Below are 144179 nucleotides of genomic sequence, written 5' to 3'. Positions count from 1 at the left end.
GTCTTCCTCTTGAACTGCTCCAGTTCTGAACGAGAAATTCTGAATGAAGAAGGCTAATATTTATAGTGAGAGTTTCTACCTGGGTTTGGGTTAAAATTGCAGACTTTACCCAAAATAATAACAAGAAAAGAAAAATGTGCCCCGAGTTTTTAGGTGCTAGAGGCACATTGTTAGTTTGCCTAGCGCATGAGAGTATGGCAAAATCTATGCCCTAGACGCATGAACAGTGCCCTAGGCGCATGGATACCTACTCCATGTGCTTGGCACATGGTTCATCTACTAGGAACATTTTTCATGTTCTAGGCACATTGCAAATGTGCTAGGTGCATGACACCTCTTTCCTGGGCCCAAATTCTACGATTTTCGGTCATTTTAAGTCTTCGTCTTCAAATAACTTGCCTTAGGACTTGGGAACATAATTCCTCCCATTTTTATGTCTTCTGAGGCCTCTTGAATCTTCATTCTTTGTTTCCTTGAATCTTCGTAATTCTTCGGATGTTCTTGATTTGCAGATTTGCATGATTTCTTCGTGAATTACTTCAAAAACCCCCTCAAATTTCTATGTTTTGGGAAAACTAAAAATACAGACTCAAATATAGAAAACATTACAAAAGTCTCTAAATCATAGGTAATCGTTCTAATACTCCTCCTTTTTGCTGCTATTTCCTACTAAAATAAACTGAAAGCATGCTAAGAATAACATAGGATGACCTGTCATCAAAACCTGAAACTTAGACTGTTCCTTGTCCTCAAGTAACGAAAGAAATTTATTCTTTGCATTTTATTTGGGAAAAACATACCTTTCCGGGAATTGTGCTTAGGAATCATTCATTACATCTATAGCAGAGCAGCAGCTAAGCTTACCGCTATACAATCAAGCGGGTATGGCTTGGTGAAAGTAACCTATATTATCAGTCATACTCTTTTCTATGATACACGTATGTATTTCCTAAAGCTAGTAGGGTTGGTCACGACATTTTCCCACTCCAGTCGTCACATGAATGTACTTTACTATAAATTTGAAACAATTATAAACAGACAGTCAAGTTAAAGTTATTCACACACTTGGAGGACTTTGGGGGTTATAACTTGGATTAATTTAAGGATGGATATATTTTGGGAAAGTAGGCTAATAAAAGAACTTGGAGTTAGTTCACTAACATATGGATTCCTAATAAACATTAATGCACAGTCATCCTTCCTTCCTTGATTCAAACAAGATGGGTAAAACAGTAGAACATTTTTGAAGGTGAGAAAAACACAAGAAGGGGGGTTTGAATTATGTTAGCTTTTTCTTCGTTTTCTCCTGTCATACCCCAATTTTTGACCTAAGGTCCCACTGACACGTGTCCTCTGACCCGGAATATTCTCTGTCTTTTCAGTGAAAATTTTGGCAGAAAGGTATTTTAAAATACCTCATTTTTGGTTCCGAGTCGGACCCTCTTCTCTCAATTTTTATTTTTATTTTTATCTTTTAGTTTTTTAATTAATTTCCATCTTTTATTAATTCTCTTTTAATTTTAATTTTAATTTTAATTTTAGTTTTAAATTTTAATTTTTATTTAGTCATTTTCTATTCTTCTATTTCTAGCTTTTTTTTTTTATTTCTTTTTAAGTGTCCAAAAATAATAGTGTCCAAAAATTCAATGAGTCCAAATTAAATCATTCCGAGGTCCAATTTTCTTTCTTAACTTTCTCCATGCCACAATTAACTGCCAAGGTCAGAACTTTGTTTCCAAATCCATTACACGCGTTTTCAATCACCTTCAATTCCCATAAAATCCATTCAATCCCATTTAACATATTTTTTCCCTTTTCTGAATTGGTCTTGGCCTTAAAAAGAATGAGACTGAATTAGAGAAGGGGACAATTCTTTTCACACACAGTAACACACACGCACAGCTTCAAACCTCACAACAGGAATCCAATCACCAATTTCCCATTCACCAGTACCAATCATACCAGTAACCAAAACTCTTTCCAACACACATAACCACAGCCAGGCCATCGCACAAAGCAATCACAACACAGTCAGTTAAATCAAAACCAACACATCTGTTACCACTCTAACCCAACATCATCGATCCTAAAACTCATATCACAACCCATAGAATCACCAACAGCATCGTACCATTGCCAGCAGATTCAAACCAATCCAAACGGACCCAAAGGTATAGCTTTACATTGTTAGATCTAGTTTTTTTAGGTTTTAGGTTATTAAAAAAAAAAAACAAAAAGAAGCAAAGAAAGAAGGAAGAGAAGTAGGAGGGAGCCGTGAAAGAAATTGAAAAGAAAAGAAACAAAAAGAAAGAAGAGACGAGAAGGAAGAAAGAAAAGAAAGAAAATGAAATAGATGGGGACGGTGGGGTTACTTGTGTAACCTTGTGATTCAATGCATACGGGTGCATGTCTTACCATGCACCCTCGCCCCTGCTAGCCTTCAGATATCGATCTAACAGCCTGCACCCTCTTTTCCTTTATTTTCTATTTTTATTTTATTTTATGTCTCTCATGCATTTTTATATTTATTTTGCATCACATTTTATTATTTACTATTATCATATGCATATTTAAATTTTGTCATTTATTTTATTGCATAAATTTAGAATGTAATTAGGTCAATTGTATAACTATAAATGAGAAAAAGTGTGTGTGTGTGTGTGTTTTATTTCTTTAAAGCTTTATATATATCAAAAAATACAAAAAAATAGATTAGGTTAGGAGATTTTGTGGTGATCCAACGTCACTACAAAATTCTCACGCTTTTATTTTTATTGCTACGTTAGTTTTTTTTTATGTTCTATTCAATATTCAAAAACAACAAAAACATTCAAATAATCAAAAAATCATAAAAATATTTTCATAATAAACCTTGATTTTCAATCAAGTGATCGTTCTTTTTATTTTCTTTCTTAATCAAATATCAAATCAATTTTAATCATACTTTAAGACTATTTTCTTTCAATATAAAAATACAAACCAATTCTCATTTGCCACTTGGCTTTTCATTTTAAAACCTTTTTTCAAAACTAATAAAAAACACTCAACCAATCAAACGTCAATTTCTACCCCGAACTACGTGATTTTGATCCTTCACGGGTACGTAGGCAGAGGACTCGTCCTTCCAAATCAATAAAATGTAGATAATTAGGTCTTCCTTTTTTTTAATCATTTCAAAGTTTCATTTTTTTAAAAAAAAGCAAGCAAGTTTATAGCACAAAACGTTAAATAAAACCAAAACGTTCTCGTAGAGTACTACGAATATTTAGGGTGCTAATACCTTCCCTAAATATAACCAACCCCCGGATCCCCCAATTTAAATAAATTTTTTCAAAGTCGTGAAATTTAGTGAATCAATAAGCTAATCAAATAGCCTTGATCTCCGAAAAATGACGCGACAGAAATGGCGACTTCACTGGGGAATCCCCCTAAGAGGGTTGAGCCTAACTTGGTCTTATTTAATTTTTGTGCTATAATTTGCTTAAAAAAAAATCCAAAAAAATAAAAGATGGAAATTACGTGTATATTTGTTCTCCCTTCTTCTTTCTCCTTTCTTAAAACGTGAGTGGTGAGATCATAAGTCCTACACCCGGGCTTGAGTGAAAAATAAGATAGGACGGGGTACGATCATAGTGCCATACCAGGAGCGGTCCTGCGATATGTGTGCATGTGATATAACTCCACTCAACGTGGGTTTCAAGAGTAGTACTATGTCACCATGAGCAGTCGTGATTGGCATTATTATTTTTGAAATCCTTCAAACGTTGAGGACCTTTAGATCACCCTTAACCCATCTTGGCCTCTTTTAGGACGTAGTGCGGTGGCTAAACCAAGAGCAGTCTTGACTTTGGTCGTCACGCGATACTACACTCAAACTAAACTTCCTTACGAATATTATTGGACTAGGAGCAGTCCTACGCACCGATATGTTCATAAGGGTAGTTGTAATTTGGGAACTTGGTAGAACCTTTGTTACGAGTGCAATTCAAAACCATAGTCCTTACCAAATGGCGTTGTTACCCTTGACTCCAACATGTGGACTTAACCTCACCATATATTCACCGTTTGTGTTAGCATAACCATGCATACATGCATTCATTCATAAAAACTTTTTCCCATCAAAACATCGAAAGACTTAGATAAGTTCTTGTAAACGTCGGAGGAGTAGACCTTATAAAGAGGGACACCAAGGAATACAGTTTCAAAAGTCTTAAACTAGACCTTAGCTTTGTTGGGGACTTTGTCTTTGGCTTTGCTTTTGTTCTTAAAGGAACCGTTTTTAACATTTCAAATTATCAAATGAAACAATATTCCTTATGATGTTTACAATTACTTTGACAAGTCCTTCGAAAAAAATGTGTCTATTTTTGCATAAGCACCTTGCATCATTTTGCATTTCATAGTCTCAATTCCGAGTCTCACAAGTTTTCCTTCTCCATGAAAGGTCAACCCACCTCAAAAGTGTCATGGCATCCTCGTCCGAAATCAACTCGCATTTACAACACTCTAGCAATCATAAAGAGAAGATGGAGTTTCTCGAGCAAGAAAATCAATTGCTCCGTGAAGAAATGACAGCCATGCAGACTAAAATGGACGAAATGACTGAATTGATGAAGACACTGACGGTTGCCCAAGCACCTCCACCTCCTCCTCCTCCTATCAGGACTCAAGGTGAAATTGTTTCTACTGGCCCTGAATGGATATTTTGTGCTGATACTCCGGGGTACTCTGCTCCACAACGTTCCGTGCCTTGGTTCCCGCCTCTTACTGCTGGCGAAATACTCCGTCCCATTGCTTGTGAAGCTCAGATGCCTACCCATCAATATGTAGCCCATGTTCCTCCACCTCCTATGAGAGCTCCTCCAGTCGCTATGACCTATTCAGCACCTGTGATACATGCCATTCCACCAGATGAAGAACCCATCTACCATTCAGGGGATACGGAAGCCTATGATAGAGTGAATAACTTACAGCAAAAATATGATGAAATTCAGCGAGATATGAGAGCCCTTCATGGGAAGAAAGTGTTTGGGAAGACTGCTTACGATCTCTGTTTGGTGCCAAACATCCAGATACCCCACAAGTTCAAGGTCCCAGATTTCGAGAAGTATAAAGGGAACTCCTGTCCTGAGGAACATCTAACAATGTATGTGAGAAGGATGTCTGCCTATGCCAAGGATGATCCGATCCTTATCTATTTCTTTCAAGAAAGTTTGGCTAGTCCTACCTCAAAATGGTACATGAATCTAGACAAAACAAAGATCCAAACTTTCTGTGATCTGTGTGATGCTTTTGTAGAACAATACAGTTACAATGTGGATATGGCCCCAGACCGAAGCGATCTTCAGGCTATGACTCAGGGAGACAAAGAAACATTCAAGGAATATGCTCAGCGATGGAGAAATGTCGCTGCCCAAGTCAGCCCACGTGTGGAAGGGAAGGAGATGACCAAACTTTTCTTAAAGACTCTCAATCAGTTCTATTACGTGAATATGGTCGGAAGTACGCCCAAGGACTTTGCTGAGATGGTTACTATAGGTGTACAGTTGGAAGAAGGAGTCCGAGAAGGACGATTGGTCAAAGAAAGTGTTCCCGCTAGTAGTTCGAAAAATAAAGAGCAGGAGGTTAGTATGGTGAAAGAACAGCAGCCTCGACAACAGGCCTCAAGGGCACAATTTGCCCCGATTCCCATGAAATATGCGGTTTTGCTTCCACAGTTGCTCGAAAAGAATCTAGTCCAGACCAAGTCACCTCCTCCGGTGCCAGCAAGATTGCCAGCATGGTATAGACCTGACCTTTTCTGTAACTTCCATCAAGGGGCACCTGGCCATGATATTGAACATTGTAATGCACTGAAGAAAGAAGTCCATAATTTGATCCGGACCAATCGCCTGACTTTCTAAGTCTTGACTCCAAATGTGCAAGCCAATCTACTACTAGATCATGGTGTCTAATGTTGCAACACAAAGAGGGATTAGCTGCAATTGAGTCGATGTTGATGTTTTCTTCCGCTACTCGATTTGTTTAAATGATGTTTATTGTTTACTGCTTTTCAAAAAAATCCTTTCGTTCCGCCCGAGACGAAAGTGAACTGGTGTAGGGCGTTTTGCTTCTTGCATCGTCATCATTAATAAAAAAGTCATTTGATCCCGACTTTGTTTTTTATTTTGTGCTTTTTTCTAGAAAAAATGGTAATACAAAAAACCAAAAAATAATCATTCTCAAATATCTGCATAATCATAATTTATACTCACTTGTCAAAATCAATAATCAAATCATGCATTAATAAACCCGTTGAACACATTAACCATGTACTCTCTTCCAACTTTGAGTTCCTTGTATCCGAAGCTGAAGAAGAAAAGAATGAAGAGACTCCCGATGAGATCTCTCACATACTGGGGCATCTTAGCCGTCGAAGCTATAAACGAAATCAAGAAGATTGTCCAGAAGGGGGCATTCACTTCCGAAGACTGGCATGAGATGTTATCGTTACCTCACATGGGTATCGTGCTTCAATACACATTTCAACAGGGGCAACCCCCCCTCCATCCCTCAGTATCGTGCTTCCCGCGGAGGTCGAAGTCCCGTCAATAGGAGTTCTGCTAAAGTCCAAGCTTGATCGAATTTAAACGCATGACGACCCTGTACAAATATATCCAAAGAGGTTTGAAATAAGCTTCTAACAAAAAGGGTTCGTCCCCATGAATTTCAAGAATGGAACTTTGTACTACTTTCTAACTAGACTCCTGGGGCAAGTGGACGCCTAATTATGAAGACCCATGTGCAATGTCTTTTTTACAACTATGGATTGTGACAAACTCGCACGTCCCGTGAATGCCAATGCAGTCAAGAAATACTTTGTCAAAAAATAGAAGCTCGATAAGTCGCAAACCTGAAAAAGCGGCTTATGCAAAAATGAACGTCTCGGTGGACTGAAAACCCGAAAAGGGCGGTCCAGGCAAAAATTAGAGAAAAAAATGATGATTATCCTGATAGATTGAAAACCCGAAAAGGGCAATCTATGCAAAAGTTAAGGATCATGACAAAGTAACTGCATCAGTCAGGCACAATCCACTTGGGGCATCTTGACTACCAAAAGACCTCCGATTCGAAGCGTCTGCAAATCAAAGACTCGGAACTACGGGCATTTAAAGTTGTTAGGGAGTATAACGGTTATTGTGTTCAATGTACCTTCCCATATATTTACCATTTTCCAAATTTTTCAAAAGATCCGTGGAGCCATGCCATTGGTAGGCCACCACTCAATTCATCAAATTCGAGCCTGTGCCCATTTATTTGGAACTCTCATTTATCCTATTTGCAAAATTTCTTCTATTTTTGATGGCAATACTTGAAGCAAAAATTTTCAAAATACAAAATCCTTTTTTTACATCTTTTGAAAAGTGTGAACAACAAACACACTCTCTTTGAACTTGTGAGTAGTCGAAGCATACATCAGCATCCGCCTCGAGAACGGTTACGTTCCAGAAGAGAAACATGGCTAAGCACAATGAAGAGGACCTCTGCTTCGAGCAAAATGCTTTCACAGTCAAAACAAAAAAAAAACAAAAAAGTACAAAAATAAAAGCTCGCTAAGTTGAAAACCTGAAAAGGCGGCTTAGGCAATAGAGAGCGTCCCGGTGGACTGAAAACCCGAAAGGGCGGTCCAGGCAAAAATTAGGGGCACAAAAAAGGAATATACTCCCGGTGGACTGAAAACCTGAAAGGGCGGTCCAGGAAAAAGTTAGGGATTTTCAAAAAAATATATATACAAAAATGACTGTTGAAGCATGCCAGTGGAACAACGGTCTGCGTCGGTTTACAAATGGTGACTTCGACTTTTGATCAAGAATGGGCTCTATCCCCAGGAGGCATTAGTTGCTACTTTGTGCCTTGTCTTCACCCCATCAACGGCTCAATTTGTTCACAATGATATCATCTCCAAGGAAGTTTGCCGAGTGTTTGTACTGCGATGTCGGTCCTCCTCCCATCTTACCCGTCATGTCTCGTTTCATCGAGTTACCCGTCATATATAATTTATACAGTCGTACAAGCTACATCCATACATTCATGCATTCATACAATCATACATTCATACGTTAATACTTTCACCCATTCATACACTCATGCATACACAACATATACACAATATCAATTCGTACATGGTTGCATCAGTCACCCAGAGTCGTGTTCAATCGTGTCTTTTCAGTTCGGTCTCTACTTATCATTGTGCCAAGCCGTAAGTTTCTACACATGAACATCAGACATTTACCTTCTCGTCATCAAAAGTGTCATCCCCAGTGTGTCTGGTCCAGAGATGTCACTCATTAAAAGCCCGGTGGATTCCGGCGAACTCTTACAAAGGCCAGTGGATTCTGGCAAACTTTTATTAAAAGCCGAGTGGATTCTCGCAAAAGCCCAGTGGATTCTGGCAAATTTTTATTAAAAGCCGAGTGGATTCTCGCAAAAGCCCAGTGGATTCTGGCAAACTTTTATTAAAAGCCGAGTGGATTCTCGCAAAGGCCCAGTGGATTCTGGCAAACTTTTATCAAAAGCCGAGTGGATTCTCGCAAAAAGCCCAGTGGATTCTGGCAAACTTTTATCAAAAGCCGAGTGGATTCTCGCAAAAGCCGAGTGTATTCTCGCAAAAGCCCAGTGGATTCTGGCAAACTTTTATCGAAAGCCGAGTGGATTCTCGCAAAAGCCGAGTGGATTCTCGCAAATGTTTATCTTGTTTCAAGCTACCAGTCCTAAACAACGGACAGCTTGAGTCTACCTTTATCTTGTTTCAAGTGGCAAGTCCTAAACAACGGACCGCTTGAGTTTACTTTTCATCTTGTTCCAAGCTGCCAGTCCCAAACAACGGACCGCTTGAGTTTATCATTTATCTTGTTTCAAGCCGCTAGTCCTAAACAACGGACCGCTTGAGTCTACTTTTCATCTTGTTCCAAGCTGCTAGTCCTAAACAACGGACCGCTTGAGTCTACCTTTTTATCTTGTTTCGAGCTGCCAGTCCTAAACAACGGACCGCTCGAGTCTACTTTTTATCTTGTTCCAAGCTACCAGTCCTAAACAACGGACCGCTTGAGTTTACTTTTCATCTTGTTCCAAGCTGCCAGTCCTAAACAACGGACCGCTTGAGTTTACTTTTCACCTTGTTCCAAGCTGCTAGTCCTAAACAACGGACCGCTTGAGTCTACCTTTTCATCTCGTTCAAGATGCCAGTCAAAAACAACGGACCGCTTGAGTTTCCTTTTTATCTTGTTTTAAGCAGTCAGTCCTAAACAATGGACGCCAGTCAATTTCTATTTCAATTTCAAGTTCAATGGTGTCGTCCTCAGTTTATCTGTTCTAGAGACGTCGCCAATCAATTTCAAAAGTGTCATCCCTAGTTTATCTGTTCAAGTGATGTCGCTAAAAAGGTTTTGTCTTCATTAAGGTATCGTTCCAAACCGATACGGTAGTAGACAATCTCTTCCCCAGTGAAACTACAATTCCCCAGCGGAGTCGGATCCCTTTCTTTAACGGATTTGGGTATCCTGTTTTTTGTTTCTACCCCCAGTCAAATCGTCTTTGCCGTCCTGCATTCATACTTGCATCACGAGCATTTCACAGCATCTTAGGTCAAAAATTGGTGTACTTTTGTATTTAAGTCTCTTCGTTCCGTCAAATCAAAGATTTCATCTTCAAGTCTCCGGACGAAGAAACTTAAATAGGGGCATCTGTCATACCCCAATTTTTGACCTAAGGTCCCACTGACACGTGTCCTCTGACCCGGAATATTCTCTGTCTTTTCAGTGAAAATTTTGGCAGAAAGGTATTTTAAAATACCTCATTTTTGGTTCCGAGTCGGACCCTCTTCTCTCAATTTTTATTTTTATTTTTATCTTTTAGTTTTTTAATTAATTTCCATCTTTTATTAATTCTCTTTTAATTTTAATTTTAATTTTAATTTTAGTTTTAAATTTTAATTTTTATTTAGTCATTTTCTATTCTTCTATTTCTAGCTTTTTTTTTTATTTCTTTTTAAGTGTCCAAAAATAATAGTGTCCAAAAATTCAATGAGTCCAAATTAAATCATTCCGAGGTCCAATTTTCTTTCTTAACTTTCTCCATGCCACAATTAACTGCCAAGGTCAGAACTTTGTTTCCAAATCCATTACACGCGTTTTCAATCACCTTCAATTCCCATAAAATCCATTCAATCCCATTTAACATATTTTTTCCCTTTTCTGAATTGGTCTTGGCCTTAAAAAGAATGAGACTGAATTAGAGAAGGGGACAATTCTTTTCACACACAGTAACACACACGCACAGCTTCAAACCTCACAACAGGAATCCAATCACCAATTTCCCATTCACCAGTACCAATCATACCAGTAACCAAAACTCTTTCCAACACACATAACCACAGCCAGGCCATCGCACAAAGCAATCACAACACAGTCAGTTAAATCAAAACCAACACATCTGTTACCACTCTAACCCAACATCATCGATCCTAAAACTCATATCACAACCCATAGAATCACCAACAGCATCGTACCATTGCCAGCAGATTCAAACCAATCCAAACGGACCCAAAGGTATAGCTTTACATTGTTAGATCTAGTTTTTTTAGGTTTTAGGTTATTAAAAAAAAAAAACAAAAAGAAGCAAAGAAAGAAGGAAGAGAAGTAGGAGGGAGCCGTGAAAGAAATTGAAAAGAAAAGAAACAAAAAGAAAGAAGAGACGAGAAGGAAGAAAGAAAAGAAAGAAAATGAAATAGATGGGGACGGTGGGGTTACTTGTGTAACCTTGTGATTCAATGCATACGGGTGCATGTCTTACCATGCACCCTCGCCCTGCTAGCCTTCAGATATCGATCTAACAGCCTGCACCCTCTTTTCCTTTATTTTCTATTTTTATTTTATTTTATGTCTCTCATGCATTTTTATATTTATTTTGCATCACATTTTATTATTTACTATTATCATATGCATATTTAAATTTTGTCATTTATTTTATTGCATAAATTTAGAATGTAATTAGGTCAATTGTATAACTATAAATGAGAAAAAGTGTGTGTGTGTGTGTGTGTTTTATTTCTTTAAAGCTTTATATATATCAAAAAATACAAAAAAATAGATTAGGTTAGGAGATTTTGTGGTGATCCAACGTCACTACAAAATTCTCACGCTTTTATTTTTATTGCTACGTTAGTTTTTTTTTATGTTCTATTCAATATTCAAAAACAACAAAAACATTCAAATAATCAAAAAATCATAAAAATATTTTCATAATAAACCTTGATTTTCAATCAAGTGATCGTTCTTTTTATTTTCTTTCTTAATCAAATATCAAATCAATTTTAATCATACTTTAAGTCTATTTTCTTTCAATATAAAAATACAAACCAATTCTCATTTGCCACTTGGCTTTTCATTTTAAAACCTTTTTTCAAAACTAATAAAAAACACTCAACCAATCAAACGTCAATTTCTACCCCGAACTACGTGATTTTGATCCTTCACGGGTACGTAGGCAGAGGACTCGTCCTTCCAAATCAATAAAATGTAGATAATTAGGTCTTCCTTTTTTTTAATCATTTCAAAGTTTCATTTTTTTAAAAAAAAAGCAAGCAAGTTTATAGCACAAAACGTTAAATAAAACCAAAAGGTTCTCGTAGAGTACTACGAATATTTAGGGTGCTAATACCTTCCCTAAATATAACCAACCCCCGGATCCCCCAATTTAAATAAATTTTTTCAAAGTCGTGAAATTTAGTGAATCAATAAGCTAATCAAATAGCCTTGATCTCCGAAAAATGACGCGACATCTCCTAAGCTGAAAACACTAGTCAGAAGCAAATAGAGTTCTGCTTCTGAGGTGATGTTCAGGATTAACTTGCAGCGGATAAAAACAGAGAGAGCGAAAGAAGAAAGACACAAAGCAATTATACAGGTTCCTTCCACAAACCGGAAGTAGTCCTGTCCCCCTTGCACTTCCAAGGAGAGTTCACTAAAATGTAATATTTGATTACAACTGCTCATTGCTACAACTAGAAAGAGACTTCAAATTGCTCAAGCACAACTGCAAGAGACTTCCTATGCTCCTTAACACAATCAAGAAACTTCTAATGCTCAAGCACAACTGCAAGAGACTTCTAATCAAACAAAATTACAAAGAAAAGTGTTTGAGGTTGAACACTTGATATACAATCAGTGGTGTTCACAATACAAATCAGATACTGACTCTTAAGACTCTAGAATTTCTAAGATATGAACTATGAAAAAGAAATTCTAAGTGAACTTTGAAATGCAGAACAATTAAAGCAGAGTTTTGGCACTTGTAAATTGTTGTTGAGTCCTTTCCAATCTCTAAGTCTTCACTCTTTTATAGAGGTGTGAAAGAGACGTTGTGAATTGCCAGCACATCAAAAAAGAGTCGTTTGAAGCTTTGATCAATCACCAATGATCTTTTGTCTGATATGGTAGTTGTCCTATGAAGGATCAATTTCAAATCCATTCCCATTGTGAAGGAACATCGTTGCAGGCAGAATTGTTTTTCTTATCCTGTAGCAGAGACAAAGACAGAGTAGTGGAGGTAGTGGTTGTACACTTCGTACAATTGTACTTTGTCAACGCTTTTTGAAGATAAGCATCCAATGCCTTCAAATCCTCTTCAATTGACCGTTGCTTTACATTTCCAGTCTTCTGTAATGCTTTGACGAGTTTAAAATCCATTGAACAACCCTTGAAGCTTTAAGTCTTACATCTTATGATGAACTTCAGCTTCTGATGAGATGCTTCTGATGACGTCATCACTTCAGGAGCACTTTGTCTTCAAAAGCACTTTTGACTTCAGGAGCACTTCTCTTCAGACACTTTAAGCTTCCTTTTTGTTGATTCAATATCTCTCTTTTGTTCATCCAGAACCTATTTAAGATGTAAAATTTTGTATATGGTCCTGTACACTTGAACAAATATTAGCTTATCCAATTGACAATTTTTAATACCTTGTTATCATCAAAACTCTCAAAGATTCATTGTTAAACACATTTTGTTCCAACAATCTCCCCCTTTTTGATGATGACAAACAATAGTATTTAAAATGTGCAATTGTTGTTAATCCAATTAATAAGTTGACTGTAAGGGTTTGAGGTTTGCAAGCTCCCCCTGAGTCTAATAGTACTTAAGTTGAGGTTTGTAAGCTCCCCCTGAGTTCTATCCATGTTAATTAAATTCATCATTTCAAAGCGCAATAACACTCAGAATATTCTCACATTAATAGACTAAGAGATAAGAAGTTGGTCCTATTAATTTAAGATGATTAAAAATTAAATTAATGGGGCTCATAGCCTATAAATACTATACATATACTCCCCTTTTTGTCATCAATCAAAAAAAAAATTTAAAAAAACTAAAGACAAAAAGAAAGAAGTGAGAAAAAGATAGTGAGAAAAATATTCTATAATTAGAGCATAAAACACATAAATATATCAGAGCACACAAAAAAAAATGAGGAATATATCAGAGCAAAACCACATAATTAGAAGTATATCAGAGCATGACAATAGAGTTCAGAAGCATAAAGTATTGATCAGAAGTGCAAAATAAGTTCAGACGCAAAAATGAAGTCAGAAGCACAATAAGTGTAAAAAGATTGTAAACATGGAAACTTAAACTAAACAAGCTAAAATGCGTGCAACTAAGGGTTTGCTTGTTTGTTAAATATTTCCATCATCTGTTTGATCATCAAGTTGGTCTCTTCTTGCTTCTTCTGCATAGCTTCTTGCTGTTGCTTTATCAGATTCTCTTCTCTTGCTCTAGCTTCTTACAGCTTAGCTTCAGTAGAAGACTTGTATTCCAGCATGAGTAGCTTTTGTTCCATAAGCTCTTTCTTTAGCTTCTTGTTCTCAGATTCCAAGTTAGCATTCTTTTTCAATAAGTCCAGACTACCAGATGCTAATTTGAAATTGACCTTGCTCAGAAAGCTTAGATCCAAGTCTCTAGGATGCACACCAGAAGGAATGAAGTCTGTAACCTCTCTTCCTTTTACACTACAAGAAAAACTGCATTTTGCGACTTTTAAAAACGCTGATTGCGACTGTTAGAAGGGTCGCAAATGTACATTTGCGACTGTTCCCCAACAGTCACATTTGTTGGGGTCGCAACTGTCATTTGCGACCCTTCGTGGAACAGCCGCTCCAACAGCCGCAAAGGTGCTGCGACAGTTGCTAACAGTCGCAAATGAAGAGATTTATATGGAATTTAAGGGACTTGCGACATTTGCTAACAGTCGCAAATGTCAATTTAAAATTTATATTTTATTATGCCTGCGACTGTTTGAACAGCCGCAAATGTATTTTTTTTTTAAAAATCACAAATTTCTGCGACTGTTTGAACAGCCGCAAATGTAATTTTTTTTTTTTTTAAAAGTCACAAATTTTTTTTTTTTTGAAATTGATATGTCCTGATTTAGAATTTTTTTCTCTACAATTTGAAGACAATCTCAAAATATATTACTAAAGACTTAAAATGCAAAATATACAGAATTCAAGAGTAAGAAGTTTGATCCATATATCAACTTAACTAAAACAAAAAATATATAGTACCAAGTTTAAACATTCAAAAAACTGAAACACTAGTGACTGAACCAAAATACTAATTGCTGGACATTGAAAACAATTGTATGAGAATTAAAACTCTATAAAAATATCTAGGTATTCCTTAGTGAAATTGCTCCATGATCCTCAAGACGAATGTCTACCACAGTTCCAGCATATCCTACACACAGTTCCAGCATAAAATTACACATAGTTATATTAAAAAGCAGGACATAGTAGTATCAATGAAAAATCAACAATAACATAAAAGATTGTTGAATAAACTATATAGACTATTTTATATACATACATATAAACTCTCCGTCGGTAATTAATAATAGTAACAACGATATAAGCTATATGTCTCTAAGTTTCAATAGTCGGCTCCCCGCCTTAGGCTCCCTGCCTTTAATTAATAATAACAGTAGGCTCCCCGCCTTAATCAGGCTCCCCGCCTTAGTTAGGATCCCCGCCTGTAAATAGTGACGCTAGGCTCCTCGTCAAAGTGGCTCCCCGCCGGTAAAATTACTATTAATAATAATTAATACTAATAATAAGCTTTCAGCTTCAAGTACGTTATAGTGTACTAATGTTATTATCTACAGATACTACAACTACCATGTTCTGATGACATTCTTCAAAAACAGTCCAAACCCAACATTGTTCCAACAATTTAAACTCCCAAAAGTATCCAACGAAATTCATGCATTTGACTTTACTAAACCCCAAATTCAAAGTAATTACCATACCCTTCTAAAGAATCAATGAATGAGACAGTGTAAATTGATAGATAGAAAGAAGCTTAAAGTGATAACATAGGACTAGTTATAGTCCCTATAATTAACTCACAAGTTTTCTAAGTTGCTGAGAAGTGGATTGAGAACTGATGCTGGTCAATCAGATTCACCGTATCAACACAAATCCTTGTTCTCCCTCTTCTTATGTAGATGTTCTCTGACGAGGAACTTGAAAGCTGTCTAACCATGCCACCTAATGCTCCACCAGTTTCTGCAGCAATAACTACCTGTAGAAAATTGAACATTTATTTCTTGCGCTTAAATATTTTATAGATACTTATACACAACATGATTTTTAGTAATTAGAATGTATCACCCACAGCTCTGTGATGCAGCCGAATTCCACCAGAAGCGATGTTATTTGCTACAGGATCAGGCTTAATCAAGGAGGATGAGTGTTTCCCACTTGGGGTGGCCTCAGCCCCACGGTCTCTGTCAGGTAATTCCACTTCTCCATTTTCTTGTCGCGCCTTTGCAGCAGCCAGTGCAGCACTAATAGCTTCGGCTTCTGCAGCAGATGCTTCAACCAGATACTCAACTCCTTTGGCAGTTCTACTGTTAAAACTAATTTGAATGAATGAATCCAAAGTAGCAACATAAAATACATTGCACAATGAGAATGAGTCTTTCTTACCGAGGTCCCTGAAGTATGGCATTTTCAGTGCTGATGTCAGTATAAATGTCACCATTCATAGGGGGGTGCAACTGGATTTCCCAATACAACAGAACCATCAGCAGCCACTTCAGTCATTGTTTGCCTTGGCCTATCATCAAACCCATATCGTCCAGGCAAGCGCCCTGTGTTATACCCTAATTTTGGACCTAAAAATACTAACTCAATTCTTCTTTTCTTGCATTTCAAGTCATTTGAACTGTCTCTGATCAATTGCATCTTTCTCTGTTTCCTATTTCAATATTACTTGCAAAATTTACATGGAAGGGTATTTTAGTCATTTCCTATGTCAAAATTTTCTTCAGTCTTTTAAAAATTTGTTTGAGTCCTTTCAATTGGGTTGTATAAACCTTTGTTTCATTCTATGTCAAAATCCATTTCAAAAATTGCATTTGAAGTCATGTTGAGTCAGTTTTGCCCCTAGGGGCATTTTAGTCTTTTCATGTGTTAAAACCCTGTTTAATTTCTAAAAATTGTCTCTGAGTCTTTTAATGTGCTTGTATAAATTTTTGCTTTAATTCCCTGTTAAAAATCCATTTTAAAATTCCATCTGAGTCATTTTGAGTCGTTTTAGTCCCTAGGGGCGTTTTGGTCATTTCACATAATATTTCTGATTCATTTTAATCCGCTTTGTTGTTTTTAATCGTCTCGCTTTACGTTAATTTTCAATTTACTTTTTCAATTCAATTTTAGTTTTAATTTTCATATTTGTCCTTGTACTTTTGTTATTTGCATTTTAATCCCTTTTAGGTGTGTTAAGTCCAAGTGCCACGTGTCCAAATGCTATTAGTCCACAAAAGTTTGTTAGAGTCCAAGTGCCACATGTCTCTATCCTATTGGTCCAAGGCCAATGAGCTAGCCTATAAATGGGTCAAAGAGTCAACAAAATTTTCATTCAATCTTTTTTCCACAAAAAATCCAAAAAAATCACAAAACCATTCTTCTTTTTTCCTCTTTCTTTCTCCACCGTAACAAACTATTTTTCCACCACTTTCTCATCCCTAACCAACTTCCACCACCCTAACAAACTCCTCCTCCACCTTCAACCACCCTAACCACCTTCAATCACCACAAAACCACCACAACAACCACCATTATCATCATCATTCAACTGTCACCTTCATCATCACCTTCATCTTACCTCAATCATCAACACTCCTTCACCTTCATTTCAGATTCGAATCCATCCATTCACGAATTGTTTCGGATTTGTTTTTAAACAGAGAAGAAGAATGAACGGAACTCACAAACCAGCTTCGATTCAAGCAAATCCTTCGTTCACAGGCTCGTTTTGAAATTGAAAAAGGATAGAGAAAAGAAGAGAGGCCTCGCATCGAACTCAGGTTTTATACAAGGAGTAACAACGACGACAAGGTTTGGTTTAGGTTTCAATCACCGCAACGGCATCGAGAAGCGAAGCAGCGAGGAGAAGAAGTTACGACGGAAACTCGCGTCTGAACCAAAGCTGAATCCGAGAAGAACACAATCGGACAGGGACAAGGCTGTAATCGAATCACAAGGGATCAAAAGTCCAGAACCGAAATCGCAAGAACGGTGACGAAGCTTGAAGCGGACTTCGAAGAAGATTAGATCGGAGGTCTCCTTGAAGCATTCCTAAGGTACTACCACTTTCTCTTTTTGGTTCAATTGTTGTCGAATCCCCCTCTGATCTGTAATTTGTATCACTTTGATTGAACTTTGCGCATGAAATCCATTACCTGGAATCCATACCTATACTTGTTTGTTCCCTTTGGCATGAAATCTTTTTGTGAAGAATTGGTTTAGGTTCATATTTGTTAAAGCTGTTAGAATTTTTTCCTTTGAAAGCATGAAGAAACAAAAAGGGGACGGTGTGGTGTTGTTGGGAATGGGAAGGAAGCAGAAGAAAGTTACGCAGCTTTTTTCCAACACAACCAAATCCTTTTTAATCCCACCCAACCGACCTGGGTAGTCCATGACCCATAACCCGCTCCGTACTTGCTCCACTAACCCGTTTTTTCCATAGAGGATTGGGCTTGGACCTTGGACTGCTTTTGCTGATTTTCTTTTGTCTTTTCTTGCTACTGGTGCACTGTTAAGTGCTGTTTACACCCCCTGTATATATGATCTTATGTTAAAAACCTCCAAAACTCTGTTCTATATTTTCTTGGCTTTTTAATGAGAATCTTGATGTTTTTACATGTTTTTCTTGATTAGGAGAATATGTAAAAATATTTTGCTCTCAAAATTCAACACTTGTTCTTTCAATTTTGTTTAAATCTTGTTAAAAGTTTTCTAAAATTTCCGTGAATATTGTTGTGTTAAATCTTGACATTTGAGGCCTACCCTTTGGGATATAATTGCATGTTAAAACCTACTCCAAAAATAATGTGTGTTTGTTTTTTGTCATTTTTGCCATTTTTTTTGTTAAGACTTTTGTGAAAATTGTGATGTGATTTTGTCCTTGAACCAAGTCACTTAAAACTTCTCTAATATCATGAGGATTTAGGCCTTTAACTATACCTTAGAATGATCTAAAAAAAAATGTCAAGTCTCCTTCATCACTTTTAGTTAATTTCTCTTGTTACTTCATTCTCAAGTTACATTTACTTTACTATGCCTTTAGTGTGTTGTTTCTATTTCATTTGTGCTACTAACTCCTTTTGTTTCATGTCTCATATTCCATAGCATCTTACATATTCACTTTGCATATTTTTCTTTTTTTCTTTCTATATTGCACTTGCTAGCAAATAGAATGTAAAGTTAGGACTTTGTAATTCTTTTTATTTTCATGTCTTTAATTTCTTGCAAGACCATAGAATGTATCTAGGCCAATGATGTAATAAGGACAATAGACTCTAATAATGTACACCGACACAAGCACCGACACATGCACACACCTCACTTTAGGTATATAGCTAGAATATGCATGTTTAGATGTATGTTTAGGATTGTATGTTTAGATGAATGCTTAGGCTTTACACTTTGAAAAATCATTTTCCAAAAAAAATATGAACAATATCACTCAAACTCTTTTTTCATAATAAACCTTGGGATCAAAATCCCATTGTAATTTTCCCTTTCATTTTCTTAATCAAACCTTAAATAATTTTAATCATACTTAGACTTTTTTTGCAAAATGACTAATTCAACCTCACAATTTCACGATCTTATGCCCTTGAGGCCTCTTTTTTCTCCATTCTTCAAAATTCCAATTTTCAAACTTAAAATCAACCAACAAAAACAAAAACATTTTTGGAAGAGAACTACGGTGGATTTGATCCCTTAAACGGGTACGTAGGCAAGGAACAAAATTCCTTCAATTCAAATAAAATAAAAATTCAAACACATTCTTCTCCCTCCAATTCTTCACTTAGAATACTCTTAGGTTTAATAACATCTTTTCAAAATAGCATTTAAAAATAAGGCGCGCGCGTAGAAAATAAAGACGGTTCCTATAGGATACTATAGTCGTTATGGGTGCCTAACACCTTCCCGTAGCGAAAACAACTCCCGGACCTCAGTTCTCAAGGGTTTTGCTTACTTTTTCCCTTCCCAAGAAAAAATGAGATATCACCGATTAAAAAGGTTCAAACGTAATCAATGTTTGATACCCGAAAACCAAGATAAAACACCCTGCCTGTCATTGTTTGCCTTGCCTTCGCTTATTTGTTTTATTACCGGAAGGAGCATACAGACCAAATAATGAAAATGCAATATCCTATCAACTCTGCTTGTACCAGCCAAACAATCCTGTTACAAAACAAGATAAAATTGAAGTGTCAATAAGTGCCGCTAAAGAAAAAAAAACTATCCTAACATAAGAGTTTCGATCTTTGATATCAGACCTTACTTTCACGGTCTTTACACTGACATGCTCGGCAATCTTTACATGAACAAGTTCCTCGACAAACTGGACACACCTTCTTAACCTCATTTTGAGTGTCGATCCTAAAATATATTTTTGAGTGTCGATCCTAAAACAATCATGTCATTAAGTTCCAATTCTGAGATTGAGTTCCGTTGAGTGAGCTGAGTTCCATTTGAGCACCGTTTGAGCACCGTGAGTTCCGATTCTGATTGAGCTGATACTAAATCTGTCTCTGTCGCACTAAATGTTGTCAACACCTGAAGAACATACATGGATTACAACACAGCTAAACAAATAAAAAAGTATATAACTGAATGAAATAGGAATGGTCACTAGGAATACGCCACCAACATAAGGACTGTTTGCCGGTCCCATGATTGTAGCTTGCCAATGAAACAGGTCTTCACCAACAGGGCCTGCATGAATATAATATATATTCATGAACTTGATGGAAAAGTTCTTTAGGCTTAAAAAGGAGCATGAACTTTCAAATCATGAAGCAAACTACTTGATGGAAAAGTTGAGCAAATTTTCATGGATTGAACCCGCTGATACTTCCACTTGCTGTTTTAATCTTATTCATTCTCCTTTTTTATTTTGATCATATAAACATGCAATTCCAACTAAAGATGTTACATTTGTGCATACCAAAACCTGAAGGACCAGTTCCATCCAAGTATTTGCAGTGTGGATTCCAGGCATAAAGATCAACCAAATGGCCAAACCTGTATGGACGATTATAAGAAACTGAATGAACACATCTCGTGAAAAATAGCTCCACTATAGTCATCATTAATTGTCAGCTGATACGGTTAAAGTTAAGGAGCTTTTGTATTAATCACCAGTCACCGCCATTTCCATCCCTATTGTCAATGGGATTCCCGCCATAAAGCTGTCCCGGAATAGCATTTCCAATTGAAAAGTGCATAATGTCAACTTCATGACCTTTGCAGGTCTTATTTGTGCACGAGGTTGAATGTTCCTCACAGCCACCCATCTAACAACAATTAACTCAATTTTTTATCAATCACGATTCATAGAGATCTTTCATAAAGATCAGGATTAGTGATGAGTTAACAATAACTTATTTAGGTCAATCATATTACAAAAACACTTACATAAGTGTTCAAAAGAACTTATGATATGTCCATAAATTGTTTCAACATATTCTCATAAGCTCCTCATAATAGCATATAAAAACACTTTATATAAAGCTTTTACGAAGTTTTCTCACATTCCTAAAATAGATTATACAAAAATATGATTACCATAAGCACTTTTTGGAAGTGTTTAATTATGTAAATTCTTCAAAATCCAATCTATGTTGTTTTAATAATCACAAATTAAAAATATATTAATCTACAAAAACACTCTCTAAAAAGGTGAAAGAATTCTCTCTTTCTCTCTACACCCCTCCCCCCAAAATCCTCCCATCCCCTACCATCCAAACTCCCAAATAGACCCTTAGAGAATACATTGTTGAGTGCAACAGCTTACATTATGATAAGAGGCACCATCCCCAATTTGAAATATGAGTGCAACAGAGGGACTTTTCTTGCTTTCACTGCATCATCACAAAAACAAAAAATGCACCAACTTATTAAAAATATATCATATAGTAATATGAGAAAGTTATATTTTGTTTTTTTTGTCTATAAATCTACTCTTATATCCCATCATGTTGGACCCTCAATAAAAATATCATTACTTATAAAGTTGTCAACATAAATAAATCAAGCTAATTCAGTAATCAAACAACTTAAAGTTCAACCACTATTATATTGATCTGAGTAGAACGAAACAAAATTGACTCCGCTAAAATGAATAATTAATTAGTAAAGTGAGAAAATCAAGAGTTGATATTTTAACCACTCGTGATTTGTTATGAATGTCCAAACAATATCAATCCTTGAGACGCTTATCGACAACGGATATTATTGGGAGTCGGTAGCAACGGGTTAATGCTCCAAGACCACAAGAAAGACGCAATATATCTACCCAAAATCTTAAGGCACTAAATATACCGGTCACCTCTTTATATATCCAACATTTTTATCACTCATAATCGATGTGAGACTAACCAACCACTCAGACTTGAACCCAATACTGGACTCGGATCCCTAAAGCAAGGTCTCGGGTTCGAGACTTGTGATAGAAAAAACGTGGTTGAGCGGGGAGACCCCATGAAAGGTGGCCAGTAAGGAGTTTCCCAACAGAGATTAGTCATCAAATTGGTGTATACTTCACACCGATAACATGATTACCGAAAAAATCAAACAACTTAAACTAAACTATCACTAACTATTAACTAAGCTCAATAAATCAAACTCCATGACACACACATCTTACCCATTAGAGTAGGCATAATCACCATCAACTTGAAGCAAAAATAAAATATCACGGTCATGGCCATCATGCACACTATACAGCAACAAAACAACAAACACCATGGTAAGAAGATAAACAGATAAATACTCAAATGTGAATAACAAAAGGACAAAAAAGTGAATACCACCTTAACAGTCATTTTTCCGCCATTGAATTCATTTTCAGCATCAGGGTCGAGAGCAAGAAGAAGAGAAAAGTGGGACCCATCAATGTCCTTCCAATCATCGGCATAGAAGCACGACGGAGATTGAGGTGGACGAGATTGAGGCACGGCGGCGTGGTTGGCGTAGAAGCATGGTTGCGGCGATGGCAGAGAACAGAGGGTGAGAGAGATTGGGAATTTTAGGGTTTATGAGATTAAGCATGAGAGGTGATGAAAGAGATTGAGGGTGAGATGAAGATTTCAGAGATTGAGTGAGATGAAGATTGGAGGCTTAGGGTTTGAATTTTGGGAGCAGGGGGAGAGTGAAATTTGGGAGCGGGGAGAGTGAATTTGGGAAAGCTAGTGAGGAAATTGGGTGAAGAACACGTGATATAACCCAAAAAGCTAAAAAAAAACAACTCAAAAAGCTGCGACAGTTGCTTAAGGGTCGCAATTACTAAAAATTTGCGGCTGTTGGGCTTAAGGGTCGTAGAAACTGTCGCAAAGGTGTAATCAGAGGCAGTTTTAAGCTAAGGGTCGCAAAGTAAGTGTCGCAAAATACAAAATTTCTTGTAGTGTTAAGCTAGGAGGATTTTGCACCCAAGTTCTGAGAATCTTAACTTTCTGCAAGTTGTTGTCTACTCCTTTCTACCAGTCTTGAAGCTTCTGTTGAGCTGAGTCTTGTTCATCTAGACATGTTCTCTGGAGTTCAGACAAGACAAAGTCAACTCTATCTTTTAATCTTATCCACATCTTCTCATAGCTTTCCTTGTGAGTAAGATTATTCCTTTCTTGAATCAGCTTGATCAGCTCCTGACCTATATTCTCACACATTTTGTAATAGAGTAGAATCTAGAACGATGGTTGGTGGTGAGGATATTTTTGTAGGTTTGGAATTCATCAAATGTTATTTTACTGTTACAAATGTTTTATTAGATGGTTTCTATCAGTTAAAAATACGTTCATGAAGCTTAATTACAATTAATTCATAACTTCCTTAAAAAAAACAATTAATTCATAACTGAATTATGTTTTACTTTACAATGAAACGGGAAACTGAATTATGTTTTACTTTACAATGAAACGGGAAGCAAGTGTGAGGGGTATTATATTGCTCAAAAAAAAAAATTATTGAGTGGATTATCATATAGAGGAATTTATATGATTGATAATTTTATCAAGTTCCTTCAGTATTAAAGAGTTGATCACGTATCCTAGCTGGGTGTTACAAAAAGTATATCCTATATACACACACACATATATATAACTTCCCATCTCGTGGAGTATCATTCCAAGTCTGGTATTTGTTTTACTTTCGGTTGGTGATCAAGTTTTCATCAAGCCTTCTAAAAATAATAATCTCCCGTGTGTGGGGTTTGTGAAGAAAATCATGTTGGGAACAAGCACAAGTGATACGCTGTAACAGCCCGAATTTTCGATTAGATTTATTTTTATCATTCTTAATTGTGTTATATGCGCTTCTATGTGATTATTTGCCTCTGTGTATATTTTTGGTTAGGAATTGTAGAATTCGGTGTTAGAAGGGTATTTTAGTCATTTTGGACTTAGGGGCATTTTGGTCATTTTGAGAGCAGGGGTAATTTTGTAATTGTTGTTGAAGGTTATTTTTAGTGCTTAGTGAGGGTTATTATTTTACTAAGTGTTGGAGAGTGGGGTAATTATTTAGTTTACCGTTAAGTGACCGTTAATGGTATATTTTTACCATTAAGTGAGTAGTAACATTTTGGGGTTAGAATAGAAATGGGTTAGGCCCATTAAGACATTGTAAGTTGAGCCCAATTGAGTAGAGTTTATATAAACACTAGATAGTAGTGAAATTGGGGTTTTACCAACATTTCATTTCATTTTCACATTGAGATAGAGATAGAGAGAAGATAAGGGTTCAAGAGGAAGAACAAGAGAAGGGTTGGAGGCTAGAGCTAGGAGAGGAATTCATCATCTAGGAGCTAAATTGAAGCTCGTGTTAGAGATTCTTGGTGCTAGAGGTAAGAGGGTTAGAATTCAACCATAATTCATAACTTTTTCTATCTTACCCATTTTTGTGAAATTGATGAATCGAATCTAATTGTTGTAAAATTCGTGCATGATTGTTGTTGTTATGTTTGAGAACATGATTTACATGATAATTGTATGTTAGTATGTGAATTAACATGTTTAAATGCATAGTTGTTGGTGCTTTGTGTTCTTGAGCAAGTTTGATGAGAATTGAAGTTGTAGTGTTGAATTGTGCATGAATTTATGTTCAAATGTTGTTGTTGTTATCTTGACATATGTTGTTGTTGGATTGATGCAATGGGTATCATTGAAATGGTGAATTGGTGATGAATATGTTGTTGTTGTTGTTGTTGAAAGTTGTGGAAATTGATGAATTGGTGAATTTTGATGAGATTAAGTTGAATTGTAGTGTCGATGATTTTTAATGAATGAAACAAGTTGATTATGATGAGTTATGGTATAATGATTTTTTGTTTTTGGTTGTTGTTTGGTAATGAGGAATGGTTTGGGAGAAATCGGGATTTTTATATGAAATTGAGCGTTAACCGTTTTGAAAAATGAGTGTGATGTGAGGTTATGGAAAATAATTTTTGGGATGGTTGAAACTTGAATTTTTCTATACATTATGATAGAGCTAGGTGTTAGGAGAATATAGGCGAAAACGGAATTGAATTTGGGTTAACGGTCGAAATTTTACGAACGAAATGGCGATACCGGAAAACCGGGACTGCACAGAACCGCAGCTCAGGACACTGGCTGCTGCCCATTTGCGCCTAGGTTTCAGGAAGCCATGCCTGAGCGTGGCTTGGCAGCCCCTCATGGGTGCCTGCCTTGTTGTGTTGTGCTGGGGTGCTTTGGGGCCAATTCCGGACTTCCAAAACCGATTCTTTCGATGTTTTCACTATTTTCTAGACTTTCTAAACCTATGGAAACATCAAAAGAATTGAGTTGAACTTGACTCCTTGGATTTAATCAAGCTTATTGTTGATTGTTCATGGAATGTTCAAGAACACTGATTTTCTGAAAACTTGTTTTCTCAAAAGAATGAAGTAAGGTTAAGTATGTATGATGTTTATATGACTTCTAAAAATGGTTGTGAATGGTTTCATCAAGTTTTAACTTGTTTGGCTTTTGAAAATGAGAATTTTTGTGAAATGTGAAAAGTGAGACGAACTTTGGGATTTTCATGAATCTGTCGTATTTGGCCGATGAAATGCTTATGTAACCTCTACTGCATGCATATGTGACTTGTGAGAATACATGGCATAGGCAATTGAGCTTGTTTACTTGGTTTTGACTTAAATGCTCAATTATTTTTAATGTTGTGATTTTTGGAGACGAACTTGGTAGAAAATGATTTTGAGAGCCAATTGCTTATGAACCCTTTTTTATGAATAGATTAATATGATGATGAGATGATGTATGAATGGTTGTTGAGTGATGAGTATGATGTTTGTGATCATATGTTGTATTTGTTCCTTTATTTGGATTGTGAGGAATTGTGTGGAAATGTGGCAACTATATGTTGATTTATGTGGAGATGATTAGTGATGTATATATGTGACAACTGTACGTTGATTGAATTGTGGATGTTGTGGTGATTGTATATATATGTCAAGTGGTGGTGAATTGTTGTCGATGCATATATAATAATTGAATGGTGATGAACATGTTTATGTAATGTTATTTGTTGAACATGTTAAATGTTGATTGTTGGTGGTGAATTCATACATGCTAATATTGATGATGATCTTGTTGGTGAACGCATGTATGCAAACTAATGGTGATGGTGAGGTGATTATTGTTTGTGTGAACATATGCATTGAGTCGAGTCATATGTTCATGCATTCATGACTGATGATGGTGGATTTTATATCCAATTGAGGTGATTACGATGTTTTTGTTGCATCGAAGGTGACGACCTTGAGGTGATTTGGTACCACATGCATCTAGAAGAGTCTAGAGCATCATATGCATTTGATTAGTTGATGAGCCGTGTCATAATTGAATATATGACTTGGTGAATTTGTGGATTGGTGAAATTGATGAATATTGTGATTGTGTGGATTGGTGTATATGTACATTGGTGGATTTTGTTGATGGTTGTGAATAATTGAATTATGCTCTAATTGCATGTTTTATTTGTTTGTGTTTATACACTTGGTGAATCTATTTGATGATAATTAATTTGATAATAAGGATGAAGTGAGAGTTGTATATGTATATGCATATGATGTGGTGATTTCCTTGATGATGATTACTTGCTTATAACGTTGAAATGTTGAATTGTACCTTTGAATTAAGTATGCTAAGTGGAGAATAAGGCGACTAATCCTTTCTTTGATTGATAATTGATGAACTTATGTCGATGATTTGTTTAGAGATTGGATATGCTTGCTATGCCATGTTAATAATGTGATAGCTTGAAATGTAAATGATGGGGGATAATAATCATGTGATGCTAGTATTCTAGGAGGGATGGTTTTGTATATGTGTTATGTATGATTCCTTGAATGCTATGTTTTCATATGGATTATGATGATGTAATGCTAACCCTCAGTGGTTTACCACCTACCTTTCCGTATGGACGGGTAGATGGAGTGCAGGATGCTTAGATTGTGTGCTTGATGTTGCCGAGGAGCGGGGTTCCTCTTTTTATGTGCAAGTGTCTAGATTAGGGCTCTGATCTAGGATAGTGCTTGCATGTTGATTTTTGTTTTTACTATGTAGTTTGGAGTTGAGATATTGTTGTATTTGAGATATGGAGGATATATTTTTATTATATTATGATTGGGAGTTGTTTATGGATTATATGTATATGTTCCGCTGCGATGTGATGTGACATGATCTTTATGCATGTATGTTTTAATTTTGGAAGACGTAGCATCTATTCCTAGGATATATTCGTATGTTCGCGTGTTTTACCGCTTATTAGGAGTAGGGTGTTACATACGTCGGTAACTATGACCTGGTTTTACAGGCCTAAAGACATTGGTTACGTCAATATGAAGTTCATTTGTAAGAAGGATCTCTTCTACTCATCAAAGACAAAAACACAGTGCTAAAACCATTATAAGCAAGTTTTTTGTCCATAATTTCAAAAACTATTGTAAGGCAGACAATTGCAAGCTTACAGTAGTTTTTGAAATTATGCACAAAACACTTGCTTACAATGGTTTCTGCATTATGTGTTTTTGTCTCTGAAGAGTAGAAGAACTCCTTCGTACCATTGAAATTCTTATTGATGTAACCAGTGTCTTTAGTCATGTAAAACTGGGTCACAGTTACCTGTGTATGACTTTTATTTATACCCAACAATATTTTCTTCACAAACCCCACGTACAGGAGGTCGCTTTTTTAGAAGGCTTGATGAGAACCTGATCTCCAGCTAAAAGTAAAACAAATACCAGGCTTGGAATGATACTCCAGAAGAAGGGAAGTTGTGTGTGTGTATGTGCGTGTGTGTGTGTAGACATGACAACACAACCCGCACCCACCGAGTCCCACCTGCCGCTCCTCGATTTTGATGGGGGAAAAGCCGAATTAACTGGGTCCAGGTGCGGGTGTTGGAAAACCCAGAGTTTTAATACGGGGCCGGGGGATATTCGCCCCGCCCCACACCCACCCCTGCCCTGCACCCGTATATGCGAATTTACCTTATTATCTTTGTTTTACTTAAATTAGCAGGTGTATATAAATATAACGTGAACAATAATTTGTTTTTGGTATTGGTTCTTATTATTTGTTTTCATTTTAACATAATTATTTTTTAAAATAGCTGAATAACTTACGTTTGGCATTGTTTCTTTCCTTGCTTGTTATATTTGTTGGTCTTCAATGTACTAAACACAAGTTTAGATGATCTTCCGTTGTGTCAATCATTTTGATCTAATTTTGGCTCATTAACTAACAAACCTTTGATAATGATTAACCTTGTTTGACTTTATTTCCAGCCTTTGCATGTTGCTTCTTTTATTGTTCAAACTGATTTTGAAAATAACCTATCTAATTTTGTGTTAAAAAAAATTAAAAATTCTACAGTTTCTGCAGGTGGGTGTTGAAGGTGAGAAAAACACAAGAAGGGGGTTGAATTGTGTTTTGAAAAATTCTTTGTTTCTCCTAAAACTGAACACACTGATCAGAAGCTAAGTGAAACAGCTTCTGAAGTGATAATCAGAATCTGAATGCAGCGGAATAAAACAGAGAGAGAGAGAAGAAGAGCGACACAAAGCAATTATACTGGTTCCTTCCACAATCCGAAAGTAGTCCAGTCCCCCTTGCACTTCCAAGGAGATTTCACTAAGAGTAATATCTGATTACAATTGCTCAAGCACACCTGCAAGAGACTTCCTTTGCTCAAGCACACTTTGCAAGAGTCTTCCTATGCTCAAGAACACAATCAAGAGACTTCCCTGCTCAAGCACAACTGCAAGAGACTTCTAACTAAACAAAATTACACAGAAAATCATTTAAGGTTGAACACTTGATATACAATCAGAGGTGCTCACAATACAAATCAGATACAGACTCAATAACTTAAGAATTTCTAAGATGAAACTTTGAGACACAGAAATTCTAAGTGAATGCAGAACAATTTCAGCAGAGGTTTGGCAATTGTAATAATGTTGTGAGTCTTTCGTTCAGCATTGCCAAATCTCTAAGTCTTCACTCCTTTATATAGAGGTGTGAAAGAGACGTTGTGAAATTGCCAGCACATCAAAGAGTCGTTGTTGAAGCTTGATCTTTCACCAATAATTTTTTGCCTGATTTGGTTGTTGTCCTATGAAGAACCAATTTGAAATCCATTCCCATTGTGAAGGAACATCTTTGCAGGCAAGCTGTTATTCTGGAGCTGTTTTCTTGTCCTGTAGCGTGGACACAAAACAAAGTAGTGGAGAAGGTGATTGTACAGTTCGTACAAAGTACAATGTCAACGCTTTTTGAAGATAAGGTTCCAAGGCCTTCAAATCTTCACTAAAATGACCGTTGCAACCATCCACTTATCTTCTGCAGTGTTTTTGAATCCAATAAACAGCTTTTGAAGTGTTGATCTTTGAATCTTCAGCTTGTGGTGATAATCAGCTTCTGATGAGCTTCAACTTCTGATGAAGTTGCTTCTGAACTATCTGCTTCTGATGACCATTCGCTTCTGAAGGCTATCCGCTTCTGTTGACCTTTAACTTCTGATGACCTTCAGCTTCTGATGACTTTCAGCTTCTGATGATCTTCAGCTTCTGATGATGTCATCATTCTTCAGATGCACTTCTTTTTATATGCTTTCAAGCTTCCTTTTCTTTAGTCCATAGCTCTCTATTTGTTCTTCAGAACCTTTATATGATGTAAATTTTTAACTATAGTCCTGTACACTTGAACAAATATTAGCTAGTCCAATTTACAATTTTTAATACCTTGTTATCATCAAAACTCTTTAAGGTTCATTGTTAAACACATTTTGTTCCAACAATCTCCCTCTTTTTGATGATGACAAACAATAGTATTTAAAATTGATCAATTGTTGTTAATCTAATTAACAAGTTGACTTTTGGGGTTCTGAGGTTTGTAAGCTCAGAATCTGAGGTTTGTAAGCTCAAACTCCCCCTGAGTCTGATAGTCTTTAAGGTGAGGTTTGTAAGCTCCCCCTAAGTTCTATCCAGGTTAATTAAATTCATTTTGGCGCGTAATAAAAATATCAGAGCTTTAAAAATTGAAAGAATTAACTTATAGAAGAGAAGAATGGTTCAATTAATTTTATTTGAAATTTGATACTCCTTCTTTCGTTCATAGCTTATACCTTTAAGGTAAAAATAATAGAAGTTTTTCAAAATAATTTTCAAATATCATTAATGGGGCTCAGAGCCTTTAAATACTATCACATATACTCCCCCTTTTGTCATTATCAAAAATAACAAATAAACATAAAGGACAAAAGAATTTGAGAAAAACTCAAACAAGAGAGTATAAATATGATCAGAACCTATAGTCTTATCAATAATATAATCAAAGCAAAAATAAATCAGTAAATCAGAACAATGAATGTAAACAAAAATATTCAGGCATTGTTAGTCAGAACCATTAAGAATTCAGAAGCAGTAAGAAACATAAGACAAGAGGTATTCAGAAGCAAGAAATAGAAAAGGATTAAAACAAACAACAAACAAAAATAAACACTAAGGTGTGCAACTAAGGTTTGGTTTGCAGTTGTTTCATCATCTTCTCCATTTCTTCTGCTTGTTTCTTCAACTGTTCTTCAAGAAGTTGTTGCTTCTGGAGAAGAGCCAATTCCCTTGCCTTGTTGATGTACCATCTGCTGCCTCAGAAGCTTGAACATTCTAGCTTCTCTTGTCATATAGTCAGCTTCTGAGTAGAATGGCTTGTTTGACAGAAGCATCCTTGAACTTCTCTTTGCTGACTCCATATCTTCCAAGAACTTACTTACAGTAGCAGCCTTGATTCTGATGCATTTTCTTCTCATGGATGCTATCAAATCAGTAGCTTTCTTCTGCGAGGATTCCCATTGCTCTTCATAGGCTGATGACAGATCAATTGTTCATCTATTCTCAACTAGATGATGCACTTCAGAGAGGATCTTGAGTAGCTCAATGTCAATGTACTCAGATTCCAGAATGTTCAAGGGAGGTTGTTCAAGAATTTCTAGGTCTGAGGATTGGTCAGAAGCACTAGGGGAAAGGTCTTGAATGGATTCTGGAATGATGAGATGTTCACCTTGGGTTGAGGATGATGGTTGGTCAAGATCAACGTGTGAGGTTGAGGTTGAGGCTTGGAGATTGACTTGATGATTGTCAATGTCCATGGGAATGTGTTGGGGAGAGGATTCTTCTGGTTGTGGTTCAGGTTGTGGTTCAGTATTGGTTGGTGGTTGTTGTGGTGAATATTGTTGAGTTTGAATGTTAGGTTGGGGGTCAGTGTCAGCTATGGGTGATGGGGGTTGTGGTGAAGATGGCTTGTGTGGTTCTGGTGTTTGTTGTTGGGGGGTTTCTAAAACAACTTTTTCAGAAGCAACTGCTTCTGAGGTTGTCTCAGAGGCTTTCTCTGAGTTAGGTTTGTCTTTGGGTAACTTACCTGAATAGTGGAGAGCAAGATTTTCCAAGACAGAAGTGTCTTCTTGTTGCTCAAGTGCTAGTAGTTGTGATGAAGAGGGTGAGATAAGGGTAGAGGTGACTGGAATCTGAAGTACCTGAACTGCAGGGCCAGCTTCAGAAGTGATCTTTTCAGCATTGGGCTGTGGACCAGCAGCTTGAGGAACTGCTTCTGAAGTTCCATCCTCCATAATGATCATCATTTCTTCTTCCTCGTTGTCTTCAGCAGTCTTACCAGCAATTTCTCTTACTTCAGCCAATTTCTCTTTGAAGAACCTATCACAGTCTTCCATACCCAAAGCCTTGAGCGTGTCATCTCTTTGCTGAATGTATTGTGCTTTTAGCTCCTTTTTGCCTGATATAATATCAGAAGCACGTTCATCTGCCATCCTTTTCATTCTTGGAGTCATCTCAATCATAGGACACACAAGTTGAAGGGGAGCCTTCTTCTTCTTCAGCTTGGGCTCAGCCTCTTCTTTCTCTATTTCTTCAAGAGCTTCCTCCAGCTGCTCTTTGGTGATTACCAGATCTGCCTTACCTTTTCTTCTTTTCTGAGGAATAGAAGCAGCACCAACCTTCTGCATCTTTCCTTTATCCTTGGCAGAAACAGATTCAGCTTCAGACTTAACAACTTTTTGCTTCTTGGTCTTTGCAATAGCAGCTTCAGACTCAGTACTGGTTCTGGCCCTCTTTCCTTTAAAAGGAGCAGCTTTCTTCCGAGGGCTTGCATCTTTCTCCATGACATACTCAGCTACTGATTTAGCTAAGATGTCAGGATTACTTTCCTTAAAGATGGAAGGAAAGTCCCTGATAAACTTAGTTTCTGCTGTGGTCATCGCTATCCACTTCTCATCTTCAGGGGTTTTCTTGATAAACTTCATAGAAAATAAGCTCTTGCTACTGATAGTCCTTTCAGCAGTAGAAACTTCGAAGCATTTATCAGAAGCATCCCTTGTCTTTTTCAAGAATTCCAGCACTTTTCCCTGATGAAAGATCTCAGACAACAATCTTCCATAGGGCACTTGTTTCCTTCCTTTGACCTTCCTTTGACAGTGCCTTCATTAATTGCCCAGCAGAAATGATCCATGACGTATCTTGGGAAGTTGATTTTGTCAAGGATTGCCATGAAATAGATAGCTAGCTTCTGTTGATTACTGGGTTGATCAGACCCTCCAGCTTTCTGAAAGAAACAATCAGTGCAGAATTTCACTAGCATCCTGTTATGAATCTCCATTTTTGAAGTCTTTGTATTTGAATTTCCATCCAGAAGCAAGTTATTGTAGCTCTTCAGCAGGATATCATCATTCTTCACTATCTCCTGAAATCTTCCTTCAGCAGTCACTCTGCATGCTTTGGCAATAACTTCCTCGGTGATGGTTACAGGGATGCCCATCACTTCATATCTTATTTCCAAGTCACTGAAGGAAGTTGGATTCATTTCTACTGTCATCTTTCCCTTCTTCGAAACTGCTTGTTTACCTTCGACCTTCGCAGGCTTTCCATTAAAGACTTCAGCCCTTAACCAGAAGTCTTTGACCAAGTTCACATACGTTGGCCTATTCAGCATCTTGAAATACTTAGACAGCTTCTGAGCTTTTAACAACGCTTCCATGTCTACTTCATACTTCTTGAGTGAAGCAAAGTCCACTAGTGACTCTATCTGAACGATTAAAGATTTCCATGGAATAGCCATAGTCCTCTCTTTGTAAACTGACCCAGAACCTGATGCTCCTTGCATGCTTGAAGTAGATTCTGAAACTTTTGAACTAGATGATGCCATTGATGATCGAAGAAGATGATGATTTTAGGGTTCTAGGGTTGAGAGAATTGCGCTTACTTCGCAAAAGGTTTGAAAGCAAAGTGTTTGTTTTTGAAGTGAGTAGTGTGTGAATTGACAAAGTGTTAAGAGTAGAAACGATTGCAATTCAAAAGAGACAAACAAACATAACATTAATGACAAATTGGGGGCGCATGAAAGTTAAGAGTAACTACCAAGTCAGGCCACGTCAGACACGTTAAGAGTAACTACCAAGTTTGTGGGCCAGAAGTTACCATATGAAGTAACTCCCAACGTTTCCACTAACTCTACTATTCAGAAGCATAAAATCCAGCTTCTGGACTTCAGATGATGACGTCATCATCAGAAGCGAGTTTTCCTCAGAACCTCAATAAAGAGCTTCTGATGGACTATTGCTTCTGAACTAACTTCAGAACCTAAAATCCTATTCATGAGCAAGCAAACATTTAATCAGACACAAAGTGCATGTTCAAATTTTTCTTTATAAAATCAAACCTTTCAACAGTTAAAGGCTTAGTAAATATATCAGCCCATTGATTTTCAGTATCAATGAATTGTATATCTAAAATTCCTTTTTGAACATAGTCTCTGATAAAATGGTGTTTGATTTCAATGTGCTTAGCTCTTGAATGCAAAATTGGATTTTTAGACAAACAAATAGCAGCAGTATTATCACAATAAATGGGAATACTGTTAGCAATTATCTGATAGTCTTCCAACTGATGTTTCATCCAAAGTAGTTGTGTACAACAACTTGCAGCTGAAATGTATTCTGCTTCTGCTGTAGACATAGCAATAGTTGTTTGTCTTTTGCTAGCCCAGGATATAAGATTATCACCCAGAAATTGACAATTGCCACTGGTTGACTTTCTTTCAATCCTATCACCAGCATAATCAGCATCACAGAATCCAATTAGCTTATAATCTAAGGATTTCCTATAAAGGAGTCCAAGATTAGTTGTTCCTTTCAAATACCTGAAGATTCTCTTGACAGCAGTCATATGAGATTCTCTAGGATCTGGTTGGAATCTTGCACACAAGCATACACTGAACAAAATATCTGGCCTGGATGCAGTGAGGTATAACAAAGAACCAATCATACCTCTGTACAGCTTCCGATCTACTTTAGCTCCTTCATCTTCTTTGCTTAAGGTGCACGTAGGGTGCATTGGAGTGTTCATCACTTTACAATCTTCAAGCTAGAACTTCTTCAGAAGCTCCTTTGTATACTTTGATTGATGAACATAGACTCCATCTTTGCATTGATTAATTTGAATGCCCAGGAAGAACTTCAGCTCTCCCATCATGCTCATTTCAAATTCATCCTGCATTAACTTAGAAAATTCCTTGCAAAGAGATGCATTAGTAGAACCAAATATTATATCATCAACATATATTTGCACAACAAGAATATCTTTCCCAAGGGTCCTTCTGAAGAGTGTTGTATCAACCTGTCCTCTTTTAAAATCATTTTTGATTAAGAAATTACTTAGTCTATCATACCAAGCTCTGGGAGCTTGTTTCCCATATAGTGATTTCTTTAGCTAAAAAACATGATCAGGATATTTAATATCCTCAAATCCAGGAGGTTGCTTGACATACACTTCTTCTTCTATGACACCATTAAGAAATGCACTCTTGACATCCATCTGATATAAAATTATGCCATGATCAACTGCATAAGACAGAAGTAACCTGATTGCTTCCAATCTTGCAACTGGAGCAAATGTTTCAGTGTAATCAATGCCTTCTTGTTGACTATACCCTTGTGCAACAAGTTTGGCTTTGTTTCTTGTTTCTTCTCCTTGCTCATTCAACTTGTTTCTGAATACCCATTTTGTTCCAATAATGTTCTTGTGCTGAGGTTTGGGTACCAGATCCCACACATCATTTCATTGAAATTGATTCAACTCTTCTTGCATAGCTAAGATCCATCCATCATCTGAAAGTGCTTCATCAATTGTTGTAGGTTCAATCATTGAGATCTGTCAAATCATTGATTCTTCTTGTCTGAAGTATGATCTTGTTCTTCTTGGACTATCTTTGTTTCCAATGATTAATTCCTCAGGATGTGAAGACTTGTGCTTGAATGTGTTTCTGGGAGGATCTGCTTGATGTGAGCCATCTTGTGCTTCATCAGAAGCAATTTCATCTAGCGCTTCTGATGTGGGTTCAGCTTCTGGACTTTCTTCAGATTCAGCTATCTGATCAGGTTCTGGAGTAGCTTCAGGAACCTGTATCTCTGAAAAACTTTGACCTTGCTTTGAAGTTTTATCTTCAAGCTCTTTGTCATCAAATTTAACGTGCATAGATTCTTCAACACAGAGTGTCTCTGAATTATACACTTTGTATGCCTTTAACCTTTCAGAGTAACCTAGGAAGATTCCTCTTTGGACCTTGGCATCAAATTTCTTTAGGTAGAGCTTGTTATTCAGAATGTAACATGTACATCCAAATTGATGACAGTAAGAGATATTGGGTTTCCTTCATTTAAAGAGTTCATATGCTGTTTTCTCCAAAATAGGTCTAATATAGATCCTGTTTTGGACATAACATGATGTATTCACTGCTTCTGCCCAAAAATGTTTTGGTAAATTATTTTCATGGATCATGGTTCTGGCCATTTCTTGTAAAGTTCTATTCTTTCTCTCTACAACCCCATTTTGTTGTGGAGTTCTAGGAGAAGAGAATTCATGGACAATTCCATGTTTTTCACAAAAAGCTTCAAATGGCTCATTTTCAAATTCTCCACCATGATCACTTCTGACTTTCAAAATCTTTGATTCTTTTTCAGATTGAATTTGAGTGCAGAAACTACTGAATACATCACAAGCAGCATCTTTACTCTTTATGAATTTCACCCACGTCCATCTTCTATAATCATCAACAATGACTAATCCATATTTACTTCCATATAAGGATGCAGTACTAACTGGTCCAAATAAATCAATATGGAGTAGTTCTAAGGGTCTGGAGGTTGAAACAATGTCTTTGGTTTTAAAAGATGATTTTACAATTTTCCCTCTCTGACATGCACCACAGAGTGCATCTGAATGATAGTCAATGTCTGGTAGCCCATTGACAAGTTGTAACTTACTAAGCTTAGAGATTAATCTCCAGTTAGCATGTCCCAACCTTCTGTGCCACATCCATTTCTTATCATTCACTGATAGAAGGCAAATCACCTTCTGATCAGCCAGTTCAGAAAAATTGATTTTGTAGACATTATCAACTCTTTTTCCCTTGAACACAATGGATTTGTCTTCCTTGTTGATTACAGTACAGTTGGTTTTCTCAAAAAGCACATCATAACCATTATCACAAAATTGACTAATGCTCAAAAGGTTATGTTCAAGACCATCTACCAACCATACATTATTAATTGAGGTAGAGGAATTACCAATAGTTCATGTACCTATGATCTTGCCAGTTTGGTTGCCTCCAAATTTCACACTTCCTCCTTCCTTCATTGTTAGGCTGAGGAAGCTGGACTTTTCTCCTGTCATGTGTCTTGAGCAACCGCTGTCTAGGTACCATGATTTTTGCTTTGGTGCTGCTCTTAGACATACCTGCATCATTGACATTTTCAGATTTAGGTACCCATTGTCCTATGGGTCCTGAAAGGTTAGTACTTGAGGTTTTACTCTTCACTTCCTGTACCTTGTGCTGTGAGTTGGATTGCTTCTGATTAACCATCACCTTAGGTTTTGGTACTTCAGAATCAGTAATTGTCTTCTTCTGAAACTTAGACTTCAGAACCTTAGATTTTGGTTTCACCAGACTCTGAGGAACAGGTTCTGATCTTTTCAGGATCCTGATCTTTGAAGTCTTGGATTCAGATTTGATCATAGCCTTTGGCTTAGAGTTCTTTGGCTTTGAAGTAATCTTAGCCTTAGAGCCAGACGCTTCAGGTTCTGATTAAACAACAGTTTCCAACTCAGCACCTTCAGGTACAAAGAAGGTTTTCAGACCTTCCTTGATGCATTCACAACAAGATTTAATATTGGTTTTCTCAAGTTTAACTTCTGGAAAACCAATTCCTCTGCCATTGTTCTTGTAAATGCTATAAATCATAGAAGCCACTCTGCTTCTGTCAATGCCAGATATGATAAAATCTTCAAGAGCAATTTCATGGTTGCTTAAAGGTTTTTCATTACACTTTTCTTGTAGCTTCTGACATAAGAACCTGAGCTGATCTTCATAAGTTTTACACATGAAGTGAAAGCCCCTAAGTCCTTGTTCAGAAGCTTTCAGATCCAATAGAGTTGATTTTTGCTGTTTTACCAAATCAGCATATTTTTCTTTTAAATCCTTCAACTCATTGGTTCTTACTTCAAAATGTGTAAGAAGTTCTTTAAGTGACTCAACAAGTTCATCTCTGGGAATCTTAGAATATACCTCATTTTCATCTTCAGAATCTGATTCTGATCCAGCTTCTGAAGTTGTTGTGGCAACTAACCCAACTGATACCTTTGCATCTTCATCAGCTTCCTCTTTATCAGATCCAGATTCACTTCCCAAATCATCCCAGGTTTCCATTAAACTCTGCTTGATCTGCTTCTTGAATTTGCTTGGTTTGAACGTTGACTTCTTTGACTTGTCCTTTGACTTCTCCTTCTGAAGATCAGGGCATTCAGCAATAAAGTGTCAAGGCTTCTTACAGTTGAAGCATCCCTTCTGATCTTCTTTCCTTGAGCTTCTGGAGTTACTCCTTCTTGCTAGAAACTTTCTGTTCTTCTTGGCCAGATACTGAAGTCTGTTGGAGAGCATGGCCATTTCAGCAGCATCTGGTTCAGAATCTGAACTTGATTGTTCTTCCTCTTCAGATTCAACCACTTTGAGAGCTTTTGTATGTGTGTGTGTGTGTGAGAGAGAGAGAGAGAGATGAGACGGGGGCGAGGGTGGGTATGTTAAAACCCGCCCCCGCCCCGTTGCCAAGTTTATTTGTATGTGTGTGTGTGTGTGTGAGAGAGAGAGAGAGAGAGAGAGAGAGAGAGAGAGAGAGAGAGAGAGAGATGAGAACAAAAGGACAAGGGGGACAAAATCTAAAACATTCACAAACGATAAAAGCTTCCAAGAAAGAAAAAGAAAGCAAGCTAACATAAAAGGAACAACAGAAGAAACATAACCAAAGAGACAAGGCGAAGCAATCTAGATGCTTGCCCATAGAACGGATAAAATGAACTAGAAAACTCTTTTGCTTCTTGCTTTTATTGGCACTACCTCAATGAAAGGCTCTTCCATAATAGCATAACGATTGTTTAAATAATTTTAGTTGCCGCTCTCTCTTCCTCGTCGGTATAAACATGAGGCGCACTAGCACCGACGTCTTTGCCCTTCCAATATGACTGCATAGTCTCCAAGTAATGAGCGACGTTGAAATTTAAGTCATCTTCTCATATATAATCCAAATTTGTCACTGCATCACTCCAAGGGCCACTGATACGCATGTCAGGAAATTTGTTACTTTGATGATCTTCCACTTATTTCTTAGCCAGAGCTAAGTTCTCTTCCACCTGCATTAGTTTCTCATGAAGTGCACTAACAACGATAGCAGATATATCTATCTCTTGAGTATAGATATCTTCTACATGATCAGTAACTGCCCTGTCCCTGGACCTTATTATATCAGTAAGACTATGATGCTCTTTCATAACAATTTTACTTGCCGCGAAGTTTGGAATTTAACCTGAAGGTGTGACCTCAACAACTTTCTCAGCTTCAACATTTGATGCAGTAGGCTTAGCCACATATTGTTTGTGCACAGTTACTAAACTTGTAGAAGTTTTTGGAATCTGATACTTGCCATTTTTAATAGTATGCCCGATTATCTAACATGAGTAGGAAAATGGGAGAAGCTTCGCATACTCAACATCGACATAAAAGTCAGTGTCATCCTTTTCAACAAGCATTCATTCATGCAAAATAGAATTCAAATCAACCTCTACTAGTACCCTTGCGAAGTGACTGAAAGTCATTTTCTTAGTGGCCTCATCAAGAGTCAAAAGAGTGTCTAACGCCCCTGCAATTTTGAACAAAGTTGTGGACCGCCAGTACTCACGGGAAAGACCATGAGTGCAGATCCATGTTAGAGTGTTGGCTTGATGCACAGTGTGAGGATTAAAATCAGTAGTCCATGAAAAAGTTCACAACAAACCCGGTGCAAGATCCAAGATCATATGGATCTTACAGCACTTAAACCATCCAAGGATAAAAATATAAATTCAAAGTAGCCTTTACCTAGAGACACCATGGACCAAGGAGCATTTGTTTTCCAAAATTTTGAAATCTTTGAAATAATGAACCTTTGGTGAAGTACCATTTGACAGTCTAGAATCTCGGCCATATATGCATTCTCAGAAATTTTGATTGAGATTTAATCTCCCTTAAAACACGGCTTTGGAAGTTGAGACGCTGGAATATTGCACGAGTTAGGTAAGGCTTGTGAAATTGATTTTGTAATTGTTGCGGGGCCAATTGACGAGAGGAGGGATTTGCCATGATAAGCCAAAATAGACCCACAAACCACTCTCAACAAAAAAAAATATGAAGGAAAACAAAACCCAGATCACATGCAAACAGCAACCAAGTCACAGTCTGCAAAACACAGTCTATAAATCAAACGCATACCAAGCCCAAGACGCCAGCAAACACTGAACCAACAGCAGTAAATCATTTTGATACTAGTGACCAGAAAATGAATCGAGATATGATCCAGATATCGAACCCAAATCGTTGAGGGAATCGAAAGTGTGTGAATCAGTTAGAGAAGGCAGCTGGACAGAGACGGTCGTATATCCGACGGCATAACTAAAACTCCAATCGGGTTGTTCCGTGTTGATCTCCCGGAGTCCTCTTTCACAATAGCACTTGGAATCAGCAACTATTCAGAAGAGAAAAGAGCTAAATTCATTGCACGAAGGAGTTCTTCTACTCTTCAGAGACAAAAACACATAGTGCTGAAACCATTATAAGCAAGTGTTTTGTCCATAATTTCAAAATCTATTGTAAGGCAGACACTTGCAATCTTACACTTATAATGGTTTCAGCATTATGTGTTTTTGTCTCTGAAGAGTAGAAGAACTCCTTCGTACCATTGAAATTTTTTTTTGGCGTAATCAGTGTCTGTAAAACTGTGTCACAGTTACCTGTGTATGACTTGTATTTATACCCAACAAAATTTTCTTCACAAACCCCACGTACAGGAGGTCGTTTTTTTAGAAGGCTTGATGAGAACCTGATCTCCAGCTAAAAGTAAAACAAATATCAGGCTTGGAAGGATACTCCAGAAGATGGGAAGTTGTGTGTGTGTGTGTGTGTGTGTGTGTGTGTAGACATGACAACACAACCCGTACCCACCAGGTCCCACCCGTCCCCGCCTCGATTTTGACGGGGAAAAGCCTAATTAACTGGGTCCGGCTGCGGGTGTTGGAAAACCCGGAGTTTTAATACGGGGCCGGGGGATACTCACCCCCACCCCCGCCCCGCACCCGTATATGCGAATTTACCTTATTATCTTTATTTTACTTAAATTAGCAGGTGTATATAAATATAACGTGAACAATAATTTGTTTTTGGTATTGGTTCTTATTATTTGTTTTCATTTTAACATAATTATTTTTTAAAATAGCTGAATAACTTACGTTTGACATTGTTGCAGAAGAGAAAAGAGCTAAATTCTTTATTGAGACCAATTTGCATCGGATAACATATCTGTTTTCGTTTTTATTTTATTATAAATGATATATATTTGATGCCTATATTTAGTTTGTGATAATTCTATGTCTAATTTTTCTCATTGCAACAAAAAATATCGTGAAAATGAAATAAACGACCCCAACTATATAGAGATTTTTATTTTTTTACAAACTAATTGAAAATTGAAAGTGATATTTATCAGTTTAATTTCTATTTTATTTAAGCATTCAAAAAAAATATATCTAAAATTAAAATATCTATATTTCAGAGATTAAATTTCAATCCTTCAAAAAAAGTTCAAAAAGTAAACATATATAAATATGAATTTTATGAAGCTAAAGAAAAATAGGAAAAATTTGAAAGAGGGGTTTTTTTTTTTTTTTGGGATTGAAAGAGGTGTTTTTAATAGCAATAAACATTGTTAGGTCTCAAAACTAATAAAACAAAAATGCCATTCATGAAATATTTAAACTTTATTACATTTTAAGTTAACCTGAACCAATGAAGTGAGGTAGATTTGAATTATTAAACTAATACACTAAAAGAAAGCCAACAACAATTTATTAATCATAAGTTGGCGTAAAATATTCTACAAAATGCATTTTGCATTTAATTTGCCTCAATTCAATTGGCAATTAAACTTGTTAAAGATACAAGGGTTCATGTCAAAAATCAAAGTTTATTAACCCTGTATCCCAAAATATGTAATTTACTGAAACATTTATCAAAAGAAAAATATCAAATTATTGTACTCATCACAATCATTAGCACCTTAACCAGGCTGCCTAAATTCTACCAAAAACCTACAAGGAAAGAGCACAAAAAATGATTATTTTAACCGCTATTCAACACGCTCTTCGAAACCCGAGCATAGTACCTGATGAATCAAAGAATTCATGATCTCAAACAAATGTACCATTGCAGCAACCCACCAGAGCTTAATGTTCCAAATTTCAAGCCCCAGCCTTTGGTTTTGATTTTTGTTTCTTATTATCCAAAGATGACAACCCCTTGCCAAGTCCAACTGGGGCCGGTTCTTGCACAGGCGCGCTTTTCTCGGCATCAGTTGAATCACTTGACGGAGGGCCGTTTGCTTCGGATTGTGGTCCAGTTGCTTCCTTCTTTGCTACATCTTCATCCTTCAGTGCTCCATTTGCATTCCCATTGTCTGCAGCGACCGGAGTATTACCAGAATTTATGATATTCAAAAGCTGCGTAAGCGGTGGCGCAGCCTGTACAGGTCCACCATGGGGACGTACTTTGAGGCCCCTTGCTGCAGCCGTCTTCCTGGCTCGTGCAGCCCTTTCATCATATCCCCTTGCTCTGGGAAGAGCTTCACCCATCATAGCATTGAGGGATTTGTTGGCAGCTGCAACTGAACTTCCAGATCCCCCAGCAGCAGCTTGCAATGCATGTATCAAATCGGGACGTGCCTGCCATTATATACAATCTTGTCAGCAAAAATAAACTACACCATAGCAACAAAAAATAGTGTGAATCGGATATCAATCAGAAAGCTTCTATGATCACAACGGCATGGTAGACAAATAACGTCCAAGAAATCTACAAAGCATTGTACTAATCAAAATTGTTTACCATACCTTCAAGATATCATTTATAGCCTTCTGAGCTGAAGTTGGATTCATAGCTTGACCTTTTTGCTTCTGAGTATTCATCTGCAAAAAAAAAAAAAAACAAATAGTGAAATGTAAGAATATACACGAGATAATGCAAGATTTTACCTTCAAAGTCAATTTATAGTCCCGGAAATGTTACAAAAAAAAAAAAAAAGAAAAAAGAAAAAAAACAGTCAGGCAAATCCCAAACCACCTTAGAGCTAAGCTAACTCCTCTGCTTTTGGATCAATTGTGCTTCCAGCCATCTACTACCACCAATTATCTCAAGATTTGATTTAATTGCCACTTCCTATAATCTATCACTCCGACACCCAAACCTAGAGCCGACTCCTAACCCTCTGAATTAATTCCCCACCTTCCATCTACCACTACCACTATTGATCTCAAATAATGTACTCCCATGTTTTAGAAAAATCATTCACCCACTCCTCTCACAAAAAAATGCACGTATGTATGCAGAAACACTCCATCTCTCTTACTTCTTCCCCCAATTACTGTAATTTTTTTCCCACTAGTGAAGTACTGTAAATAAATTGATGGATTCCATTTGGTAATATATACCTGTGCCTCACGCATCTTAAATGTGTTCATCCAGTTCTGCGAGTCCCGTGTCCTTGAATCATCTTCACCAAGTTGTTTGACAAGTATATCATATGTTTTCTTCTCATGCTGTCAAACCAAATGTCAAAATCAGTCAACCAGACACTGACCACTGTGACTACAAGAAAACAATCATTCCACTACATATACCTGGTGAGAGAGCTTGAAAGTACCCATACAATTAAATGCAATGGCAAGAGCATGATAACAAACAGCAGTTTGAATATGTTCCTCGCCAAGAAGCCTTTCGTTTTTCTTTAAAGCTTCTTGCAGATAACGAAGAGCTGTGTTCATCTTTCCTATATCTTGATACATCATTGCAACATTTATGAAAGTTGCTGCAACATCAGGATGATCTGGACCTGATGACAAACTTAACAAGAGCAAAGCACGGGACATGTGGCGAAGGGCAAGTTCTGTCTGGTTGAGTCCATGGTAGAACAGAGCCATATTTCCATAGCTGCACAAGCAATAATATGGATCAGAAAATGTTCAAGACCAAATATCTTGAAAATTAGAGTAGTCCTTGAACCAATTATGAGAGGATCCAGATTCAGAGTTCTAACTGAGTAGAACCAGGTTTTGTAAACACATGTACATTTATGAATATAGATATATCAAAAAATATGTAAAACAATATATGTGAACCAAGTCTGTATATGTATATTATGGACAAAAGCTGAAAAGTGTAACATAATCAAATTTCTATTAGACATATAATCTGCCAACACTTCTTTCAAACACTAACCACAAAATGATCAAACAACCAACAGTATTTGAAAATTGAAAAGTTAACATGTACAAAAATTCATCAATCAGAAAAAGAAAAAGAAAAAGCCAAAAAGAAGTCAAAATATGATCCCAAAGTAAGAGCTGGACCAGAATTGATGGTTGACAGTGACTCTGACTTTTCATCTTTTTCCAGTTTTCGAGGTCTGACCAACCCAATCAAGTTTTTGAAATCATAAACACATCTCAATTTCCCAATTTTGTTTTGCTCTAGCCAGAGTAACATACTAATTTGACTTGACATAATTATGACAAATACAACGATATGCAAAAAGAAAAAAGAAAGTAGAATGTACAATCCCAAAAAGAAAGTAGATCAAAAAGATAAATAGAATAGACGATACCTGTGAGCGGTGTCAGGATGATCTAGACCAAGACAACGTTCATTTATAATTAGCTCCTTATGTTGTTGCATAATAGCGCCAGCCATATCTCCAGCATGATACAAAACCATTGCAAGATACCTGAAAGTCAATCATTTCTATTGAGATCAAATGCACAATACACAAACGAACCAACTTAATAGCAATGGACACAAACATTGGCCATGAAACTCATAAAGGTAAGCAACTGAAAATCACAAACGAGAGCTAAGTGGCATTCACTGTCCCTAGGTCTAAACCAGTATGGTAAGCAGAATTGCAGATGATGGAGAAACTGTGATTGAACTAGAAAAACATTGAATATCATATGACAACATGATAGAAATAAGTGTTGACATACCGACAGCAGTTAGCAACCTCCCGATGCATGGGGCCAGTAACCTGCAGGTTATTTAACAATTATTATTTTATGCTCAAGCAACTCATCTATGAGAAAAACAAAATTACTGAATTTCATGCCTGTTGTAAAATAGAAAATGCCTCCGAAAATAAAGTGTAGGCTTCACTGAGCATGCCCTGCATCAAACAAAACTTACACATTAGTGTGTTCTATCAGTAAAAACATGCACACACAAAAGTCATTTACCAAATGTCCATAATTTGTAAATTTATGTTATACTGCCTCTGATCCTATTTACAAGAGACATTTGGGTCAACAAAAGTTGATGTATCTGGTTCAAAATTTGGACCAAATACGTCAGCTTTTGCTGACCCAAATGTCTCTTATAAATAGGACTGGAGAAAGTAGTATAAACACATTCTTAAGTGTCATCTTAGGAAGCATAATTCAGTTCACAAGGGCTGCAAGATAGCCTGGTAGTACTGAAATTCTCTCCACGGTGCAGAAAATAGTGCAAAACATACTAAAACCGCTTTAACGGTACATATACGTATCACTCCATTTTCATACATTGGCAAAGAATTATGTACTGGTAACTGACTGTGAGATGCTAAAACCTACCCAAACCACCCACTACTAGTAGTCCACTTCTTTTGACTTATAATGTACTCCCTCTGTTTCACAATGAATGTCATTTTCACTTCTCAATGTAGAGTTAATTATTTATTTTCAATTATGCCCTCTAATTATTACTTATGTGCACTACTCTCAAAGGATTATATTTATATTCCACTTTGCATTTATTACGGTGAAAAACACAACAGTTAATAAGAAGTTTAGTTTAGTAAATGTGTAATGTCTCATGACAACTTTACTGTCCTAATTTGTGTGTAAAAACCTTAAACGACACTCATTTCCAAATGGAGGGAGTATTAATTATACCATTTTCAGTAATAAAAAATATAAAAAAGAGAAAAATATGAAGAATGGTAAAAACCTCAGCCAATTGAAGTTTTCCAGTTTCCACAAGTTCCTTGGCTTCAGAACATGAAGGAACTGAATGCTTGACCACGGGACGAAGATCAAATACATCTGAAGTTTGGAATGGAGTTGGAGAACTAAGATCATATTTCCGTGCTGCTATGGTTAGACCAGCCTGTAAAACATAAAATGTCAAGGTATGTCACTAACACTAGTTTAAAAGCAATACAATTGAAAGCACCAGTGGCAAAATGGTAAAAGGCACTGTTAAAAGTTTACAACCTACATTGTAATTTAACTAAATTTTAAAAAAATACTTGCTGAGACCAGGTATTTTAACTAAATTTTAAAAAAATACTTGCTGAGACCAGGTATAAAATGTATTCCATGACAGAGTAACGTCAGAAAGATCAAAATACTTGCAGTATTGTAAATTTTAAAAAATAAATACCATTTTCGTAACATAATAAAATGGAAAGAACAGTTTTAACACATTCAATCTTTTCAGAAATGAATTAAGAAATAAGGTTAACATGGAAAGTGTTTTACATGATCTAAAAGATCAATTAAATAAACTGAGAACAAATATTAAGAAAGAACTTTTCAACACCATTTTGCTATTGGAATTATTGAAATACTATGGAAGTCTTACCATGATAACTCTTAAAACTATTTACCCCAAACAAATTCAAATATGAATTGACTAAACTGCAAATGATCATGATGTACATACCTTCAGACATAGATTACGAAGAACAGAAATCTTCTTAACACGCGACCTTGCATCCTCTGGCAACTCAAACTGCAACAGATTGACATGTACAAAAACAGAGTTACAGATTATACAAAATACAAACATAAAACGAGCATTGTTGTTTAATTTGTTTGTGCCTAAAACGAATTTAATTTAAGATTACATATATTAGATAGATAGCACTAAACAAATAATATAAATCTGGTGCAATTCCCAAAATGACAACTGCACAGCCAAGCCCCTCATTCAATTAAAATGGGTGAATAACAGTACGTAGATGCTAAATACTTCCAAACAAATTTAAGCGGACTATAAACACCTCAACTTGGTTTCTGATAATAAAAAAAAAAAAAAAAAAAAAAAAAAAACCTCTAACTAGGAGTGTGTAACTAACTGTATCAGTTCAAACAGTGAGTGTTGGTTATATAAAAGTAAGAATAGTAGAATGAGGATGAGAAAGGATCGACTTTTCCTGGTGGGATTTAGGGGAAGCTATCTTGAATAAAATATTGCAAAGTTGTTTTGTTCTATACAAGTCCTGGTCTCTGTGGGTTGGGTTCTATCAGTGTCCCTGTTAATATCATATACTCAACTTAAGCAATAGTTGGTACCTCGTATTTGACCATTGCAAATTCTTGAATCTCTGACCAAAGAGTGTCAGAGCTCATATTCATATATGAAGGTTGGGTCTTTCTTGAAGATGCCCTGCCATTCCATCGTACATGTCCCTTGGAACTCTTTCCTGGAGACCGATGTCCTGCATGATCCTGTACATTGAAGAGTAAAGATTACAAACGCAGTAATCACGGATTATAAAGTTTTACAGGAAAACAAAAGCTGGATATAGAACCTATGGGGAGAAGTTTACAGGTTAATTCACTGGATCACGGAAAACATGAACTAACAAATTAGGAAATATGAGTAGCAGTTATCTTCGTTTTCAACCATACTGGACATACCTTTTTAGTACTTCTGGACTCTGTGAGATTAGTAATTAATTTTCCACCAAAAGCTTGACAATTTCCAAATAGGCAGTTCAAGAAATGAGATATTGCTGGTGCAAGATCATGATCTTCTGTGTCTCTCAACAAGTCCTGCAAACAGCACATGATTTTCCACTCATCTCAGAAGATACATTTAAACAGTATTTAGGTGCTCATGCAAGCAGACTTATCAGAATGTTAATTTTGGAATATAGCTTATACTCAGCATAACACACCGTGTTAACATATCAAAAAGAGTACTTGAATAAATTGAATGACCTCATTGTGAATTTTAAAATGGATCTGTACAGCTATATATACAAGGGAGACATAATAGGAGTACCTCAAGATTAGGAACAAAATCAGTAACACCTAAACTATCTATAATAATAATAAAAAACTATTAAAAGCTAATAATATTTCCTGATCACAAAAGACATTTAGGATAATATTGGAGCTTCGCAAGTTATACAAATCAATAATTGAAAGGTTCATGATTAATAACTTAAAAACATCAAAAAATATATTTCCACGAAAATGAAGACATAGAATTCACATTCCTATTATAGAAGACTACTATGCAATTGATGATTCCCGTCATTATTCAGAGTGCTCAAGTTCCCACATGAATTAGAAGACCACAGAGAATTTTCAGATTTCAAATTAGCTAATGATAGAGGAAAATGAAATGCTTAAGATAGCTTTATCACCTTGATAACGTGCTTCGCTGATCTGACAACAATCTCATTATTACATAGATCCCACAGATGAGGTAGATGTTTAGTTCCCCCAGCCACCTTCACAAAAATACGAGCAAATCAGAAATAGTACAAGAAGTGTCTATCAAAAGACAAGTAAAGATATATCAAATAAAATGGCACGCAATTCACTTGACCGGCTATCAAAAGAAACTATTACTTACAGCAATTAAACCAAAAAATACAATGCTTACCTTGCCAATATAGCGAACATTAATTCCATGAGCATGGAGTGCTTCTGTTAATGTCTGGCCATCCATAGGTGAAACTTCTAGTGTGCATAGGTCTTGTACAAACTTCGGTAGTACAACATCAGTAAGATATTGACTAACTTTTCTCACATCTTCTTCATCAGCTGCTATTTCCTAGAGAATATGATCAGACAGAGCCGTGTAAGAATATCACAAAATACTGCAAGAGTTTTCATGATGTTTTCAAGCAGAAAATACGTAGTTAGAAGTAGGTAATATAGATTGAAAAAGAACCTCTAGACTCCCAGCGAGTTTGAATTCAGTGAAGACATTCGGATTGAAAACAATATCCTCCTTACAAACAGAAGCTTCGTTAGATGCAGATGCTTGTTCTTTGACATCCTCAGTTTTTTCTTCCTTTGTTAAATCCTGCAGAAATCAATCAACTAATCATATACCAAAATTACAATACTCTTACAAGATGGTTTTGGTTTCTCAACAAGACAACTAATCAAATCACAAAAGCACAAGCACTTTTTTCAGAGGCAACCGGAAAGAAATAATAATAAGATTAGATAGCCGTTATAAACAACAGCACAAAAAATTAATTATAAAAATGAAGAGCAAACAAGATTTCTTGAATCAATACTGCATTGTCCACACTTCAAGCTAAAAGTGATTTTGCTTCAGAGGATGTAATTGAGATGTAATACAAAAATACTTTCATGTATTTTCAATCAACAGCTAAAACTTTTGTGATAGTTGGATTATAACAAAACACACACACACACATATATGATTCTACTTACTGGCTTGTCTTCATCAGTGGCATTTTGAGACTCGGTGGAAATGTTTTGCGCCCCTTCAGAAGTTATGTCCTTGGGCTTTGATGCCTCAGCTGCTTGGACCTATTCCAACAAAGAGCCAGCTGCATAAATTTGATATACAAAGAAAATCCATGTATTATTCACACTATGGTGGAATACATACCTGGCAAAAGGCATTAATTAATTCGGGTCTCAAGATACAAAATCGAGAACCGGGTCCAGTATAGTTGGCATCCCGAGGTGTCACCCTCAACAAATCCAGAAGATAATGCCTGATCATTTTACAGAAAGAGTAGAGCATCAGTGCATAGCACAAGCACAATCATTTATTGATTAGGATAAAGCCCAATACGTAGGAAGGCCCAGAGAAAACACGGACAAAATTCCAAAATTCCAAATGCGAGATTAACTCAAGCATGGAGCAAAAACAGTGTTTTAAACAAAAATAGGGGGCATATGAGAGGGATATATATAAAGGTATTATGTTGCCTGCATAATGATGGTGTCAAAATCAATTTCACCGAGAGGTAGGTGGAGGATAGTCTGAAGTTTGTGAATATTTCGGCAATATACTTGGGCACGCAGTCACAGCTCTATGAGCTGAAGGATATTTTTATTTTGGGGTTTAGTTGGTTCAGGGGAAATAGAGGGGAGGATAATTAGTCCATGACTAACTTCAAATCTATTGCTGTTAATAACATATATTCGAAAACAAATAACATACAAAAAACAGCAAGAGTGGATTTAAAAATAATTAAATATATGACCAATTTTCAAATCAAAATCTTCGGTATAGTTGGATATTATACCTTTCCTACGATAGCCTCGCAAATCTACAGAGATGAGACCAATAAATAACACACTATAATTGTAACAAAACAAAAACAACTACCTGTCATCACCCCCAACAATCCCCTTGCATTCCACTGGTGCAGCTAATTTCAAAACATTTCCTGATCCATCAATGACTGAATGTTCCTTCAGATGAAGGCGTTTGGCAGCCTCTGACACCTATCACAATAAAAGCTTAGAAGAGATACAAAAAAAAAAAAAAATCTATCTGATAGAGAACACAGCTAAAAAGAATGCATAGTTAAAATATACAGATAATGCAATTATGCAACTTTAAACATACATATTTCCCTTTGCAGAAAAATTGGTTTACTATTTAATGTCACACAGTAAATACAACGGTTTCAAATCACTAACAGCGTCACAAATTACTAAATTAAACTTCTCCACCCTTCTTACCTTAGCATGAAAACCTTCATTCCAACTGATTTTCTTTCCATTGTCGACAGAGCCATACAAGAGAGAGTCTGACTTGTCCCCTTGGAGAATGCCCGGCAAAACACTCTGTAGCACAATATATAACTCAAAATCAAAACAGCATTTTGAATTGAGAACAAGAATTCATGGGTTACAAACAATGAATCAAAATTTCAAGTATAAGCTCCAACACATTACTCATGTTAAACAATTTAATATAAAACTTTTATTTTATAGGCTTAAACTTCCTTGATAGAAAAGTCAAGGTGGCAACTTGCAGTGACTGGAGACCAAATATTTGGCCATAGGCTATGTCATCTCATAAATCAACTATCCCAAAAAGGAACACATAATAATCACATATGTGCTTCTTAGACACAAGCGTGCAACAGTAGTAAACTATTTAATAAACTTGTGAACCGAATAATAAATGACCACCCTTTCATGCGAAAAGAGAAAGTTAGCTATAGGTGAATTCGAGCTTTATTACACACCTGAGCTACCACTCTGTGACCCCTGTAGTCAATTATTGCCATAGCAAGATTATAAAGTCCAGCGACATCAGCTTCCTGGTAAGCCTTGGTGCCCTTCAAATCATTGTTTGCTGAAGCATATGTGGCTTGCTCATTTTCAGCCAGCACTTCAGGAGAAATGTCTTGAGTAGTTTCTGTGTCGTCCAAACTTGAACCATCATCTTTCCTTCCATTGGGAACCTTATCAGAAGAGCTTAGCGAAATGCTTGTGCTGGATGTTTTTGAATTACCGTCCGCATGTTTCTTCGACAGCTTCTCAAGGTCAGCATCAATAGCAAAACTAAAGAAAATATTGTTGTGCACATACCTGTCATCAAAATTATAGTGATGAGTCAAAAAGCATTCCTAGTTCGAAGGAAAATTCAAGTGCGAAAGAAAAGGCAATATCACATACATAACACCAAGGCAAGAGTTTTGAAAACAACAATCTGAAAAGGATTTATAAACACAAAATGATATTACATCATGATGCCATGGTGTCGTTTGCCAAAACCATGTACCATTCTCTGGGAGCAGTCAAGTCATTAAGACATGGACTGCTTCTTTCACAAGGAAAAATGTAGGGCCAAATGATGAATATTTTCAATACCTCCCAATCCCAAAGAAGAAAAAAGTAATATTCAACTTCCACTGAAGATCAATCTTCAGTTTTCAAAATTTCAAAACACATTAACAAATTGCTTAATCGTTAATTAAAACAATTAAAGACAACTAACATGTGAAAGCATTCTGGGTCGGTTGGATTTATTGGAGGGATACAGCCACTGATCACTCCAATAGCACCATTAATGGCAGCATCAACAAAGTCTGATGTCACTTTATAAAGTGCCCTATCACGCAAAATCCTGCGATAAACAGATCACCCAAGAGATTATGAAGGGTACCAATGCATAACCATCAAATAAACTAAAGAACAAGCATACTTCTGAAATTATCAATCTATGAATGAGAGAAAATGAAGCTACCTCTCTTGGGGAGTTGTATGAGAAAATTCTCGACAGGATTGTAGCTCCTCATTCCAGTCTCTTTGCATGCCAATTGGCTCACTTCCATATAAAAGAGTCAAGGAATTCTCAGCCCTGGCAGCATCGCGTCTGTGTTCTGCCAACACACCAAACTATATTACAAAATATATCAAGACAACCTAAAGTTCAAATATAAAAAACCTGAAGGTTCTCATAATTTCAAGCTACTTTGGAGTTGACTTTCAAATCATATACAAGCTTATAGAACAACGATAACATACCAAACAACCAAATCTTTAGTCTTAAAAGACAAAATTTGGCTTTATGTGTTTCGTAAAAAAACCAAGTAGGCTATTTGTATCTAGATCCTTTCTAATAATTTAGGTTAGAGTTTTTCATGGTTTCCTCAAACATCGTAGGTTGGCATATCTATTGGTTTTCTTCTAAGGTACCATTGAACCTCTTCGGAACAATTATACCATCTTTCAGTCAATTGGTACTATTCAATTTCCGACTTTCTCTCTTAACACATTCATCCTTAATCTCCTCTTGTATGTTCACTCATTCATTGCAACATTTGCAACTCTACAGAATTCATATTATGCTCTTGTTAGCATTAATTATATCACACTAGGTAAAAGCAACAGCATTTTCTCAATCATCCTTCATCATCAATACAAATTTTCAGATCCATTCGAAAAAGCTACCGGATAGGATGAAATCTTAAAAAATTTATTCCATCTAGTTATAGACAAAAAAAAATTAGTTGAACTTGAAATTTATTCATCACATGATTATCAGGCCATAGCATCACATGCCTCAATTGGCTGAGTGGAAACTACTTATCAACTAAATCAAAACATTAGATGGGATAAAAGATATATTTTCCATTAAAAGTTGACCATTATAAATAACAAATAAGGAAAACATACAACCCAACACTGAAGGTAAAAAAAACAGCAATAGCATCCAAATCCTGGGGCAGAACTACTGTGAAATAAAAATTTTAACATGAACACTGATGACATAAACTGTTAGAGGCTGAGCTTACCAGGAATCGGGTGCAAGCCAAGCCAAGAATTAGGTGGCAGCAAAGACTGGACATTTTCAAAAGGATGGGCGGAAGCCCTGCCCTCCAATATTTCACGGAATGCTTCAAAATTGAACAATGCAAAATAAGTTCGGGTTGTCAAGATAAAATTTTGAGAGATTTATGTGTGAAACAATTACTCTACAAGCACACTTCGCTACCTTTTTTGAACCTGGGGCTAATCTTCTGCAAGAGAGCAACAAGAGTCGTTGCTTCAGAAGTAGCTTTACTTGGCTTTGGATCAAGGGTGTTTGCCGAGCTTGAGTTGACATAAAACAATTTTGTACTTCCGGTGATAGAATATTTATTTCCCTCAAGAGTTACCACATCCAAATAAATCAAATCTCCAACAAGCCTGCACACCAGAGAGCATCCTTAACAAATACATAAACTAAACACAGCCACGAAATGATATTAACTGGAGAGGATGTTTTTTAAGTTACCTTCGATAGCTTGGAGGAGGATTGAATGATGAAAACACTATGCTTTCTACACATTTAATATCCTTTAATGGGGACGACAATAAATTACCCAATGAACCAGAGATGTCCTCCATATAACCAAGCCCATCAAGCTCAGGAACCTCGGGTTTTGCGGCATCTACTGTTTTAGCAAATGCAGAAGCAGACTGGTAACTAAATATTTCAGAGAAAGTACATATAAGCAAATTAATATTGAGTATTTCAATTAAGGGTTGGAAAACTATTACATACCAGCTGCATTTGCAGCTTTATTTTGTGCTGCCTCATTCTGTAGAGCAAGTGAAGTTGAAAGTGAAGCATGGAGGTTGGAAAGGGAAAGCAATTCTCTTGTACGGTGAACATGAGCCCTTATAGATCTATCATCATAAAATGCTGCAAAGACAGTTTATAATACATCAATATTACATTGTAATTTGTAATACACTTACATCTAAATATCATCTTAGTGCAAGAGAAAAAATTCATACCAGGAACCATATCCAAGGAGCAACCGCCGGTAGTAATATCAGCTACCTCAGAAATTTCATTATAGTCTTCCATATGATGAGTGGATCCATCTTTTGTGTGTAGTAGTAAGTCATAGCATGTAATAAAACATGTCTCAGGAGCATCAAGAAGGAACTGCCTTATATCCATCACTGAGTCTCCTGGATTCAACTGTAAAACAACCAAAACAACTTAGAAAATGAATTCCATGATATATAATCAAATAGTAAATTTGATATGATGAATAGTTCAAAAGGTCAATGCAAAAATCAAACAGATTTTACAGCACTAAGAATGCATGTTAATATTTAGATGCTGAGTAAGATCATCTAAGAAACTCTTAAACACTTGGTTTCGTAATGTGAATCAATCAATAGCTTCATGATGAAGTCAGCTCACCTGAAGCTCAAGTTTATCCCCAGTTTGTGTTTTGACAGAAACAGGGTATAGTTGAAGATCACCTGCACCATCAAGATGGGAAAGATATTAAGTGAAAAGAAATCCTATCAAATCCATTACCAGAAAAAATGAAATAAATTTGACTAAGTTTTCATTAACAACCGCAATTGGAGAAAATAAATTATCGAAAAAACGTGCATAGTATAAAATATGAGAAAACCTCCACAATCACCTAAAGATGACATTGGCAAGGACGAATTTACCATTTAAAATTACATAGTTACAGTTGACATTTCCTTTCCCAAATAAAGACCAACCAGATTTACAAAAATGACCCAGGCAACGTGTGTTTAAAATTGATGGGATTCTAAATTTCAAACAGATTGATTTTTTTAGTTTGGAAACATCATTTTACGATTGACAATATTATGATAGTAATTACGTTGCGATTAGCGAAATCGAAGAAAATCGCATACTGATATAGCCAGAATTACAACCACGATGTGGTTGCGAAGACTTCTGAAACCAACTGCAGCCGCAATTGTCATCGCAGACCACGATTTAAAACCAATAAAGATACGCTTAAATAAGGTATGCATTTTTACGTTAATTTATTTCTATAAAAAATATGCAAATTAGTTGGTACCGATACTTTTTCTAGACATTCGGGTGTTTCCTAAATACAGTTTTTTTTTTTTTGTCGTTTGCACATCATGCATCAAAAGACATTTGGCGCGAAACCCCTTACTGCCAATATGCCACCGCAAACATTCAAACACTATTCATGCAAAACAAAATCAGTTCTCGAACCAGATTCACCTTGCTTGGGCTGATTCTCTTCATTCGCTGCTACATTCTTGTTCGCCTCGGAATTCACAATAGTTTCATCGCCTACTGCTGCAACTTCTGCTGCATCAGTGTTAGCAACTTCTGTAACAGATTCCACGTTATCATTAGCCGGAACATCAGCTTGGACAGCCGTTTCTACACCACCGGACACGGCAGCGGTGGCGACAGCAGCAGCAGTATTTGACCCTTTTCTGTTCCTCCCCTTGTTCGATTTCCCAGCCATTTTCTCCCTCTGCATAATCCAAACAACCATATCAATAAACACGCGCCAAAAAACACGCACCAACCATCTCAATAAAATACATAATGACCAGTACAAATATTTCGCAATAATTAAGAATAATTGCAAACCGTCGCACAAAAATCAAAATAAATAAATAAACAATAACATATAATCAACTTCAAACTCCATAAACCTAAACATGAACTCAACAAAACCATAGAACAAATAACATCATCATCAAATAATTAAATATGAAACCAATTCAAATACAAATACAAGGTCCATCTTAACCTTAAATTACCAAAAAGATTAAATTTTTAATCGGTTTTATCCACAATCAGAATCAAACAATTCATGGTCACTTAAAATCCAAACAAAAAATTAAAAATTCACACTTTTCAACAAAAAGTAGCTACATAATTTCAACAAACACTCAAAAGGGTCACTGAAAATGGTCACAAAAAAGGGTTGCCGTAATTTCCACAAAAACCCACATGAAAAATTCATCAAAAATTCAAAAAAATTATACCAAATTGTAGCTAAAAAATGAAGAGAATTAAGAAAGAAGAAGGTTTTGATTACCAGAGAGAATAGGAGATGAAGGAATGTAGTTAGAGAATATGGGATTTAGAGAAGAAAAAGCATAGAAAAGAGTGAAAGGGTTTTAGAAACGCTAAAGAGAGGTTTGCGAGAGAGAAAAGAAGTGGCTGTGAGAGGCGGCTTGTTGTTTTCACATCAATGAATTGTGTAATGTAATCATTTTGGTGAACCATTGTTTTGGGCTTGGGCTTTTTATGTTTTTTTTTTTTAGTATTACTTTTCCCACCCTGCTGCCTTCTCGCGCGCCCAGCGAAAATTCCAAAAATACCCCTGGTCCGGATTACGTTATCCGGACCAGATTGTTAGTGTTTCCGGAATATATAATCCGGACAAATACGCTATGAATATTTTGTGCATTTCTTTGATGTCAAGGGTCTCTGTTGACCGTTATACGACCCCCGCATACACTGCAATGCAATTGCAGGGGTCGTATGAGCGGTCAACAATGATCATGACACCACAAACACTCCTAAAAGCTATCTAAAAAACTGAAGAAAAAAATTGAAGAAAATGTAAGAAAGGAGGTGAAGAAGAATGAAGGAAAAGTTGAAGATTCAAGCCTTTTTATAGCCTAAAACAAGTCCTAGGTGATTTGGAAGTCAAAGAAAACGTGTTTTTCATTCAAAACCGTCCAAAAAACGCTTCAAAAGTAAGACAATTGTTGTAGTTGGAAGGTACAAACGTCCAACTGCAACAATTGTCTTCCTTTGAATGAGGTAATTCAAACTTGTTAAACGGCAGGACTCCGGCATTCGATGAGCATTTTAAATGATGGTATTCAAGTGTCAAGGAATGCACCTCATTCTTTTGACACTTGAATACCATCATTTAAAATGCTCATCGAATACTGGAGTCCTGTTGTTTAGCAAGTTTGAATTTACCTCATTCAGAGGTAAGATAATTGTTGCAGTTGGAAGGTACATTCCGAAATGTAATGTGATAACATATATAGTTGAATATGCATAATACATGTTGTTTTGAATGGAACAATAATTATCTTATTTATTCACTTTTTTGAATTTATTTATTCATTACACAATTTTAATTATTTGAATTCACGTTAGATTTAATTAGTTTTTATTCGAATACATAATTATTCAAAACACGACTTTAATCGAAATAATTCAAAATGCAATTTTAATCGAAATTAATCAAAATGCGACTTTAAACGAAATAATTCAAAATGCAATTTTAATCGAAATTATTCAAAACGCGAATTTATTCAAAGTACAAATATGTGAAGCAAAATGTACCATAAAAAAACATAAAAAAGATCCAAAACAATTAGACATTACAAGCCATTACATTCATTCATCTTCATCGTCACACAAGTCAATCGGGTTGCCCGCTGCAGTCTCTGCAGCACCTGCTTTTGGCTGAGGACCAAAGTAGCATGTCCCCCCACTCCTCCTCAACCTCGACTGATTGTACACCGGTACCTTCGAATCCTTCTTTTTGACGGAACCATCACAAGTGATTTCGTGCCATGTCATCGGCGGTTTTTCTTTCTTCTTGTCATCACCCTCCTTTCTGTTGTTCAACTCAACGTTTCCCTGGTTCTGAGACATATCTATATAAACAAATTGGCGATCAAAACCTACATCATGTCGTAACAATTATACAATAATCGTAACAATTCTATCACAAATTTATACCAACAAAATTTCATATCAGACCTAAACTAATGATAACAATTCATCAACAAAAATTTCCTAAAAATTCTACCATAATTTCCTAACAATTCTACAATTCTAACAATCTAAACAATTCTAACAATATTGTTTGAAATATCCAACAATTCTAACCTAAACCTAACAAATCTGACAACCTAAACTACGTAACATCATAAAATCAATAAACCTCTATAATCGCAATTTAACAAAAAAAAACTCACAAATCAATCACAAAATAGCAATGTAATAGGATGGTAACAACTTACTTGATTTTGTGAGCGTAATTGACGTTGAATCTGCAACAATTGGGAAAAATGGCATCTCTTGAACTTCAATCCGTAACAATGGAGTTTTGGAAACTCCTATGATGTTCTGTTCATATAACAGAAAGAAACGGCAGTTAACGGCCGCTGGGGGCTATTTCGTCATTTACTTGTGTCAATAGGAAGTTCTCAATGTCAGAAAAGCAATTTTCTTTTTATTTTTGGGCTTGAGTTTTCTTGAGTCCGAAATATTTTGCATTGGAAAAATGTATAGTTTTTGTCATTTAGATGTTTATTTTTGGATAAATACATAGTTTCTTTCCGGCTAGAAATGTAATTATGTCCTAAAATTGGGTCTCTCAACTTTTGTCGTTATTTAGGTTTTTTTCTAGGACTTTGGGCTCGACTTTTCTCAAGCACACAATGTTTACATCGGAAAAGATGTAGTTTTTCTTGTTTGGATGTGTATTTTTGGATAAAAACATGGTTTCTTTTAGATATGTGTTCTATAGCCTGAAGTTGGGTCTCTTTTATTAGTTATTGAAATGAATGATTTTCATCGTTCAAAAATTCAATGATAAGGGGTATTACTTTTTCATGTCATTGTTGGTAAAAGATAATTGTATTGTTTAAAATATGGATTTGGATGATACACTTGTTTAAAAGCATGCATTCGTATGTGAATAATTAAGTGGTTTTTTGGATGCAAGCTTCTGAATTAAGTGGTTTTCTGGATGCAAATTGGAAGTGATGTTGAGAATGGAGAAAGTGTGCTTCAAAATGAAAGGGTTAGAGTTTATAATATTTTATAGCATAGTTTTTTATAGGTATTTAAATTATTAGTTAAAAAATAGTTAAATCTCATTAAAATAAATACAAATCCACTACAATAACAATGATATTGAACACTATACAAATAGTTTATTTAAATCTTATATCTCCTTAATATATTTCATCAGTGTATATGCCAAATTTGGTATCTATTTTATACGATTAGGCATGGTAGAAAAAGGGATAGATGACATTGGTGCCGATCTTTCCGCTAGTAAGGTTGCTATGAGGGTGCATATGCCATGTGTAATTGTTATTGTCATGTATTGATTATATACAAGATATGTAGTTTTCTTTAAATATATATATAATAGGTTAAATATATATAATATGAGACCAAAATGAAAACTGAAAATTAATTGAGGGGTCATTGGACTAATTTAGCCTATATAATATACTATGTGACATGCTTTAACAATTCACACCTCGCCGCGGTGACAAGTTATGTTTTGAATGAGGGGCAAAGTCATGTTCAGCCCTTAAAAGGGATTTTATTTAAAACTTTTTTATATTTTAAGTTCTTTAATCTTATGTGAGATATGATTTTGATGGATAACTTTTTAAATACTTATATGATTTAATCTTTTTGTATCTTAAGTCATTTAATATAGACAATGGTTATTATTTAATCTTATTAACTATGATTGAAAGGAACTTTGTTTGATTTTTACACTTGACAAATTTACATATAAATTTTTTTTATAAATGTCAATATTTTATCTAAAAATAATACTAATTAAGCTTTCTATTTTGTTTTATTACTACAAAACAAGTTTTATTCAAATGTTGAAATAACAAGAGTACAGTCAAATTGGTTATGACTTGACATTTCTCATCCATAAGTTGAAAGCCAAATACATATTATCAATATACGTAGAAATTTTGAAAGCCAAAAGTACATTGACAAACCAAACTCTTAATCTTAACAACCAAACCAAGTTCTTCAACATATGACCAATGGACAAGAATAATGAAAGATTCACAATCTTGATGTGCGTCCATCCTTGCAAATACGATTGTTGTCGGTGTCCACCCATTTCGGCTACAAGTGGACTTTCAAAGGACCAATTCAACCACATGTTACCAAATCGTTTGTAAGATTGAAACAATATTGAATTTAGCAATAACTACAAGATGCTCCTTGCTTAAAATATGGTACCAACAAAATGAGTCACTCTCAGACATTTCATCAAATACATGAACTACAAACTTGAAACAAATTAAAAATAATAACGGAACACAAATAAAGATTCAAAACTAAAAAGAAATCATAAAAACTCCAACACAAACTTGAAGTTTTCCAATTTGCTATTAAAATAATGATTTGATTGATATATATATATATATATATATATATATATATATATATATCAATGTAAAAACGTTTGACATTGATAATCGATCATAATTGTTAGATCATTAATAACATTTGAATTTAATCATCGTGATCTTTATACTAACAATTTAGAGTTTTTAGAAATAGCCTATTCCAAAATCCTCTCCTCTAAAGATGTCCACATCATCATATTCCTACTTGGCATTTGTTCCAAAAATCTCTCCTAATTTTTTAATACAAGCTTAGTATAATTATTATTAAAAACCGTTTTTTATTTAACATTAAATTGTACATAAAATACATAGTTGGTTACAATCAAATAATTATTAATATAATTATTGTTTCAATTAAAATTTATATCTTACATTAAAAAATTGGTATGTTACAATCAAATAATTATTAATATAATTATTTTTTCAATTAAAATTTATATGTTACATTAAAAAATTGGTACGTTACAATCAAATAATTATTAATATAATTAGTATTAGATTAACATTTATACGGTACATTAAAATTTTGGTAGGTTACAAAATTATAATAAATAACTTGAATAAATTATATTTTGAATTTTGGTCCGTTACACTATGACATTAACCTACTAATTAAAAATTTAATTGTAGTAATTAGTTTTTAAGGTTATATAATTAATTTTTATTCGTTACAAAATTATATTACTTAATATTAATAAGATATTATTAAATTTCAAATGTTATGAAGTTAATTTTTTGTAGGTTACATGAAATATAATATAATAGTTTAATGCACATTTTATAATATTAAAGGCGTTGATAATATTAATTTTAAAATGGTCAAATTATTAATTAATTGATATTAACTGTTATGGTACTATTTTTCTATATAAATAGTAGCGCTTTTGGATACGAGTACACAACAATCACAAAAAATAGTTCTTCTTTTTCTGTTATCTGGTTCTTTGATATCTATATTCTAAGTTATTTCTGTAATTTTTTCTATGTAAAGAAAAATGTCTACGAAACACGACTTCATCTCTGATGTTTCGCCAAGAAAACAATCGTGGACATTGGTTGTGAGAGTTGTTCGTGCTTGGTTTGTTTAAGACTACAAGGATAAAAAACTATCATTTTCCATCATTTTAAATGTACTCTTTTTGGAGAGTATGTTGAGGAACTGAACTCTTTTCTATCGTCCTGTGAATCTCAAAATGCTGTTGCAGCCATTATGTTGGCAAAAAATAAATTGTTTCAAGGTGATAATTTATTACTCGCAATTGTGATTGTTTGTTTATACGTGTACACACACACACACTTGAATGATATACTTTTGTATCTTAATGCTAGGAAAACCAGCATTGCAAAATGCATTTTCTTCCACTATAATCACCTTCGATCCTGAAATTGATGAAACAAAGGAACTAAGGAAAATGTGTATATATATATATATATTTTAATATAACATTTTTATTAAATTATAATATTATTGACAAATATTTTTTATTACAGCTTTCTTAGAGCAAATACAAATTCTCCTGCATCGGGATTGATCCAGTTACCAGATTCTTCTCGCATGCATGTAAATGAGGAGTTTCTCAAACTTACTCCTAGGACCACTATCAAGAAGTTGAAGAATGTTAATAAGGTTTTTTGTTTTATTAGTGATCTATTTTGATAAAGTTTGTACGCCTTTTAGTATAATGTTATTTTGTATGGTGATGCATGGCTCATCTTTTATTGTCTTGGGAATAATAAGTGAGATTATTGATGGGGATGGATGGTGGTACACTGCTTGCTCATGCAACAAAAAAGTGTATGCTGATTCTAACATGTACTTTTGTGAAAAGTGTGATCCTCATGTTGTGCATGTCACACCTAGGTATATGCTAACTTAAATTTGTTGAGATTTTTAATCAGCGTAAAGCGATATCCTTAAGTTTGTTATTAACACATCCAACTGTTTGATGCACGTTCAAAATCAAGATTCGAGTGGTTGATAACAGCGGAAGTGCACTTTTTGTTTTATTTGATCGAGATGTTTCTGGATTGCTTAATAAATCATGTTCTGACATTATCGAGTCCAACAACATTGTCATATGTATTTTTTCAACCTATTTTATAATACAAAGCTCTAATATATACTTTGGAAATGTATAATTGTACACAAATAATAATAACAAATGTATGACACTTTTATTCTTATGATATTTTGGCTGGGTGATCCAGCTCATGATTTACCCAATGAGATTGCACAATTGGTTGGTACCGAGTTATTATTTAAGGTTGATGTGAGTGTTAGATTCAACTCTAGGTATGAGACTAGCTATCGTTATCGTGTTATGAAGCTTAGCAACGATCCAAACATCCTTTTAAAGTTTTAAAAAGTTGAGACACTCGAGGTATCATAACATTCTAACTGTTTGAAACAATTTTTGTGGACATTAGTTTCCTTAATGTAATACAAAATTGTAATTTTTATTGTTTGTGTGCATGTTTAAACAAATAGGATGATTTGGTTGAACCTGCAATTCATAGCCGGTATGCTTCAAAGACAGTTTGTCTCGAGAAAGACAATGTTGTCATGGTATTTAATAACTATTTGAAGTTTATTTTATTTGATTTTTTGGAAGAAAAGTAAATGACAATTGTGATTATAATATATACTTATTTTACTATAAATTGACATATTTTTTATTAAAGGACTTAATGGACAAGTTTTCTTAAACAAGTCCCACAACTCCATCATCTATGGACCCGAAAGGTGTTATTTAATTGGATTGTGAATCATTTGCACCTCCTAAGAAGAGAATCTTACCAACAAATGAAGATTGTGGAACAACTGACGCAATTGTTCAACCGGTTAAAAAGATTGTGAAGATAGAGAAATAATGTCTTCAAGTGACTTTGTTTTATCGCGTTCAAGTTGTTTGTCCATTATGTCAATGTTCCATGTTTGTTCTTAACGTACCAAAATAAGGTCCATGTCATTGACAATGGAATTACTATTTTCAATTGAATAAATCAACATTGTTCCACGTATTGACCCTTCAATAAAAAAATATTTCAATTTTCATATTAATTTACAATTTACTTGTGTCTTAAACTTTACATAAATTCTAAAATATATATAAAAATTAAAGACCGTTTTTTATTTCTACCTTCTAGGCCAGATATGTAACTCAAGACCACCAAAGCAATCTTGACCCAAAATATACCTTCTTTTTGTCAAAAGACCCGCACTAAGACCTCGAACCACCAAGCGAGAACAACGAGACCGTGTTGTGAAACAAGTCACGGGGTGCAGCACCAGTGACTATGAACGAGCCCAAATCGACCGGCGGCAACGTGGGCACCAAATCGACTCTATCCTCATCTGTGAAGTGGTGCAACAGTGAAGCGACCACACCACTCACACAACAACTAAATGATGACCTTGAAGGAGAGGACACAACATGGAAAGTAGTGGACGACAGCTAGGGTTTTGTGTTTGAGAGAGACGAGTGAAAAAAGAGAACTCCCATAATATATTAATTATTCATAGTGTTTTTATATTTTAAGCATAATTGTAGTTTTGCCCACTATTTTATCATTCTCACAAAAATAATTATATCTTTATAAATTTTAACTTTTTAATTCTCAATAAACAATGATTTATTCTTTCAATTTTAAATATGAGGATAAAGTACTGCATAATGTCAAAATTCTGGAATGAAATCAAACTAAAAAAATCAAATAATATCTAAAAAACTTATTTATGTGTAAAATTCATTAAAAAAAATTTAAATAAAATGTATCACGTGCTTGGCACGGGACGTTACACTAGTTATTAAACAAGGCAAGCATAGAGCATATGCATCCATCCTTGAATCAAATTGATTATCACAACATAATTTTCTTTTTTCGTCAATTAAACATGATGTAACATGCACACCTTCTCCCCAATCCATTCAACTTTTTTCAATGAATATAGATTTCACTCTTCCTTCTACTAAGGCATCTTTTTGTCTTGCTGTATTCTAAATAATCATCATATTCTTTTATTGTTTTTTTTAATTATCATTTTTAATTTAATTTATTTATATTGACTTTTAATTAGTTTTTGTTATGTTGATAGTTTTTGTGTTAGTTAAGTGTTTTATAATATTGTTCTTATTATTTTAGTTATTTAAGTTTGTGTGATCATTGATATGACATGAAAGAATGAATGAAATTTTATATCAAAACTCTAGAATGTTGTGAGCTTGTGATTTTATGGTGTTGATGTTAAACGACTACTTATTATAGTTTTAACTATTAGTTCGATTTTGGATGAGTTAATTAAGAGTTTTTAATTTATTAAAATCTTTGAAGATTTAGCAAAGATATTTGAGTTTATGTTTTCATGATTTCGTATGTATTAAAAAAATATGATTGTGTTTGTGAGCTTTTTTCTGTCATACTTGCTTATTCGCAAGTACATTTTATTCATAGAAATAAAATTTACACATGACTTTTCCACACTTTATTCTCATGTTAAATATGGGAATCTTTTATTCCCGTGGGAATAAGAGGTAACCACCCATAACTTTCCACTATCACACTATTTTAACTCTTTTATTTTTTTGTTTTACGTTATAAATTAAATATATTTAAAAATATTCCAACTAACTTAATTACCAAACACTTTGATAGGATTAAGATTCTTATGAATAATGTTTCTGGAAATGTTATTCCCAGGATTGTAAATGTAATCCTCGAAATAAACACAACCTACATATATTTTGTTGCTTTGTGATTAACATCGCAAACAAAAAAATAGTGCGATAAATCATATTTTGTGCTTTATGGTTATTTTCACTATGGTTTGTGAATATACCAAATGACGATTTCAATTGATATGTTTATGTCAAATCATGATTATTATTAATGAATTTTGAAAGTCTTTCATGCACATTGTATTGAGCATCATGTGTAGGGACAAAAATCCACATAACATATTAAACATTTTGTATCCTAACAAAATATGAATATATTTCACGTCCATTGTTATTAATCAAAATTAAACGCATAATACACTTTAGAATTCATGTAAGTATAAGGAGAATAAATAAACTAGACTACAATGTCTGCTATTTGACAAAAGTGTATATTTATATATATATATATATATATATATATATATATATATATATATATATATATATTACGAGTTTTGAGCTGTATTATAACATTTTAATAAAAAGTATAAGTATACAAATATCTTTTAATATTTTTTTTACATGTTTTTAAGATTTTATTGGAGTTTTTAGCTTCTTATAAAACACTGTCGCAATTTGTTTGATAAGATATTGGTGGTTATTCAAAAAATTTGAAAATAAATTGTGGTAATTATATGAGTAGCCGTTTTCACAACTCCTGCAATTGAGATGTGTCTTTATAGTGAAAGTTACACATATAATTGATTTTAATTTAACCGGAGTGTAAAACTTTTTACATCAACAAGTATTAAAATTTAACTCTTAAATAATTGGTTAATAAAAATAGAAGTATCATTTAGAAAACTTTATGTAATTTGATCACCCCACAATATGATACGGGCTAATTTGATTAGTCTCATAGTTGTCTTACCTAATATTCGAACTTGCTGAAATCATTTAGTAAAAACAAAATAAATTAATAAACAAATTCAAAAATTATTGACAAATAGATGATTACAAGAAAAAGACGGCAAGCACACAATGTTTATGATTTTTAAAATTATTAAACATAGGAACCTATTTACTAAATTAGTTGTCATGCAAGGTGAATTACATATTGAGTTTGTGTGTCTTTCAAAAGTCATATTAAAGTGGAATGGAACCACAAAAACAAAAACAACTTCAGTTCAGCCACAATAAAACTATCGGGTACTGTGAGATATTATTACACAATCGCAAAAAAATTATGTCAATTAGTACCAAAATGATTTTTAAAAAAAAGGCAAAAATTAAACAACATGTTGATTAAAAAACACATATTTAATGGCGGAAAAACGATCATCAATTAGATGTTCAAGGTATAAGATCTTGGATTCACAATAATTGTCACCTTGGTATCCAACTTGTTGTCAACCATAGTCTCAAGTCCGACCTCAAGAGCAGCTATTACAAATCTAATGAAACCAAAGATAAGGGGCTCAAATGATGTAGGTAAACCTCTAGTTTAATGACATCCACGACCTCTTCCATCAACAACATTAGGTGAATCTCAATCATAGACTTTGGAACATCAATTCCGTTCTTAATGTACTTCAGATATTGATCCGTATATACAATTTTGCGAAGCTTGTCCTTTTATAATTTTATTACTCTTATATCGTAGTATATGTCATAGATCCTCATCATTAACGATTCGAGAGGTCTTTCTATATTACATATCATGAAAGTGATATGCTTCTTACATAGCAGCACCGTCTTCAATGTATTTTAATGTTCAGCTGTGAAATAGAGTTATCATTCAATTCAATATAGTCACAAGGTTCAACTACTCTTTACTAACTTGTATGTGATTATCCAACGCTATTTAAGCCATGATCTAAAGGTTCAGTTGTTCATTAAGTTGGAAACTAGACTTTCCAGACCATCCAAAAATTTCCTTAAACAATTTGCGAAACTTTATGTAGTGTAGAGATAACTCATTATTGTTGATGATATAACCAATATGAAACAAATCAAATGATTCAACAACAAAATTTCTTTTGGTCAGAATCAAACATTCTTTCAAATCAAAATTGTAAACACCAAAATGTTGAAGAAGACGAGAAATCAAAAAACATATAAAAAAAATATTATTGTTTTGAATTTTTTTGAAAAATATTACATTCGCTATATTTGAAAATTTTAACTTCTTATCTGACACAAGTTATAATTTTTCACATCATCTTAAATTTATATAGATTTTGTGCTTTTGTTTTTTGTCTACTCATTTATATTATAGAAATTTTAATATGCCAATCAATTAACTACAAGTCTACACTAATATACTTCTTATCTAACACAAGTTATGATTCATACAAGTAATTTATTAAGGTTTGTAAAACTTCAACAAACATGCCATGTACTGTTATAGTACTAGACTGACTAGGAAGCTTGAGAATTTCATCGTTCAACACAGTCGACTGGATCCCTAACACAACTTTAGGAGCGTGTATGAATTTAATTGATGAAGAAACAAAAATCAATAGATCAGGGTATACGCCTTGCCTCTTGACTTGACCAAGGATGCTTAGATTTTTCACAAATGGAATTGTAGTCTATATCCTGGTGAACCGTATTCGAAGAAATAGTTACTCGTTACATGCGAGGACCAACGTCAAAAATTCGTAATATTCTTGAACGCTTGTATGGACTGGTGTTTAGCGTTTTTGCCAATAGAGTGAAAGATTTGAATTACAATAGATGCCTTTGTTGATCCTCTTTATAGGTTCAAATAGGTATAGTCACGATTCACAGATAGAGACCATATCCAAGAGCCGATTTTGAAAGGTTTAGATTTCAATGTTTTTTGCTAGGGACATATTGACTTTCAATTGGGCAATGCACCCAACGGTATGAACTGGAACTAGTGTCTCCTCCATGGGAGAGGCGACGTTGTTAGCGTTAAGCCTCTGTTTGTTCGTTCTTCTCACAAAGCCTCCAAATATTGAGAAAAGTAGTTGGTAGTGTTACCTAGTAAATAAGTTGGTTCATTTTACTTATATTATTACCCTAATATTTGTTGTACTTCAACATCATTTTTCTAGCCACTTGAGCAAAACAACCATTGAGGTCTATGGTTGATTTTGTGAGTTCAATGAAAATTGTAGCGAAATGGGAAAAAACATTATGCAAATTTGTTTGTGTTGAGACTGAATACACTTTTGTAACATTAAAAAAGAGTTTAAAAAATTTAATGAAACTCCTAACATTTTCTCAATCAAGTCTAGTGCGAGGAGAATCAATTTTCCCAAAGAAATCTCTATTGACTCTTGATTACAACAATCACATGCAATAATCTCAGGATCACTATTAGAAATTAGGTTAAAATGATCCCAAACATCCAGTTGTTTTCTATTACTATCAACATGTTTTTCCTCGTCTTCTTAGTAGGGGGGTTAGTTGTAGGTTGAACAATAGATTCAACAATTGGTTTTCTTGATTAAACATTAGGTTGATTAAATATTTCAAATAGTAGAAATTTCGAATTAATTATTATGAGTTTCAAAGTATTATTTTATTAGAATTTATTAACTTTTCATTGGACATTGACATACACATAAGTGTACATATTTTATTTAACATACACATAAATAAACATATACATAAACAGATATACACATAAGTTTACTTGTTTTTATTTAGATTTAATTTAGTTCAAGTTTACTCAAGTTTTATTTTTATTTTAAATTTTTCTTAAACATAAAATTCATAGAATACAACAAGAAAACTTTTACAAGTTCATGCATATGCACCACCACTATACAAGTTGTATCTATACACTTACATGTATTTAATTTAAGCATAAGCATAAACATATGGATATTAACCATAAAACCATAAGTGAATCATACACACAAAAACTAAAACATAAAACATCTAACAAATATAATTTCTTTTAAGTACAATATAGCAAAAAATAGCATACCTTTAAGCATCAAATAGAGAGAGTTGAACTGAGTATAAAAATTTAAACTTTCAGAACCCTCTCTTATCTTCTTACACCTTCACGAATCACTACAAAGAGATGGAAAATTTGTTACTTTTATTGTTCTTAAATGAAGTGAAAGCTGAAAACGTAATGAAAGAGAAAACATAAATAAATGAAATGAAAATGAAAGCATAAAAAATGGAAATTGAAGCTCAATCTCTCTTCTTACACCTTTGAAGCTCAATCTATCTTCTTCCACCTTCTTCAAAGATCTAGTATGAGACGAAAAATCAATGAAAATCAAAGAGAAACTGATGATTATGAAAGAATTGGTCACGCTCTCATGCTCAATCTCACATGAAAACCTTAGTAGCAACTGAGCGACAGAGAAAGAACAAAGTGGAGTGGCGCATGAGAGAAAGAATTTACTGTTTCAATGTTTGTTTGGATATTGGACAATGGATAGATGATATTGAATTGGTGTATTTGGTTATATTTGAATACCGAATTGAGCGTACTAATAGTATAACATAAATGCGTCGGTTCAGTTTACTGACATGCTGAATACAACCACCCGATCTGATCCGATCTAATCCGCCAAACCCTATTTAATGACCAGGGCCGTCCCTGTGAAATTGGAGGCCCGGCTCTCTTATTATTAATAGGCCCCTAAAAAATACAATTTTTTTTAAAAAATTATATATATAATGTTTTATTTATTTATTTAGAATAATTATAATGTTTGTTGTTATAGCTTTGCGAAAGAAGTGAACTGAATTGGAAGGAGAAGAGAAAGTATTGATGACATATAGACCTCAAATCCATTAAAGTTAGGCCCCAAAAGGGATAAAAGAATAATACAATTAAAAAAAATGACATTTGCCATATGTGGGAGTTGAACCGCAGACCAAAAGGAAAACACCACCATAGCTAACCGCTTGGCCACACCATTTGTTTTGTAAACATATCTATGCTATGCGTATATATTAAGATTTCAACGCGTTATATATTAAAAAAAAAATATTTTGGGCCCCAAAACTGGGGAGGCCCAGCTCTATAGAGTTGTTTGCACCTCCCCAGGGCCGGCCCTGTTAATGACCCGTCAACCCTGTTGACCCAAACTAACCCGCTCAATTGCACATGAGTATACCAGTTCGGTCAGTTTCAAAAGGGTGGCTCCGGATATGCCTACCTCCATCTGCACCCCACTACAATAGGAATAGTTTTTTACTCTATAAAAATAACTTATTTAATCTTAATTGCAAAAAAAAATAAAAAAAATTGATATGTCAAAATTGACATTATTTTCCATATACATTTAAGCCGAATAGAAAAGCAAAGACAAATACATCAGTGTTACGTCCTTCCTACATCTTTAAATTATAATAGTGTAAAATATTTAGGTCTTACATCACCTCAGGGTTTACGATGCTCTTAAATATTTTAGACCAATCACTTTCTCTAGACTCAATCATGATTTTTTATTTACGAGTTCAAAACTTTAGATTTCTCTAAAATTTAAAATTATTAAGAGTATGCATTATATAAACGATGAGCTAATAGTTTTGTTTATCTGCGCAAAATACAAGAATTAAAGCTCAATCAATGTCGGTAAGAGCCTACTCCCCCGTTCTAAATCATAAGTCAGTTTAAGAAAGAAAATTGTCTTAAATTATAAGTTGTTCTACAATATAAATAAATCGTTAATATTACTTTTCCTATTATACCCTTGACTAATCACTACTCTCTTATTTCAATTTTTAAATTTAACTTTCCTATATTAATGAAGAGTAATTTTATAAAATGATTCTTGATTTCTCATTATCATACAAATCTAATAATATTTGTTTAATTTGTGAAAAATGATCGAATCAATTTATAATTTGAGACGAAGAGAATATATACTTGAGTTTCTTAAAAATCGTGGTTGAGCCTAACACAACCCCACAAAACCGGTTTGTGAGGTGAGGAATGCCCCCACTTATAAACACATTGTCATGCTATCTCATATCCGATGTGAGACTCTTAACACACCCCTTCACGACCAGCACTATTAGGCTTGGTCCGTGGACATAAATAGTGGGTGGCCCGATAGCGAAAACTTGATAGCAGGTGGACCAATGGATCTTGAAGAGGCTATGATACCATGTAAAAATGTAATTCCCTACAAAACATGGTCGTGAGGTGAGGATTTCTTCCACTTATAAACACATTGTCAGATCATCTCATTTACGATGTGAGACTCTTAACAAGATTGATGTCATGTCAAGGCTTAAGCACGATATGCTATTTCATGTAGCTTTCATTTTTTTTAGACATCTAATTAATTTATATATATATAAATCATTATTTACACTTGAATAGAAGGCAATCGGGCAACAAGCTGCGCCACTAGACCTTTTTGGATAGCAAAATAAATCCTCGTGAACACAATATTCATGGACCCAGGAGACATGACATTGCTATGCATGACCTTTTCAATTATATATAAAAGGTCAACAACCTCTGATACTAGGAAACCGAAAATGTCAAAAGTAAAATGACAAAGAAAATGACAGTATGACGTTTACTAAATTGGCATGTCAATTGTTTGCTTTGCTACATCCACACACTGATGACTAGGCGTTGAAATCGATTATTTTTTTAACCAATAAAGCTATCGTCGTGTGATTCAACGTTACTTATCGTTCATTGGATATAAGTCTAACCATCAGATTCCTTATAAAAAAATACTACTCCTATACTAGTATTAAACAAACTAAGTATATTTCTAAAATAAAAAAAAAACAAAGAAAGTATAAATGATTTTTAGTGTAAATTAGATATCATCTGGTTCAACCATAGAAGTGAAATTCTTGAGCCAGATACAACTATGTTAGAAGATATTGTTCTCCCTCAAGAGTTTCATCATTTCATTACTACCAATCTATTATATTTTTAGAGCTGAATTTAAACTCAAAATACATGATTAAGTTAAAAAGATTTGATTGTCTCATTCAATCACTCGTGTTACATAAATGGTATTGTCAAGATAAATAATTCTACAATTTTTCTAATATTCTTTTGAAAAAAATATTTTTTCTGATCTTATGGCCACGATAAAATAGAATATTTTTCCCCTAAAAACGGAATATTTTTAATTTAAAAAAAGACTGATGTTTAAGTTTGCTAAATAAAATAAGTATTCTAATTTTATACCATGTTACATACAAGGTTGAGTGTTGAATATGTCTTACATTAGAATAATTTTTGCATGGTCACAATCAAAAATCTAAATCATTTAGGACGTGTTTGATCTGTTAAAAGGTAAGTATTTGATGGAACATCACAAGATAACAACACATAACAAGGCAACACAACACAACACAACTCGTTTGATATGTTAAAATGTAAGTACTTTGAATAAATTTTTGTCTTATATAATGTTTGGTGGATAAAAAACTATTTTGGTATTGAAGACAACTTGTACTTGTCACAAAATTGTGATGTGGTTTACTGACATACAAGAATTTTAGTTTTTGTCATGTCCTTTGTACTTGTGACAAAAAGTTCTGATGTGATTTAGTGAGGAACAATAACTTCAGTTTTTGTTATGTCTCTTGCCCCTAGTTTGTCTTGTCTCTGAAACAGTTTTACAATCAAACACCGTACAACTATAGTGTTAGTTGTTTTGTCGTGTCCTTAAAAACACACACAAATATACATATTATTTAATCATTTCAATAATTAAAAAAATTCATTCCTTTTCTTCTACTTATAAATTCAAATCATTTGTCGTTGTGTCCATACATACATTCCTCCTTATATTATCTAATGATATGAATAAAAAAAAATATCTCCTTGTAATTAAATTGACTCACAATCTAATTTAAAAAACCTATGAGACCATAATTAATCAATTTTTTTTTTGGGTACAAATTAATCAATTATTTTATTACTAAGTAATAGGGAGTTAGGGAAAAATAATAAGAATAAGAAAGTACTGAATTACCCACACACACCCCTTACTATGTATTACAATATGCTCCTCTAAAAAAATGTATTACAATATTTTGTTTAAAAAAAAACTTCACAAATATTGGGAGAAATCATGAACTTCGAATCTTCTACCTGTGACCATAGTGTACCAATCGCATTGATGGTGACCTCTTTGGTGAAAATAAGCATAATCAGAATGACCCTTTTGGTTAGAACATGGTATCCATACCTTGTAACATAACCATATGCACATGTATATATAAATACAAAACCATAGTAACTCTACAAGCATAAATAGTATAGTAAAAAAGTGTTCATTAGAAAACACAAAACACTTCAAATTAACCAAGATGAAGTTTTTTATTAGCTATAAGACTATGTCCTTGCTAGGGTTTTTTCTAATCATGGTAACATTGGTGTCACAAGTTCAAAGCAGTCCTTGCTCAAGCACATTTTTCTCAGCACTTGTGCAGCTCATTCCTTGTAGGGGAGCAGTTGCTCCTTTTAGTCCAATTCCACCCAATGATGCTTGTTGTAATGCCCTTAGAGCTTTAGGTCAACCATGTTTGTGTGTTCTTGTTAATGGACCTCCAATTTCTGGTGTTGATCGTAACATGGCTTCTCAACTTCCAGACAAGTGTGCCACAAGCTTTGATCCTTGTGTGTTTCTTGTTTATCTCTCAACCTCTCTTCTATTTGTTTCTTGTTTTACTTTGAAAAATGGTTTTTTAAATCTTAACACTAAATTGTGATTTGTGAATATAACATGTTTTAATTTAAGGGATTATTAATTTGAAAATTTTGCTAATAGGCCACATGTGGACTAAAATGAATAACGGTTTGTAGAAGTGCTTAATTTCAAAGAGCAATTTGGTTGCTAGTGTCCTAAGATTTCAGGGATAATTTACTTTTTCATTATGACTTGACAATGTGACATATATAGTAATGTATTTGTGTGCGAATGAAAGAAGTTTCCTAACTTGAATGTGTAACATTTGTAATTATTAGCAAGTGAAAGTAGGATTAATTTTCTTTATCTCTTTATGCAGGTGAAATCATGTGATGAAGTGAAGTTGGAATGCAATTAGAAATAAACGTTTTTATTTTAGGCGTAATTTATGTAGTGCTTCTAAAAATAATGTTACCCAAGATGAGACTCATGTAATCTTAGGATTATGTTTCAGTCTGTGCTTTAGTTTTTGCTGTTTGTTCTCAGTTTTCAATGGTTCTGAAATAATAAAACGTAAGAAATTAATTTTCCAAAAATTGCAGTAGTCTTATGTCATGAGAAATGCTAATATCACACTCTCTAACACACCTCTATAACACACTCCAATTATAGTTCAACACGTCAGCCACTTTTTTTGGTCAATAACTTGCTATCAGTTTTATCAGAGTAACAAAATGACCACTAAATTAATTTCAATTGTTTCATCTAGTGGTAAAAATATGCCTTGAACTTGAAGGTTTTGAATTCAAACTCTACTTATTTACTTAAAGATGTTTCGGATTCAAACTTTGTCGGATAGGGTATTATCAGAAGAAGGTAAATTTAAATATTTTTATATACTATTTGAGCCTTAACATCTTCTATATTTTAGAAGACACCATCCCCAACATCCAAAGTTTAACTTACCATCTTTGACACCCCACCTAACCACATCTATCATCCAAAATTGACCTTGAAAGAAACAATGCTACAAAGATCCGAGTGTAATTTCATTGATACCGACTAAATGATAGATTGATGGATATACAATTATGGTTAAAAATTTAAGGGTTAATTATGTTTCTAGTCCCTATAAAATAGCGACCATGTAAGTTTAGTCCTTACTTAATTTTAATAGCATTTTTAGTCCCTATAAAAAAAAATTACTTATAATTTTAGTCCCTGCTAAAACAAAGTTTGATTAATTATCCTTAAACTCTTAAATTTTTGAACGATTTTTTTGAGACAAGATTAGAACACTATGAATGGTTCGTTTACTAAAATTTAGAATTTTCTGACATGAAATGAATTAAATATGAATTTTTTAAAACGACAAAAGTTAAAGATAAAAAGTAATAAAATCTGGATGTAGAAATCAAATTTTGCGATGATTTTTTGCGGACGAACTTTTAGTAATGTTCTAAACATGTGTGCAAAAAATTGTTCAAAAATTTAAGAGTTTAAGCATAAATTAAACAAATTTGAATTGAGTAGGGACTAATACTCAGTGCAGAAAAACAAAATTAGGGACTAAAAATGCTATTAAAATTAAGTAGGGACTAAACTTACAAGGTCGCTATTTTACAGGGACTAGAAACATAATTAACCCAAAATTTAAATGTAATAAAATCATTGACCGCTTTATTACCAAGTTATGTTAAAACTCATCAGTTTCTAGAGTGGTTTGTTGGTTAGATACATGCAACTTAACCTTTCAGAAGTCAGTTATGTTAAAACTACTGATCTAAAAAATATAAGGGTTAATTATGTTTCTAGTCCCTATAAAATAGCGACCTTGTAAGTTTAGTCCCTACTTAATTTTAATAGCATTTTTAGTCCCTAATTTTGTTTTTCTGCACTGAGTATTAGTCCCTACTCAATTCAAATTTGTTTAATTTATGCTTAAACTCTTAAATTTTTGAACAATTTTTTGCAGACATGTTTAGAACATTACTAAAAGTTCGTCCGCAAAAAATCATCGCAAAATTTGATTTCTGCATCCAGATTTTATTACTTTTTATCTTTAACTTTTGTCGTTTTAAAAAATTCATATTTAATTCATTTCATGTCAGAAAATTCTAAATTTTAGTAAACGAACCATTCATAGTGTTCTAATATTGTCTCAAACAAATCGCTCAAAAATTTAAGAGTTTAAGGATAATTAATCAAACTTTGTTTTAGCAGGGACTAAAATTATAAGTAATTTTTTTTTTATAGGGACTAAAAATGCTATTAAAATTAAGTAGGGACTAAACTTACAAGGTCGCTATTTTATAGGGACTAGAAACATAATTAACCCTTGTTTAATTTATGCTTAAACTCTTAAATTTTTGAACAATTTTTTGCAGACATGTTTAGAACATTACTAAAAGTTCCTCCGCAAAAAATTATCGCAAAATTTGATTTCTACATCCAGATTTTATTACTTTTTATCTTTAACTTTTGTCGTTTTAAAAAATTCATATTTAATTCATTTCATGTCTGAAAATTCTAAATTTTAGGAAACGAACCTTTCATAGTGTTCTAATCATGTCTCAAAAAAATCGTTCAAAAATTTAAGAGTTTAAGGATAATCGTGCAAAAAGAATGTCAATTCATGACTTGCAACCCCCTTTATGTTAATGAATATTATATACAACACAGACTAGGATACTGCATCAGCTGCATGAAGGACTGTCTTCTAACCTTGTAAATTAATTGAGAATTAGTGATTATCTCTTATGACGAGATAATATTACATATACTCAAAAGTGGAGGGGCAAAAATGAAAAGAAAAAAATAATTTAATACTTCTACAAAACTTCAATAGCAGGAGGCAGCTTCTTGCCCGATTGGCCACAAATTGATTGTAAATGATTGCCGACTGCATACTCTGCAAATGTTCTCAACCAGAAGCCGAAGCAGCTTTTCCTTTATCGGAAGATTCATATTGCTCTTCTTTCTGAAACTCTTCAATCAATTCCCGCTGTCTATCTGTCAGGTTTCTGGAACGATACAGAGAAACAAACATTTAAGTATCAAGCATACAGAAGTATCATACATACGAGTACTACAAGAAAAACAACTATTTCATGTGCATTTGTATCGGCAGCCCAGACCCCCTCGAAACTTTTACATGTTCCGACGGGCATTTCCTTCAGTGTCGGTTGAAACCTACTAATCCATCTCCGACGTTCAAGGCTGTAGGAAATAATTTTTCGTTTCTGAAGGGTTTGTCCATCAGAATGCACAACATTAAATAAGCGCACAGAAGACCTTTTGAACCAACAACAAAGCAATCGGAAATTACAAAAGTTGTATTTTTAACAAAATGCTTTACTTCGGTCTTTTCCATCGGAAGTAATTTCCTAAGCACTCTTCCTCCAGAAATGGTTTTCAATTAGTTCCTTTCTGTCAGAAGGGACGATTTTCCAACAGGTTTTTGTCGGTTCAAAGGGCTTCCGCGCTTCGGTAAATACTGTTTTTCAAGTTGTGTAAACCACATTGAATAATGACATCAAATCTAACACTCACACTGGGATGCTGACGTTAAAATGAACGTATTGATTGCCTAATGAGTTATACTTTTTGGTCTTGATCCCTGTTAAGAGGATGACAAACAAGTTAATGATAGTAAAAAGATGATCTCAAACTAAACTCCTTCAAAATGTCTCCCAAATTATCATCCATAAACAATATCAACTTGCTCACCTTTCTGTTTCAGAACCACCTTCTGACCGTGTTGTGTTCCAGGACGCACCTGCGAAACAAGACACCCCATTTAAACTTTCATCGGCTACTAAGACCAAAATGTGGTAAAACTTATACTGCAATAACACCACAAACCTTAACAACAACATCCCCAGTAAGAGTTGGGACCTGAATGGTTCCGCCCAAAATGGCCTGAAAAAAGACCAAGAAAATATAGATTATTTTAAGTGATGTTTAGGAGTACCATAAGGAAACACAGACAACTGAAGACATATTTGAGATCCAAACTGTGTGTGAACATGGAGCATCCAGTACCAATCACTACACATCAAAATAAATAAGAACAAATAAATCTGCTTAAAGCAGACAAATTGATACAAGCCATTCAGGAAATTTCAAACTACCTGTAAATTTCAGAGAGAATTCATAGAGAATTTCTTAACTAACTTTTGATCTGAACTGTTTTTCATTGATTAAACAGATTCGGTAACAAACAAGCATATATAGTAGTTCGATGAGTTAACTGCTATAGCAGATCGATCTATGGATGACTGACAGATGTCAGTCACTTAACAGCAGTCAAGTGCCAGCTGTATACAGCTGGCATCCTTCAACTAGCTAGCTCTAAACTAACTAAGCCTAACTAAACTGATTCTGAGTTCCTTCTCTTATACTACCAAACTCTCAAATTCACAAATTTTCATTTGTCATAATTGAAGATTGATAACTGACAGAGCTACTTTGATTTCACCAGTTCTAATTTATAAGACTTAAATCCTGAAGTCCAAATGAGCATGTTGGTCAATGATTCATATTGTGGAATTATTTAAGGGAAGAGTGGTGAAGGTAGCGTTGTAACATCTTTCAATTCTTCAATTTGGCACCTCAAATCGACATGGGATATAACAAGAAATGTATTTTGTAACCAATGACTCAAATAAACCAGCCCCAAAAATTAAGAAACTGTTATAATTGCCAAGTTTATTTTTTTTGGATTTATTTTCGTATAATTCTAATATTAAGAGAAAAAAAGTGATAAGTTTATTTGGTCAATATCTTCCTTGAAATTACATTATGCCTAGCAAATTAAGATGAAAACCTGAGAATAAAAGTTTGATACTAAATCCGTTCTAAAATATAAAAAAACCATTTTCAGTAATGTTTATGAATTTTAGTTTCAAATAGTTCGTGAACTTCATTATTTCCGTAAGTAACCATCAGTGCTCGATACCCTCCACCACCATTGTTGCCACAAAGTGGTCCCCTCCACCCCCGACACTTTCCACAATGGGACACTGTCACCACTCACCACTGCTTGTCACCCTCCACCTCGCAGCACCCTTTATAACCAGCATTGCGTGGCACCAACCATGGTCTCCACTCTCCACCATGTCATGTGTCAGTTTCCTCCATTGATATCACACCATCCAACACAATGGTTAGGAATGCAGGGGGTTACACTGGAAGGAGGGAGGAGAGTCATTAAAATAGTGGGGATGAAGATGTGACATGTTTTTTTGAAGTTAAAACGTTTATGGTGGAAGGTGAAATGAGAAGAATTTGCCCCTTTTCCTCACAAACTCACTTTCTTGAACTTCTCATTTACACTTACAAAAAACTTTTCATTTGCTATTTCAGCCTAAAAACAGTACTTAACTCTATTCAGTTCAAAATGATAGATCTACTAACGAGAGAGTTAGTTAAATAAGTTAATTAGGAAGTTAGTAGCAAAATGATAGATCTACTAACGGGAGTTAGTTAAATAAGTTAATTAGGAAGTTAGTAGCAAAGAGAGATCTCACAGATTATAACTTATAAGTAATAGGAAGGAGAAAGGAGTGACCTAGATCTTGCGAATAACCAGGGAATTTAAATTCTTTCCATACATTCTTCCTATTCTTAGAGCTGCTCCTGCATTGGAGCAGAATTGGGTATAGGGTTCTTGGTATAAAACATCACACTTTTTCTCCTCCCATCTTCTCCATTTCATTGCCCCATACCATCCCTTTCAATTCCAATGATATTCCATTATCACTGAAATCTCCAAACATATCCGACAGCATGGTTGTTAAGCGCGCACTGTAGATCATGAGATCATACGGTATCACGCGTTCTTCTCCTTCAACCGTACCAGCGCGGTGCAAAAAAAGTTGGAGAGGCCGGCGTGCAGAGGTAGATCGCAAGATCGTGGAAGCGGAGACCGAATTCGCACCTTTTGATCCATATGACCTGTGTTGACCTGGTTCGCGGGAAGATTTTGTTGCCCAAAACGACATGCTTTGAAGCACAGAGACATGAATGTTGAAAAGTCAACAATTGAGCATGCCTTTCACGCAGTGAATAATAAAAGCAGATTTATTATTTTTGGAAAGTGTGCCTGCTAAATGCTTGCTATTCTTAATTTTATTATTTAATGCTAATTTGCTAAGTTTATGCTTGCTATTCTTAATTTTATTATTTAATGCTAATTTGCTAAGTTTACTCTTTTAAATGATTTCATTGTTTTTAGCCTTAATAAATTTTATATTTAATATATTACTTCATATATAATTTAATACTTGTTTGCCTGCAAATCATTTAATTTTTTTTTTAATGACAATTATTTAAATAGTTAATTGGTTATTTATTTAAAATAGTACTTTCATTTAATCATATAATTTAATAATATAATACTCAATACTAGTAATATTAATTATTTTTCTTAATTATAATATAATTGTCTCTTTTCTAAAAAAAAAATATAACTGTCTCTGGTGGGATCTTACAATCCTTGTTACGATCTCACGATTTACAATTTTTCTATACTCAAATGATCTTGGGTAAGATCTCGATTTTGACAACTATTGCCCACGGTTACACCCTCATTGTGAAGCATCGTTTCGCGTTCAAGGTCCCCAAAAAAGAAAAAAGAAAGTTGGAACAAAAACAATCATGAAAATTAGTCCCCGTACAAGCTAAGGAATCAACAATTTCTTCCTTAAGGAACATTACCTGAGTGATGCTTAAAACAGTATCTACATGAATATCCGATCCTTCTCTACGGAAGACAGGATCTTCCCTGACCTGCAAGAAGATAAAGGATGAAAAAATGATCGGGGTTGTGATGAGATACAAAAGAAAAAGGGGAATGACCTCAACTATGAAGAGATTAATTTTTTTACCTTGATAGTAACATAAAGATCACCAGGTCGATCTCCTTCAGGATCTGCACCACCACTTTTGCAAACCCTTATGGTTTCATTGTTGTCAATCCCTTCAGATGTATAAATATACGTTAACGTAAATGTAAATGTAAATATAAATGTAAATTTAAATATGTAAACCAGTTAACTTTTTCCAAAAGTCATAAATCCTAATTGAACACAATGCACGAGCAATATGAAAAGGCAAATATTAATAATTGTCTTGTTTGGCACCATAATTGATGGAGTCAAATTATTCAAAAATCAGAATTCTGAATTATGCACAATATACTAGAAATTTCCAGCTCCTTTTTTTTTTTTTTGTTTGAAAAATTAGAAATTTCTAGCTCATTTCTGTTACAGCTTGTTCTCATCGTCGTATTAAAACTAATACCAAACAAATTTTATTTAGTCTGGAAAGTCGGATCTTATAGTTAGTGGAGTAACTATTATAGTCTCTGTTTTTTTTAACAAAAAATTGACTATATAATTTTTTTAAATATTTAAATAAATTAAAAAAGAAGGCAGATTGGCTCACATTAAGAAGCATCTAAATAAGAAATTATTATCTACATTAATAGATAGAGAGACTGTGAGACCAGTGAGCACAATGCAAAGAAATTGGTCTATGAGTTGATGTTCTCTCATTTTAAGCCATATGTCACATAATAGCAAAGCATCCCAAAATTCTTAAAAAAAAATTATTACCAGCCATAATATCCAATTTAACTGACTTGGTTGCTCTGGTAACCTTTGCACCCTTGCATGACTTGCAGAAACTCTGTTTTAAACCAGAAAAATAATAAGAAGCAAATTTAATAATATTTGTACAGAGTGTATTAGCTATTGGTACGAAAGACCAGGCATAGCCATATCAACATGCTTCAAGTTGAACCTATCATTATCTATTATTATGATTTCAGGGATACTCAGTTCACTTCCCTGTTGTCTTTCTACTGTCCAACATTCAGTTCCATACAATAATGCAAGCCTTACATTTGTCCAATAAAAGTTTCTTATACACTTGAGTGATATTTTACTGTCACATATTACCATTAAAACATTCCTCCATAGAATCAATACTATAGTTGAAATCCCCCTCTATCACTGTCATTTGGCATAATGGATCTAAGATACTTAAAACATGTGATTTGCGGTAATTTATGGTATTCTATGTTCACCAATTTTCACCTTATAAAAGAATCTGTTTGTTCTTGCTAAGTTGCATTCCATAAACTCTATTTTACTTATATATATGTTGTTTGAAACAATGTGTTTTCAAACTTGTCGCCGTATCTCTAAATTTTAATCAATCTCATCTCTAAATTTTAAACAATTGATTTGCACACCATACCTTGACAATTTTGCCAGATCCCTTACATGCACCACATGTAGTCTCCATCCTAAATACGCCAGCTTGTACAGATGTCTGCCGGATATATATAACATAGCCATCAAATTAACAAAAAAGTTAAAATAAAAACAAACATTAACATTGTTAAAGAAGGTTAAATTTTAATTTCAAGGCAAAGACAATACTGACCACTCCTGACCCTTTACAGCGCTTACAGGTTTCAGGTCTTGTACCAGGAGGAACCCCACTCCCACCTGCAATTGTTCAGCCAAAGAGAGAATGTGTGATCTTCAGGGCGCATAGTTCTTACAAACGGAACTGAATATGGTGGTGACACCTTAATTCATAAATATAGATGATGATAATAAGATATGAGCATACCACAAGTGTTGCAAATCATATCTGTTTGAAATGTAATGGTTTTGATGCATCCACGGACAGCTTCCATAAAGGAAAGTTCAACAAAAGTCTGAAAAATAGATTTAGATTTATCACCTCAAACAAATCCTTAACATACTGAAAGATGTCCAATCCAAATAGAAATAAAAACGAACCTTGACATCCTGTCCGCCAATGTTCCGATTAAAGAGGTCATGGAAAATATCCTGATCACAGTTGAGAGATTAATCAGAGAAGTAATATACATATACATTCTAGTCTTGAATGGAATGTATAACTCAAGGGACAATTATAATTATCGATAGAAATAATTTACAAAGTTTCTACTATAATATGAAAAGAACAGATACATAACCAAACACAATATAAATTAATATGCCTTTTACTGGGGAAAAAAAAGATTTTTGTACAAATGCTTGAGTCTTAAACATGGATATTTGCATAAATTTTTTTAAAACTCAATTGATCATTCTGTCTTTTGCCTGATGCAGTTGGATAGTTAGTGCTTGTAAGCATTTAACAATGAAACGTTAAACTAGAATGACTATTTATTATTGCTATAAAAGAAATCCTGATGAAATTTATACTACAATGCAGACTGGCCTAATAAAAAGGAAAGAAATCTACTAAAAGACAAGATTGATATAAAAGTTGAAGAGACCGGCAAGTTATTACAGGATTAAATCCAAAGCCACCGCCTCCAAAGGGACCAAAGCCACCATCTCCAGAACCATTTTCTCGGTTTACAAAACCTTCATGGCCAACCTACATATCCATGTGGAACTAATTTAGATGAAACCGGTTAAACATAAAAAATAAATAAGATAATAATAGCAATAGACTTAAAACAAATGTACCATTCATCCCCAATCCATTCCCTACTTTTTTCTCTCGTATATCTCTACAAATTTTAGGTTCAGTTCCCCAATCTCCATAAACAAATGTCCTTTACTTATGTTCTTATTTTCGTTGTTATCCAACTATGTGCTTATTTGTTACTGTTAATCTACAAATTACAGTCTAATGCATAAAATAAATTACATATCCTTTTATTTATCTCAACATAGTGATTGTAACTGGTATCAAAATACAAATTAATTAAATAATTACAATGGGTTCCCAAGAATTTCGAGAGTCTCGGGTCTCTCCCTTCCAAGAATTAGAGAGCTTGGTCTCTACCAACCAATAACCAGTCCCCATTAAAATGTCAGCCGACATTGTCCTTTAGATTTCCTACTTATCTAGTATAACTGCCTAGAAACATAACTGCCTCCTAATACGTAACTGTTGCACATTAATATAATAATTGTTGCCTAATAAAATAATAACTGCCTAATAATGTTTACTAATAATAGTAGGTCTAACACATAGGAACAAGATAAAATGTTCAACGAATTGACCAAAGAAAATTACTGGAAAGAAATTAAACCTGATCATACTCTTGACGTTTTTCCTCGTCCTTCAAAACCTACAATGCAATTACATAAAGAATGGGGAAGAAAGGCCGAGAGACCAAAAGTCAGTTCACAAATCATACAATAATTTAAAATAAACCACTAAATAGTATCAAGAACAAGAGCATTAAGGGCACACCTCATATGCCCTTGAAACTTCTTGAAATTTCTTTTCCGCTTCAGGATCATCTTTGTTTGTGTCCGGATGCAACTTTTTTGCAAGCTGAAGAACATAAAAAAAGACTATTAGAAGAAAAATACAGAACCATTTCGTGCAAATAACTTATGCTTGTCAAATATGTTCGAAGACAATATGTGAAGAAAGAAAGAAAAAAAGAGAGAAAGAAAGAAAGAAGGAAGGAAAAATGTGAGGTAACTATTCGCAATTTTTAGGCACAAAACATATGTGAAATGCAAACATTAAAATAATAATACAAGAAGACTTATATTCTGGCTAAGAGAGCTGTAAAAATGGTCTCAAGTGCAGATTTTTAATGCAATTTAGACTTCCTCGTGCAATTTAGACTATTATTTGTAGACAGCCACTTGAAAATAACACAAGTATCACAAACTAAAAAACTAACCCAGCATATGAAATTAGAAATAATTAAATTAGAAACGAAGTATGCAATGTGATCAATTTTAAGTTTTTAACAAGGAAATGCATAAGAAAATGCAAAGTTTTACAAGGAAATCAGTCTGGTGCGTGCCCCTAAAAAATATTTGACCTAAGAATAGATGTATATTGGCACTGGTTAAGTAAAACATACCCCATAGTATGCTTTCTTTATTTCAGAAGAACTTGCATTCTTACTGACACCAAGAACATCATAAAAGTCCTTTGCCAATGGAGCTGAAAATGCGTCAAGCGGACAAAAAAAGTCAGTGACATGTAATGGACAATAAACAAATACGCATACACTGATTCATAAATTCATAGATGTTAAAGACCGATAATTAAATATGACGAAACCATCTGCTTTGTCACCAAATCAAAATAATAATGGACAATGCAAGTCTTATATAACAAAATCAAGAACGAAATGGAAAACATAAATTAACAACAAAATTCATTTATACATGATCCATGAATGGATCTAGTTGCCCCCAAATAAGTATTTGCTGCTCCCAATAGCACCCAGTTCTTCAATTTAACACCATCTCCAACTGCAATCAGTATAAGGTGTGAAAATATTAGCAACAACATTAGCAGAAGAGTACAATATCAATCTAATTTATTTTTTATATAGTGAAAGAAAAGACTCGGGAACTCTGAAGCACCGACATTTCTGACCGAAGGCATGTTCGGTGTCCAACACGTGTAAGTGTCTGACACCGAGTCACCCACATGTCACTAACACATGTGATTATATTGAATTATGTCATTTTCCCAAATTATTATCCGTGTCGACTAGGGGTGGGAACAGGCCAGGCCGTCCGACAGGGGCCTATGGCCTAGCCTATTTAAAGCCTAGCTCGGCCCAGCTCGTTTATTAACAAGGCCAGGCTCAAGCTTTTTATAAAGCCTATTTAATTAAATAGGCCAGGCTAAGGCTTACAAAAAAGCCTATTAAGCCCGTCGGGCCGGCCTATTAAGCTTTTTATGTATAATATATCTTCCATTATTGATATCGTTGAAGTTTTTTTTCTCATAAACTCAAGCCTTCATAAGATTAGTTATTTAGTAGCACATATATTGTTGTGATTATACCTTCATAAGATTTCATTATTTAGTTGCAGATATATTCATGTGCTTTAGGCCTTCGTAAATTTTGGCCTATTTAGTAGTAGGCTTACATGTGTTGCTAGGCTTTGGTGTAAAATAGGCTTTTAAATAGGCTTTCGGGCTTTATCGGGCCTTTAAATAGGCCAGGCCAGGCCTCGAAAATGAGCCTATGACGGGTAATAGGCCAGGCTCAGGCCTATAATTTTTGAAGTAGGCCAGGCTTAGGCCTTACAAAGCCCGGTCCGGCCTAGCCTATTTCCACCCCTAGTGTCGACGAGTCAGTGTTCGTGTGCTTTTCCATGTCTTTTTTTCATAACTAAGGGTCGTTTTTTACAGATTATAAAAAAGATGATCTTGATATTCAATAATTTAGAGATTTTTTTAAAAAGGAGAAGTTGTTTCGTGTTTGTTTGCCATAATGAAACTTACTTAAAAAAATATATCAAGTATAAAAAACGATTTTACAGAGAAGCTACTCAACAATATAACTTCTCATTTGAAACAGACTCTAGATTAGTTTTAAAAATCATATAACAAAGAGAAGAATAAAAAGTGATTATTTTTCTTAAAAAAAAGTGATTTCTGTAACAAACACACTCTCAATTCATCATTCAAATACAAACTAGAATTACATCAATAACAATCAAGTCAATTAAATCAGGGGAAAAAAAAACAGAATTTTACTCCTATTCCATCAATTTCAAAACTTCTAAAAGTAATTATTTTGGTTAAAAAAGTGATTTTTTCACAAAAACAAAAAACTATAACAAACACCCTCTCAATCCATTGTGAAAATAGCCAAATCAATCAAACCAGCATGATAAAAAACAGATTTTTACGTCTATTTCATCACATACCATTGTGAAAATAATTTCCAGTAACTTTGGAAGAACGATTGCATAATCCTGAATTCAATGTCCTATAACCCCTTTGCAACACTCCTTCATATACCTGAAATTCACCAACACCACCAAAAAATCAATCAAAAAAAAAAAACTTTCCATCAAAATTTCTCAAAAAGCGTAATCGAGCGAGAGTGAGAGAGTATACGGATTTGCTTCGGAGGAGATTAGGGGAGAGAGAACGAAGAAGAAGCTTGACGCCATTGGAGCGAACCATTTGGGGAAGAAGATTATTAGGGTTTATGAATCTAAACCCTAAATTGAAAAACCCTAATTTTTTTGAAGAGTGAAACGAAGGTTCTAGTGTTTAAGAAAGGATTTAACAGTGATGAGAGAGTTTAAAAAAGTTTCTTATTATTATTAATTTTTTATTATTTATTATTTTTTGTTTGTAGCAATACAAAGGAGAAAAAAAAGGTGTCTGAAAAAATTATGAAATTGGGTAAATCTTGTGGGAGACGCAAAATGCTTCTCGTTGGTGTAGCTTTCCAATTTGGAGGTAAGGATGGGATGGTAATTTCACTTGGAGAGGATTTGGTTTGTGTGTAGGAGAGTGTGACTGCACCTCAGTCTGATAAATTGGACGGTTTAGATTTTAAGATTGTATTTTAGATTAATAGTAGTATGTTTGATCTGTTCAAAAAATAGAGAATTTAATAAATCAACTTTAGTTGTCCAATATTTAAATGTAAACTATTACAAGGAGATATGAGACAAGACAAAAACAAAAAAAATTCTTGTAATTTAATAAACCATAACACAACTTCTTCTCCCAAGTACAAGTTGTATAAGATAAAACTTGACTTATCTTGTTCAATATAAGTACAAATTGTTCAATATCATAAAAGTTTGTCATGTGATATTTTGTCCTTTGTTATGTTGGTCTTATCTTGTTGTTTTGTCAAGTACTTGACTTTTACAGATGAAACACATCCTAAAAGCAAATAAATTATCAGCTTTAAATTTGAGTCGTTGATCTTAAATGGATGATTCAGATGTTCTAAATATATGTAGTTTGACTATACTTAACAAATATATACACACACACACACACACCTAGGAAATTGGATTTGATGTCGTCATTGACCCATTCACAGAGTTTAATCGTGGCATGATTGTCAAAACTGAATGGATAATTAGGGGTTTGTACTAAACTTGGTTACTGTTTGTGTAATAGTTGGATAAATCTCAAACTTGATGATTTAAATCTAAAAAAATAAATAAATAAAAGGCTTAAATATGTTTTTCGTCCCTGCAAATAGGGTTCGTTTAAAATTTCGTCCCTGCAATCGCTAATCCTTTTTTTTTGCCCCTGCAAAGTTTAATCAGTTAAAAATTCGTCCTTTGACCAAGTTAATGACTGCCACGTCATCAAATTACCAAAAATGGCATGGGAATTGACGAAAATACCCCTGGCTTATTTTTTTTTTCCTTCAAAAAAAAATTTTTCCAAAATTTTGATAATTCTTTTTTAAATTAAAAAAATAATTAAAAGTCAAAAAAAAATTCGGAAAAAAAAATGTTAAAATTAAAACTGAAAAATTTTCCGGAAAAAATCGGAAAAAAAATTCGGGAAAAAATTGATTTTTTTTTGAAGGAAAAAAAACAAAAAAAAAATAAGCCAAGGGTATTTTCGTCAATTCGCATGCCATTTTTGGTAATTTGATGACGTGGCAGTCATTAACTTGGTCAAAGGACGAATTTTTAACTGATTAAACTTTGCAGGGGCAAAAAAAAAGGATTAGCGATTGCAGGGACGAATTTTTAAGCGAGCCCTATTTGCAGGGGCGAAAAACATATTTAAGCCTAAATAAAAATCGGGATACTTAATAGAACAAATTTGGACCCCTGTTTTTCGAAATTATCTTTCAGTAACTATTATTTATATCAAAATAATGTCATTTATTGAATATGGTCATGTTGTTCTAGGAAAGCTACCTTCAGACGTCTCTTTTAATTTGGAGTTTTATACCATGCATTGAAGGGTTTGCTTACTACAAGCCAGTTGTTTCAGTTGATGGAACATGATTGTATGGTAAGTATCGTAGGGCGTTACTAATTGCAATGGCTCAAGATGGGAGGAGCAATTTCATTCTGATATCATACAACATTGTTTAGGATGAGACATATGATGCATGATTTTTCTTCCTCCAACGCTTGCGATTATAGGTCACACCCCCAACCCGACATGTGCTTGATTTCAGATAGACACGAGTCAATCAAACATGTTTTTAAACGTCTAAATAGTAATTGCCATCATGAGGACTTTCAAGAACACATAGCGTAAAACTTCATAAGGACTTTTGAGAGCACAAAGATGAAAAAAATTGTAACAAATATGGGTTAGTATTTTTTTTATAAATATTTGTGCGTGCGCGTGCACTCCCTCACACACACAAAGATTAGAGTGCTTGATTATGACATTGCATTTTAGGATCTCAAAAAGGATTTGGACATTTGGAAAATATGATTTAGAGTGCTTGATTCTTGGATTGTAACTGGTAGTAATGAGAATCAACATATGGAACTTATTATTTGTGATGCAAAGGTTAGAGGAGGTAATTAAGATTTGTTGTAATTTCCTTTATGATTTATCAATGTTACTTATTAGTGTACATTTTGATTTATTTCTGGTTTTTGGTTTCTTTTTCGGATTTAGGGTGCTCGAGTTCATGTAATAACTTGATATAGAGAATTGGAGAACTAGAAGGCTTTGATCGAGGAAAACAAGACTTATACTTTGTATAATTGTCATGTGTTTGATAATGACATTGCATTTAAGCCCGTTGACCATCCCTTTAAGGTTGTTTTTGGTTCTGGTACAAAGGTGCAAAAGGATGACAAGTTAACTAACATTCTTACTCATGAATTTCGCTTTAAGTCATTTAAGGAAATTCAAGATGGAAAATTCAAAACTGATGTTTTATGTGCTTTAATTTATTTATGTGTTTTCTTCGATTATAAAGTTCTTATAGATGTATTTTTTTTAAGAAATCATCGGGCTTCTTCATGAGATCATCAAGACAACGCCAATTGGGACTGGAAAGAAATCGTGTACGAACATTGTGTTGAGAGATGAAAGGTATTATTTTCTAATTTGTCAGCATCAAATGATAGGATTTTGTATAGGTTTTATAATGACCTTAAAGATGTTTTTCCTTATGTAGTGGGAATATGGTTGACGTAACACTATGGAAAAAAATACTTCGTAGCTTTATCATGTACCATCCATTTTGTAGACAATGACAAGCCAAATATATGTAACAATTGGTCAGGTTCGAGGTTGCTCATCAACTTACATCATCTGGTTGTTGAGAAGTTTAAGACTTAGTAAGTTGCATTATGATTTCACAATAAAGTGTTAGAGTAAGTTATTGTTGGAACATTGTTGTGAAGATGGAAAGAAATTGGAAAGGTTGGAAGATTAAACACCGATTAATTAAACTTTGATCTAGTGTTGTGTGAATTGAAAAAATAGAGTGTAGGGGTCCCACATAAAATAGAACACACACATTAGTAGTGTTTAAATAGTAGTATTTAATTTTAAATACCTGATAATGATGAAAATAACAATTATTATTATTCTTTATTTCAGCTAATTTTGTGGGTTTGTTTCTTTTTGAACTTATCCGATTAGTTTGTTACTTGAGTTGATCTGTGGGTTACTTAATTTTTAAGTTTACTTAATTCTTAAGTTTCTCCAAATTAGTTACAAACTGTCCCTATAAAAGGAAGAGTTTCATTAAGTTGTCGGGAACTCTTTCTCTCTTATCCCTTTCTTGACTTGTGTTGACGAGTCTTTCTTCTCTTCATCTCCTTTTTCTGTCCCTTCGGAATTAAGAGTGTTCTTAAGACCATAGTCCCTTTACGGTTTAATGTCCCTTCAAAATTAAGAATGGTCTTAAGTTCATAGTCCCTTCGATAATTTTATGTCCTTCGGAATAAATGATAATTTAAGATCATGGTCCTCTTTTTGGTATAATGTCCCTTCAAAATTATGAATGATCTTAAAATATATTCTTCTTCGACTCTTGAAGAAGTTAGACGATAGAATGGTGTAAAACCATATTTGAGTGATCATAGTATCATAGTTGGAGAAGTTAATAATTAGAATGGTGGTAACACCATATTTGAGTGGTCTCAGCACCATAATAGAGTGATAACAGTACCATATTAAAGTGGTTTTAGTATTAAAAGAATGGTCTTTGTACCATATTGGAGGTGTAATTCTCGAACGGTTTTCTACAGTGCAGTAGTTATTCTGGAGACAACGTGGTTGATAGTCTGTCTTGCACAATTTTGGACAGTGCCACGAAACGTCTTAAAGAGAGCGACCTGGTCGTGACTCAACCTAGTAACAACTTCGGTAGATAATAGAATTTGGAAATTCAAATACAACAGTTTGGAAATCCAAAAACAACAGTTATGATTTCACAATCTGATTTGATTGTTTTTTGACCATGTTTCTTGAATAGTTGTCGTGACCTTAACACTTCTTAAGCTCAGAGTCAAAACTTCAATCAAAACTTAAGTCAGGGTTCAGCTTCTTCTCAACATACTTAGTACAACGATTTTTCCAATATGTCTCAAGTTAGACCAATTGCTGAATTTAGAAACTTAGTCAAAGTTTGCTTTTTTAATGCACAAACATGCTTTGAGTTTTTTTTACGCAGAAATTAAAAATACATTTATTCTTTATTTCATTTGCATAATTTGTGTTAGGATACATATTGCATCACTATTGAGAAAACAACTAAATTCAATCCTAACCAGTTTGGATGATATTATGAGAGTTGCACCAAATGTTTGAAGATATCAAAGTCAAATGATGCTAGCTATTGATTTACATGCGGGAGTGATGCTTAATTTCCATTTGTTTCAACAATATTAATTGGTCAACGAGTTACTATAATCCACATGCATGCATTTATCTAAACTTTAAAGAATTTGGTAAATGTTTTAGAAAGGTATATATATCTAAGACTTGTGAGATATGTTTGATTGATTTTCACATTTATGAGGGCAACAATTTCTTAAAAAGATGCAGTTATTTCCCTTAATTTGCTCATTTCTTCATTATAACGAAGATTTTAAAAAATACAATATTCAACTCGTGCTTCGCATGGGTTTGTAACTAGTTTGTAATAAGAAAAACTATCCTCAAGCACCACATATTATTTTCATCTAATCTCTTGACATACAACTTTTTTTATTTTTTATATCCTATTAAAGAATGATTGGTTTCAATAAGATTGTGATTTTGTTGTGTAGTTCCTTCGATGTTTCTTCTCTGCTACTTATGCATACATGTGTGTGAGAGTGATTTTAGTGAAATAATGTCCCACTTGCAAAGTGGCATTTAACATGGGAAAGTCTGAAACTTTCCCACCATGGTCAGTTTGGTTTTGACCATTTGATTAAAAGTAGACCACAATATTATCATGTTCTCTTAATACTAGATATTTTTGACACTCTCTTTCCCAACCATCCTCTCTCCTCCATCCATGTCTCTCTCACCCAGCACGAACTCCCCTTCAAAAATTCTTGGTCATTGTGGGTTTTGTAGTGACAGAGGTTAAAGGACCTGATACGGTTGAGAAGTCAAGGTGAACGATTGAGTTAAAGTTGTTGTTGTTGTTGGTTTGGTCGTTTTTGGGTGGACCATTGAAGCTAGAAGCTAGAGCTATGGTACCTATGACAAGGTTTACAATATGATGAAAATAGAAGAACGTGTGAACTATGTAGCTATGAAAGTTGTTGGGTCTGCCATCGTTGATGAAGAAGTTAATTTCTTCATTTGGAGGATTTCATTGTTTTTAATGATTTTAATTTTGTGGGTACTTGATTTTAAGTTGATGGATGCAAGCATTATAGGAGAAGATCCTTGCTGCAACTGTATTTCTTATTACTTTTCTTTCATTTTCCTTTGTTTTCATATTAAAAATCTTGTCTTTTTTCTGACCTGGGTTTGGCCGTTGTGTGTTATTTCACTAGTACAAAAAACCCCTTTTAAGTCGGTTAAAAAGGGCTTTTTAAGTCGGGCGCGCGTCCGACCTAATAGCTCTTGTCATAAGAAGTATTTGCTTTTTAAGTCGGATTTACCAACCATCTTAAGGCATCATTATTTAAGTCGGTTATAAATGGTTTTTAAGTCGTACGAGCGACCGACCTAATAGTTCCCGTCGTAAGAAGTATATGTTTTTAAGACGGATTTAACAGCTGTCTTAGGGCATAATGTTAACTTCTTAAGTCGACCAATTTTAACCGACTTAAAAAGCTCAGTTTTTTAAATTTTATTAGTGTAGCGTACTTGCAGAATATGCTCCATTTCTTTTCCTGCAACCATTTTTGCAGAATATGCTCCATTTCTTTTCCTGCAACCATTTTTTTTTTGTCCACTGCATACATGCAAAATATCTAATGTCACTAACTTATAGTAATAGAAAGATACATTCAAGAGCAAACCATTAACCAAAATCCACATGTACTAATTAAATAAAACCATAGAACTATAATGTCATACGAAAGTAAATAGTCATGTTAGGACCAAAATGCAAATGGTAAAAAAAAAAAAACTCAAAACAGGGCTAACACTAAGCGAAAACCCCAACTGCTAAAAAAAAACCAGTCACACTAAAGCTTACTCCCCACCTGCTCCAAAAACCAGTCTTGCACTAAGATAATTCCGCATTTGCTTCAATAAATTCCATAATCAAATTTGCACAGTGTTCTTGAACATTTTTAACTTCATCCTTTTGAAAGGGAGTTGAATCCACAAATATCTGAATAAATTAATGATGACATAATATTAGTTTATCTTATAAGCATATGTAAAAATAAAATTAATTAATTTATAATATTTGTTAAAATAATCTTATACGTACTTGCATCCATGAATCCACAACACCACTGGATACAATGTTCAACATATGCAGCATGATAAAGTATCTGCCCTCGTAACAAACAGATTGCCTTCGACTCTGAAATTGAATATGATCAAATGTGACCGATTAGTCGGTAAATACTATTAAAAATAGAAGATATTTAATACAGAAACACCACAAAGATGATAGATTAAGTAGTAGCATGTGTAAACAACTTACAGTGGGATAAACCCATACTACTTTATTATGTTTTCTCACCCGTTGTAGCTTATTATGTACAATAAATAAATTGAATACTTACGAATCAACAATGACTGATATTTTTTTATCTGCCGGCTTCTTTCCTAACGAACATAGAAAGGTTACCTCACGCTTCTTGGGATTAATTATGAGCTACTGCCAGTGATGACTACAAGAGCAATAAACAATTAAATTATTATTTCTAAAATTCAAATCTCTATATTACAGCTGATTGGATACAAAGAGATAAAAAAATTACTTGTTAAAGTAAGGAGCTAGGTACTGATCCTTTTTATTATGGTCCATCGTGTTTTGAATGTAGATTTGAACACTAACTTGGTCATTTTGACTAAGAGTGTAATATGGATCAAGAAGTCCGTACATGCCACTTTTTCCCAATTCAACACAACGACAGTGTAGATGCCTAACATAGAGAAACAAAATTACATTATAAATAAAATTAAGTAATTGAATGACCATTAAATTTACAAACAAAATATACTTACCTCATCCACACTTGCTAAATAGTCAAGTGTAATTCTTTTTTACCCAAACACAAGTCCATGATATCGCCCCTTGGTAGCTCAATATCAATCCCACTATGTTTAGCCTTAAACTTCAAAGCTTGTTCCATATACATTGCCTTCACTATCAATTTTTGACAAATAGGTTCCGACTTTTTTTGTGGAACATCAACTCTCATAGGTATATCAACATCCTAAACCATTATAATAAAACATTACACAAGTCTAAACAGTATCAAGTGTAAATAGTGATAGACATAAATATAATAAATACCTTATTAGCAATAACTCACAAAAGTCTTTTCGGCCATTTAATAAAAGTGTTGACGGCCTTAACAATTGTTGTCACCTCATCAGCGGGCACATGTACTTGAGCCTTTGCATCTATCACCTTGGTAACAGCCACTCTAACCATATCATTAGTTAGCACCTGATTGTGTACAGTGGACCCTAGGTTGTACACTTTAGCATGTGCCACCACATCACTGCTTCCATCAATATACAATTTACACTTCTGGGATATCCATATCCTCTTGATCATCTGGTGTATGTGGAACAATAGAGCAACTGCCCTTTGTGCTAACATATTGAGTGGTATTAGGAGAATAAATTGGGAAATTTTGATTTTGTTGAGAGCTAAGAGACTGCAGCATGTCATGTGTAATCTTCTTAGTCAATGCTGCTAGTTGGGCATCACTGAAAACAGATGGGCGGAATGAGATTTTGATCCAAAGTATTCTCGAATTCCCACACCTCGACCAATAGCATGAACACGACCAAGGTGTTCATCTTTCCCAAGGGCTTTCACCAAGATGTCCTCATGTCCATTTCGCACAAATCCGTCTGACACTAGAGAATCCTACAACATCGAATTTATCATATTTATCATCCTTTTTAATACACACAAAACTGAAATGAAACTATGCATAATAAATACAGTGACATAATACAATTATATATATATATATATATATATATATATATATATATATATAATGACTAGTTCAAAACAAGAAAATTGCAGCTCACCTGTTTCTGGGTCAAAATCAAATCCACATGTTCGCCTCAAATGCGTTAAATTAAATAGTAGTAGAGATGAAGACATTTTGTGCTAGTTTAACACACTTTCATGAATCAACCTGGTTCTTCTAGGGAATAACATCTACCTAAGTAGAAAAACAGAGGATTATTGGAAGGTGTGAACCTTCGTTAGGTAAGTCACATAGTATGTGACTTTCTATAATGTTTCCGTTTGAATATCAACTTGTGTGTGGATTCATTAAGTTTATAATTTAATTAGAATGTAGATGAGACTTGAGAGGTTTGTGGAATGAGGAATTTCACGTAAGAATTCATAGACAAACCAATGAAATCTCAAGGAGAAGTTCATCATACAGAAGTGCATTAGCTCTTTACATATATGGTCAAAGGGAGATCCACAAATTAGACTACTTATAGCGAAACTTGAAATTTACATATATTCATTGTTTATAGTGTCTTGAAATTTAGATAATGTTACTAAATCTTATTAAATTATAATTTTCATAGATTTGCGGGACTTCACATGGTCATGAATTAATAGTCCTACAACATAGAAGAATGGCAGCTATGTTCTAACTAATTTGAATTTGCTTGCTGATATAATGTGTGTCATGTCGATTTGAAGTTTCTTATCAATTTGTTCAGACACCACATCTCCTTAACAAGCCTAGTAATGACTTCGTGCCAAAATCCCCTTTGTGCGTCCTTGCAGCCTACTGATGACTACACATGTGAAAACCCAATGTGACCATGAAACTGTGTATGCTGATCGCTACTCAACCCTCGGTGTATTTCTCAATAATCTCTACCTACTCTGATGAACTTATTTTTAGAGGAAGGCTGATGTGGGAAACTTGAATATTATTTTTGATACTATATAAATTACCACTTATTCCTCCATGCAAAGCTTTCATATTGCAATTATTATGATTATATGATGCTTAAACTCGAATTAGGAAATTACATGTAGTCAGTCTTTGCCACTATATAGACAGAGATTGATAATCATCTTAATTTCCGTAGACTTGATTTATCTATGATGTAGTGTCCTAATTGCTTCCTTCATAAAAATATATGCATTATATTTTGAATGTAGTGTCATACTCACAGGTTTTTATCTTTTACTTTTATGAGAACTGTGGTTTATTATTTTACATTTTTTTAGCTTTATCTTTTACTTGAATGTAGTGTCATACTCATATCTTTTACTTTTACTTTGATGTTAACTGTGGTTTGCTGCAACTGGCAGACATGCCTTCAAGCGCATATCACAACCACAAGCTCACCAATAATTCATTCTATACACATAAATCAGGTCTATTGATTGATTTTAGTGAGAAACATCGAATGTCAAATATCAAATATATGACAGTATGCATCAATATATATATTTGATATTTTAATTGAAAGAACAAAATGATAAATGAGCATATAACATCATGTTGTTCTTTTAATTTTTTTTAAAAATATCAAATATATATGAAAATATAGACTTAGCTCTCTAAAACCCTCCCCTTCAATAAACCAGCTCGCAAACACACCCTAAAGCAACTGCCTGTGTTGAACACAGACACAAAGAGTAACTCCTAAATAATTCTTATTAAGTTATGATTGTTATACCCTAATTTTGGACCTAAAAATACTTACTCAAAATATTTTTCCATCTCTGATGAATGTCTTTGACCCTTGAGAGATTGCCAATTTGCTATTGTTTTACACTGATATTTTACTCTGCTTTATCTCCCAATTCAGCTCTAAAAATCTTTTCAACTGTGTATTTGTCTATGTTTTCTTGCATTTCAAGTCACCCAAAAATATTTTTCTTGCATTTCAAGTCATTTGAGTTTGTCTCTGATCAATTGCATATTTCTCTGCATTTTATTTCAATATTATTTGCAAAATTCATGAAAGAGGGTATTTTAGTCATTTCCTGCATTCAAACTCATTTTAGTCTTTGAAAATTGTCTCTGAGACCTTTCAATTGGTTTGAATAAATTCTTGATTAATTCCATGTCAAAATCCATTCCAAAAAAATTGCATTTGAGTCATTTTGAGTCAGTTCAGCCCCTAGGGGCATTTTAGTCACTTCATGTGTTAAAAATCTTCTTTTAATCTTTGAAAATGGTCTCTGAGTCTTTTCATTTAGTTTGTATAAACTCTTGCTTCAATTCCATGTCAAAATCCATTTCAAAAATTGCATCTGAGACATTTTGAGTCAGTTTAGTCCCTAGGGGCATTTTAGTCATTTCACATGAAATTTTGACAGAGAGAGGTTACTTTAAAGTACCTCATTTCGTAGTGGGTTCATTTTAGTCCTTTTTGTGTGTTTTATTGGTTTCACTTTACGTTTTTTTCATTTTAACCAATTTTATTCCAATTTTCATTTTAGTGCTTCAAAGTTTTGAAAATTGCATTTAAGTCCTTATTGTCTTAAATTTGTTTTTTAGTCCTTTTTCTAAAAAATTGCAGTCCAGTCCCTTATTGTTTTAAATTTGTTTTTTAGTCCTTTTACTAAAATTGCAGATTGGTCCCAAAGTTCCAAAAATTGCAGAGAGGTCCCTAAGGCAAGAGACTCAGCAAGGCCGAGCCATTTGGTCCAAGTACACATGTCACAAGCTCATTGGTTCAGATATCACACTTGGCCTATAAATATAAGCCAACTCATCAATGCACAGTAACAATACCATTCATTCAGTGCCAAATCATCACAAACAGAATCACACTTTCTCTCTCCATTCAGTTACGATCAAAGCACAAAAATTCCAAGAACACAAAGAACATTCATCAAACCCTAATTTTTTCCAGAATAACAAATTGAACCAGATTTAAGTGAATTTTGTACTAGTTCTCAGTGATTCTCTGCGAAAATCATCATCATTGAACTGTTTTTTCCCTCTTCTTGCAATTCGAGCTCAAGGCGATCACAAGAAGAGAGTTGAAGAAGAGAAGAAGAAGGATTGAAGCAGAATTGAACTAGTGAAGAAGAAGAAGAGAAGAACACCGATTTATTTTCGGTTCAAACTTACCAGAAGCTTTCAAGGATCTTTTTGTTCGAATCTCCAAATCAAACTCAGGCAAAAAAGGCTCAACGAAAGTTCGTAAGCACAAATAAACGGTGGATCGAAGTAGGTTAACAAGTTTTTAGGCTTGTTCTTCCACAAAACTTCGAAAAGATTGAAAAAAATTTCGAAACCGAAACCCTAAAATGTAGATCAACGAAGATCCACCGTTTATTTTGCAAACCTAAGCTCATATTCATAATCAGTGTAGAAAATAGGTTAGATTAGGGTTTCGTTCCAAGAAGTTTTGAAAAGATTTGAAAACGTTGAAGTCGTAAGATTCAAGTGTAGATCTGTTCATATCTAGGCTTTATTTCAAAAAACTAGTTCCAGAATCATAAAGAGGAGACTCAGACGAACACAACGATGTAGAATTTCCAGAAAAAGCGTTCAGGTACGGTGGCGCCACCGTACCTCCGCCGTTGTGTTCGTCGGAGAAGGTGATCGGAGAAGAAGAGAGTTGCAGAGCTTCTCTCACTAGGAGAGAGCTTAGAGAGAGAAAGAGAAGTGAGAAGTGAGTTGAATCGGTCTCTTGGCAATTATATAGACCTCTGAACCAGACCGGTTCAACCCTGGTTCACCTCTGCTTCGTCTTCAACCATTAGATCTAGGTTGAGTTTGATCTGGATCAATCCAACGCTCCTGATGCGTTTGGATGATCCAAGATCCATTTCCCCTTTGGGCTTGGGTCTCTTTCTGTGCAGGCCTTGTGTTCTTGTGACTTTCTTGCTATTCACACACTGCACCCTACTTTTTACACCCCTGACATGCCTAGAATGTTTTAGAAAATTCTCTAAAAATTTGTAGAGGCTTCTTGACATTTTTGTGATGTTTTTGTATTGATTTTGCACTGAAAAACTCTATAAAAAATATTGATACATTTCCTTGTTTTAATTCTTGAATTTTATGTTGAAAACTTGTGAAAATTGGCTTAATTTTGATTCCAACCCTTGATCTATGTTTGTGATTCATAATATGTGATTTTGTGGGGAATTTACTACAGTTTGAATGTGTTTTTACTGGATATGTGCATGTGATGTTGGGTTGCTTGCTTTCCAAGTCTTGTTTGTGAATGAATAATGTGGAATTTGCCTAACTTTGATCTTAGATGCTTGGTAGAGTGTATTCCTTTAATCCTCTTTTTGAAAACTGAATTGAAACTCTTTGGGAACTCTTTGAAATATGGGGATTATAGGTCATATTCAAACCTTGCATTGGTGATGAGTTTTTAGGTCTATTTCACATTATTTTTGCTTGTTTTTATGTCAATTCTCTTGCTTTTGTTATAATAGCTTTTACTTGCTCTATATCTTATGCTACTAACATTTTCATCTCATGTTTCATATATTCCATAAGCATATTTCATCCTTCAACTTTGGTTTCATTTCTTGCACTTTAATCCTCATACCAAGACTTAGAATGTATAACCTAGGAATTTTGTCATTTCTTTCATGCAATTTAAATTCTTGCAAGACCATAGAATGTAAACTAGGGCATATGTAAAGGACAATGGACTCTAATGATGTACACCGACACAAGCACCGACACATGCACACACATCACATGGATACTTTAGATGTATGCCTAGGGAATGTATGCTTTAGATGTATGTTTAGGAATCACGATACTTAGAAAAATTCTCTTTTCCAAAAAATATGAACAACTTCACTCAAATATTTTTCCAAAGAAACCTTGGGATCGAAATCCCATTGAATTTTCCCTTTCTTTTCTTAAATAAAAACCATAATGAACTTTAATCATACTTAGACTTTATTTTGCAAAATAACTAATTCCACCTCACATTTCCCAAACCTTATGCCCTTGAGGCCTCTCTCTCTTATTCTTCAAAACTCCATTTTCAAAATTAAAATCAACCAACAAAAACAAAAAAAACACTTTTTGGAAGAGAACTACATGGAGTTTGATCCCTTAAAAGGGTATGTAGGCAAGAAGCCAAAGCTTCTCCAAGTCCAATAAAACAAAATTCAAACACTTTCTTCTCCCTTCAATTCTTGACTTAGTAAACTCTTAAGTGTAAATATCATTTAAAAATAAAGCGCGCGCGTAGAAAGTAAAGACGGTTCCTATAGGATACTATAGTCGTTATGGGTGCCTAACACCTTCCCGTAACAAAAACAACTCCCGGACCTCGATTCTCAAGGGTTTTTTTCTTATTTTTCCCTTCCCAAGAAAAAATGAGATATCAAAGGTTAAAAAGGTTCTAACTTAATCAATGTTTGACACCCTAAAAACCAAGATAAAACAATGATCTTCATATGTGGATTGAATTTGGAACTATGTGTATGGTTGGATTAGATGCATGAAGATTAATAATTGATGTGTACGTGCATGTTGCCAAGACAAATTGAGTTCCATATATCATGTGATGCATAATTTTCCAATGCAGACAATGCATTATGTCTTGCCAAACCATATAGCTTCCTAGGCATTGTTATCAAATATTGTGCATTTGAAAGAATTTTTATTCCATTATCAATCGTTTTTCCCCACCGCTAATCCATATAAATCGTTAATTTTATCTTTTTATATGGTTCGTATAATTTTTGTTCCAACGTGGTTACTTATCATTGTTTTTTATTTTTTAAACGGCAAATTTTATTATGCTAAGCTAGTAGAGAAATACTAAGCCTGCAAAGGGAACAAAACAAAAATACAAGGCAAAAGGCACACTCCTGTATGAGCAACAAAACCCACGTCCCTAACTGATATGACAGCACCACTATAACAGGACATCAACCCTCCAAACTGACACATCAAATCCACTATAATATTCCTGCTACACAAACTACAACAGACTTCACCAAAACCGAAAACAGAAACAGCTCCAGCATACGAAAACAAAAACTAAACCAGCAGCCAGCAACCACAGAAAACAGAAAAATCTTCAAAGGCAAACGCCAAGGACCAAACTGACCAGCCAAACACCAACAAGCTCAAAACAGCGACGCCACCTTAAACCAATTTCCTTATCATTGGTTGATTTATATAAACTAATTTCCTTAAATATATAGTACTTTAGACCGACGATCTAGTAATGATTATATCCAAAAACCAACTCGCAAACACACCCTAAGAGAATAATGGTTATTTATTCTTTTAGCCCAATAAGAATATTATATATTAGGTGTATTGTACTTTCCCCTTTTTTTAGTTAATAACCCTAATTTCATAGTTTTTTTAGTGACAGCTTAAAAGATCCTAACATTCTACTTCAAAAAGACGAGGTTTGTCATCATCGAAATTTCAAACAATACCAAGTAAACTCACATATATTACACAAAGAAACCTTTAACTTAATTAAAGAATTAAACCACAATCAAAAGAACTACAGATAAAGTAACATACTTGTAAGAACAAGTGCAAAAGTCAATGCTCACAGTGTTGCCAACAACACCAATTGGACCAATTCCACTTTGTTTCTGCATTAATACAAACAAATAATCCACATGAAAAACTAAAATAGGAAAATTAAAATAAAATCCAGAAAAATAATAAAAAAGTGAAATTTAAGCACAAGGAAAGAAAGGGCTGTTTTGCAAAATTGAAAAACCTGTGTGGGAAAATCAAGGGGTTGTTGAAGATGCGGTTGTTGAGGTTGAGGAATTGGGTGATTGTGACGAGATGGTTTGGGAGGCGCTGAAGGAGAGAAAAGGTTGACGATAGTGTACATGACCATAGTTAATTGGGTAATTGTAAATTGGACTAGCTAATATCTGTTCAAGTGTACATGACCATAGTTAAAAATGTACATCATATAAAGGTTCTGAAGAACAAAAAGAGAGCTATGGACTAAAGAAAAGGAAGATTGAAAGCATCTGAAAAGAAGTGCATCTGAAGTCATAAGTGCTCCTGAAGAATGATGACGTCATCAGAAGCAGAAGGTCATCAGAAGCTGAAGGTCATCAGAAGTTGAAGGTCATCAGAAGCTGAAAGTCAACAGAAGCGGATAGCCTTCAGAAACAGATAGTCATCAGAAGCAGATAGTTCAGAAGTGACTTCATCAGAAGCTGAAGCTCATCAGAAGCTGATTATCACCACAAGCTGTAGATTCAAAGATCAACACTTCAAAAGCTGTCTATTGGATTTGAAAACACTACAGAAGACTAGTGGATAATTACAACGGTCATTTTGGTGAAGATTTGAAGGCATTGGAACCTTATCTTCAAAAAGCGTTGACATTGTACTTTGTACGAACTGTACAACCACATTCTCCACTACTCTGTTTTGTGTCGACGCTACAGGACAAGAAAACAGCTCCAGAATATCAGCTATGCCTGCAAAGATGTTCCTTGACAATGGGAATGGATTTCAAATTGGTTCTTCATAGGACAACAACCAAATCAGGCAAAAGATCATTGGTGAAAGATCAAGCTTCAACAACGACTCTTTTGATGCGCTGGCAATTTCACAACGTCTCTATCACACCTCTATATAAAGGAGTGAAGACTTAGAGTTTTGGCAATGTTGAACGAAAGACTCTCAACATTTTTACAAGTGCCAAACCTCTGCTGAAATTGTTCTGCATTCACTTAGAATTTCTGTGTCTCAAAGTCATATCTTATAAATTCTTAAGTCTTAGAGTCTGTATCTGATTTGTATTGTGAGCACCTCTGATTGTATCTCAAGTGTTCAACCTTAAACAATTTTCTGTGTAATTTTGTTTAGTTAGAAGTCTCTTGCAGTTGTGCTTGAGCAGGGAAGTCTCTTGATTGTGTTCTTGAGCTTAGGAAGACTCTTGCAAAGTGTGCTTGAGCAAAGGAAGTCTCTTGCAGGTGTGCTTGAGCAATTGTAATCAGATATTACATTCTAGTGAAATCTCCTTGGAAGTGCAAGGGGGACTGGACTACTTCCGGATTGTGGAAGGAACCAGTATAATTGCTTTGTGTCTTTCTTCTTCTCTCTCTCTGTTTTATTCCGCTGCGTTCAGATTCTGATTATCACTTCAGAAGCTGTTTCACTTAGCTTCTGATCAGTGTGTTCAGTTTTTAGAGAAACGAAGAATTTTTCAAAACACAATTCAACCCCCATTCTTGTGTTTTTCTCACCTTCAGAGTGTAGTAACTAGTAATCCATAAAAGTGGTGATTTATTGATGTCGATTTACTCTATGAATTCCTCTAGCATAGTCTTGTTTACCGCTTTTTTTTTGGTAGAATAGTCTTGTTTACCGCTTATTACTGCAACTTTATTCTTTAAGTTTATTTATATTGATATTAGCCTGTAAAGAAAATCCAATTAAGATATAGTGTAGCTTTCTGTTTTTTTTTCTTCCAATGGTGTTAGTGGCAAACTTTCAATATTATCTTTATTTTTCTGTTATAAGTACAACTTTTGCTTCAACATTAATATATAAGATTTCTAGTTGTTGTGGAACATCAACATGACATAAGTTTACTTGGGAATTCAGTCTTCTTTTGTGAAAATGCTATTAAGTTTCTGCGTGGTTATTAAAATTTGAGGGCATATATGTTATGTCTTTGAAATTCTGGTTTGAAGTAAAGAAACATGTTAGTTAGAACTTGGTAGTTAATGTTCCCTCTTCAGTTCAGTGTTGAGATCTCTGATTTTGTCGGTGACAACTGCAAGTGTTGAACGTGTTTTCTCAGCTATGAAATATGTGAAGAGTCAACTAAATAACAAGATGAGTGATCAATGGTTAAATGATTGTCTTGTAACATATATAGAAAAAGATGTTCTTAAAACAATTAGTAATGATGTAATTTTAGCTCATTTTCGACAAACGGAAAATAGAGCATTTTCTTTGTAATGGAAAATATCTTCTAGTTAAAAAATTTATTATTCAATCATTTGAGAAAAAATTATTGCCCCACTGATAGTGGAAGTCCAGGTCCGCCCCTGATTTCTGGTGGATTTTTTTTTCCTATCTAGGTTTAACACTTGCTAGCCTACGCTTCCTTACCGTGTCAGAAATATATGGATTGTCGCTGCCTTCCATTTTGATTTCCAATTAATGGGCATTGGTTCGTATTACTGACCTCGGTGTCACATATTTTTCTTCTTGACTTCTTCATTATACAATCTGTTATTTGGCTTCTGTACGCGGCATAGGTCAGTTGTTTTGCATATTTACAATGACGATTTGAAGATTGTGATGGCCATTTTTTTTTGGGGAGGCATTGAGCATTGATAATGCTTCATTACGTAAGGTATTTGAATATCATTCTGTCATTGACCATTGTTTTTATACTACAGAAATCCTGTAATAGAGTCTTGTTAATGGTGTTGAAAGGGAACTCCTCCAATAGAATAAAATCGTACTGGAAGTTCATTTATGTGTTGAACTCCTCCAATAGAATAATTTTTTTGTATATAAAACCAAAGCACACCCATACTTAAAATTTAGATAGTTCTTTCCCAACATGAATGCAGTTATGTAGATTTTTAAAGCATTTGGTGCCAAGATCTTTGATCTTTTCATGTTTTTTTATCTCTCAAGTCATGAAAATGATTTAACTAGTTAAAATATTCATAATTGTTTTTATTCTCAAAGAAAGTTGTTATTATTTGAATGCTTGAATGATTGAAATCTTGAATGCCTAAACACTTGGTGAACCCAATTTATATTACTCTAGTAAGGCTCCACATTACAAATTAGACAGATTTAGAAGCATTTATTACAAGAAAAGTCTAGAGATATGGATACTTTAGTTCATATGACTACAAGGATCTAGAAAAAAATAAGATTTCCCTAGTGCTTTATTTTATCTTATTTAGTAGAGTGTCTAGAAGCTTTAATACCATTCTTTAGTATTCTCTATATCTAGAAACTTCCATATTATTCTTCATCATTCTCCTTGGGTTGGAGAAGACTCGTCCTCAAGTCGAAAATCTTCTTTATCGCCAAAATATGGTGAAAGATCAGCAACATTAAAGGTAGTAGAGAATCCATAGTCACCTGATAACTCTATTTTATAGGCATTATCATTGATTTTCTGCGTAACTCTGAAAGGACCATTAGCTCTTGGAGATAAATTGACATTTTGTTTATTAGGAAATCGTTCCTTTCGCAAGTGGATCCATACCAACTCTCCTTCCTTGAATGTGTGCAACTTGAGATGCTTGTCTCGCTGAGTCTTAAACCTAGATTTTTGTTTTTCAATTCATTCACAAACTTGTTCATGAAACTTCTTGATTTCATTGGCCCTTTGTTCCACATCTGCACTATACTACTGAGTGATAGGTGATGGAGTTAAGTCCAATGGGCTAAGAGGAAGCATACCGTAAACCACCTCAAATGAAAACTTCCTGGTAGCTTGATTCCTAGAGTTATTATAGGAAAATTCAATATATGCAAGGATACGATCCTATTTCCTCAAATTCTTTACCACAATGCTTCTAAGCATGTTCCCCAAAAGTCTATTAATTGCCTTTATTTGCCTTTGTCTGAGGGTGACTAGCACTGTTGAATTGGAGTTTAGTACTCATGTTCTTCCACAATGTTCTCCAAAAGTGGCTTATGAATTTTACATATCAATCAGATGTGATAGTTTTTTGGATGCCATGAAGACGAACGATTTCCTTGAAGTATAAGTCTGCAACTTGGACAACATCATTAGTCTTCTGACATGGTATGAAACAGGTCTTTTTAGAAAACCTGTCTACGACTACCATTATGGAATCCTTTAGTCTCTAAGTTCGAGGTAGTCCAAGGACAAAATCCATACTAACATTTTCCCAAGGTGCCTTAGGAACTAGAAGTGGCGTATATAACCTTGTATTTTGACATTTGGAATTGGCCATGTGATAAAATTTGCACCTTTGGATGTGTCTACTGACATCTATTTCCAGCTTAGACTAATAGAAATTCTCCTTGACTAAGGCTACTATTTTATCTCGCCCAAATCATGATAGTCCTCCATCGCTGGCCTCACAAATAATTGCTTCCCTTAAAGAGCATTGGGGAATACATATAGTTTTTTCTTTTGATCAAGAATATGTGATGTTTATAATATACTTGAGATGACTTTAGATTAATGGAACTCCAAACTTCACCATAGTCGGGATCATCTGGATACTATTAGTAAGTAAACTATGGTGTCGACTGAGGGCATATGCTACAACATTTTGGACTCCTACCTTGTGTTTGAGAAGAAAGGGATAAGACTTAAAAAAGTTACTCCAAGTAGTGTTCCTACGACTGATATTTTGTTTAGGGTTCAAGTTCAAGTGCTTGAGGGCTTCATGATCAGAGTAAAGAACAAAATCCTTATTCAACAAGTAGTGGCTCCAATGATGAAGATCACAGACAACAACATAAAAATCGTTGTCATGTGTAGAGTACCTGAGCTTCCCATTGTTGAGTTTCTCACTAAAAATGTCCCTCTTGGCTGAGAACAACTCTAATTCCAGTGTTTGAAGCATCACAACTAACTTCAAATACTTGGTCAAAGTTAGGAAGGGCTAGCACGAGGGCCTTTGTCAAACACTTCTTTAGTTCCTCAAAGTTCTTATTGGCTTCTTCTGACCATCTAATTTTCTCTCTTTTGATGCTTTATGTAAGAAGGGCGGCAATCGAGCTAAAGTTTTTAATGAACCTTTTGTACAAAGAAGCTAATTTGTGAAAACTCCTTATATCATGAACATACTTTGAAGTTGACCAATTGTTGATAGCTTCAGTCTTGCTTGGGTAAACTTTTATCCCTTCAATAGTGATGATGTGTCCAAGAAAATTGACTTCATTAGCAAACAATGGCCATTTCTTGAGGTTGGCATAAAATGTTTTCTCACAAAGAGTTTGTAGCACTAGCCAGATATGCCATAAATGTTCTTCTTTGATCAAGATATGATTTACGTAGCTTGTGCTCTTAGAAGTGTGTGTTTCTAGAAGCTGCATAGGTCGGTTTAGCCATTGTCGTGTTTCCTAAATTGGATGTCAAAACATTTTAGGAAATAATATATTTGCTCCTAGAATATTCTAAAGACCGTATATACGTTTTGGTCTGATTGTTTAGCCTGTGAAGAAAAAACCCAAGTTGTTGAATGACTATATAAGGAAGACTCATACCCTAGTTTTATTATTGAATTTAATCTTTTTAGGATTTCATTGTTAAACCTTATGCTTTATTTTGTATACCTCTTTGTGTGATGCCACTGATTATCAAAGCACAAAGATGGTTTGTTTAGTTGAGTTGTAAAAGGGCTGAAGCCGTCATTTGAGAAAAGAGTCATTAAGGGTTTCATGTTTGTCCTTATTATTTGTGAGTCTCTCTCGTATCACCTTGGTGCATTAAACTGAACTGTTAGTTGAGTTGTACTTGTGAATCTCTCTAAAGCTTTTAAGCAAAGAGAAGGTTTTGTTTCTTGGAGTGCGTCTCCTTCTTGATTGTTATCATTGTTAAAATCACAAGGGCTATGATTGAGAGGAAGTGAGAGGGGTCTCAGACCTAGAAGAGTCTTAGATAGAAATACCACGGGTAGTGATTAAGTGAGAAGGTAGTGAACCGGAGGATGTTCACATAGGACTTTGAATTAATACTATTTTAGTGGATTTCTTTCCTGACTTGGATGCTCCTAGATGTAGGCAAGGTTGCACCGAACTGGGTTAACAAATACTCTGTGTTATTTACTTCCTGCAATTTACTTTAATTTGTTTATTGTTAACAGTGTTGTTAGGTGTCCTCACATTGCATTCGACATTCTTGATGTCCTGACATCGTATTTGACAGTTATCCCCTACGTGCCAGAATTTCACCTCCAAAACCCTCCCTTCCCTTCTCCTCCAAACCTCCAAACAAAGGCTTATACTCCCTCAGTCCCTGTATGTAAGCACATTTTGTTTTTTTTCCTTCACATTTCTTAAGAAAATTTGTTAGTGTAATTAATATATCTATTTTGTGTGTTAATATTACCAATTTGTTCTTTGTATGTATGTGTATTAAATTTGTCTTTTTATGTTTCAAGACAAGTTAGTAGTATTAATTAAAGGTATGTTTAGAAAAAAGTAATAAATGCATCTATTAATTTGTAAATGGGTTTACATTTAACGACAAAATAAAATCAAATGGGTGCTTAGATATATGGACGGATGTAGGTTTGCTTTTCTCTAATCTATTTGATTATCGTTTTGATGTCGATGATGACACAAACATTCCTTTACGATATAGTTTTTATTTACATTATTGTTTCTGGTTCAATCTATTGTTTTCGTCGTATTAAACAAAGGGTAAAGAACATAGTAACCAAGTTGACACAATTTATTTTTCTCTGATGCTAAATTGCTTAATTTTTTTCAGGGATCAAATTATGTTTTATGAACTTTTTCACAAATTAAAATTGGAATTCACTCTTAAAAATAAATTATAAATCATAAAAAATAAGGTAACAATATGAAGGGGAAGAAATTGTGAGATGAAAAATCAAACCAATCAGTTAGGAGAAAAAAATTAAACCAACCAATGAGCTATAGAAAAGTCATAAGTCAATGGGCTAGGAAAAAACTCATAAGTCAATGTGGATGCACAACCACAATTTTTTAGCTAATGTAATCCTGAAAGAGTTGGAAAAGTCAGTCATTACAATATAGATGAGTTAGAAAACGAATGATGCTTATTAGAATGACCTTCAAAATGCATCAATATTAATTCTTTTGAGGGAGAGTTTTTTAATTCATTACGGTTCTATCCGACTCGAGATATTAGTATCTGCAGTTGCATGTAGAGGAAATTCAGTTTACACACACATAAAAATGATACTTTAATGTCGAAAGACTCGAAACAGTCATCATAACGTAACATATGGGTTAGAAAATAAATAATTCTTATTAGAATGACAAATAAAGAGACAAGACTATTTGTCCAGAAAAAAAGAGACAAGGACTAATTTGTTTTTTGTTACATGGACAATGACTATCAATGACTATATAGAGAGACTAATACGACTCTTTCTATGTTTTGATGTCATTGCAACTCTGGTTAACACTAGAGCATATGATATTATTGCAAAACTATAAGTTAAGGTTATTTAACCGCTACAAAATCTCAATTGAGTTAGTTCAATGATCATATCAACATATGCATCATTTAAATGTATAATTTAATAAATGAGATTTATTAATCTTTATCCAATAAATATTATATATATATATATATATATATATATATATATGTGGATTATTGATGTCCTATGTACAATAATCAATGATCAAGAACAATTTTGATTAAGATAATAAAAGACTTTATCGTAATCTCTAATAATAAATCTATAATTTTAACCAAGGACTTTATCGCAACCATTTAACAAAAACTGTAAATAAGATAATGAAAATCAATAATTGGGCGTACTTAATCGTGAAATTGATTTTGATATGTTTGATTACTTTTGAGTAAATTGAATTTTTTTATTATTGGTTCTAACATGAAGATAGAAATTGTAGGTTTTCATTCTAACTGTACCATAATTAATTATACCACCATGTATATAAAATTAGAAAAATATTTTATGATTATGAATTTTGTTATGGTTATTTTTTATTTTTTGAAGAAGTTAAAAAGAAATTATAATAACCAACCTTGTTTACTTGCCCCATACAAGGAGTGCTAAGTACGACAAGAATGACTTATTTTTCAAAAAAAAAAAGTACGACAAGAATGACTTATTTTTCAAAATGATTTAAACTATAAACGATAGTTTTAAGGGAAAAACTATAAACGATGTTATGTATTAAAGACAGTAAAATCAATAGTATATATATAAAGTAAGGTTTTTTATGCCACATGTCACTTCCACATTCATTCTCAATATTTTTATTATTTTTTCTATTTTTAAAAACCAATATTTTATTTAACATAAATATCTCAACCAACTTTTGATCTTATGCACTCAATATTTTTTCTTTAATTTTATTGAATTTCTAATATTTTATGTAGTAGAAATATCTCAACAAACTACACATCAATCAATCAATCAATCAATAATATCAATCAATAGTATATATATAAAGTAAGGTTTTTTATGTCACGTGTCACTTCCACATACATTCTCAATATTTTTATTATTTTTTCTATTTTTAAAAACCAATATTTTATTTAACATAAATATCTCAACAAACTTTTGATCTTATGCACTCAATATTTTTTATCTCAACAAACTACACATCAATCAATCAATCAATCAATAGTATATATATAAAGTAAGGTTTTTTATGCCACGTGTCACTTCCACATTCATTCTCAATATTTTTATTATTTTTTCTATTTTTAAAAACCAATATTTTATTTAACATAAATATCTCAACAAACTTTTGATCTTATGCACTCAGTATTTATTATCTCAACAAACTACACATCAATCAATCAATCAATCAATAGTATATATATAAAGTAAGGTTTTTTATGCCACGTGTCACTTCCACATCCATTCCCAATATTTTTATTATTTTTTCTATTTTTAAAATCCAATATTATATTTAACATAAATATCTCAACAAACTTTTGATCTTATGCACTCAGTATTTATTATCTCAACAAACTACACATCAATCAATCAATCAATCAATAGTATATATATAAAGTAAGGTTTTTTATGCCACGTGTCACTTCCACATTCATTCTCAATATTTTTATTATTTTTTCTATTTTTAAAAACCAATATTTTATTTAACATAAATATCTCAACAAACTTTTGATCTTATGCACTCAGTATTTTTTAGCTCAACAAGCTACACATCAATCAATCAATCAATAGTATATATATAAAGTAAGGTTTTTTATGCCACGTGTCACTTCCACATTCATTCTCAATATTTTTATTATTTTTTCTATTTTTAAAAATCAATATTTTATTTAAATAAATATCTCAACAAACTTTTGATCTTATGCACTCAGTATTTTTTATCTCAACAAACTACACATCAATCAATCAATCAATAGTATATATATAAAGCAAGGTTTTTTATGCCACGTGTCATTTCCACATTCATTCTCAATATTTTTATTATTTTTTCTATTTTTAAAAACCAATATTTTATTTAACATAAATATCTCAACAAACTTTTGATCTTATGCACTCAGTATTTTTTATCTCAACAAACTACACATCAATCAATCAATCAATCAATAATATATGTATAAAGTAAGGTTTTTTATGTCACGAGTCACTTCCACATTCAATCTCAATATTTTTATTATTTTTTCTATTTTTAAAAACCAATATTTTATTTAAATAAATATCTCAACAAACTTTTGATCTTATGCACTCAGTATTTTTTATCTCAACAAACTACACATCAATCAATCAATCAATAGTATATATATAAAGCAAGGTTTTTTATGCCACGTGTCATTTCCACATTCATTCTCAATATTTTTATTATTTTTTCTATTTTTAAAAACCAATATTTTATTTAACATAAATATCTCAACAAACTTTTGATCTTATGCACTCAGTATTTTTTATCTCAACAAACTACACATCAATCAATCAATCAATCAATAATATATGTATAAAGTAAGGTTTTTTATGTCACGAGTCACTTCCACATTCATTCTCAATATTTTTATTATTTTTTCTATTTTTAAAAACCAATATTTTATTTAACATAAATATCTCAACAAACTTTTGATCTTATGCACTCAGTATTTTTTATCTCAAGAAACTACACATCAATCAATCAATCAATAGTATATATATAAATTAAGGTTTTTTATGCCACGTGTCACTTCCACATTCATTCTCAATATTTTTATTATTTTTTCTATTTTTAAAAACCAATATTTTATTTAACATAAATATCTCAACAAACTTTTGATCTTATGCACTCAGTATTTTTTATCTCAACAAACTACACATCAATCAATCAATCAATCAATCAATCAATAGTATATATATAAAGTACGGTTTTTTATGCCACGTGTCACTTCCACATTCATTCTCGGTATATATAATCCAAACTATATCAGCACAAATTCTAAACATGTTTGTAACATGGATAGTCATTTTAGGTACAATATTAATCTTCCTAACTCTCATCCTTCTGTTTTTGGGTCATTGTTACCTGTTCTTAGTCAAAAATCGGGTTTTCAGGCTACTTGATCGGATTGCTCCGAAACTTCCCAAGAAAATCAGAAAAAATTCAAGGACCATGACTCCCATAGAAGGGACTTCTTACGGGACTCCGCCCCTCAAAATCCAAAATTCCATCGTTTAGACCCATTTTTCGTTTTTATTAATTTTTCATATTCTTAGAAAAATCTGAAAAAATTTGCATTAGTTTTATTTGATTTTTAGAATTTTTTGGTACTATTTTTATGATTTTATTTGACAGGTTTTTAGCATTTTTTACTTAGTTTTTTTGTTGTTTTTAAAAGCAAAACTCAAAACAGTTGAAATTTGAGAGAGTCAGATGGCTGATTATACATAAGAATTGTCCGGATTATAAAATCCGAAATAGTAAACATGAATCCGAATTTTAAAATCTGGAATGCGCAAGGGCATTTTTGGAAATTTTACAGAGCGCGGGATAAGGCAATAGGGTGGGAAAGTAATAGTCCATGTTTAAAGGGACCCAAAACTATTACCACTTGGACTAATTCATTATTGATTTTGCTACACTTTTTATTCTTGCATTGGACATTCATCTCATCATTTATATTTATTTTTAATTTTTTTTTGAAATATTTATATTTATTTTTATGATATTATTATAATTGTAAATTTAAATAAATTCAATCTAATATACTGATACGTGTATTCGTGCACACAAACTTATAAAACTTATTTAATACCTAACCCGGGCAACGCCGGGTCTCTAAACTAGTAGTATATATATAAAGTAAGGTTTTTTATGCCACATGTCGCTTCCACGTTTATTCTCAATATTTTTATATTTTTTTCTATATTTTATTTAACATCTTATTTGACATAAAAATCTCAGCAAACTGTTGATCTCATCCACTAAATATTTTATTTAATTTTATATTTGATTCCTAATATTTTGTGTAGCCAAAATATCTCTACAAACTATATATAATACTTTCAATATTATCCATTAAATCTTCCTTTATTTTTTTCTTTCTTTTTTATAGGAAAAGAAGTTTCAATTAGTTTTTTCCATTGAGGAAAAAAAGGCTTCGATTTGTTTTTTTTAACTATAAATAAAGGAGAATTTTTTAATCACGTAAACACATATTTTGAGCAGAAACTGAAACTCAAACCTTTTTTGGTCTAAGTTTTTTCTTTCTTCAGGTTTGACAAACACCTATACTATTGTTTCTTTTACTTATGCTTAGATTTTTATTTTTATATATAATATGAGAGGGAACTAACACCTACGAGTGAGTTTACCGATTGTTTTTTTTTCTTTCTGGTCCTTGAACTATTGTTGCTGGCATCCATTACAAACACCTACGAGTTTCAGGTCCTTGAACTAATACCTATACTATTGTTTCTGTTTCAAGTCCTTGAACTAACACCTATACTATTTTTTTTCCTTTTCGTTTCAACAGTAGCGTTTTAATATTATTAATCACCTATACTATTTTTTCAGGTCCTTTTTGTTTTAATATTATTAATCAGTAGCGTTTCGATTTTAATAATAATATTTCAGGACCTGAAATATTTTTATTTAATTTTATATTTAATTCCTAATATTTTATGTAGCCAAAATGTCTCAAAAAACTATATATAATACTTTCAATACTATCCATTAAATATTTCTTTTTTTAGGGAAAGAAGTTTCAATTAGTTACTATCTCTTTTAACACCATATTATTCAATTAGTTTTTTTCATTGAGGAAAAAAAGGCTTCGGTTTTTTTTTTAACTATAAATAAAGGAGAATTTTTTAATCACGTAATCACATATTTTGAGCAGAAACTGAAACTCAAACCTTTTTTTGATCAAACTTTTTCTTTCTTCAGGTTTGACAAACACCTATACTATTGTTTCTTTTACTTTTACTTATGCTTAGATTTGTATTTTTATATATAATATAAGAGGGAACTAACACCTACGATTGAGTTTACTGATTGTTTTTTTCTTTTTTCACGTCCTTAAACTAACACCTATACTATTTTTTTTTCTTTTCGATTCAACAGTTGCATTTTAATATTATTAATCATTTATACTATTATCACATAAACTATTTTTTCAGGTCCTTTTAGTTTCAATATTATTAATCAGTAGCGTTTTGATTTTAATAATAATATTTCAGGTCCTAAAATATTATTATTTCACCAGTAGCGTTTTAATATTATTAATCACCTATACTATCATTTTATGATAACACCTATACTATTATTTCAGGTCCTTATTGCTAAATAATTATTATATACATATATCAACCACTTTTTAATCCTGCTTTTTAATATAACATGTTTTCATCTTTTTGTTATTTTTATTTTTTGATTTTTGTAGACGAATTTTTAAACAACATTTTAAAAATTTCTAATTATGTTTACGCACACTTGCAATACCTTCATTCAAATTTGATTCCTATTTAACCAATAAATTTTATTAGTTTAGTTTCTAATTTTCTTTTTCAGAAATTATGGCTGCAAAATTTGACCTCATTGATAGCATAATAATCAATAATAAGTACAGAGTATGGAGATTCAAGATTAGGATCATTAGAATGTGGAGAATGCCAAACTTTAAAGATAGAGAGCAGGTTGATTTAATCGATATGGTTTTCATGGATGAAAAAGTATGCATCGGTTCTTTTTCCTTATTAACTTTTACAAACTAACATGATTTTACATTATTTAAAGTTATTTTTTATATTATCATTAATCTTTACCGGTTTTTATTTGTTTTGTTTTATTATTGATTTATTATTCACAATTTTTGTTGACTTTTGTTCTTTCTAATATTCTAGGGGAGCAAGATTCAATGTACTGTGTGGGGTGACAAAGTTGCAAATTATCAATCTATGTTGGTTGAGGGAATGTGTTACGAGATAACAAATATCTCAGTTTCTAAGAACAACTATAAATTTAAACCAACTTGCCATGACTATAGACTATTTTTTAAGGATATGACCACCGTCGAGCCGGTTGATGACTCAATTATTCCTTTTTATGCATTCAAGTTCACATCATATGATGAAATTGTTAAGGCTAGGAATGAAGATTCATACCTAATTGGTTTTAATGATTTAATTCTTATATTTATTGCCTATTAATTTGTTATAGTTTTGTTTTTTTATTGCGTTGGATATTAACTTCACCTTTCACATTTTTGTAAGATATTATTGGAGTATTAGCTGCAAAGGGGGAACTCATAGAATACAAAAGTGGTGTTCAATCAACCAATTTTTTGCCTCTGGAGTTGGTTGATCTTGAGTAAATATTATTTAATGTTTTTGTTCCACGTTGATAAACTTCTGTGATTTATAATTTAATTTATTTGCAAAGGAGGGGAGAAACTCAGGTGCACACTTTGGGGAGAATATGCAAATCAACTTATTGGCTTTATGTCTGAAAATCCAGATGTACCAGTTATTTTGATATTGCAATTGGCTAAGTTTAAATTATATAAAGGTATTTTTCTTAAAAAATTCTTGCATTGGACATTCATCTCATCATTTATATTTATTTTTATATATTTATTTTTATGATGTTATTATAATTGTAAATTTAAATAAATTCAATCTAATATACTGACACGTGTATTCGTGCACACAAACTTATAAAACTTATTTAATATCTAACCCGGGCAACGCCGGGTCTCTAAACTAGTTAATAATAAATTTATAAGTTTCGAACAGATTTCCTAAAAAAATTATAAAAGTCCACTGAGGTATGTATCGATGTGTATAACAAAATAAAAAAATTATGACCAGTCCAACGATATTTTATGTGGATAGACATTCTCCAGTCATTAGATCCCAATAGAAATATTAAACAATTATATTGAACGAAAATGACCACTGTCACCAAGAAAAACCATCAAAACTAAATATTGTATAGTCAATTTATGTTGCGTTCCACACACTTTCAAATTTTTGTCCTTTTGTTCTTTTTCCAATTTCTTATGCCATCATGATGTGATCTATGTTTGCTTCAGTCAAGTCATCATCCTTCACTAGAATTTTGCTCTCCACCCAGCACAAATCACTCGCACCCTGCAGCCCTTCCATTTTTACCCCTGCGCAAGTTAAGTCACGCTGCGCAACTTAACTTGCGCAAGTTATATTTTATGCGTGACTTAACATGCGTTGCGTGAGTTAACTTGCGCAGCGTTAGTTAAGTCATATAACACCAACACAGAAGCACATTTCCCTCATTTCTCCAACTTCCCAACTTCGAAAATTTTCCCCCATATCCGATTTTCATCATTCTTGCGCCATTCAAAGCCAATTTCTCCCACATTATCAAGTAAGTGATGATTATCATACTTAATTGCATTTAAATTGTAGAAATTTTAGTTTTTTTTTTGAAGAAATATGACATTTTTAGGTTTTTATATATTTGGTTTGCATGTTAGTTTTGATGATTGTTAGTGACGAATTAACTTAGGAATTGTTGTTTAGAAGTTGTTTAGAGTAGAATGTGGTAGTTTAGGGTCTACAAATTGTTAGATTAAGGTAGTTGTTTGAAAATTGCACACCATGTGTTTGGTAAAATGTCTCAATGGTCATTTTTTTTGTTTTTTTGGATTGTGACTTATCAAATTAGTTAGCATATGGTTTGTTAATTTTGATTATAGTATGTTTGACTGCAATGTGGTAGTTTACGGGTTGAAATGACATTGTTGGAATTTTAGTGTTGTTGATGAATTGTTGGAAATGACACAATGTGCGTGTGAAAATGTATATTGAATTTGTGTTTTGTTAAATGTTGTGCAAATATGCCTCGGAGGAATGCATCTCAGAGACCGCCTGAGCAGCCTCAGGATAGGAGTGACAGACTTAGGACAGGGAGGATGGCCCCTACTGGTAGTGCACGGACGGAGAAAGAAGCATTACGCCCTCCTATGGCTGGTCGAGGGAGAGGTGGGGGAACGAGACTTGCTAGAGATGATGTTGCAGAGGGGTCAACGTCGCAGACGGGTCCATCCCAGACTATGGACCCGACGCAGTATCAGCAGCATTATGAGGTCTATCAGCAGCCGCATGATGCGTATCAGTTTCAGGAGCCTCATCCTCACCAGTACCAGTTTGGTATCTTGACCTGTGGTAATATTTGTTTTTCTTCTTTTTTACTTATTGGATCGTAAATGTTTAGTTGTTTGTATAATTCTTGCGGTGATATAAATATTTGTTTCTTTGTGTTTGCAGGGATGGACTTTGGCGCACTTCTCGAACATCATTCCGAGGATTGATGATGATGCCTACGACCCTACTGTTTCCCCGCTTGTGAGTCAATGGAAACCTCCCAGGGGCTTTACTGATCCTCGTCACTACAAAGCTGCCATCGATTCGATGGACATTTCTCATGTCGCCTGGATGCCGTAAGAGAGACGACGACACATCAAGCCCTTTCAGGATATATGCTGGTACTCAAGATGGATCATGGCCGGCAGAGATAGGATGGTCCGTCACTTGCCAGAGCGGGTTATTAGGCAGTACGGGTATGTCCAGAGAATTCCCAGACCTCCTATAGACATTGAACTTCTTGCGGCGGATGATGTGGCCCAGACCTTCACTGAGTTTGCTCTACATGTTCTCAGCCATCAGCAGAGGGGTCATCCGGTTCCGGATAACCAGCCGTGGGCTCATACTACGGGGTACATGAAATGGTTCATTAGAGTATCACATCCTATTGTGCAACCCCCTGCGGCCATTCCTGACTACGCAGCTGATGCCCCTCCTCATCCTGTCCCTGCTTGCGAGGAGGTTCTTGTTGAGCAGCAGTGGGCAAGACATCCTCCCGACCCATACCAGATCATCAGCAACATCAGAGCTAGAGTGGACAGTGCAATTGGGCATCCAGATGTGTTTGGTAATCCAGAGGTTCTTCGCATCATGTAGGGCATACAGTCTGAGTGGAGCATGCTGGAGCAGGTGCCGACTCCGCGGAGGAGGAGTAGGAGTCCACGGGATGGACCAGCATGACTTCTGTAGCTTTTATGACTTGTGTTGTTTTTTTTGTTTGACATTTTGTTGGATTTGGTTGTAATCCTATTACACTTGCGCATTTTAGCGTTTTTATGACATTATCCGTTATGTTATTCGCTTATTTTATTTTGTTATTTTTTCGTAATATAATTATGAGTTGCTCTTGATTGAATGTATTATTGAATGAATGATGAAAATTCCGTTCTTGAATGAATGTATGAAAGAAAGATTGAAAAAATAGGGAAATAAGATGTTTCTGCCTCTTCTGGTTGTATGCACAGAGTGTGCGTGAGTTAATTCACGCATGTGTAATTGGGTGCGTGAGTTAACACCCGCAGTGCTTAATGGGTGCGCAAGTTAACTCACGCAGTTTTTAACACTTGCGTTAGTTAACATGCGCAAGGGTAAATATGGAAGGGCTGCAGGGTGGGAGCAAAATGTGCTGGGTGGAGAGCAAAATTCCCTTCACTATGCATGGTTGTGGTGAAGGGTTAGTCTCTTTGGGGAGAGAATTGTCAATCATTGCGGTCATATTCAATTTGAAAATTAATCTCTACAGTTGTACGCAAAAGATATTCCATTCAATTTTTTTTAAATGTAATATTAAAAGACCCAGAACAGTCATGATTATGTAATAGATGAGCTTGAAAATGAATAAGGCTTATTAGAATAGCAAATAAAGAGACAATGATTAGTTGTATAAAAAAGAAGCTAAAATGATTAAATCGTCCATGTAAGTTCACGTGTTTTTGATTTTCGTCCCTGTATCTTCTTTTGTTGCAATCAAACCTTGTAAGTTCTAAATATTTTGCTTTTGGTCCAGAAATGGGGGTAGGAGATGAAGATTCATAGGAAATTACAGTGCATCTATGAATCCTCACACTGCATAAATTGACAACAGCAAACATGTTGAGAATTAACAAACGAAACATCATCATATTTTCTATTTATTTTCTCTTATTTTTACTTTATTTTATTTCTTTTATCTTTTCTTCATCAACCAACGCTGTAAAGAAAATGGGGACCAATTTGATACAATTGATTTTTCTCATAACCTATAAATTGCTTAATTTTTTTTTCATAGATAAATTGAGTTTTGCGATTTGTTTCGGAGAGTAAAATTGGTCTTCACTTTCAAAAAATATATTATTAATTATGAAAAATAAAGTAAAGATGTTGTGGAAAATTTTTCCTTTTGATTAGTCTCCAGCGTTCTTAAGCATTCGACGACTTACAGAAATTTTAGGATGAGTCTACACGTATATTTTATGTGGATAGATATTCTCCAACCATTAGATTCCATTAGAAATATAAAAAATATACATTGAATGAAAATGACCTTTTTTAAGGATGAATAAAAATGACCATTGGTCACCAAGTAAAAACCATCAAAACTGAATATCGTATTTTCAATTTGGGTAGAGAAGAAATGTGTTAGTGTGACCTATATTCAAGCTATAAAGGATATGTAAGAGGGGCCTCGACTAGTATCAAGACATAAGGTTGAGACATGGAAGATTTTCACATAATTATTATTTTTACTGAATACTTGTGTTAGTTATGTTACTTAAAACCGATTCGGTTTTATGTCTCGAAGGTCGAATATGGAAGCAATATACTTACTATGACGTGTGATGGAGCGGTATCAAATGACTCAAAAGTACTTGACTTAATTTTCATTGATTTGGAGAAGACATATGATAGAGTGTCTTGAGAGACTTTGTAGAAAGTCCTAGAGAAGAAAGGTGTTAGTGTGGCCTATATTCGAGCTATTAATGATATATATGAAGGGGGGATCTCGACTGGTATGAGGACACAACGTGGAGACACATAATATTTTCCCATAATAATAGGATTGAACCAAGGTTCAACGCTAATACCTTTTCTTTTCAACTTTGTTTTTGATGTACTTACAAAACACTTCCAAGAGTGAGCACCAAGGTGTATTATTTTTGCATAATGATATAGTCCTACTTGGAGAGTTGATGGAAAAATTAAATGGGAGGTGGAACACTTTGAGAAAATTCTTAGAAACGTATGGATTTCACCTAAGTAGAAGCAAGACAGAGTATATTGAATGTAATTTTAGCAAGAGGCATAATGTTTGTAGCTTAGATGTGAAAGTTGGGTATATAGTACAAAATAATGGAGGAATAAAAGGGAATGCATCTTTACTCCATTTAGGAGGCCTCCATTTATGCTTGTTCAATGTATAGATGTATGACACGTGGCCAATATAAAATTAAGGGTTGAGATTAAAAAAATTAAAGAAAGACATTTCTTTACTGGAAAAAAAACTATGGGCTTCCACTTCTTTCTCTCTCTGAAACAATACCACTTTCCTCCCTCTTCCTTAGAAACAACATCACCATTGCGTCTCCCTCTCTTTCTTGCTGACACCGTCAACTCCATTCATACTTATAGTAGATGTATTAATTCAATCGGTTGATGAATCCAGTATCATCACTTGGTTCATGTATAATAAAATTCAACATTAGCTTCCCATTGCCTCTCCCTCACCTTTTTTGCTCTAGTTTTGTTGTTATTGGAAGATTTTGTAGATTGATTCCTTGTTTCAGTTTTCAATTTCAATATCTCCGTTGATATCAATCGGACTAGTTAATTCCATCAGATGAAGATGGACGGACGGCGCCGACGAGAAGGAGAGTGAGAGGCAGCGGCTATGTTGTTTCAGAGAAGAAGATGTAATGTGGTGCTGTTTGAGAGAGAGAGAGAGAGATAGCGCACATGATTTTTTCGAGTAAACAAATGCCTATTTTTTATCTTTTAACCTGAGCCTTTAATTTTGTTTTTGCCAAGTGACATACATCTATCTGGTGAACATGTATAAATGGAGGTATCCTAAATGGAGCAAAGACGGACTCAATAAAAGGAGGTGTAAACCATTGAATCCAAGCTGGGTGGTTGAAATGGAGGAGTGTCTCAGGTGCTTATGTGTTGTGAAAGTACCATTTAAGTTGAAGGGAAAATTTTATCGAACAACGAAAGACATACGATGTTGTATGTGACAGAGTGTTGGGCGTAAAGAACCAACAAGAAGATAAAGTAAGCGCAGTAAAGAGGATGATGTTGCATTGGATGTGTGGTCAGACTAGACATGTTAGGATTATGAATGACATCATTTGAGAGAGATTTGGGGTAGCACCTATAGTAGACATTTAGATGTTGTAGTAAGAACAATGGATGAGATAAACTAGAGTCAGAGGAAGACCTAAAAATAATGTAAAACAAACTATTAGAAATGATCCAGAGACAAATGAGTTGGAGAAAAACATGGTTTTTAATAGAAGATCTTTATAATATAAATGAAAAGAAAAATTGCAGGCAAACCCTAACAAAACCCTAATGCAGCCCTACCCATTTTTACAGATTTGCCCTTTGCTTGGAGCCAAAATCATGTCTTTCTAAAATGACAATTTAACCCTTGATCTAAAACCAGGAGCAGCACATGGCATAGTTTTAAAAACCGGATCGGTAATCGACTCGGTAAGGTCAATGAGTCACTGGGTCAATGGTCGAACCATTGAGTCATTGGTTGAACCGCATGACTGAATCGGTTTAAATCGGATGACTCGGTGGTTTAACTCGGTCTCTATAACACTTGTATAAACATTTAACCGAATAAAATTGGATGATTCGATCACTAAAAAAATCAATTAAAAACAAAATTGTGAACTCACTTTTACATATTTTAGAGACAAATATAAATATTAGTGTATATTAACAGAGAAAAAAACAAAGAAAAATAACAATGCGGCTGTAACCAAAAAAGAGCAATAGAGCTTGAATAAATGGGCCTAGACAACCCGAAGCCCATCAGTTATAAAAGGGGCAGGTTAGCTAACCCTAGTTTCATTTCTATTATAGCAGCCGCTGCCAAGATCAATTGAGACCATTTTTCACAGTTCCTTTTCTTCTTCTTTACAATCGTACAAGATTGATACAAGATTACAAATACAAAACTTTGTAAAATCACGTGAATCACGTGAATGCTTAATTAAAGGGCAATTTCACTTTGAATCCTACCTTTCTTTCTCATTTCCTTATTCTGAATCCGTTTTTTTCCTCTGATTTATGTTTGAAAAATGAATCAAGATTGACCCGGTCCGGTTTATCAAAACCGGCGAGTCACCGGTTTTTATCGGTTTTGGCCGAGCCACACCGGTTCATGCCGGTTTAAAAACATGGCCGATCCGTAAGTCAGCTCGAACCGGTTACCCATCCAGTTCACGGTCGGACCGGTTCGACCGGCCGGTCCGAGCCGGGTTTTAAAACTATGGCACATGGTATTAGAAACCAATTTTGCAGCTTTTTTCTCACACCCTTTTCTTCCAATCGATCACTTCTTCTCTCTCTCCCTCTTCCTTTCTTTTACGCCTTCCTTCTTCTTCCTCCCTCCCTCGTCCTTCTTCTTCCTTTATTCTCCATCTATGGCTGCTGCTTCTCCTCCCTCACAATATAATTTTTTTCTCTCTGTTTCTCCTTCTCTTCTCATAACCATCTTCTTCTACTCTCTCTGTTAAAACTGTATTTCTTCATCCTCTTCCTTCACAAATTCGAACACTCTCTCCCTCTCCCTACTCACTACAAAGATTTCTGCCTGAAAACTGAGACGGCAGTGGCAACCTAAGAGTGAGAGGGGATCGCGGTGGTAGAGAGAGGGAATCGTGGTGGATTGCGGTGGTAGAGAAAGGGAATCACGGTGGAGTTAAAGGAGGGAGATAGGGTCTCGCTTGGCCATCCAACAAAGTCTCGGCCTCATTAACACATGATAATCAATCGTTACAGGTTTGATTCCTTCTGCTTCAATCATTTGATATTTTTTTTTCTCCCTTTTCATTATTTCAGTGGATTGATTCATTCTGGAAGCTTTGATTCATCATTATTGATTTGTTCTTAAATGAATTTGTCAACAGTTAGCTACCAATGTTTCGGAGATCGAACTTATTGAACCGCGAATTGGATCGACTTTGTCAACAGTAAGAATTATTCTACACTAATCTGCATTTGTTATCCAAATTATGTATGTTTTGTTGTATTGTAAGACTATTGTGGATTTGGAAATACTCAATATAGCTTATTTATAATCTTTTGTTGGGATCACTGTAGTGACAGGGAGATCAAAACAAAACTAAGACAAAATCTGAACCTGATCTGTGTTTGGAGGCTATCGAAGGCATGGATTGTTATCATTAAATGTGATTAAAATGAACACACCAATGCTAGGAAGGTATGCATTTCTTATTGTTGTCTTAGGTGTCTCATTTTTAGAGCTTATTTTTGTGATTTCTTTTTTAATTCTTTATTGAAATTTATATTTGGTACTTGATTGAGTTGTTTAGTTGATTGAAATCAGAATAAAAAGTGAATGAGTTCACATACAATTGTTTTTTGTTCAATTTCCAAGTAAAAAGTACTACTTTTGATGACATAAAGACTATACGATGCATAAACTGCCTCAGCACATTGTCGAGGTCTGTATGACATAAACTGCCTCAACACGTTGTCGAGGTCTGTATGATGCAAGGATACTCACGCTTACACCAGTCATGCACTTATCTCTCAAAAATATCAGTCCTGCTATTGTTATTTTTATTCTCTTTTTTTGCTTTTTTTACTTGGCATCGTAGGAGCACAATTATATGTTTGTCTATAAGAAAACCAATGAATGACACAATCACAGGTTCACGCATCCCAGTTTTAGAAATTGTTTCTATATTTCAAGCATCCCAGTTTAATCTGATTGATTTTATGCAAACTAACCCAAATTAGTTTGTTTATTGTTGTTAAAACATTATTATAGGTGAATCTATCAGATTTTTATCTATATTTTTCTAAATTAGACCCTCTTGATTTAAATTCTTTATGTGACAAAGGGATTCAAATTTAAGAATTTATTGATTTTATGAATCACAGGTTTGGAAGGAGGAATCACTTAAAGGAAAATATTTAGATGATGAAGAAGCATGAGCAACAAACTCCCAAGTTGAGAGGTATGATTTAACAAATAATATCTTGAAAAATTTACATGTATAAATTTATTTATAACATCTTTAGTTTTGCAGCAATGCATTCTTAAAACTTTTGTACATCCCTAGGGGAAAGATAAATAATACCATTCTTAGCAATTTAGCTTTACACTTTTGAATATAAATAAATACATGATAGTCGTGAAAAACTATTCAGTTGCATCCTATGTAATATAAAATGTGCTTCTCTAAATTCTGATATTAGAATGTCGTGTTTGCAGAAATTCATTGTGGTAAGTAAGCAACAACCAAGAGGCGGTAGTTGCTCTTCAAGGTTTAAAAGGTTTGTTGATTACTATATTTAATTTACCATGAACAAAAATGCAATTGTTTTTGTTTCTTAACCAAACTCACAAAACCTCTTATTTTTCATTTTTGTTTGTAACTATGCCATTATCACACCAACAGATCAAATTGTTTATGGCGTTGTGTCTAACGAGTTTATACCAATGAACCTGTCAAAACCGTGAACATGCCACATGGAGTTTGACATCTCTAATGTAAGTGACATTGCCTTATCATTAGAGTTTCTTTATTTTGGTTGCACTAATAATCAAAGTTTTTTCTTCGGATAAGTATGTGATTAACTAATGATGTGAGAATGAAAAGCATTTTGATTTGGAGAAGTTTAGTTCTATTGTTTTGTTTTGAATGCATAACTTCAAGGATTCATTTGCTTTACACTCTTTTATACGTTACTCACACATGCTTTACACTCTTTTATACGATCCTCACACATGCTGTTCTCTGTAAAAAAAAATTATCATCGTGCAATATTAGCACTGATGTTGTGACAATGAAACCATATGATATAAGCATGAATATAGCATATGATGCATTTGCTTTAAGAATAGTTAGGGAGATAAAAACGGGACTTTAGGCATAGGTCTGCAGTTTAGAGCCACTTTTTTTTTTTTTTCACATTGTATTATCTATAAGAAAACAAGACATGTATTGCTTACACCTTTGATAAGTTTATCTTTCACTCAAAGTTTGCTTACTACCATGTATTAAAGTTATGTGTATAAAACCTATCAATATTAGTATGTTGTTTGATATTATCAATGTGATGAATTTGCTTAGTCATTGAAATTTTTAATTATTTATGCTGCTAAGTTTTATCGTCAGATCAAATAAAAAGATTTTGAAAGTTGAATTTGTATCTAGCTTTCTTAAAGCAAAATACTAATTAAAAATCTTGCTCCTGTTTTGTTTTTGTTTGTTGTTGTGCATAATTCTACAGATTAGGACTTCGTTTTTCGACAAAGTTTCAAAATAAATATGCTGCTTCTGTGTTGTTGTGTTTTTCCGCTGCTGTTTTTATATTTTAGGGTGCACTTCTGTTTATTGCCCTGCTGTTTTTTGGTCTAACTGTGCATTTTTTAAAAGGTTTTTTTTTTGTCATTAAATCAAGTTTCTTTTGTCCTAATTGTGCAGCCTATAAAGTTTTTTTTGTACTTAGTGTTGGTGTTTAATTTGGCAAAGGATCTGAGCTGTTTGTCTGTTAATCAATTTGGTTCTGATAAAGTGTATTTTTTAATCAAAATAATATTCTATGATTTCTATCTGTTATCCAAGCTCTGCTTAAAGCTTAGTGACAAAATATGCTAAAAGCTCATTGTAATTAAATAATGGGTTAGATGACATGTTAAGTACTTTTTGTTGGTTAATTTTATATGTTAAATGATTGTTTGTGATATCTGGTTTAGGGAGTTGTAATGACACATGGTTTAGAATAGTTATAATGACACATATAGTTTAGACATATGTGTTTTAATGACTCCAATCAGGAAATTGTATCTTAACTATTCACTTTTGTGAATGTTTCTTTGAGGATTGAAGAAGAAGCAAGAAGCGTATAGAGAAATGGTTCTCGCCAAGTTCAAATTGACTTATGTAGTGCATGCTCCTTTCTTCAAGGTAACTGTTCCTGCCTAATACTGTTTATGACATGTCTGTGGATCAGACATGTGAGACTGTGTTAAAGTTGGGCAGGTAATGTATATGTTTTGTACCAGTGATACTCATTTCAAAGTTCATGGGTGGGTTGCGCCGTCGTAGAATAGTTCCCAAGTAAATTTTAAAACATGTCCCATTAGTTGAATGCTCAGAATTGATAAGTTCAATGTTTATAATTTGCAGAATCAGCGCTTAGAGTCACTAATTACATTATCATACTTATAGGATAAGAAGATAACTTTATGACTGGAGAGATGGTTGCCAAGGCCACTGGACATGCTGAAATTGTTACTGGTGTCATCTTCTTGCCTGATTGCAAGCATTTAGTTTCAGTGAGTTAGTTACTTTCATGTTTAATGTGACACACACTGTTATATCACATTCCTATAATATCCTTTTGCCTTTTATTTAATTTGGTCCATTTTTTTTTTAAATCAGAACATCCAATGGTTATTGTTCTGTGTGCACCAATGGACCATTTTTCAAGTGGTCCTTGCTATGCATTTCCTTCATTATCTATAGCTACTGTTAACTAAAATAATACATAAATTATTGAAAAAGTAAATTAACAAGTCTCAAAAACATACATGGTTTTCAAGTAAACTAACGGCTATATAATTAACAATTGTATGTCTCAAATAATTGTTCTTTCCATGTTGAACCAAATTGACCAAAAATAATTGTTTCAAGTACTATATTGGTCGTGTTTGTTCTATTGAGTTATTGCAGGGTGTTAGAGCTTGCAGCGTGGAAAATTTTGTCGCATATGTTCTCTGTCATTTGGTTAGTTGGCTGCAAAAATAGTTCATTGCAATGTTTATGAAAATTTAATTCATTGACGTGGTGGCATTTGGTTAGTTGGAGGTCAAGAGTAGGTCTGTTTGCAGTGGTGCTTAAATTCGAGGATAGAGGTTAGTGTTTGTTGTAAAAGTTGTCTCAATATGTTAAAGGGTGTTGTGATTATTTAGATCGTAATAGGGTGGTATTTTTGCCTTATTGTTGTGAGTGTTTGTGCATCAAAGCTTATCAGCTTAGATCATTTTGCAAGGTTTCTTTTGGCATCAGATGTAATTGAATTTGATGTAAATTTGGTGAACTTTGTTTTTGTCATATCCAAAGTATGCCTCATGATTTGGATTTTGATTGAGTTTAATAATGCATTTGCGATTTCAAAAAATGTTACTCCCTTTATCTCAAAATAATTGTCATTTTAGAATAACTTTTTGCAACTACCTATACTCACTGTGTAGCTCAACTCTAACCGACCCGTGCGATAGCACGGGTCAAACGTCTAGTTATAAATAAAGCCCGAGGATAAGACTTAATTGTTGTTGTTGTGTCAATTATGATTAATAAAAAATAGATGAGAGTGATGAGATTTTAGTTATGCCACATCAGAAATTAAATATGAGGTGGGGAAATTATGGTTACTTGGCATTCAAAAGGATGAACTGGCAAAGAATAATTTGAGAGTCTGTTTAATATATTGTAATAATAATAGATTGTTTTTTTGCTAAAAAAAAATAATAGATTGTTTTTCTCAATTGTTAAGGTACTCAATCTTGCATTTTATTTACTTTATGTTTTTCGTTCGGTCTATTGTTTTCTCCATATTAGACAACTTGTAAAGAACATTCCTTAAAAAAAAAAAAACTTGTAAAGAACATAGACACTAAGTTAGCACAATTTGTTTTTCTCATAAACTAAAAATCGCATACTTTTTTTATGGATTAAATTGAGTATTGCAATTTTTGTTAAATTAAAATTGGACGTAACTCTTCAAAATAAATTATAAATCATAAAAAATAAAGCAAGGATATATGAAGTGGAAGAAAGTGTGAGATGAAAAATCAAACCAATCGGCTAGGGAAAAAACTAACCAATAAATGTTCATATAATACGATAACAATGGTTTTCAAGTCAATGTACATGTACAACCAGTTTTTAGCCAATGTAATGTTGAAAGACTCGGAAAAGATTAATGTAATGGAAGGGTTAGAAAATGAGTGATGCTTATTTTATGAGAGTTTTGTCATCTATTGCGATCTTACCTGATTCAGAGATTAGTCTCTGCAGTAACACACAAGAATATCCAATTCAAAAAAAAAAAAAAAAGGACAGTGTAATATCGAACCTATTAGAATATAAAATATTCATTGTATAAATTATTAGATATTATTTAGAGATAATTGAGGACCAAATTAAAGATATTTGATGCCTAAGTTAGAGATACTCGAGGCCCAAGACAATATCGTTGTATAAATACACATTACAGCATAATGAAAGATGTGAGATAGAATTCTATAAGAACCACTTGAAACAATCATAATGTAATGGATGTGATAGAAAAATGAATAATTAATAGAATGATAAATAAAGAGTCAAGGGCTACATGGTAAAAAAAAAAGAAAGACAACGACTAACATATATATTTTTTGTTTACATAGACAAGGACTACTTTTGTTCAATTGAAGGAGAGACTAATATGACTCTTTTAAGAGTTTTGATAAAATTAAAAAAATGAATGAAAATAGGAGCTTGGTAATAAGTAACTTATGCCTTTGTCTCATCAGTCCTAGCTCTACTGGCAAAACTGTCAATTGTTAGGCCGGACGTCATGATCGGGGTTCAAACCCTGGTATCTCTACTTTGTGTGTGTGATTTATGATGGCTTTGCCATCTCTTCTATCTACCAAAAAAAGTAACTTATGTTTTTCAAAAAAAAAAAGCGCGACGAAGTTAGGCCATTTTTTTTATTGGTAGTTACTTAATGCAATAGAAGAAAAAAAAACATCTCTTTTTTATAAACCTATTGATTTTACAGGTTTTTTTTATTAATGATATTTATGTAATTTTATACATACACATATTTTATAAATTGGGTTTTGTAATTTTCTCATAAACTAAAATTTTTCTTCACTTTTAAAAAATAAATTATATGTCCTTGAAAAATAAAGTGGGATGAATTGTGACATGAAAAATTCAATCAATCACCTGGCAAAATAAAACAAAAAAAGATCAATTCAAACCAGTCAACAATACTTCTATATTACGATAATAATAACGACTTCCAAGTCAATGTATATAATCACACTGCAGCTTCCTAGTCACGTAATGTCAAAACATAAGGAACAATTATTGATCGAAAAATTTGTTTGATGGAGGAAATTTAATTTATTATAATTTATGCCTAAATTATATCAAATATAAGTGTATCTTCAATTGTATGAAGATTCCACATATATTCACACAAGATCAATTTATATATTTTTTTTAAGAAGCTAAAATGAAGTTTATTCAAAACACAAAGAGTCCTAGCAAGCATAAGGAATGCTTGGCTAGGAGACTTAAATAAGAAAATACAAAGGAAAAGTGTGTCGTATATATGCGGAACACCCAAACAAACACCTATGCATCAAATGCAAACTTCTACAAACAAACCAAAAACACCCTCCACCGAAGGTCCTCGAAACCAATAAAATTAAACACCAGAACCAAAAAGTTATCTCCAAAAACCAAAGTCTAAACGCCTAAGCAATAGCATAAACAAGTCTTATGCCAAATCGTTGCAAAACTCATCCAAAATAACCACCAATCCTACCAAAAATCTGTGTAACCACACTTAGCAGCAGCACCACAACACAAAACTACCATTAACCACCACAAAAACCACCATTAATCCTCACCAAAATTCAGTACTAACCACCACGAGCATCACCACGAAAACCAACACCAGCCACCACGAGCATCACCATGAGCAATACCACAAAAGACCCAGTATCAACACCACCATGGAAACCACCACAAAGCACCACAAACGAAAAAAATCCCCAAAAACAAAAGAACTCGCAAGCTTCTAATCATCAACACCAAAATATCACCACCAAGATCAATTTATACTATTAATCTTTTTGGAGCAAAATATTGAGCAATAGTTTTGTACTAACCAATATGAACTGTGATGGAGGTGAATCTTTGATAGTTTCTTACGGTTGTTTTGGTAGTCCTTGTTCGTTGATCACTACTGATGCTTTAGGTTTTGTTTGCGAGTTCCTTGATAAGTAAGATCTCAAATCAACATCACTACACCAACTCCCAAGTGGATTACTGTACCATAATTAATGATAACACCATAAATTTAGAAAAATATTTTATGGTTATTAATTTTGTTATGGTTATTTCATTTTTAAAATGGTTTAACTTATAAACAATGTTATATGTTAAGACAATGAAGTTATTATATCAAAACTCTATCAATTTGAATAAATAAATATCGTTCATTTTTGTAAAAAAAAATTACAAATGTCGAAATGATAAATTTATAGGCGTCAGATGAGGTATATTATACCTTCATTGAATTCATGATCATTCTATACATATACATTCAGGTGTGTGGAAAAATGAAAAAAACCTTAATATGACTCCACACATATATATTTGTTATTATTATTTTTTTTTGTTTACAACCACACATATATTTCATGTGAATAGACATTCTCCAGCCATAGATTCCAATAGAAATATTAACAATTATTTATGTTGCGATGTGTTAGTCCACCAAGGAAAAACCATAACTGAATTTTGCTTTTGAAAATATTGTATTTCCAATTTGGATATAAATATATACGTTGGGTTCCTTAACATTTCATCCACACTTACTTTTCTATTGATCTTCATTCACATAAACCATTTGGTAACACTTTCCACAAAATCATTTATTCATCATGGTGTGGTTTCTTCTGTTTTTGCATATTGTTCTCTTCCATTTTCCATCCTTTTCTTCTTCTTCTTCTTTCAATTTTTCATGCCATCATTATGAGAGCTCTGCTTTGCTTCATTTCAAGTCATCCTTCACTATAGATTGTGATTCTGATAATCTTTGTGATGAATGTCCTCTTTTGAAAACAGCAACATGGAAAAATGAGACTGATTGCTGCTCATGGGATGGTGTAACGTGTGACACCATCACTGGTCACGTGATTGGCCTCAACCTTGGCTGTGAAGGCCTTCAAGGTATATTCAATCCTAATAGTACCCTTTTCCATCTTGCTTATATTCAAAAACTCAACCTTTCTAACAATAATTTCTCTGGCTCTTATTTTCATTCAAAGTTTGGTGGGTTTTTGAGTCTCACACATTTTGACTTGTCTCATAGTTTCTTTAAAGGTGAAATTCCAACTCAAATCTCACACCTTTTCAAATTACAATCACTTCATCTCTTTGATAATGATATGTTAGTTTGGAAAGAAACCACCTTGAAGAGACTTGTGCAAAATGCAACAAACTTGAGGGAGTTGGTTTTGGAGGATACAGATTTGTCTTCACTAAGAACAAACTCCATTGCTTTGTTGTTCAACCAATCTTCCTCTTTGGTTACTCTTAATCTTGGAGCAACAGGATTAAGAGGAAAATTGAAAAGAAGTCTTCTTTGTTTACCAAGTATTCAAGAACTAGATATGTCAGCTAATGAACTTCAAGGCCAACTTCCAGAATTGAGTTGCAGCACTTCTCTTAGAATCTTGGATTTGTCAAGTTGTCAATTCCAAGCGGGAATTCCAATGTCTTTTTCTAACCTGACACGTCTTACCTCTTTAACTCTCTTAGGAAACTACCTAAATGGTTCAATCCCATTCTCACTTTTAACACTTCCACGTCTAACTTTGTTGAATCTCTATGACAACAAACTCAGTGGTCAAATTCCAAATGCATTTCAGATGTCAAACAAATTTCAGGAATTAGATTTGAGTGATAACAAAATTGAAGGTGAACTGCCATCCTCACTTTCAAACCTTCAACATCTCATTCAGTTTGATCTTTCATCCAATTCATTTAGTGGTAAAATCCCAGATGTGTTTGGTGGGATGACAAAACTGCAAAAACTCTAGTTATATTCCAACAATTTAGAAGGACAAATTCCATCTTCACTATTCAACTTATCTCAGCTTGTTGAATTAGATTGTTCTGATAACAAATTAGCGGGTCCTCTGCCCAACCAAATTATAGGGTTCCAAAAGCTAACTAATTTGATATTAGATGACAACTTGCTAAATGGTACAATTCCTTCCTCCTTGTTATCCTTGCCATTTTTGATAGAATTAGATTTATCAAATAATCGACTTACAGGGCATATCAACGTAATCTCTTCATATTCCTTAGAGTGGCTAATTCTAAGTAACAACAGCCTACAAGGCAATATTGCAGAATCCATTTTCAACCTTGCAAACCTAAGTACACTAGATCTATCATCAAACAACTTGAGTGGTCATGTTGATTTTCAACACTTCTCCAACCTTATATTTCTCAGTTTGGCATATAATCAATTTACAGGAACCATTCCACAATGTCTTGCTAATTTATCATCCCTTGTAGTTTTGGATTTACAAATGAACAAATTTCATGGCACTTTGCCAAGTAACTTTTCAAAGGAAAGTGCACTTGTGAGTCTGAATCTCTATGGCAACCAATTAGAAGGTCATATTCCTAAATCCCTGTCACTCTGTAAAGGGTTGACGTTTCTAAACCTTGGGAGCAACAAAATAGAAGACAATTTTCCTCATTGGCTTCAAACCTTGCAATATTTGAAAGTGTTGATTTTGCGAGACAATAAGTTGCACGGTATCATTGTTAGTCCAAAGATCAAGCATCCATTTCCAAATTTAACTATTTTTGATATCTCAAGCAATAACTTTAGTGGTCCTCTACCAAAAGCTTATTTCAAAAAGTTTGAAGCCATGATGAATGTTTCTGAGTTGGAATACATGAAAAATGGTATAACGAATGTGATTGTGGTGACAAAAGGGCACAACTTGACATTGGTGAAAATTCCAAACATCTTTGTAATTATTGATTTGGCGAGAAACAAATTTGAAGGAGAGATTCCAAACGTTATGGGTGAGCTTCATGCAATCAAAGGGCTTAACCTTTCCCATAACAGACTTACAGGTCATATTCCCAAATCCATAGGAAACTTGACATACTTGGAATCTTTGGATCTTTCCTCAAATATGTTAACCGGTGCAATTCCTTTGGAATTAACCAATCTTAACAGTCTTGAAGTCTTGGATCTTTCCAATAATCGTCTTGTGGGAGAAATACCTCAAGGAAAGCAATTCAATACTTTTACAAATGATTCATATGAAGGAAACTTGGAGTTATGTGGATTACCCTTGTCAAAGATGTGTGGACCTGAACAACATTCCGCACCTTCAGCCAACAACTTTTGCAGTGAAGAGAAATTTGGATTTGGATGGAAACCAGTGGCAATTGGATACGGATGTGGATTTGTGATTGGAATAGGCATTGGATATTATATGTTTTTAATTGGAAAGCCGAGATGGCTTGTCATGATATTTGGTGGTCAGCCTAAGAGGAGAGTGAAAAGAAGGACAAGAACGAGGAGGAACCAATGTTCAATCACGAATCAGAATCAGAATCAGATGGTGCAAATGTCGTAGTTTTATTGTTGTAATTATTTTCTCATTTGTCTGTTGTTTTTTTACTTTCTGTTAAAACAAGCTTGATTCTGAGTGTGAGAATCTTGTCACTCTTTTGATCTAGCTAGTTTGATTTTCAGTTGTAAGTTTGTACTCTGAATGTGGTCTCAGGTCTGTTTATAAATTATAAGTGCATGCCACAAGTTGTGTTATATAATAAAATTCCAAGTTCATATATATGTTTGACCTTTTTACCTTTGCTATTCTGTTTTTACCTCCTTTCATGTATTCTTGATTTTCTATGATTGGCTTTTCAAATGAGTTGTGTTCAATTTTTAATGGATATATAAAAAAACAACCGGATTTTGATTGAAAAGGAAATATTAATTTTCAGAAGTTTGATGAGTCTTTTGAATATTAGTCTATGTGTTTTCAAATTTTAGATGATATTTGTTATGGCTTTTGCATCTGGCCTTGCAAACACCAGCCTCAAGTATAACAGGTTCATGCAGTGGTGATTTCTACCAAATGGCTAAGAGTTATGTTATCCCAACAATTTTTATGGTAGAGTAGTTTGAGACTTCTGAACTATATATACAAACACTTATTCTTTCTGAACACTTATTCTTTAGGAAGCAATAAACTAAATGTATTCTATAGAGAAGTCTCAAGAAATAACAAACATGGTAAGTGTGATATTTACAAGAAATAATGTCAGAGTAGTGAGTGTAAGGGGACTTCAAAATCAAATTTTGGCTTTGTAGTAGGTCAAATGTTTATTTGAAATTTAATAGGTCAATTTTACAACATTCAGTAGGTTATGTGAAGGATTTATCTATAGTATTTGTTGAACTTAGCCCAACATAAAGGTTTAATGTTCAAATTTGATAAAACTGAATTTTTACGATACTCAATCTCGATTTTTATCTCAATTCTTTTTCTCGAATATTGATAGGTTTGTTTTTCTCTGATCTATCTGACAATTGTTTAGTGATGTCGATGATGATACAATTTTTCTCTGATCTATAATTTTTTTTTTCAGGGATTAAATTAAGTTCTACGATTTTTTTAGAGATTAAAATTGCACTTCACTATTAAAAATAAATTATAAAACAAAAATTAAAGTAACAGTATGAAGTGGAAGAAATTGCGAGATGAAAAATCAAACCAATCAGCTAGGGAAAAATTAGACCAATCAATGAGCTAGGGAAAAAACTCATAATTTTTTTTTTTTGAGGAATACTCATAAAAATTGATAAGCCGTATAAAATAAGTAAAGATATGATGTGGAAGAAATTGTGAGATGAAATATCAAACAACTCAGCTAGGAAAAATAACAAACCAATCAATGCACCTATAATATGATAACAATGATTTTGAAGTCAATCTGCATCTACAACCATAGCTTTTTAGCCAATGGAATGTTGAAAGATTCAAAAAAGTCATTATCATGTAATGGATGAGCAAAAAATGAATGAACCTTATTAGAATGACATCCCGCAGTGCATCGACATTAAATCTTAAGAGAAATAGTTTTTCCATTCATTGCGGTCCTATTTAGCTTTGATGATTAGTTTGTTTAGCTGAAAGCAAATTATATCTTATTCACATAAAAATCACAACGTAATGTCAAAAGAATTGGAATAGTCATCATAAGATAATGATTGTGCTAGAAAATGAATGATGCTTATTAAAATGGCAAATGAAGAGACTCTGTATAACACCCATACCAGACGTATCTAGAAAGTCTGGCACGTGCGTTAATATTAGTACTGGATACATTAAAATATACAACAATTAAAAACTTCGAATGAATAATATTTACATCAAGTTACGTTCGTATAAATAATAATACAACACCACTCATCCATACATAAAAATACATCCTTGATGTCCATAACGTCCTGCAGCTTTACGAACGAACCCTTGAAGTAATATCCATTCGGCTCCGAACATGCATAAACGTCCTGCTTATCTGAAACAAATAAGGATTGGGATGAGACATAATGTCTCAGTGAGTTCCCCTAAATCCTAGGCTATAGGCAACCTCAATGGGAAACCTACGGTCACCACGTGTCTACATTACAACCTGACGGTTGATTATACGTGTGTGGGGACTTGCATACTTAGACGGTAGTGCATACTAGAGCCGTCATAGTCTTATCTTAACTTGTTATAGGCTTCTCATCTATACATGTCATGGCGGTTGAGGGAACCTAAACGGCATTGCCAAACATACGTTTTACGTAACAAGGCCTAAACATAAATAACATAACATACTCATGACATGATTCTAAACCGGACGATTAGGGAAACCTAAGGTCGTCACGGACATAGTTTTCTTCACTTGCTCTATACATAACTTACTCTCGTCTAATAGCATTTCAGGCTCTTGTTCTTGTTCTTAAACATAATCATAACCATAGCTTGCATAAACGTATCTAAGTTCATTTATGTTAGCGTTGTACAAACATTATTATCTTGGTTCATTTTACGGATAGTCCCGGGTGGAGTAACCCCGAGATCAATCCCATACATGACCGATGTACGTACATCGGACTCCCTCGGTGTCGTGCGGGTCCCTTGCGGCTTAAACCGTTCCCCTTAGGTCGAGAACCTCCCGTATCCCCCTGGCGTGGATAACAAGAGACACGAGCACCTACGTCTTGTTTACTCTGTGACATGCGGGTCCCTTACGGCTTGAATCGTTCTCATAATGAGAACCCCTTGTATCCCCCTGATGTGGATATCAAGAGACATGTCACCTACACTTATTAGTCATAGTCTTGTCGTGCATATAAGTTAAACATATACATACTTGCTTATTACCTCGGAACCTTAATCGATCCGATTAACGGTAACTTATCATTCTAGGTCATGCTTGCACAACTTAATCATGGTGGAGAGAAATAACTTATCAATCCACGACTTATATTGTTCATATGCGAAGAGAATATACTTCGCGTCTTATTATTCTAGAAATTCTTGCTATCTTTCTAGTTCTCGACTAGCTAAGCCGAGGCTCTACATTCATGCCTTTCCTTAGTTCATTACTACCCCATCATACGTAAACTCTCTTGTGCCATTCTTGTTGTACATGCTAAGATTGCCACGATTAATGATGCAAGGATCAATTGACGACGCGTGCAAATTTTCAATAATTACTAGAGACCGAAAATGCCATAAACCCAAGTTTCAAGCCGTTTATAAATTCTATGATTTGATAAAGCCAAACTTGTTCCAGTAGAAAAATAAGTGAAAACAGTGAAAGAACACTTCGAAACGATCGCTACGGACCCCCACGCGACTGCCCCCAAGCACCCGAGCGCAGAACAACGCGAACGTTGTCCTGTCTGGGGCGCCTGGCGCCAGAGGGAGGGCGCCTAGCGCTGGCTCCCTGACTTGTGGGCGCCTAGCGCCCTTGTTCAGGCGCAGCGCTGCGATTGTTGCGTTTTCGGTGTTTTCGGCTACGGGTTTTCGCCATTTTCGACCCAAAACTCGTCCAATTTGACCCTGTAATGCATCAAACTCATACAACAACATGTATAGCATCATTTAAACATAACTCATGGCAATTTTTAACATATAATCAACTAGGATTGGCTTGGGGTACTAAAATTTCATTAAAACTAAACTAGCATAAATCATTATCCTTCACAAGATTAAACAACCCCAAAGGTGGGTAATCTATCTATGGAACTCACCTCTAATGTTTGCACTTGATTCCCAAAGCCTCCAAGCCAAAGCAAACAAAACCCTAGCTTTGATTCAACAAACATCCAAGCCTTAACTCATCATCCCATCTTCAAATCATCTTTCTCTTTGTTTCTTGATCATGAAGAATCATGGCTCAACATAGCTCAACCTCCATTCCAACCCAAACCCTAACTTGTAGAGCACATACCTTAAGAAGCAAAGTGGAAACCAAGCTTAACCCAAGTCATTTTAAGCTCCCAATATCTTGTGGGATCCATAACCTTTGATTATTCATTCATGGGAGAAGTTTGAGAAGTAGTGATGGAGTGGGAGAAAGAGAGGAATGGCGTGAGAGAAGGGAAGAGAGGAGGAGGAGAAGATATTTCTCAAGCTAAGAGAGAGAAAAGAATAAGAATTATGAGATAATTCTTGCCCAAAATCAAATAAATATCTTCTGGCGTGCAATTACCCTTTTACCCTTGCCTCAAACGTGTTTAATCTGACACTGATACTTTATCCGTAATATGCTGACATGTCATAAAATATTTACATCACCCTTATCTTCCATGAATTTAATTCCTCTGACACGATCAACAGGTATTATACCGATACTGACAAGCGGGATGTTACATTCTACCCCCCTTAAAGAAATTTCGTCCTCGAAATTTAGAAATCACTTAACATTTACCGAGTTCGAAGCATAACATCTTGAAGAAATCCTCATAGTGTGGAAATTAACTCTTTCATACACTTGGCTTAACTTGAATCATTTTGATCATAACTTATTCTTGTCACATGTGGACTAGTGATTTCATATCCATATCTTGTCTACTTAGCAGAAACCATTCATAAAGGTATCTTATCATATTCATGAACACTCAGGATTTGCCTTTTAACTGGGATCCTATCGGATACCAGGTTTGCCCTGCAGTGCTTACTTGCAACATAAAACATCTCTTCATGCATACATAATCTTATCGGGTAAACATATAATTCATACATCAGATTACTTATTGTATCTCAAGACGTGTGCATTCTTCTGACATACTTATCTTGACGATTCCTCGAATCTTTTGTCTCTTTTCAGAGTCTTATTAAACCTTCTGATCTCATATCCATTCTCTTAGCATTCGAATTCATGGTAACTCATATAACTTGTCATAGAGAAGCATAATTTATACACTCCGATACATCTTTCATCTGACAACCAGTATTGTTGCTCGTATGTTCTCATAATTTTTGACTTAGGCCACTTGCATTCGAGTACTCTTAACATATACTTGTGCGTCTCATAAGACTTTTCGAAAAACTGTTGTTTACTTCATCAAATCTTACCTTACGTGGTGTCCTACATACTCTCAAGTGTCGCATCTTGTTAGATAATAACGATACTTGTTCTAACATCTTGATTAAGGAAATTTTCTAAACCTTGGGTATTTGGGTCCTTGGAACGAATAATTGTATAACTCAAAAGAAAACATTATGAAATCATGTTTTTAAAATAATCATCGCTCCAAAGTCCCTTACTACCCGTTTTAACTTTAAAAGTTATAAATCATAGTTCAAAATCTTCATAGCAAGTATCGTGATCATTTAACAAGTTTGACATAGGTGAGTATGCACTTCCTCGTGCATAACTCATGATTTATATCTTCATCCAGAATGAAATTCTTGAACTTTAAAGTAACTTCTTTCTTATTCTTTCTTGACTTACATACATATCTTGGAGACTCTCGTAATTGCATAACATAAATCATATAGGATCCTTGTTCCTCATAACATTATCTCATCTCCTCGTTTTGAGAACAAATAACGTGAATCCTCAAAACATCATATCCGGTTACGTTCACACATTGTCACCTTATCCTGCATAACACTTCTTCTTCTAACACCGGCCTCACACTTGATAATTCAATCTTTACTTTAAATTGCAAAAAGAAACCTTTCGACTCTTATCTGCATTTTTTTCTTGTCATAGTACATATCCTTACATATATCCTTCTTATCATACTTAGATAAAGTCATATCCATTATGCCTTTGTCATATTCTTCGCTGACCGGATCAGTCTCATTATTTATTCAATATTCCGAGAACTCCTCGCTTGTTCCATAATACCTCTTAAAAAGACTCTTACTTTCAAGTTCCATGGTTACTGTCCGAAACTTTATCTATTAACTTTCGTTGCGCCACTCTGATTCCCACCAGTTGACCTTAATTAATACTCTAATTCATTAAGACAACCGAAACTTTACATATGAGCATCATCTTCTTGAACTCTTGTCAAGACCTTTCATGTGGCAACCAATGCCAAAATCTTACACTTTTCCTTACCTTGTAAGATTGAATCTCACAATAGATTTATCGCATTACCATACTATTTTACTTGGGGATAGACCTTACTTTCTCACTGGTTGAGTTCACTTCATGACACATACTTATCGTATTTAAACTTGTTTCTGAGAAATCTCAAATCCTCATAGAAGATTCATCATAAATTATACATGCTTTTCTTGATCTTGCTTCATTGCATCCTTGTATTCTCGTATACTATGTTTTGCGTAATCAACGGATGCTTGCTCGTTAATTTCTTTCTTTAAGAAAACATTATAATATAACACACGGGTCATTGGCGTTGACGATTTCTCTTTATATAAAAACGTAATAAATTTGGCCCCAGTCGTTGCATCAAAATCACGGAATAAGCTGACAACACAACTGTGTCATCCGACCTTAGTTCCGGTGAGTTTAGCCCACTCTACGTGAGTTGTAGCAACCGGTACCTGCAAAATTTCTTTTAAATCTTGGAACGCCATCTCCAATCACCCATATGCATGTATTAATTTTTTTCAAAATTTTGGCAAGCTTTAGAATTCATCATCCTAACGAGCCTTAGCAATTCAATTAAGCAAAACATAGATCCGGGGGTACTCATGACTTCATAAAACCTGAAAATTTTGTGACTTCGCACAATTCTCTACTACTTTACTTTCCATCTCATGTCTTTGGATCCACTTAATCCATTCCATAAGCTGAAACCTTAAATCTCTTGACCCATGCTCTTCGCCGGTTCTTGCCACATTAACTTCTAATGTTACCTTGAACTGGATTGATTCCGTTAATAGTTGCCCTTGCATTTTCTTCCTTGGAATTTATAAGGTGTAATATACATTCGATACTTGATGTTATAGAAAGTTTTTTTGTTGCATAAAAGATTGTAAAAACATCCTCCAATAGCTACTACTAACCCTAGAGAGGAAATGACAGTTTTCGGGAAAACCGAAATTTCGCTCCAGGTAAGCTATTAGCGAAATCCTCTGGAGTAATTTCGCTATTAGCGAAATTTTCGCTATTGGCGTGCTTCCTTTAACACAGTTTTCCAAAAATCATCTTTTTCATAAAATCTTATTTCCTCAAGTATCCCAATGCACATCATTCATTCCTATCTTCGTGAAATATTCTATAACACATGCATGACAAACATTAACATCAATCGATTCAATTCACGGCACATTAGAAACTGATATCTTGTCTTCCTAGCACTTAACATAAACTTCCACATAAGACTTCAACTTCATTCACTACAAACGACTTAACTTATTTCTCACTAAACATATAAATCTTTGTTCTCATATCTCAATCCCTGAGAGCTTACTAATTCCATCAACATGTGTCGACTTATCCTTCACTTGTAGTCTCACACTTACGTTCCAGAATATATATATATATATATATATATATATATATCCAACTTCTTCACTTACGGATACTTAAAGTATCACTAACATCATACTCGAATTTGTCGGAACGTTCTTTCTTAACATGCCTTACATTCCCGGAGGATTCACACTTGTACTTGCTTAGTTCACCGACCACCTTTTGGCACGATCAAACTCTTACTAATATTTATCCGAGTTCTTACTTATGAGTTCACACTTTCCAGTGCATCTCCATCACATACTTCGTTCCTCCTAGGTCCTATTCAGCTCTCAGGCATCCATTCCAATCGTCGAATGCTAAATTGAGTTGATCAGGCTCAACTAACAACAACAATTAGAACTTTTACCTGGAACCCAATGGTCCCACTACCTTAGTTGTAATCTAATGACCCAAGGCACGATCTGAATCGACCTGCTCTGATACCAATTGTAACACCCATACCAGACGTATCTAGAAAGTCTGGCACGTGCGTTAATATTAGTACTGCATACATTAAAATATACAACAATTAAAAACTTCGAATGAATAATATTTACATCAAGTTACGTTCGTATAAATAATAATACAACACCACTCATCCATACATAAAAATACATCCTTGATGTCCATAACGTCCTGCAGCTTTACGAACGAACCCTTGAAGTAATATCCATTCGGCTCCGAACATGCATAAACGTCCTGCTTATCTGAAACAAATAAGGATTGGGATGAGACATAATGTCTCAGTGAGTTCCCCTAAATCCTAGGCTATAGGCAACCTCAAGGGGAAACCTACGGTCACCACGTGTCTACATTACAACCTGACGGTTGATTATACGTGTGTGGGGACTTGCATACTTAGACGGTAGTGCATACTAGAGCCGTCATAGTCTTATCTTAACTTGTTATAGGCTTCTCATCTATACATGTCATGGCGGTTGAGGGAACCTAAACGGCATTGCCAAACATACGTTTTACGTAACAAGGCCTAAACATAAATAACATAACATACTCATGACATGATTCTAAACCGGACGATTAGGGAAACCTAAGGTCGTCACGGACATAGTTTTCTTCACTTGCTCTATACATAACTTACTCTCGTCTAATAGCATTTCAGGCTCTTGTTCTTGTTCTTAAACATAATCATAACCATAGCTTGCATAAACGTATCTAAGTTCATTTATGTTAGCGTTGTACAAACATTATTATCTTGGTTCATTTTACGGATAGTCCCGGGTGGAGTAACCCCGAGATCAATCCCATACATGACCGATGTACGTACATCGGACTCCCTCGGTGTCGTGCGGGTCCCTTGCGGCTTAAACCGTTCCCCTTAGGTCGAGAACCTCCCGTATCCCCCTGGCGTGGATAACAAGAGACACGAGCACCTACGTCTTGTTTACTCAGTGACATGCGGGTCCCTTACGGCTTGAATCGTTCTCATAATGAGAACCCCTTGTATCCCCCTGATGTGGATATCAAGAGACATGTCACCTACACTTATTAGTCATAGTCTTGTCGTGCATATAAGTTAAACATATACATACTTGCTTATTACCTCGGAACCTTAATCGATCCGATTAACGGTAACTTATCATTCTAGGTCATGCTTGCACAACTTAATCATGGTGGAGAGAAATAACTTATCAATCCACGACTTATATTGTTCATATGCGAAGAGAATATACTTCGCGTCTTATTATTCTAGAAATTCTTGCTATCTTTCTAGTTCTCGACTAGCTAAGCCGAGGCTCTACATTCATGCCTTTCCTTAGTTCATTACTACCCCATCATACGTAAACTCTCTTGTGCCATTCTTGTTGTACATGCTAAGATTGCCACGATTAATGATGCAAGGATCAATTGACGACGCGTGCAAATTTTCAATAATTACTAGAGACCGAAAATGCCATAAACCCAAGTTTCAAGCCGTTTATAAATTCTATGATTTGATAAAGCCAAACTTGTTCCAGTAGAAAAATAAGTGAAAACAGTGAAAGAACACTTCGAAACGATCGCTACGGACCCCCACGCGACTGCCCCCAAGCACCCGAGCGCAGAACAACGCGAACGTTGTCCTGTCTGGGGCGCCTGGCGCCAGAGGGAGGGCGCCTAGCGCTGGCTCCCTGACTTGTGGGCGCCTAGCGCCCTTGTTCAGGCGCAGCGCTGCGATTGTTGCGTTTTCGGTGTTTTCGGCTACGGGTTTTTGCCATTTTCGACCCAAAACTCGTCCAATTTGACCCTGTAATGCATCAAACTCATACAACAACATGTATAGCATCATTTAAACATAACTCATGGCAATTTTTAACATATAATCAACTAGGATTGGCTTGGGGTACTAAAATTTCATTAAAACTAAACTAGCATAAATCATTATCCTTCACAAGATTAAACAACCCCAAAGGTAGGTAATCTATCTATGGAACTCACCTCTAATGTTTGCACTTGATTCCCAAAGCCTCCAAGCCAAAGCAAACAAAACCCTAGCTTTGATTCAACAAACATCCAAGCCTTAACTCATCATCCCATCTTCAAATCATCTTTCTCTTTGTTTCTTGATCATGAAGAATCATGGCTCAACATAGCTCAACCTCCATTCCAACCCAAACCCTAACTTGTAGAGCACATACCTTAAGAAGCAAAGTGGAAACCAAGCTTAACCCAAGTCATTTTAAGCTCCCAATATCTTGTGGGATCCATAACCTTTGATTATTCATTCATGGGAGAAGTTTGAGAAGTAGTGATGGAGTGGGAGAAAGAGAGGAATGGCGTGAGAGAAGGGAAGAGAGGAGGAGGAGAAGATATTTCTCAAGCTAAGAGAGAGAAAAGAATAAGAATTATGAGATAATTCTTGCCCAAAATCAAATAAATATCTTCTGGCGTGCAATTACCCTTTTACCCTTGCCTCAAACGTGTTTAATCTGACACTGATACTTTATCCGTAATATGCTGACATGTCATAAAATATTTACATCACCCTTATCTTCCATGAATTTAATTCCTCTGACACGATCAACAGGTATTATACCGATACTGACAAGCGGGATGTTACACTCTGACTAGTAGAGAGAGAGAGAGAGAGAGAGAGAGAGAGAGAGAGAGAGAGAGAGAGAGAGAGAGAGAGAGAGAGAGAGAGAGAGAGGGAGGGAGAGAGAGAGAGAGTAATTTGGTTTGATTGAAGGACCAAGTTGACACAATCTATTTTTCTTTGATGCTAAATTGCTTAATTTTTCAGGGATAAATTAAGGTTTACGATT

The 144179-nt window shown here is 34.2% G+C and overlaps 10 protein-coding genes, 3 long non-coding RNA genes and 1 pseudogene across 20 annotated transcripts; 8 read left to right on the top strand and 6 right to left on the bottom strand.

The window, feature by feature from the left end:
* Positions 1 to 4526: 4526 nt before the first annotated feature.
* On the top strand, positions 4527 to 5903 carry LOC146936460 (uncharacterized). Its single transcript, XM_085749210.1, has one exon. The coding sequence runs from the start codon at positions 4527 to 4529 to the stop codon at positions 5901 to 5903; it is 1377 nt and encodes a 458-aa protein (XP_085605336.1).
* Positions 5904 to 14480: 8577 nt separating this feature from the next.
* Positions 14481 to 16289, bottom strand: LOC146936459 (serine/threonine-protein phosphatase BSL3-like). The gene is made up of 4 exons (XM_085751288.1): positions 16019 to 16289; positions 15705 to 15939; positions 15437 to 15611; positions 14481 to 14768 (listed from the first exon to the last, which is right to left on the bottom strand). The coding sequence occupies exons 1-3, from the start codon at positions 16114 to 16116 to the stop codon at positions 15444 to 15446; spliced, it is 501 nt and encodes a 166-aa protein (XP_085607414.1). The 5' UTR covers positions 16117 to 16289; the 3' UTR covers positions 14481 to 14768; positions 15437 to 15443.
* A 3213-nt stretch (positions 16290 to 19502) lies between these two features.
* LOC146936458 (uncharacterized) lies at positions 19503 to 22799 on the bottom strand. Of its 4 annotated transcripts, none has more exons than XM_085751283.1 (7): positions 22257 to 22799; positions 21405 to 21471; positions 20750 to 20904; positions 20556 to 20632; positions 20259 to 20323; positions 19885 to 20164; positions 19503 to 19789 (listed from the first exon to the last, which is right to left on the bottom strand). In XM_085751283.1, exons 1-6 carry the CDS (start codon positions 22355 to 22357, stop codon positions 19988 to 19990), a joined length of 642 nt encoding a protein of 213 aa, XP_085607409.1. In that variant the 5' UTR covers positions 22358 to 22799; the 3' UTR covers positions 19503 to 19789; positions 19885 to 19987. The 4 variants fall into 4 exon arrangements, with proteins under 4 accessions (XP_085607409.1, XP_085607411.1, XP_085607412.1 ...); XM_085751285.1 differs by having other exon boundaries at positions 19581 to 19789; positions 20255 to 20323; XM_085751286.1 differs by having other exon boundaries at positions 19581 to 19789; positions 19890 to 20164; positions 20255 to 20323.
* A 1241-nt stretch (positions 22800 to 24040) lies between these two features.
* LOC146936457 (uncharacterized) lies at positions 24041 to 27264 on the top strand. The gene is made up of 2 exons (XR_015030622.1): positions 24041 to 24443; positions 27049 to 27264. It is a non-coding gene; the product is annotated as an uncharacterized LOC146936457 (long non-coding RNA).
* A 14321-nt stretch (positions 27265 to 41585) lies between these two features.
* NOXY38 (tetratricopeptide repeat (TPR)-containing protein) lies at positions 41586 to 56308 on the bottom strand. 2 transcript variants are annotated; one of them, XM_085751281.1, is made up of 29 exons: positions 56168 to 56308; positions 55333 to 55594; positions 54514 to 54575; positions 54096 to 54285; positions 53860 to 54000; positions 53590 to 53749; positions 53308 to 53501; positions 53108 to 53209; positions 52057 to 52192; positions 51808 to 51936; positions 51053 to 51398; positions 50541 to 50645; positions 50182 to 50300; positions 49453 to 49561; positions 49272 to 49370; positions 48757 to 48891; positions 48466 to 48636; positions 48224 to 48310; positions 47490 to 47624; positions 47142 to 47297; positions 46510 to 46578; positions 45793 to 45951; positions 44915 to 44971; positions 44796 to 44836; positions 44417 to 44536; positions 43434 to 43743; positions 43245 to 43352; positions 42648 to 42722; positions 41586 to 42479 (listed from the first exon to the last, which is right to left on the bottom strand). In XM_085751281.1, the coding sequence occupies exons 2-29, from the start codon at positions 55583 to 55585 to the stop codon at positions 42000 to 42002; spliced, it is 4248 nt and encodes a 1415-aa protein (XP_085607407.1). In that variant the 5' UTR covers positions 55586 to 55594; positions 56168 to 56308; the 3' UTR covers positions 41586 to 41999. The 2 variants fall into 2 exon arrangements, with proteins under 2 accessions (XP_085607407.1, XP_085607408.1); XM_085751282.1 differs by having other exon boundaries at positions 53590 to 53746.
* Positions 56309 to 73163: 16855 nt separating this feature from the next.
* On the top strand, positions 73164 to 74150 carry LOC146936455 (Bifunctional inhibitor/lipid-transfer protein/seed storage 2S albumin superfamily protein). Its single transcript, XM_085757697.1, has 2 exons — positions 73164 to 73544; positions 73934 to 74150. The coding sequence occupies exons 1-2, from the start codon at positions 73235 to 73237 to the stop codon at positions 73945 to 73947; spliced, it is 324 nt and encodes a 107-aa protein (XP_085613823.1). The 5' UTR covers positions 73164 to 73234; the 3' UTR covers positions 73948 to 74150.
* Positions 74151 to 76170: 2020 nt separating this feature from the next.
* LOC146936454 (chaperone protein dnaJ GFA2, mitochondrial-like) lies at positions 76171 to 86609 on the bottom strand. 2 transcript variants are annotated; one of them, XM_085751280.1, is made up of 19 exons: positions 86449 to 86609; positions 86256 to 86349; positions 84753 to 84839; positions 84443 to 84525; positions 83812 to 83895; positions 83648 to 83686; positions 82894 to 82983; positions 82374 to 82424; positions 82201 to 82288; positions 82009 to 82073; positions 81820 to 81894; positions 81174 to 81246; positions 80445 to 80536; positions 80275 to 80346; positions 77419 to 77475; positions 77284 to 77332; positions 77107 to 77173; positions 76475 to 76577; positions 76256 to 76427 (listed from the first exon to the last, which is right to left on the bottom strand). In XM_085751280.1, exons 1-18 carry the CDS (start codon positions 86515 to 86517, stop codon positions 76478 to 76480), a joined length of 1335 nt encoding a protein of 444 aa, XP_085607406.1. In that variant the 5' UTR covers positions 86518 to 86609; the 3' UTR covers positions 76256 to 76427; positions 76475 to 76477. The 2 variants fall into 2 exon arrangements, with proteins under 2 accessions (XP_085607405.1, XP_085607406.1); XM_085751279.1 differs by having other exon boundaries at positions 76171 to 76577.
* Positions 86610 to 92767: 6158 nt separating this feature from the next.
* On the bottom strand, positions 92768 to 98719 carry LOC146936453 (uncharacterized; annotated as a pseudogene). Its single transcript, XR_015029972.1, has 7 exons — positions 98630 to 98719; positions 94223 to 94807; positions 93931 to 94142; positions 93684 to 93848; positions 93404 to 93593; positions 93185 to 93280; positions 92768 to 93082 (listed from the first exon to the last, which is right to left on the bottom strand). The product of XR_015029972.1 is annotated as an uncharacterized LOC146936453 (transcript).
* A 15852-nt stretch (positions 98720 to 114571) lies between these two features.
* Positions 114572 to 115368, top strand: LOC146936452 (replication protein A 70 kDa DNA-binding subunit D-like). Its single transcript, XM_085749209.1, has 3 exons — positions 114572 to 114727; positions 114899 to 115166; positions 115268 to 115368. The coding sequence occupies exons 1-3, from the start codon at positions 114572 to 114574 to the stop codon at positions 115366 to 115368; spliced, it is 525 nt and encodes a 174-aa protein (XP_085605335.1).
* A 2167-nt stretch (positions 115369 to 117535) lies between these two features.
* Positions 117536 to 117994, top strand: LOC146936451 (uncharacterized). The gene has a single exon (XM_085749208.1). It carries the CDS (start codon positions 117536 to 117538, stop codon positions 117992 to 117994), a length of 459 nt encoding a protein of 152 aa, XP_085605334.1.
* Positions 117995 to 123039: 5045 nt separating this feature from the next.
* Positions 123040 to 127227, top strand: LOC146936450 (uncharacterized). Of its 2 annotated transcripts, none has more exons than XR_015030620.1 (7): positions 123040 to 123332; positions 124019 to 124095; positions 124353 to 124414; positions 124540 to 124631; positions 125974 to 126051; positions 126316 to 126422; positions 126820 to 127227. It is a non-coding gene; the product is annotated as an uncharacterized LOC146936450 (long non-coding RNA). The 2 variants fall into 2 exon arrangements; XR_015030621.1 differs by having other exon boundaries at positions 126274 to 126422.
* Positions 127228 to 130381: 3154 nt separating this feature from the next.
* LOC146936449 (receptor-like protein 9DC1) lies at positions 130382 to 132232 on the top strand. The gene has a single exon (XM_085751278.1). The coding sequence runs from the start codon at positions 130815 to 130817 to the stop codon at positions 131973 to 131975; it is 1161 nt and encodes a 386-aa protein (XP_085607404.1). The 5' UTR covers positions 130382 to 130814; the 3' UTR covers positions 131976 to 132232.
* Positions 132233 to 132371: 139 nt separating this feature from the next.
* LOC146936448 (receptor-like protein 9DC3) lies at positions 132372 to 133760 on the top strand. Its single transcript, XM_085751277.1, has one exon. It carries the CDS (start codon positions 132474 to 132476, stop codon positions 133542 to 133544), a length of 1071 nt encoding a protein of 356 aa, XP_085607403.1. The 5' UTR covers positions 132372 to 132473; the 3' UTR covers positions 133545 to 133760.
* A 1552-nt stretch (positions 133761 to 135312) lies between these two features.
* LOC146936447 (uncharacterized) lies at positions 135313 to 143154 on the bottom strand. The gene is made up of 2 exons (XR_015030619.1): positions 137228 to 143154; positions 135313 to 135498 (listed from the first exon to the last, which is right to left on the bottom strand). It is a non-coding gene; the product is annotated as an uncharacterized LOC146936447 (long non-coding RNA).
* Positions 143155 to 144179: the final 1025 nt, after the last annotated feature.

This window comes from Medicago sativa, chromosome 3, assembly GCF_051527215.1.
Source record: "Medicago sativa cultivar Bolivia chromosome 3, Bolivia_mono, whole genome shotgun sequence".
NCBI classification, from domain to species: Eukaryota; Viridiplantae; Streptophyta; class Magnoliopsida; order Fabales; family Fabaceae; genus Medicago; species Medicago sativa.
The sequence above is the reverse complement of the archived record's forward strand: the minus strand, read 5'-3'. Positions and strand labels throughout refer to the sequence as shown.

What these genes read in the sequence shown, in the direction of transcription:
- LOC146936455 (XM_085757697.1), top strand. Translation starts at nt 73,235, where the DNA reads ATGAAGTTTTTTATTAGCTATAAGACTATGTCCTTGCTAGGGTTTTTT.
- LOC146936454 (XM_085751279.1), bottom strand. Translation starts at nt 86,517, where the DNA reads ATGGTTCGCTCCAATGGCGTCAAGCTTCTTCTTCGTTCTCTCTCCCCT. An exon ending in ATCTTTATGTTACTATCAAG is followed by an intron (nt 80,347 to 80,444) that starts GTAAAAAAATTA and finishes ATCTTCTTGCAG; the next exon opens with GTCAGGGAAGATCCTGTCTT. An exon ending in TTTAACGTCAGCATCCCAGT is followed by an intron (nt 76,578 to 77,106) that starts GTGAGTGTTAGA and finishes GTATCGTTCCAG; the next exon opens with AAACCTGACAGATAGACAGC.
- LOC146936460 (XM_085749210.1), top strand. Translation starts at nt 4,527, where the DNA reads ATGGAGTTTCTCGAGCAAGAAAATCAATTGCTCCGTGAAGAAATGACA.
- LOC146936449 (XM_085751278.1), top strand. Translation starts at nt 130,815, where the DNA reads ATGGTGTGGTTTCTTCTGTTTTTGCATATTGTTCTCTTCCATTTTCCA.
- LOC146936459 (XM_085751288.1), bottom strand. Translation starts at nt 16,116, where the DNA reads ATGGTTCTGTTGTATTGGGAAATCCAGTTGCACCCCCCTATGAATGGT. An exon ending in GCCATACTTCAGGGACCTCG is followed by an intron (nt 15,940 to 16,018) that starts GTAAGAAAGACT and finishes TAGTTTTAACAG; the next exon opens with TAGAACTGCCAAAGGAGTTG. An exon ending in TTCGGCTGCATCACAGAGCT is followed by an intron (nt 15,612 to 15,704) that starts GTGGGTGATACA and finishes AATTTTCTACAG; the next exon opens with GTAGTTATTGCTGCAGAAAC.
- NOXY38 (XM_085751281.1), bottom strand. Translation starts at nt 55,585, where the DNA reads ATGGCTGGGAAATCGAACAAGGGGAGGAACAGAAAAGGGTCAAATACT. An exon ending in CTCCTTGGATATGGTTCCTG is followed by an intron (nt 54,001 to 54,095) that starts GTATGAATTTTT and finishes CTGTCTTTGCAG; the next exon opens with CATTTTATGATGATAGATCT. An exon ending in CAGCGAAGCACGTTATCAAG is followed by an intron (nt 47,625 to 48,223) that starts GTGATAAAGCTA and finishes TGCTGTTTGCAG; the next exon opens with GACTTGTTGAGAGACACAGA.
- LOC146936458 (XM_085751283.1), bottom strand. Translation starts at nt 22,357, where the DNA reads ATGGTGTTTGTTGTTTTGTTGCTGTATAGTGTGCATGATGGCCATGAC. An exon ending in ATGGTGCCTCTTATCATAAT is followed by an intron (nt 20,905 to 21,404) that starts GTAAGCTGTTGC and finishes AATTGTTGTTAG; the next exon opens with ATGGGTGGCTGTGAGGAACA. An exon ending in GACCGGCAAACAGTCCTTAT is followed by an intron (nt 20,165 to 20,258) that starts GTTGGTGGCGTA and finishes TATGTTCTTCAG; the next exon opens with GTGTTGACAACATTTAGTGC.
- LOC146936452 (XM_085749209.1), top strand. Translation starts at nt 114,572, where the DNA reads ATGGCTGCAAAATTTGACCTCATTGATAGCATAATAATCAATAATAAG. An exon ending in TGGTTTTCATGGATGAAAAA is followed by an intron (nt 114,728 to 114,898) that starts GTATGCATCGGT and finishes CTAATATTCTAG; the next exon opens with GGGAGCAAGATTCAATGTAC. An exon ending in TGAAGATTCATACCTAATTG is followed by an intron (nt 115,167 to 115,267) that starts GTTTTAATGATT and finishes CATTTTTGTAAG; the next exon opens with ATATTATTGGAGTATTAGCT.
- LOC146936448 (XM_085751277.1), top strand. Translation starts at nt 132,474, where the DNA reads ATGAACAAATTTCATGGCACTTTGCCAAGTAACTTTTCAAAGGAAAGT.
- LOC146936451 (XM_085749208.1), top strand. Translation starts at nt 117,536, where the DNA reads ATGGCCGGCAGAGATAGGATGGTCCGTCACTTGCCAGAGCGGGTTATT.